General features: G+C 40.4%; 4 protein-coding genes across 5 annotated transcripts; 1 reads left to right on the top strand and 3 right to left on the bottom strand.

Annotated features, from left to right (window-relative positions):
- Nucleotides 1-12,239: 12,239 nt before the first annotated feature.
- On the top strand, nucleotides 12,240-25,236 carry psmd5 (proteasome 26S subunit, non-ATPase 5). The gene is made up of 10 exons (XM_036588813.1): nucleotides 12,240-12,443; nucleotides 14,607-14,751; nucleotides 14,841-14,954; nucleotides 16,244-16,372; nucleotides 16,555-16,664; nucleotides 19,088-19,230; nucleotides 19,385-19,576; nucleotides 20,453-20,562; nucleotides 22,903-23,043; nucleotides 24,706-25,236. Exons 1-10 carry the CDS (start codon nucleotides 12,271-12,273, stop codon nucleotides 24,961-24,963), a joined length of 1,515 nt encoding a protein of 504 aa, XP_036444706.1. The 5' UTR covers nucleotides 12,240-12,270; the 3' UTR covers nucleotides 24,964-25,236.
- A 2,511-nt stretch (nucleotides 25,237-27,747) lies between these two features.
- Nucleotides 27,748-86,902, bottom strand: loxhd1a (lipoxygenase homology domains 1a). The gene is made up of 42 exons (XM_036587662.1): nucleotides 86,579-86,902; nucleotides 82,495-82,609; nucleotides 77,431-77,511; nucleotides 76,634-76,818; nucleotides 73,956-74,054; nucleotides 73,709-73,860; nucleotides 70,692-70,815; nucleotides 70,270-70,520; nucleotides 69,526-69,661; nucleotides 68,439-68,599; nucleotides 68,233-68,319; nucleotides 67,397-67,532; nucleotides 67,003-67,157; nucleotides 66,654-66,814; nucleotides 63,316-63,392; nucleotides 62,930-63,126; nucleotides 59,021-59,213; nucleotides 55,619-55,779; nucleotides 54,407-54,583; nucleotides 53,268-53,406; nucleotides 52,590-52,741; nucleotides 51,900-52,033; nucleotides 51,137-51,297; nucleotides 49,802-49,906; nucleotides 49,379-49,507; nucleotides 46,756-46,920; nucleotides 45,057-45,238; nucleotides 44,818-44,934; nucleotides 43,004-43,166; nucleotides 42,439-42,593; nucleotides 41,037-41,246; nucleotides 40,438-40,558; nucleotides 37,064-37,269; nucleotides 35,930-36,115; nucleotides 34,621-34,748; nucleotides 34,280-34,397; nucleotides 32,003-32,180; nucleotides 31,460-31,645; nucleotides 31,202-31,372; nucleotides 30,528-30,666; nucleotides 29,376-29,531; nucleotides 27,748-28,371 (listed from the first exon to the last, which is right to left on the bottom strand). Exons 1-42 carry the CDS (start codon nucleotides 86,877-86,879, stop codon nucleotides 27,891-27,893), a joined length of 6,831 nt encoding a protein of 2,276 aa, XP_036443555.1. The 5' UTR covers nucleotides 86,880-86,902; the 3' UTR covers nucleotides 27,748-27,890.
- A 5,946-nt stretch (nucleotides 86,903-92,848) lies between these two features.
- st8sia5 (ST8 alpha-N-acetyl-neuraminide alpha-2,8-sialyltransferase 5) lies at nucleotides 92,849-116,312 on the bottom strand. 2 transcript variants are annotated; one of them, XM_036588505.1, is made up of 9 exons: nucleotides 115,996-116,312; nucleotides 105,702-105,809; nucleotides 105,237-105,329; nucleotides 100,477-100,569; nucleotides 99,521-99,607; nucleotides 98,946-99,090; nucleotides 98,589-98,701; nucleotides 97,397-97,489; nucleotides 92,849-97,146 (listed from the first exon to the last, which is right to left on the bottom strand). In XM_036588505.1, exons 1-9 carry the CDS (start codon nucleotides 116,124-116,126, stop codon nucleotides 96,684-96,686), a joined length of 1,326 nt encoding a protein of 441 aa, XP_036444398.1. In that variant the 5' UTR covers nucleotides 116,127-116,312; the 3' UTR covers nucleotides 92,849-96,683. The 2 variants fall into 2 exon arrangements, with proteins under 2 accessions (XP_036444398.1, XP_036444397.1); XM_036588504.1 differs by lacking the exon at nucleotides 105,237-105,329.
- An 8,236-nt stretch (nucleotides 116,313-124,548) lies between these two features.
- rpl37 (ribosomal protein L37) lies at nucleotides 124,549-127,959 on the bottom strand. Its single transcript, XM_036588791.1, has 4 exons — nucleotides 127,889-127,959; nucleotides 126,395-126,530; nucleotides 125,865-125,949; nucleotides 124,549-124,648 (listed from the first exon to the last, which is right to left on the bottom strand). The coding sequence occupies exons 1-4, from the start codon at nucleotides 127,889-127,891 to the stop codon at nucleotides 124,579-124,581; spliced, it is 294 nt and encodes a 97-aa protein (XP_036444684.1). The 5' UTR covers nucleotides 127,892-127,959; the 3' UTR covers nucleotides 124,549-124,578.
- Between the last annotated feature and the right edge of the window lie 15,160 nt (nucleotides 127,960-143,119).

Here is a 143,119-nt window from a genome sequence, read left to right on the forward strand (position 1 = left end):
ATTGTATAAAACCAACATGTGTGTGTTTCTTGAGTAAGAAGCATGCTTTCCCAAGTGGGTGCCACTGGGTTCACTAATAAGTTAGTAGCAAAATAGCTGTAAATTACAGGTGAAATTACACAAGGTAAATTACACATAAAGTGCTCAACATTCACGGTTTCACTCTGCTATCTTCATAATCTTCAGGGTGTGTGTGTGTATATTGTTTAAACCCATTTACCTGTTCAGTAACAATGTTGTTTCTTGTGTGCTTGTAAAAACACGAAATAACACCAGAATTAAGGCAAATAATTATTAACGCATTAATGAAGTGCAAAGATTTCTCCTTAATGCATCACACAGATTTGCTGAAATCCGCACCAGCACATCTGGTTTCATTTAATAAAGTATTTATTAGCCAAACCATATTTTTGAACTACAATTAATACTGTGCTTCCTTGAAGATACTGTAATATGCTAGTATTAGTTTTAAATAGTGTCATTTCCTGCATATATAAAATAATCGAAGGATTACAAAACACATTGTAGACCAATTTCATATATATATATATATATATATATATGTATCTATATATATAAATATATATATATATATATATATATTTGTTGATTTTCTGAGTGAAAATAAGTTAACACATCCTCGACAGAGAATATATTTAATGCACAATAAATTTATTTGCTGAATTTAACATATTTGAAAAAATAAAAATATGAAATGTGGTCTGTGAAAAGGTGCAAAAGTTACAGCATATTTTATATTTTATGTTTTTTTCCCAATATCTTAAATGTATCAAAAATAGAACTTTCCAGAATTTGTCATATTTAAATTTGTTCCTATAGATGGTGTGTTGACTTATTTTCACTTAGAAAACCTACAAAACATGAAATTTACCCACGGTGCCCAAACTTTTGCATGCAAATATATGTACACATGATTATGTCATAGTTACTGTACAGCACTGAAAAGGCTGAAAATGCAAGTCTATCAAAATAAAAGTTTATTGTAACCATTTAGTTAATACCTTTGGACTGAAGTTTAAGGGTCTATGGTGCTATAGAGTGTGTGTGTGTGTGTGTGTGTGTGTGTGTGTGTGTGTGTGGTATGTGTGTTATGCTTCAGTTTACTCAGGAGGAACAGGGAGGCTATTGAAGACTCAGAGACACACACCATACAAAAACAAACACACACGAGTCAAGACTTACGATGCCCTGCATGTGCATGTGTGTGTGTTAGAGATCGTCTGATAGTGGCTGAAATATTACTGACATAAAGAAGTTCAACCAACCAAAAATCACCAGCTAAAAAATGGACAAAGACACACACATTCACACAAGCTACACGGAAGATTAAAGTAACTTTAATCAGTGTAGTCATTGATTTTAGCCTCTCCTCTAACCGCTCCCCCCAAACACACACACACAGATGAATGTGTCCTTTGGTTTGATCTTAGCGTGTGTGTGTGTGGGGGGGGTTGTCTGTTCCTAACTGAAGCATTCATTATGAACGGGATACACCCGTTTGTGACTGTCTGCAGCAGTCACACAGGTTCCCCATATTTTTGGTCACTTTCTCCTTCAATCTCTTTCTCTACCTTTTTTCTTCTCTCTCTCCCTCTTTCTCTCTCTCTCTCTCTCTCTCTCTCTCTCTCTCTCAGGATTATAGACTCTACAAAGGGCTAAGAGTGAGTATATAAGGAGGTAATATGTTCTAAATGTGCGTTTCTGTGTGTGTGTGTGTGTGTGTGTGTGTGTGTGTGTTTAGGGTTAGGGTGTGTCAGGCTGAAATTAAAGAGAACTAAAAGTGGCATTGACGTCGACAGCTCTAAAACCAGCATATATCACACAGCCCTCAAACACACACACACACACACACACACACACATAAAAGCATGCGAACATATCTGAGTGCACATACCGCTGATATGGTCTATTCATGACCCCTCTAAAAAACAGCCCCTTTGTATCAAACAGAATGGCAGAGAATAGCCATACATTCTGCAACCAATAAAAATAACTCTACAATTCCAAAGCGTGAGCGCTTAAAGGGGAGTTCCACTAAATTTTCAAAATTTCTACACTGTTAAATCGATAGTTTTCAATAAGATTTGTCCTCAAATGTGTTTTTTAAAATCTACACAAGTCTACACATAAAAGAAGACGTCTGGGTTCACTGATCATTTTGGATAGTAAATGAAATGGCTATAATTGTGCGACCCCTGGTTCCTATCACCACCACTGTGAAAAAGTCAGTAAGTCAATAAGTTTCTCTACAATGAACAATTTCACATCAAACCGCTCTGAATGACTTTATTTACATCCCAAAAACTGAACTGTGCAGAAATGTGGAGAAATTGTTGGAATTCACCTTTGAAATTCAGAAAACATTCAGAGTCAGCTCTACTGAACCCCGCTATCGCTGCACATGAAACATCCCAAAAGCTCTGTCAAACCTTGAAATATACCTGAATCTCCCAAACCCCGCCAGCACTGCATGTAAAAACTCCTCCCAAAATCCACATACTAATCCTTTCAACCTGCGACCACTGCATGAAACACTAAAACTGACCTGCAAGTCCACAAACCCGCATGAAAAACCCTCCCAACTACAGTTTTTATGAAACCTGCATATTAAACCAGCTGCTCTATTTAATAGTGACCTCTTTTGATTCTTTTATTATAAGGCAAGATTTCCACAAGGGCTTGAGGGGTGGTTGATAGTTGATTTTGTTCTCGGGTATGTGGCATAATGATGGGTGAAGGGTGGGGGTTATTAAAGGCACCATCTGTACCACAACTAGCAATCAGCTACCACCTCTCTTTTACCTTCCATTTCTGTGGACTGGGGTCTCTAAACAGTCCTTCCACAGATATGCAGGTGATACAGGAACAAGGATAATATTACACCCCCACACTGAAACCTCATACACCTCCAGTACTGGAGTCGCAAGGGCTAACAGATGCACAATGGCTGGCAATGAACTACAACACTGGTCGCTATAATTTAGAGACAAGCTAAGGCAAGCTGTGATTATTTCATGAATACCTATTCAGATTTTCAAACTGATTTCGTTCCAAAATCAGCTTAAGAAACTGAAAAAAATCACTCATGCTTTTGAGCCGCAATAAATGAACAGTAGCAGGGACTAGATATCATGATGCAAATGTATCTCCAACTAATGCCAACAATTTTGCATAATTCAGTGTAATTATGATGTAGATAGAGTCATTCAGAGTGGTTTGGTGTGAACCATTCACAATGTCTACACAAACACAAATATAGTCATTTACTATCCAAAACCACCAGTGAACCCATGTGTCTTCTCAGTTTTTCATATAAAATAGTGATAAATCTGAAAAAAACAAGTTTTCTTTGGGGTCTATTTTACCTCACAACACCCTGCACATATACCTCCATCATGTATTTATTTATCTGAAAATTATGGTAAAACAATGTCTCATACATCAGGCAGCATATTCATAGCCATTTTTATGTAATACAGTTTGTGACAGAGCTTTTAGAGGCATTAAATTCTTCAGACATCTGGCTCCTATCACAACCACTGTGAACAATTCTGACTCTAGTTTCTCTATAATGGACCATTTCCCATCAAACCACTCTTAATGACTTATATCTTAACGATTTAATTATGCAGAAACTTAGAAAAACTGATGTATGTATCTACCAAAGGTTCCATTAGGGTTGAATTTATTTGCTAATTCTAAAACGGATTAACCTAAGAACTATTATTTGATTAATCAATGAGTATATTATACAGTTTTTATTTCCTCTCCCTCGCCACTGCCATCATTCAAAGTTCCATCTGTGGGGAAAGTGATTTCCTCTTTTACAGCAGAACCCATATTGCCCCCTACACTTCCTGTAGTGTGTTGCAATTTGTTGGAATGAATGCATGTTAGCTTTAATTACATTAACATTATCAAGCATTTCTGAATGCTTTTTTCATCAACAATAAAAATCTACATCAACTTTTTTCATTATTGTTGTTGACTAATTGTTGTAGCCTTACGCACAACGCTATATGCTGTCCAATTCTGGCTGAGTCCCACGCTCTGGAGACTCCAGGTGTGGGGACTAAAGACTGAAGCTTTTTCCTGATCTGACAGATGGTGTACTGAAGGGGCAGCTGTGTTTCTTCTACTCCATGGAGTTACCAACCCAGAAAATCTGGAATAATCCTGCAGCAATCCAGAGCCATTCCGGCCGTGTGCCAGCGCATAGCAGAGATTCGCATTCAACACTCAGCGGAGGTTTTGCGAACAGTGTGCAAACACATGCTTACTCTCATACATACACTCACAAGCATTCTTCCTCAGTCCTGCAGATCCACGGCACTGTACAGTTTAGCGCTGCTCAAACCCACCTGATTCAGCTCTGCAACAGCTTCATGATTAGCTGACTCAGGTGTGTCAGCGCAGGATCTGATTGAAAAGCTCTGAAATGATTATTAATATTGTAATATCACTGTGGACTGTGTTGTCTGTTTGATTGGATGCAACATGCAGACCAGAAGGTTGTACACTGCTATGCTTATGAGGTTTGTTTGATGAAAACGACTGGCTTGGATCTGATATATAGACGCATTCCCGAAATACCACCGCAGTGCTTTCCTGAAACTGGCGCTACAGCCGCATCCTAAATCATGTACTGAAGTAGTAAAAGAAGACTAAATATAAATTCCAAAAACAGTTGGGGCAGTAAATGAAATGCTACTAAAAACAGAAAGTAATTACTAAATTCTGTTTGACCTGAATTCAATTGCACAAATATATATCCAAATATGATTCCTGTTCCAAAAAACTTGTGATGAGCATGTTTATCTCTGTGTTACATCACCTTTTCTTTTAACAGCACTTGGGACTGAAGACACCAAATGTTTCAGTTTTGAAAGTGATTTTTTTGTCAGTTTTCTGTTATACAAGTCATTAGTTGTGCAACCGTAAAGGACCTGCGCTGTCGAATTTTGGGCTTCATAATGTGCCACAGAATTTTAATGCTAGATAGTTCTGGACTGCAGTCAGGCCAGTTTAGCACCTGCACTATAGGTTTACGCAGCCATGCTATTATAACATGCAGAATGTGGCTTGCCATTGAATGAAGTATGAACATCCCTCAAAAGACACCTAGAAATCATTATATGTAGCAGCAAAATGAGTATATATCTTTCAGCATTAATGGTGCCTTTACAGATGTGCAAGTTACTCACTAATATGCCCCCATATCATGAAAGACTCTGGTTTTTGAACCTTATGCTGGTAACAATTTGGATGGCCTTTTTCTTTATTGGGTCAGAGAACACGACTTCCATTATTCCCATAAACAATCTGAAAGACAATACAGATTTCCACTGAGCATCAGTTCATTTCAGACGAGCTTGAGTCCAGAGAAGCCGGCGGCGTTTCTGGACATTGTTGGTATGTGACTTCCACTGTGTATAGTACAGTCTTGACTGCACTTGTGAATGCAATGACAAACCGTGTTTATTCACAACAGTTTATCAAAGTATTCCCAAACCCATGTGGTGACATCCATCATAGAAGCATGCAAGTTTTTAATGCAGTGATTTATGAGCTATCTAAGGTCACAGGCATTAAGTTGTCAGATTTCTCCAGATGCCATGAATCTTTTGATGATTTTATACACCATAAAGAGTGAAATACCTAAAATCCTTGCAATCGCTCAATGGGGCATATTGTCCTTAAACTGTTGGATTATTTGCTGATGTATTTTTTGGCAAAGTGGTAAGCCTTGACACAACCTCATTAATGAAGGACTCAGCCTTTCCTGGATGCTCCTTTTATACCCAAGCATGACTGCATCACTCTGTTAAAGATGTTTTCTGAAAATTTCACAATGTTCCTGTTCCTAAATTATCCTGTTCTAACTTTTTTGGAACGGATAATAGGCACCAGTTTCAGAATGAGCATATATTAACTGAAAACAATGAAGTTGATAAGGTAAAAGAGGAAAAATCTTTTTTGCTTTGTACAGTTTTCAATTAAATACAATATAAAGTGGATTTACAAATGTCTGCTTTCTGTTTTTATCTGCATTTCAAATACTGTCCCAACATTTCTGGAATTGAAATTTGGAATACTTCTTAAAGGTGTTACATGCCAAGCACCCAGCAATGACCACTGCTTATCACAGTTTCAGTGTTGGTAAGTGACACATAGAATTGAGCAATTGGTCCATGGTTCACACAAACCTATGAACATGGCTCGGACCCCCATTTTAACCCAGAATCTCTCTTGGGTGCTAAATCAGGTATTCTTACCCAGTGTTGAGTATGCTTCAAAACTGTCCATATCAATACCAATACCGATAACTTGACTTCAATACCAATTCTTATATGATCATTTTTGACACCTTCTTTTAAAAAATAGAAATATGTAAGTCACATGTACAACAGATGGTGTAAGTAATCAAAGGAGCAGAAATTAAAAAGGTGCTGAAATAACATGCTTACACCATGGAACTTAAAATAATTTGGTCTGTACCGCAAGAGTACTACATTTCAATACCCAGGGCCAAAGTTAAAAGTACGTAGAAGATAATAATATGTTGTTACGACCCCTGGTCGTAATATACCTTTTGTGTGCCTTGTGCTGGCATTTTGTGTTTTCCCTGTTGCGTGTCCCCTTATGTGCAGGTACATGATTGGCCGGACGGGGGCGCACAGAGGTATAAGAGGTCACCAAGCCACCATCTTGGAAGACGTTCAGGGCTTTCTCCCGCTCTGACTTGACCTGGAAGAACACCTGCCCAGACCAGCCCGGCACTCTTCAATTCTGTCTGCTTTGCTTTGCCACTATTGTTAAAATTGTGACTGTTTGATTACGCTTTGAGAGCTTGGGGACAGTAGGGGACAGGTGGAGAGAGCCCACTCTCATTCTCTGTTACGGCCTGACCCTAGACCAGGTTGTAACATATGTACAGCAAATTAGAATGTAGCATCTTGTACTTGGGTTTCAGATAGTTTGTTAAGCTGAAAAAACACTAAACTGTGCTACAAAGTCCGAAAAGTTCCAATAAAACTTTAACACGAACACTTATTACGGTGAAGCACATTAATCATAAAGCCTACAATGAAACAATTGGAATGATTTAATGTCTGTGTCTGTATATGACCAAAATACAATCTAAGAAAAAAATATATCTACTTATTAAAACAACACTAGACAAAGTTTGGAGAACTTCGGAATCAGAATTGACTTCAGAATTGACAAAAGCTCAGAACAGCCTCAAACAGGCAAAACCAGGTTTTTGTGCAGCAGTGCCCTCTACTGGCAGCAGGCATGTATCAGAGGATCTCTTTTATGTTACTTTTACAGTGAAGCTCACAACAAGAACTACTCGATTTAAAGATTTGCATTTAGATTTGCAAAGGATTTAGCACTTTCACACTGCTCTACCAAACTAGTCTGTATTATCCAGAATCTATTTAGACTTCAAAACAGAGCCTAAAAGTGTGTTCACTTTGGGCTGGACTAAGGGAACACAATGCGCTGCCTATGCAGTGCCCATGACATTTGCTCACTGACAAATGCAGTCCTCCAGTATCAACTCTACACACACACACACACACACACACACACACACACACACACACAGAAAACTCACCTGTCTCACGTCTTGCTTGTGTTGGTCTAGATAAAAGCTTGTTGTGTTCACCGGCCTTCTTCCTAGGGTTTCCCAACCACACCTTTATTTCAGCATCCATGGCTGGACAGATTTTTTACACTCTCTGAAAAACAAAAACAAATATAAAACACAGTACAAAAAATCATGTCATACAGTCCATTCTGAAAAAAAAGTTGGTTCTTTAGTAAAGGGGGTCTTTAGTAAAGACAATGGTCTTATATAAGAACCATTTGCATGCTTAAACAGTTTACTGCATGGTGAAATGGTTCTTCAGATTGATGGAGAATGTGGTTCTATATGTCAAGCCTATGACAACAGAAGAACCCTTTTTGGTGCCATATAGAACCATTTTCAAAAAGGCTCTATGTATAACCATAAACTACACATTCCACACCAATCTGAAGAACCACTTCAACATGCAATAAACCGTTCAAGCACGCAAATGGCTCTTTGAGTGTTCGTGGTTCTATATAGAACCATTGTCTTTACTAAAGAACCCCTGAAGAAATATCTTTTTTTAAGAGTGTATGTAATAGATAATACTCTCCTCAACCAACAAAATGCTCTACGATGCTTTAGAAAATGATAAAAAGCTGAGTAAGGTTCTGGGTGACTCTACATCATTACGTTACTTTCTAAAGCACAATGAAAATGAAAAAATAACAAAAAAAAACGACATTAACGTAATTAAAAGGGTAGTAACGTGCATCGATTACAGCTGTGTGTCTTGTGAAAGTTTAAGCCCCCCATCATAGTTATTAGCATTGGGTGGATTACAAACGATGCATAGGTTTATAATGAATTAATGAATAATTATCAATAACTCATACGCTCACACTCATGTGCTCTAACACTGATATGTCAAAGATAAAAACAGTTGTTTGTCTGTAAACATTTTTCAAAATATCAAAACTGAAATAACAAAAGTGCTTCTTGCGAATTTATTTTAACCAAGAAAGTGTCAGAGCCAGTGATAAAGAGGCTCAGCAGAGATTAAACTATCCTGAACAGTTACCTCATTTTTGGAGCAGCTACAGATCATAGTGCTATGATGAAAATTCATCTTATTTCACATCATGAGGGGCGGAATGATGTACTGAGGAAATCATTAGCTACTGTAGTCAGAATTCTTTTAAAAGGAATCAGTTGGATGTTATCTTGATCATCTTTTTAAAAAGCTATAGTTGGCTTCATATTCGCCAGCTTCTATTCCAGCTTTTTTCCAATTCACCTTAAATGATGCAGCAGTCACCTTAATGATGCGCAGAATGTAACTGCAGCGCCATTTAAGGCAACTATCACTAGCTGCAGAACCACAAATCCAAAGGGGTGGAGCCGGACCTGATCCAACTCCGCCCACGTCTTCTTTTAATCAGTCTAAAATGATCACATTTCTATTGGTCTATTGGTTTAAACTACTATTTTCTTTTTGTTTATTTCCAGCATATAACCATATATATACACAAACAAGTATAACAATAGGATGCCTTACAGCCTTCACATCCCAGAATAAACAAAATAAAAAATAAAGAGGAAAGAAGAAAGAAAAACAGAAACAAAAAAGAATACCATTGGGATTTAAATAAAATTTAAAAGCTTTATCATAGCAACGGATTTACAATATTTCTTATTTTGCTGCTGGTGCCAATTCACTAATGTAGAAATGTAATCACACAGATCTGTGCGTACAAACGGGATGTATGAAGGTATTTTTCTGGCAAATTTCACCTTATGTATATAAAATTTAGCTATTATTATGATCAGGTTTATGATAAAACACTCATTTGGGTTAAACAAAAGGTCATCAAAAAGATATACAACATAGTGGCTTTTGGGGGGATACCAATCTTTCTCTTCAGGTCAAAAACTTACTTACGCTTACGCTTACTTTTGCCTCCTACGACTTCTTTCATTGGTCTACCCTGTCGCGTTTTTACCTGTGGGAAACCCGCAGGTGATGCTGGTGTCTTTGTGTTTTTCTCGATGTTGCTCCGTCCTGAATGTCACAACACAGCCTTTATAACCGCTCATGACTCACCACGTTCACACTCATTTGTCACAACTCGAAAAGCTTTTTTCACATTGCGGTACAAAGTCCGTTCTGTAGGCCTGCATCTCAAGTGTACTTATGATAGACGGGTTCTAGTTGAAAACGTGAACGTTTTTAAACACTAGAATGGACATATGACAGGTCAAAATAACCCACATAACTGTGTTTATCAACTAAATACTGGAATTTCATAATAAAAAAATGTATGACCTTTTTTTTTTACATTTAAAAGGATTTGGTATTACTGCCACACATTTCCATAAGTCTAATAAAAAAAACCTCAATATACCTAAATAACATTATATTAAATGTTATATACCCTGATAAGCCACTTTTACTAGCTCATTCTATCTTGTTCCTACACTCGTTGTCCATTTTATCAGCTCCACTCAAGTTCAGACCAGTTAAAACACGACGTGGGAGGTGTTGGATCAGATCCAGGCGAATCCGCTGGACTTTTGGTTCTGCAGCGACGACAATCTCATTTAAGGTGGAAACTGTATCCTATTTTCCACAACGTACTGTGAAAAAAACACAGTTTGTTTTTGGTCTTCGTACCTTGTTCCGTTTCTAATCTTTTTTGGTTATTGCGACCCAAATCATGAAGAAAATGAAGAGTTAGCTTGCAGGATGGATCAGCGGCTGGTGAGCAGCGCTGGCGTTGTTTAAAACCTGGTAATTTACCAGAAAGAAACTAAAAACTAAAAAAATAAACCCGAAAAACACAGAGTCGAAGAGTTGACTCCAGGCATTTCGACTCACTGGCCAAGAGACCCAGACGTGCTGGAGTCGAAGAATCGACTCCCCATCATTAATTGCCTGCCGTCCTACTAACGTTGCGGCTAAAGCTGTCGTTTCCTTGCTGACTAGCTCTGCCCACCTTAAACGAGGTTTTCAGCACGATATTATCGACTTTCGCAAAAAATAAACGTTTTATTTTACTTACCGGTTGTTAAAGGTGAGCTCTTTTAACCTCAGTGGTCTAAAAATAACGTTAGCCAAGTGACACGCTAAAGTTTTAAACTACAAACGAGCTAGCTAGCTAGGTTAACTCAACGCAAATAAAAATATAACACTGTATAAACAAACCCCTAATATTAGGTAAAACAAGCATGCATGTGCAAGTTAACTTTACATAAATTATTTGCAATTAATCTTATCAATAAATCAGTCCTTATTTTCCAGTCAAAGCAAAATCTTCCAGTGAGGAGACCTTAGCTGGCTGTCGACCGTTAAATCCGTTGGCTCACGCGCACTCAGAAAGTATTTAAAACACGCGGTTTTAAACTGCTGATGCGCACAAATAGGCCGAAGTGCATAAATCTGATATATGGCGATATATGGGTTTCAAATATATGATACGGCATATATGGATTTCCCTAATGTCCAACTTATATTAGTCACATATAGACATATATGTGTCATGCATGCCAACTTATTTGAATTTTTCAAGTATGGGACATATATTTTAGTCCTATATCAACATATACAAACATATTTGAGTAACACATTTAACAATATATAATAGAAAACGTTATTCAAATGTGGATTACTCATATATATGCTAGGTTTATTGAAATGAAATCTGTTTTAAGGTTCTATCTTCTTTTTTATTCCACATGCTTCCTAGTGAAGTAAAAATTAGTATACTAGCTACATACCTGAACTCTGAACACATGGACATTAAAAGCTATGCAATAAACGCGTTATAACATGAAATCAATGAACATATTTTTCCTGACACATTTGAATAATTTAATATTTAAAAGCAAACAGTAAGAATTAAAACTGTGCTGGTATGTATTCAACCAGACATATATGTATATGATCCATATATATGCTCAATATTTGATACTTACATATATGTACACAACATATGTGACCATATATTTTGAGACAAATGTCTGACATTTTATGAGATCCATACCCATATATCAGATTTCCGTATGGGAAATGCTCTGTTAGCCTTCTAAAATATATTCTTGTCTTTGTGTTTTTGTGTTTGTGAGTTGTCTCAGAGGCCTCATAAATGTAAATGTGTTTCAATTGTACCAACTATTTTGTTTGGATGTTACAGACTCTGGAACACAGTACTGTAAAACCCTATGTACAGGAAAAAGCACTTAATCACACTCAGCTGAATGAACAACAATCATAAACAGGTTTAAACTGGTTTAAATGGGGATTCCACCCTTTTAAAGTCATTCAGAGTGGTTTGGTGTGAAACGCTCAGTTCTAGAGAAACTCACTGATTCACAGTGGTGGTGATAGGAACCAGAAAATTAAAATGCATTTTCTTGACTATATTTTCTTAACATGTTTATGTTAAAATATTGCCGTTTATCTTATGCACTTAAGTTCTCTAATGAGGCATTTGAATTTTTCTATGAAACATAACACAAGTTTACTGTTCTCCCTTATCTGTTGCGTAAACGCAGTGCGGCACTGAACACGCGGTGAGAGTTTTTTCCGACGTACTGCGTAAACGCGGTGCGGCGCTGACGCGCAGTGAGACTTTTCTCCCGCGGCGGTAACGCTGTTCAAACACTGAGGCGTCATGGCGGCGGCCATCGAGAGTCTGCTGGCCGAGCTGGCCGAGTCGGAGGAGCCGATAGAGGAGCTGAGGAGCCTCCGGACGGCCGTGAGCGCGACCCCCCTGAGCGGGCTGAGGGAGAGCCTGTCCGCCGCGCAGCTGGGGCTCATCTTCTCTCTGCTGAACACCAACGACAAGTAGGTCATTCGGGGAGTGATGAGTCAGCTTCGTCCACAACAACAACAACTAACTTAACCTAACTAACCTAACCTACCACAACTACAGCTTCACTGTCCTTAACAGCTTTTAAAAACACTCAGGAACCAAAGCGAGTTCTTTCCATGCGCTTATGAGCTGTTATGAACTTCTTATTAGGCAAAAAGGCTCCAGAACTGGACGGCATTAGCATTAGCTTCAGCTGAAATGTCAATCTTCATCTATCAGCTGTCAGATACACGGTCTGTTATCCAGGCTACGGAGCCACTAGGGTGACATGGTGATTACTTTTTAATAAGGCGTGGCCACGAATTACTATAACGCTATTGAGGCCACAAACTACTGTATTGAAGCTATGAGTTACTATGTACAGGCCACGATTTAAAATATTGTGGAGACAAATTACTATATTGAGGCCACAAATTAATATGTTGAGGTCACAAATTAATATATTAAGACTACGAATTACTATGTTGAGGCTGCAATTTAATATATTGAGATCACAATTACTATATTGAGGCCACAAATTAATATATTGAGGTCACAAATTAATATATTAAGACTACGAATTACTATGTTGAGGCTACAATTTAATATATTGAGGTCACAAATTACAAATTGAGGCCACAAATTAATATATTAAGGTACACAAATTAACATATTAAGACTACGAATTACTATGTTGAGGCTACAATTTAATATATTGAGGTCACAATTACTATATTGAGGCTGCAGATTATTATGTTGCAGCCATAATTTGATATATTGAGGCCACAAATTAATATATTGAGGTCACAAATTATTATGTTGTGGCCACAATTTAATATATTGAGGCCCCAAATTAATATATTGAGGGTTTGAATTACTATGTTGAGGCCATGATTTAAAACAATGAGGCTACAAATTACTATATTGATGCTACAAATCACTATGTTGAGGCCACAATTTAAAATATTAAGGCTGCAAATTAATATATTGAGGCCACAAATTACTATGTTGTAACGCTTAAAGAGGAATTGCTCCCATTTTTTCAAATATCTGCATAATTAAATGGTTAAGATGTAAACAGAGTCGTTCAGAGTGGTTTGGTGTGAAATGCTTCGTTCTAGAGAAACTTGCCAACTCAGAATTGTTCACAGTGGTGGCGATAGGAACCAGACGTCTGACGAGTTTAAAGCCTCGAAAAACTCCCTTACAGAAAATTATTTCATGAAATAGTTTCTAATATATTACCTGATGCCTGAGACATTTTGACAGTGTATTTGAGAAGATTAAAATGTTCTATTTTTAAATGCATTAATGGCAGAGAGGTACATGCAGTGTGTTATAGAGAAAAGATTTGTTTTTCAAATTTGCTATTATTTTACCATCATCAACATTTCATATAAAAACTCAGCAGAGTGTGGGATCACTGTCATTTTTTAGACAGTAAATCAAATGGTTATTTTTGTGTTGTAAACAGCTGGCTCCTATCACCACCACTGTGAAGAAGTTAGTAATGAACCATTTCACATGAGACTTTGTCAGATTTTGTTTACATCTCACTGATAGTGGTCACCACTCCTGGCTCCAGGTGATCTACCATGCTGTGGAGTTTATCTCAAGTTATTGCCTTCAGATTATTGCCCTTAACCTCTGAATGGGGGCTAGATTTGGGCTGGAGGTAAAACTTGCAGGAAGGTAGATGAATAGGAGATCTTGAAGCATGAAGTTCTCCAGGCAGAAACTTGATGATGTGCTTTGGCTCCGATTCGGACAAAATTTTGGGCCAGATTCGGACCGAAAACTTGAGCTGCTGAGTCGGGTCAGATTCAGACAAAAAGTTCTTGTGCCTTTTTTGGGTTCGGACAAAACTGTCAGGCCTGATTTAAAGCTCTACTTCACACTCACAAATCTCATTTACGTTTATAAAGAAGCTTGTCTTGAATTGTTTGCCACTTTGCAGTGTTGAAAAAGCACAAGACTTTTGGTACATTGTCTAACTTTTAGCATCCATTTTCCTCATCTGTCTCTCCTGATTCAGGCCATGAGGTGGAAAACATGGCCCTGTGATCCATCAGACATGCTTATGTCAATTGTGTTAACATGACCGTACCTGACTGTGTTGTGTTCAGACTGTACAGTATCTATGTGTTTGTTTACAGGGAGCAGATTGAAGTGTGTGTGGAGATCCTGGGGCGTGTCTTGCAGGTGTTAGATCCCACCTACTTGGCTCAGAACTGCAAGGCAGAGCTGCAGAGTGGACTAAGCCATCCTGATGATTCTGTTAAAGTGCTGGCTCTCACTCAGGTCAGCAGTACAGTCCATATCGCATTTAATATAACAGTCAATTTAACAGTCATCTTTTAGGTTGACTGTCTGTCTCTTGTGTATTATAGATCGGTCGGGTGGTCAGCCACACAGAGGGGATGACAGAGGTTCTGAGAAGTCCTGAAATTCTGCGGGATGTAATCCATTGTGTGGGGGCAGAACGTATAGGCGTTGCTAAAGAGGTACTGTACTTCACAATTGTAAGTGCAGTCTATACCACAAAGCAGCACTTCTCAGTTAGCCGGGGAGCTTTAAGGAATAGTTCGGTGAAAAATCAAATTAGCAGTTTTCCTTATATCCCAAATGTAATCGCTTAGCCAAGAATACTTTAGCTGACAGGTAATGGAAGCTTGCACCCCACCAATTCGCATCACGCCGACTGCAGGTCTAAATCATCACATGTTCATGTCAAGCTGTGAGGTTTATGACTCTGTAGGATACACAGTTGTCTGTAAACATGGGACAAAAGTTAATTGCATAGCTAAACACAGTGATAGCAGTTATTGTGATTTTTTATTTTTTTTTTATTAATCCATTCTTAAACAATATGATTCATATTGCGTTGCACTTACAGCTAAAGTGAAATAGCAATAACAGAACTGTTGAATCAAACTTCAGACACCAAACATAGCTGCATTTGCAGCTACATTTAGAATAAGGGGAAAGTTGTGTAAATTAGATTTTTCAGTGATTTATACCTTTTAAGGGGAATTCCATTAATTTGAAAAATGTTCTGAATAAATTAGAGGTTGAAATGTCAATAAAGTCGTTCAGAGTGGTTTGGTGTGAAATGGTTCAGATGTCTTTACAGTGGTGGTGATAGGAACCAGAGGTCACCATGACTACAACACAAATATAGACATTTTATTTATTGTCCAAAACCACCAGTGAGCCTACACGAGTCTTCTGAGCTTTTGTAGATGATGCTGATGATGATAAAACAGTGATAAATCTGGAAAAAAAAATCTTTTGGAACTGTTTTGCAAACACACCCTGTGTGTACCTCTCTGCCACAGATGTACATGAAAATAAAATATTTAGGCCAAACTCTTCTCAAAACGATCATAAAACAATGTCTTAGACATTGACAATGTCTTAGACAGATATTTAAAACCATTTAAGGTAATAACGTTCTGAGATGTAGCTTTTAGAGGCATTAGTGCTTCACATGTCTACTTCTTATCACCACCAGCACAATTCTGACTCTAGAATAGAGCATCCAAGCTCTCTGAATGACCTTGTTTACATCTCACAAAGTCATCTCAGCCAAATTTACTAAGAGATCTTGACGAATGTAATTCACCAAAGTCCAATAGGAGCAGAGCTGTTTCATTGGGACATCCTCACTTTGGGCTTTGTCCAGCTTTACTGAAGGGCTCTAGAATGCAGCTTGTCTTTCTCAGGTGTGTGGGGACATGTTAGGGTTAATAACCTCAAGCCTGTTAGAAACTCTTTTTCTTTTTTCTCTCAGGCCATAGCTGCCCTCAGCAAGCTGAGCAATACAAAGGAAGGGCTTGATGCTCTGTTTCGTTCTGATTTGCTGAAAGAACTTAAGGATGTGATGGCCATCAGTGATGTCATCAGATACCGGGTGTATGAGGTGCGTGTCAGTTGTCCCGCTAACATATAGCGTGTGTCGAAATGTCTAATTTTGTCTCTCACTTTTCCTTTCTTTTTAATTTGTTTGTGTTTGTGTGTGTGCCATACATGTTTACATGCACTAGTAACTGTTTGTTCATATAATGGTGCTACGTATGTAATGTGGTGATATAATATGTGTAGCTGGTGGTGGAGGTGTCCTCTGTATCCCCTGTCTCGCTGGGTTACTGCGCCAACAGCAGCTTCATCTCTCAGCTACTAGAGGAACTGACAGGAGAAGATGTACTCGTCAGGTAACACACACATACATTCACAAGCGTACACACACACTGAGCACACACACAGGCAGTGTATTTCTATATGTTTTCGCTTTTTGTATTTTTTCCAACATAATAAAAATGAAACGTAAAATATAAAACGTGCCATAACTTTTGCACTTGCCACATGTTAAATTTATCAAATTAACAGTGAGTAAAATATCCAGGAGTGTGTTCAGGATGTGTGAACTTATTTTCACTTACAAAATCAGAAAACTGTTGTGTATTTTGTGCATATGAATGTATGCACTTTTAAACAGTGTCCACTCACTGTCCACTCTATTAGACACTCCTACCTTGTCAGTCCACCTTGTACATGTAAAGTCAGAGACGATAGCTCATCTGCTGCTGCACACTTTGTGTTGGTCATCCTCTAGTGCAGGGGTTCTCAACCTTTTCTGCCCCAAGGCCTGTCTGTTTATACACACAAAGCATATCAGCCCACAGGAAAAGTAAAATCAGCTTTTTGTGCAGTTTTCTTTTCTTAAATGCTGACACTGAAAACCTGAGAATTAGAGCCTGTGATTGGTCTCAATCATAGAAACCAAAATTACAGTAATGTTAAAAACCATAATGTAAAAAAGAAACATTGTTGCAGTGATGTTACAGAAAAAGGGGCTTTAGAAATATACAAGGTAGTTGTGGGCTGTGATTTGGAGCTGCAGTCCATTGTGTTTTCACTAAAAATAATCCACTGGCTTTACCACAAGAGTAACTGCTTAGTCTCAGGTTGAAATAGCCAAGCCACACTCCTCTCCCTGGGTTTCTGGATTAGCGTCGTCGCAATCAACAGTAATAAGAAACCTTTCTTGGTATGTGCTTTTTTGTTATTGGCTAATGAATTTGAGTTTAACCACTCAGGACACTGATGCTCGTGATCAATGAGCCGAAATCAAACGTGGAACTGCAGATGAGAGCCTGTAAAGACTCAGACGTTAAAACAGGCAGATTATGCTGACTGTGTGGTGCCCAAAGTGCTGCTAGAAGAAGAGGAAGGCAAGCTCTATAAATGAATTCCCTCGTTTGATCACAAAATGTGCTTCCATCAGCAGTGAACTGAACCAGGGTTTGTTTGAAGTGGACCGAGACCTGCAGTTTTTGCTGGTCCACGGTTCGGCTGTTTGTTGCAGACCCGAATACTAGTGGAATGTTCACGCCTGTGATACGTGTGATTAGGCTTCACCAGAAAAGGTAGCTGAAAGCACTTTCTTCCTCTCTGGTCTGCTGCTGCATTGTCTCAGAGTGATGACATGTAATTAGCCTGCTGTTGCAGCGTTTTTATTTGTGTTTGTATTAATATTATTATTGGTTATAATTTATAAACGTTTAATTCTTAGATATTTAATTATTAAGTTAATCTTTTTTCCACCTTTTATGACTTAGAACAGGGGTGTCAAACCAATAAAGGGGCCATATTAAAAAAATCTATTCTAATCTAATTCATTTTTAATTAATGTTGTGCTATAACCCCACCTGGCCATTGTTTATTCAAAAACTTCAGCAGTAAAATACAGGCTCTTCTAGTAGACCTTGAAATATTACATGAATAATTGAAATATTAAAAATGTAAATGTTCCCAGGAACTCAGTCTTTTAAACCTACCTGTTTGCTTGTGTGGAATTGTGTAGAACCGAGGCGTAACTGCTCTTCCATAGATTGTTGCTGGGGTAGGAGAGTCAGAGCACATATTATGTTGCAGTGCATGCTGGGGATTGTAGTGCAGCGCATTGCGAAACGGGCTAATGTTAATAGAAAATTAAAATACTTTTGCTGATCGGATAGGATTGTGTCTGATCTTGTGTTTGACACATGGGACTTAAAAAGATGTTACTGGCTCAGTACGAAATACTGAACCCCTTGAGTACAGGCTCGCAGACCACTAGAAGGTGCTTTACGGCCCACTGGTGGTCCACGGCCAATAGATTGAGAAACCCTGGTGGTCACAGGACGCTGTTGGCTGGATATTTTTGGTTCTTAGTCCAGCAGCGACACTGAGGTGTTTAAAAACTCCAGCAGCTCTGCTGTGTCTGATCCACTCAGACCAGCGCAACACACACTAACACACCACCACCACGTCAGTGTTACTGCAGTGCTAAGAATGATCCACCACCCAAGTAATACCTGCTCTGTGGGGGTCCTGTGGGGGTTCTGACCATTGAAGAACAGGGTAAGAAAGTATGCAGAGAAACAGATGGACTACAGTCTGTAACTGTAGAACTACAAATTGCTCCTATATGATCAGTGGAGCTGATAAAATGGACAGTGAGTGTAGAAACAAGGAGGTGTACTTAATGAAGTGGCCACTCCTCCTGTAGTCACCGTTTCAGAAATATGAGGTTTTGTTTTGGCACTGGCGATATGTTAGTGAGGTTACCTGAATATTTCTGTGTCTTTTTCAGAGTGACTGCCATAGAGATGGTCACTAGTTTAGCTCAGAGCCAGCATGGCCGACAGTACTTGTCCCAGCAAGGCATTATGGACAAAATATCCAACATGATCATCGCTGCAGACTCTGACCCGTTCTCCAACTTCTACCTGCCAGGTGTGTCAACATGTTTGTACACGTGTTTACAGTACTGAGTTTGAGTAGGGTGCTGGCTCATTTAGGACACTCCTGTGTGATGAAGTATGGGAAAAAAAATTAAAAAATAAAAATTTTAATTACTAAGCTGGCAAGTTTGTGTGTGTTTATTCAGGTCTGGTGAAGTTTTTCGGTAATCTGGCGATAATGGACAGCCCTCAGCAGGTGTGTGAGACTTACCCAGCATTCCTTAACATGGTGTTTGCCATGGCAATGGACCCTGACCCAACGCAGACCCCTGTTGCCTTGGATACGCTTGGATTACTGGGAGGCACTGTGGAGGGCAAACAGGTCCTGCACAAAACAGGTGTGTGCATTTATAGAAGAAAAACACTTAAGTCGAACAGTAGACTAGATTAATTGTAACCCAGTTCTGACACGGAAACACAAGCTGCAAAATCAGCCTATTTTGAATTCATTACATTTACATTTATCCACCAATTCAGCCTCCAGTGTAGCCCCACCCATTCAAATTATAAGGAACGTTTCAGCCACAATCCAGGACAGCCACTCAGAACCGAGACTATTTACATATAATTATAAGTCTTAAAGGCACAGTAACAAAGACAGCCTGTCTAAAGGGACAAACAAAGGTTAGAAATGGAAAATATTAATTATGATGTCAGGAGCAAACATAATATACAGGGTGATTCATCCGATTTCAAAGCGCCAAACTTTATGCTCATTTAAACTATTTACAGTTTACTGCATTGTTCTGTAATGATATACAAGAGAAATAAATCATTTTGGAATCGGATGAGTCTTTTTGAATCACCTTGTGTAAGTAAAATGTAGGATATGTGCGATGAGGATAGGATGTTTATACTGAAAACATCAAATATGAGCATCAAGCCGAATGTTAACAAACCATGGTCCTGTCAGAAGATAGCAGCTGTAATGACAGAGCTGTCCAGCTGTGGTTTGGCAGGTGTTTAATAGAGTATGTAATGAGTGCTGTTTTATCAGCTTTACTGATTATAATAGAAACATTTAGATTTTGTTGATGTCGCTCGCTTGCGTCGTTTGCTGTTAAGACACAGTGTAATGTGTATTTCTTGTGCAAATAATTCAGAGCAGTGCTGAACATTCTGTGGCTGTGTGCATCTCTTTGTCTCTCTCTGCTGTACGGAACATTTAAGCCCATAATCTATGTGTTTATATTAAACCTGTTTCTGCTTTGCAGGTGAAAAGTTCAAGGCAGCATTGAAGCGAATGAGTCAGTTAGCGAGAGACGAAGCCACAGAACTCAGAGTGAGGAGTCTGGAGGCCATCGCTCAGCTGCTGACACTGCCTGTAAGTGTGTGTGTGTGTGTGTGTGTGTGTGTGTGTGTGTGTGTGTGTGTGTGGCGCTACTGGATACAGATTGATTTTTACCTAGATAGGTACTGTCATTTAATTGATTACCGATTAGATCTGTGATGTTAATCCAGTATGAATCTGCTGTTGTTTTATACAGTGTGACAGTAGGAATTGTGGAGTGATTTGAATCCAGCATGAATCTGCAGTGTGTGTAGTTTTTACAGTCTGGCTGGAGCCATTTACGAGGAATTGCCTCGTTGCTGGCTGCTAAGAACACCTGCAGCAAATATGTCCCCTCCTACATAAACTAGTATGTCTCAGATATAAAACTGTGAACAAGTCTTGGTGATGTCCAAGTGCAAAATACTATTAATATGAGACCCAACCTGTTCCTAGTAGTTTTTGAATTTTGGTACAGCCCCAAAAGACGTGAATCTGCCCCACATCAGTGGAACCACACTGTTTCCAACGAGGTTGGGGTAAATTAGGCTGCATTGATTTAACTTCAGGTGTAACAAAAAAAGAGTTTTTCCAGCAAAACTTCCGTCACATTTCTAGAACTTGTGGGTTGTAATTTGTGTTTTCCACGTACGCCAACAGAAGCTCATCTATTCATTTGACTCAATTTTCAAATTCATTATTTCTTGGTGTACTTTTGAGACTGTTTTATTAATACCAGTATTTCATGGTTATTCCACATAATGGGCTATAGGGTTCTCTTCCATCTGAGAATCGGGATCTTTAATCACCTAAATAGTGGTGGCGGTGTTGAAAGTATCTGAAGAAATCTTTGTAGGTTAAGCCATTATTATCTTTCTAATTTTGAGTCTCAAAAAGATAATATAGTCCCCTTCTTCTTTATCGGTGTACATTAGGCTGTTAACCCTCTATAAGTCCAGAAATTGAATCGTTGATCCAGCCTTCTAGGTTGGAAAGCCTCATCATCAGAAAATAAGCTTAGCTGTTTAATCTGCCATTTTAACCACAGAATTGCTTGTTTCTGGATGTTGATCGTAATTTATGGATGCTGTTGTACAACCCCATTTACAAAAAAGTTGGGGCACTGTGCAGAATATAAATAAAAATAGGATGGAATGATATGCAAATCATGTAAACCATATTTTTAAAAGGAAAATACTACAAAGACAACATATCAAACATTGAAACTGAGAAATGTTAGTGTTTTTTGAAAAATATATGCCCATTTTGAATTTGATGCCAACAACATGTTCCAAAAAAGTCCCCTCAGTCCATTTTAAATGAGCTCGGGCCCAGAGAAGGTGGCAGTGTTTCTGGATCCTGTTTATATGTGGTTTCTTTTAACTTGCATTTGTGGACGCAGTGATGAACTGCTTTCACAGACAGTGGTTTTCAGAAGTGTTTCTGAGCCCATGCAGTGATTTCCACTACAGAATCATGTCTGTTTTTAATGCAGTGCCGCCTGAGGGCCCAAAGATCACGGCCAGCAAATACTGGTTTTTGGCCTTGTCCCTTGCATACAGAGATTTCTCCAGATTCTCTGAATCTTTTAATGATATTATGTACCATAGATGATGCAAAAGCGAAAGTTCTTTGCTATTTTATGTTGAGAAACGTTATTCTTGAATTGTTGCACTATTTGATTGTGCAGTCTTTCGCAGAGTGGTGAACCCCTCCTCATCTTTACTTCTGAAAGACTCAGCCTCTCTGAGATGCTCTTTTATACCCAGTCATGTTACTGACCTGTTGTCAATCAACTACCAGCCTTTTGTTGCCCCTGTCCCAACTTTTTGGGAATATGTTGTTGGCATTAAATTCAAAATGGGCAAAAATCCCCCCCCCCCAAAAAAAACAATAAAATTTATCACTTTCAACATTTGATATGTTGTCTCTGTACTATTTCCAATTAAATAATGGCTTTAAATAATTTGCACATCATTGCATTTTGTTTTTATTTACATTTTGTCCCAAGTTTTTTGGAAATGGGGTTGTACTTCAGGAAGTTTTTTTTACAGTACATGATGTATTTTTTTCTGACATCTGATAAGCTAGAACAGACAAAGTAGTGCTACATTTTAAAAAATACTGTCAAAAGCTATGAATCAAGTTACTGTTCAACATTTCACACACTGTGCTGCACTAAATCCAATCAAATAGGACTAATTATGCTCTCTTTAATCAAACATGCAGTTGGTAGGTGGTTGTTAAGCACTGACGATACCCATGATATGCTCAGAAAAGCATAGTGTGACATATTTTCATGACATGTATCACGATAAGAATAAATGTCATATTGCCCAACCTGAAGGAATGATTCTCTTGTTCTGAAAGTGATTGTGTCTCTGTGATACGCAGGTGGAGCAGCAGACAGACGACCTGCTGTTGCTGACAGAGTCATGGTTCTCTTCTCTGAGCTCTCAGCCGATGGAGATGATCAGAAACATCAGCACACAGCCGTTCCCTGAGCTCCACTGCTGCGCTCTCCGCATATTCACTGTAAGAGCATCTCCTGTGTTGGTGTGCATATGAGAGTATGAGCCAGAACATACAAGTTATTGTAAATTCTGAACAGTTTAGGGTCATTGCTAATGATGAGGCCATGAAGGTCTTTAGAAGAAGGCAAGATGACGTGTCAAATCCGGAAAAATGCTGAACTGTTTCTTTTTGAGAAAGTGTGCTTGTGTGTGCTTTAGTTTCTGTTCTTACTAAAACCCACATTCGATGTGGTCACCTGGCGTCAGTCCTCATCTCAGCTGTTTTTATATAGCCGCATTTATTACAGTATTAAAAGAAGTGTAACGTGAGAAGCCCTGAGGTGACGTCATGTCAGCAGTGAACTGTTCCTGCCTGCTAGACTTTTGTTCCCTGATGAGGTTTTTAACGAGCCTGGAAAGACTTGAAGACAGTTTGGACAAACAGCGCTAACAGTGACTTACAGCTAGTGTTTCCAGCCAGAATGAGGTCATTCCCTCAAGGCTGGTATTTTATAAGTGTCTCAGAGTGGGCTGCTGTTCTAGAGTCAGACTGAGAAAGATCAGTTGTTTTTTTCCATAAATATACAGCCGTATGCAAATGTTTGGGCACCCCTGGTCAAATTCCATGTTTTGTTGATCTTCAGAGGACATGCTTCTGCGCACGTTTATGCACAATTACTGTTTATTTGCTGAATTTAATTTTAGGAAAGAGTAAAATGTTAAGCCTGAGTCCCATTTCTTATTTTTACCCCTACCCCTTGTTTTCGAGTGTCATGCGGTGGTGGTTGAAATCTACTGTACAAAATGAGACCCTAATAAAAAGTGCATTACTTCATTAACAGCTACTACTACTGCTCTGTAGGCGACCCTGCCAGTCTGCAGTGACAGCAGAGGAGGGTAAAGTTCAGCTCCTTACTGCTGGGCTTTAGTTACATTTAGGGAATCATATGCCCTCAAAGAGGGGGGGCAATTATTTATTATTGCCCACCACTAATTCTTCAGTGATATGAAGCTGAAGTCAGATATTCACCAGCTTCTCATTCAAATTTTCCTGTTCCACCTTAAATTGTGCAGTACTTACATTCTGGCGCTTCAGGCATCAGAACCGCTGGACTATTTAAGGTGGAACGGGAAATTTAGCCAGCTAGCTACCGAGACATCAGCATACCATTATCGATTTTTTATGTTTGTTATGAAGAAAAGGACGATAATACGTTGAAATGAGAACCTAAGATAATACAATGATTATCGTAATTTTTTAATGGAGAAAATTCTCACATTTGCAAGTTTCTTTGGTTTCTTGTTCAGCCGTCTTGCCGGTGTTTCTTTTTTTCTCATAACTCTCTGTTTGGAGTCTCTGAAACATCTCCGTTCGCAGGGCCATGTAGCCCTAACACTTCGCCCTACCCCTCTATCTCAACAAGAATCGGGACGCCCTTCCCCTAGACGTGAACATGCAAAACAGAGGGGTAAGGGCTAAGTGGTAGGGGCGAGGGCTGAAATGAGATTGGGCCAAAGTACGGCTTGATGCATTTTATATTTTATTATTTTTCAATATGTTAAAACTAAAATGTGCAGAAAATGTGGCAGCTGTTGTATATTTACAGGACCTCTAATTTACACCTGATCATGAATTCATTTATTCATTGTTTAATAAACAATGATTTGCTGTTCTGAATCACAGGCCATAGCGTGCCAGGAGTGGGGTCAGCGCTTGATGATGTCGACGCCGGGTTTTGCAGAGTGGGTGGTGGACCGCTCGGTGGGGAAAGGGAAGGAGGCGAAGGACTGCAAGTTCGAGCTGGTGGGGGCACTGCTGAGCTCGTCCAGCACGCGAGAGATTTTTGGAGCTCAGAACTACCTAAAGCTGAAAAGCTACCTGGAAGAGGGACCGTACTACGTCAGCGCCGTGTCCTCCGTCACCACTGAGGGAGCGGACTGAGCGAAAAACACTTACACGTACAACAAGAACAGAAACGGACCACCCATTAATACTTCCTGACGTTAATACACAGGAGCTGATTCTGAGTTGATCCTGTTAGGATAAAGTGGTTCTCTGCAGTTCTCTCATTCTCTCTCTGCGTTTCTCTCTCTCTCTCTCACAAATACTCACACATCACTAATGGCCAAATTTCCTGATTAACTGCACTAAATTGCATCTGGTTTTTTTCTACTGCTGTGAACTTTGTGTTATTAAAGTTTTTGTCAAATTGTATAATTGCTTCGTAGTGATTATACTGATTGAGTGAGCGATTGATTTTTAATGCCACTTTTGGCCAAATAAATGAAGTACTCTTTTCCAGATATGCACTTAGTTGTGTTAGTGTGGATTCCCCACTGCAAATCCCATATAGGCTTTTTTGGGCTATTTAGACTTGAGCAGAGCAGCAGTACAGCCACAAAAAGGCAGCACTGGGATTATTTGTTATGTAGAAAACAACCAGTTCATATGTACATCTAGAGCAGTTCTTCCCAGTCCTGCACAGATTACTGCCGTTCCTACTCGGCCACACCTGCTTCAACTCAAGATCTTGATAATAAGCTGATGAACTTAAGTGTGTTGCAATTTTACCCCAGATGTATTTGGTGTCTCGAGTTTGCTTTTTCAGTTTTGCACTGGAGCTACAAGGCTGACGTTATGTACTGTATTGTGCAAAAGTCGAAGACCACCCGTTATAGCAAAATGGTTCACCCAGTTGGCCCTTCATAGTCTAGCAACTACCTCTGAAAAACTTTACACCACATTACAAAACTAGAAAAAAGCATTTCCAAAAGAAGAATTTTTCAACTGAACATTTTGTTGCCATTGAAGCTAGCATGAGTGCCACTATGGCGAGTGAGCAGCCAGCAAACGCTGGATTAGGCAGCCAAACGGGGGGACACCAAAACTGCCCCCATCAGATAAACAGCACTTAAAGCTTTCATCTCTGAGAGAGAGGAGAAAATCAAGCTGCTTCAGATCTGAAAACATCCACAGGTGTTTCTGTCCATCCTTCCACTGTGAGAAGACGACTCAGCGCTATGGGTCTGAAAGGATGTGTAGCTGTCAAGAAGAACCTCGCTGAGAAAAGGAGACGGACACATCAAACAAAGAAGCTGAACAATGGACTGACCACCCCAGAGTCCAGACCTCAACATCACTGAATGTGTTTGATTACTTCAGAAAATGATCAACCAGCTTCTGAGACTGAACTTTGGAGGTGTGTCTGCAGATTCTTTGAGGAACTGACAGTGAGTCTCCTGAACAGAATGGAAGCTGGAATAAAGATGCTAAGATACAAGCTTCCGTTACATGTTAGCTACATTGACCTTGTAGCTTCAGTGCAAAACTAAAGAAGCAAAGTTCAGACACCAAACATGTGTTGACAGATTGACTTCATTTCCTCACTGACTTGAGGCAACATGTAGCAGTTTTACTGAACATGTAATGAAAGGTTTGTTGTGGTAGCTTGGATGAGTAATGTCTTCTGTGTGGGGGTTGGAGGACAGTTGCTCTCCTCCCATTGAGGTAGAAACATGGATGATGTTTAAAAAAGACAACATTTATAAAAGAATGTTCTCTCTTTCATACACAGTCCTTGAAGGCACATTATCTCACAAGCTTTCAGACATTTTCAGCCTGTTTCACACACATGCAGAGCTCATACTCCAGGTTAAGATGCACACAGTCAGTCCCTGAGGGTACTCCAGTCAAAACGGCTGCCTCGGTTAAGAAGTCTTAAGTGAGGGCGAATAAGTTCTTTGGTGTTTCTATACTTAAATTCACAAACTCCAGGCAATTAGGCCACAGCACATGTTGAACTGAAGCAGATCTGGCAGGGATAACACTAAAGCGTGCAGTGCTGTGGCCTGTCAGGACTGCAGGGTCACTCTCAAAAATAATGTGTTAATTAACAGTGCACACTCTGTCCCTGTTCACACTCAATATTAACATCCGTCTCAAGTGTGTAATGATGAGTGTAAGATTTAGGGGGATCTATAAGCAGAAATGGAATAAAGTATACAAGATAATGTTTTCATTAGTGTATAATTTACCTGTAATTATGAATTTAATCTGTAAGTACAGTGGTCACATGAAAAATAAGGCGGATAAAAGCTTACACCTGGCATGTCCAAGGACTAGTTTGAAAAAATCTAGGCCTTGCCTTGGTGGACAGAGAAGAACCAAATTTTAAATTTTACATTAATTATTATCACTACACATTTATTAGGCCACATGCTATAGTCAAAACAGTTTGCCATCATCCAGCTTCTCTCCCTCTCTCTGGGTGGCAAAAAGCAAAAAGACCTCTAAGCTGGTTTTCTCTATGATAAAAATGAATAGGAGTTTAAAAAATGGCCACTATTGTGTCCTGTGGTAAACAAAAAGATATGTCTGCTGCAAACCCGAGATGTTTTGTCCTGTTTATGTTTTTCCCCAAATGTCCCTAGATCCTCCTAATGATGAGGTCGTTAAGGAGTCAAATGAGCTTTGCTACATCTGTATGCTACCACTCTTGAAACCTATCGTTACATTAGAGTGAGTCGATTAAACTTCAGCACTATAAACTTCAGCACTATTATAAAATAACATCAGTTATTTTATATATATATATATATATATATATATATATATATATATATAGCATATGTTTTGTTTTAGATGCAAATGAATACGCTGGGTGGTCAGCTGAACCAGTCATGAAGTCAGGCACAATAAAACCTGCTGCTCAGTGGCGCCCTCATGTGCACATGTTGATAAATCAGCTGAGCGCTTTTGCGCAGTAAATCTAGCTGATGTGCTGTTTTTAACACCCATGTTTTGAGAGTGCTGAGAACCCTGATAATATGAAAATTGTTTGTGTTGTCACTTCTTGAAGAGTTTGTTCTTCAGTATTTGGGGTAAATGACCCTCTTGGTCCTCCCATCTGCTCTGTTCATATCCAGCCACTTTCCACACCGGAAGATGGTGGTCACTCCATTGGCCGTGTTGGTCACCTCGATTCGGCTCAACAGCCAGCCGGGGCTGATTCCAGAGCTGTCGTGCTCCACACAGATCCGGAACAGGTCCCCCAAGTCCAGCAGCTCTAGAATGAAGCGGTCTGTCCGACCGCGCTCGAACAGGTTGCGAAACTTCTGGCGAAGCTGGCGGCGGCCCGAGTCGCCATTGGAGCCGAAGATAGTGATGAAGACGTTGGCGTCCGTCCCTGCGCCCTTCTCGTCACCCGTGATGACGATGATTTCGTACTTGACGGGCACCAGGCTACGCGCCTTACTGGCGAAACTCTCAATGAACTTGGTGCATTCGAAGGTCTGGAAGTCGTCTCGTTTGGAGGAGAGAGGGATGAGGGAGTTGCACTGGAAGATGTATCTGAGAGAGAGAGAGAGAGAGAGAGAGAGAGAGGATGAGAGTGAAATGAAAATGCTTGAATTGCTTAGATTACACATTAGCATCATGGTAGTGTAACAGTAGTATCCAGCTGCAAACCAGCAGGCCAAACCAAAGGCCGGGCAAAGCCTTAGCTTCTGCAGACCGGGTGAATGTTAGCTAAGTGTTGGTGAGATAACTCACATGACCTGTTTAAATTATCTAACGGTAAAGTTACGGTTGTGGTAATTCCCCCAGCAACATCAGCCAGTGTGAACTGTTCCTTCAATATGAAAGGGTTAAGTTTAGGGTTAGGTTTAGGTTAAGCGGCCACGCATTATTTTTATTTATACAGGATGTCATCATTAGGGCTCCGTATATTTTTGAAAGGTTACTCTGGTTTTCAGTTTGGGGCTTATAGGTCTCTCCACATTTAAAGAGGTAACAACCTGGTCTTATATGACTGCAAATAAATACCCAGGAGAATGACCAAGTTGCCCGTCATGTGGACAGGCTTTCGTATTAGGACTTTGCTATTGACCAAGCTGGCTTTGCCAAGCGTGGAGCTTCTCTAAAGTAAAATCAATGAATGTGAAGAGAGGAGAATTGCCAAACAATAATGTCTTCTGGTTTGGTCAGATTCTAGAGGGCACTTCTGAGCTAGTCTGAAATGAATGGACATCTATGGAGCTTTTGTGGAAAAATTGTAGTTTGTAAATGCTCCGTCCTTTTTCTAAAGATAAATGCACTCGTTTTCTCAACAGTTGTAGAACTTCATAACAGTGCTTTATGTACATTCATGATGTCAGTGAGTGTGAACAGCTTTACTCAGCTGTTATTGCTAGAATTACACTGCCCCAAATCTGTTGCTGTAAATAATTTAGATTTTTTATGTAATGTATCCTTCTACTTTACCAAAATTCATAGAAAGTCTATCGTTTTCTAGCGTTTCCCAGTCATGTATTTGTAAAACTGCCCCAAAACTGTCGGGGTCAGAGGTCACTCACTTGTTGCCAAGCTCCCTCTCCGTGACGACGACCTCTTCCACTCTCCAGAAGGCTTCCGTCTTGTTCTTCTTGCCATCTTTGGGGCTGTGGCCCAGGCAGATGCTGGCAATGTCTCCCAGGTTCTTAGAGGAAAACTCAAACCTGTCTCTGGCACCACTACAAACAAACACAAAGCAAATGGATAATTCTAATATCATTGCAGATATTTTATAAAATTGAAATCATTTCATTGAATGCAAGATAGACATGGTCTTGGCGATTATGTCAATTAAATGAGCATCTTAATGAGCAGTGGGTAAAACAGGTGTGAATATGCTGGTCATAAGTTTAGTTCAGAGAGAATGGCAGTCTTGTCTCATCACAACTGGTCTCCTCAAACACTTGATGGGATAAATTTGATTTCTCACCCTGGTATAAAGCTTGACTCACAAGTAGACACCATGAAAAGATCTTAAAGAAAGGGGTTTTCATTACAGCCCCTGGGTCAGTCCACATCTTTGTTGTGTTTCATTTCCTAACAGGGAGGTACGTAGTCACTGTTCTACACTGGTGGTATTCAAAACAGTCATCAGAGACCCCTAGGTGGTCCATTTTTGCTCCATCTTCCAACATACAGGGATAGAGGAAAAATGTGGATCATTTGGGGACCCTGGGGACTGTTTTGTACTGGGGCAGTTGTGGGATGGAGGTTAGGGAACGAGCCCTGTGACCAGAAGGTCACCGGCCCGATCCCCTCAGCCAACAGTACGTGAGTGAAGTGCCCTTGAGCAAGACACCTAACCCCCAACTGCTCCCCGGGCACTGCGGATAGGGCCACTCACCGCTCTGGGCAAGCGTGCTCACTGCCCTAGTGTGTGTGCGCTCACTAGTGTGTATGTGGTGATGGGTAAAATGCAGAGGTGAAATTTCCCTGTTGGGGGATTAATAAGTGCCTCTTAATCTTTTGAGAACCACTGTTGGCCTTGATTATCTTGGTCAAGTGTGTTTGGAGCTATAACAGAATGAAACTGTGGACTGAATGTGGTCTCCAAGTACCGGACTGACAACCCCAGGTCGAAAGCATATACCATGATGTTAATGAAGCATGAGGCAATTTACTTGTGTCACTTGGCTACTTTCAGGAGCCGTGAAACATTCCAGGGCACTCTTTACCGTAGGAATCGTTTCTTCTTGGTGGAGTTCTCCATCACCAACTCTTTGGACCTTCCTTTCTTTCCCTCCAGAATGATCCAGGCGTTCTCTTTGGTCTCTGCATCGTCCGTGTCCGCAGTCGTCGTGATCACCTCGTACTCTGACAGAGAAGAAAGTGTTGACTTAGAAGCATGACCAACGTGAAGGTTGAGACTCATCAGTGAGTTATCATTGTGAGTCTCAACTGTTTCTAGAGGCTTCTGCTGATTTTCTGGCCTCACTTTACCAATTGAATAGGGCGCTCTGGAGCAACCACAGCCTAAGGTCAGCGTGCTAAGCGTGGCGCCAAGCATGAGGGATATAAAGCCCCCCAGCATTGGGCTGTGGAGCAGTGGAGCTGTGTTCTCTGGAGTGACTGAACTGAAATCCAATACCACTGGGATGAGTTGGAGTGATTCAGAACTGATCATCCAACATCAGTACCTGACCTCACTAAAGCTCAATCAAATCCTCACAGCAATGTTCCAACATCATAGAGTAAAGCCTTACCAGAAGAGTAGAGGCTGTTACTGCAGCACAAACTCACTATTAACACCCTTCATTTCAGAAGGAATGCTGGACAAGCAGGTGTCTTCAAACCTTTGGACATACAGTGTATGTTTGTGAGTGTTTAAGTATGCAAATGGTTTCCTCACTGGTTTTCTCATCAAAGTCCAGCACGTCATTGTTGGCACAGGCAACCTCCCTCATGATCTGGCCGTCGTCCTCGTTCTTGGCCAGCCAGCGGTCACACTGGAACCTGAACTTCTTCCCCATGATGTCATCATGCACATCCACGTACTCCAGATGCCATCCGGGAGCAGGACCTGCTCAGAGCACAGTGTGACTTTCACTCATTGTCACCCTTTCACATCAGATGTTGTTTCTTATTTGGAGGGCTCGGATTGGCTCACCTGTGTTGTCATGCCACACCCGTATTTTGGAGAGCTCTCCGAGGCTGAGAATATCCGCGAAGCGGAACGTGTCAGTCTGCTTGCGCTCAAACTTGTTGGTGTTGCTGCTCTCTTTCAGAGCAAGAGTTCCAGTGTCTCCGTTCTCTCCGAAAATAATCATCCACACGTTAGCATCTGTTCCCGCCCCTAAAACATAAACATAAGCCAAAAACATTCTGAGTTTGAACGAGAGCTTATATGAGAGCTACAATCACTGATTCTATAGTAGCATACAGCTGCAGCTGGGCTTCAGCCTCCACTACTACGGATGGTTTAATGGGTCAAATGAGGGAAATGTGTTAACAATGTTAGAAAAACGTATACTGTTCATATTTTAGTGTGTTCATTTGTTATTAATGCATTAACGCAGACAGCCCCGTGCAGCATACTGTCGCTGTCGGACGATATATCTCTACTTTGATGTTTTCCTGTCTACCAGCTGCCGTTTACAATCAACCAATAGAAACAGGCTTTGTTCTGACAGTGACGATACGAGTTGTGTACCTGCAGCATCACTGGTTTTGACTGAGATGGTGTAAATGGTGAGTTCCACCATTTCTTCTTCATCGATTACTGCAGGCATCTCACACACGAGTGTGTGCTTGGATCCGTACGTCCGGGACAGCCACTCCTCATACGTGAACGCGGCCTCATCATCCGTTTCCAGGTTATGCAGAATAATCTACACACATAAACATAAATGCACGTGATGTACACTGGATCGGTGATGAAGACAGGACAGCTCTAGAACGTTGTTTCCAGCTCCAGTGCAGAAGACCACTTGCACGGCACAGTTTTGTGTTTTTCATTTGCCTGAATCACATCATTAACTGATGATCGAGTCCTTCTGGAGCTGAAGCAGGTGTGTTAGAGCAGGAAAACCATATATATTACATGTTCTGCATTCTATGTAACAATGTTTATCTGTATCCCTGTCAAATAAACAAATAAAATACAAATGAATAAAGTTACAGGGCTGGAAACACAGTCATCACTGGTGATGAAAATGTAGTTTACCTTTGGTTTACTCAACCATGCTGGTACTGTTGAATCTGAAAGCTGAATTCTATCCAAACCCACACTAAAAGAGATGGATTGTTGCTTGTACTACAGAAAAATCAGGCATTAGAAAACAAATCAGAGCCCAGCCCAGATTTGATGAAAAGTACGATGGTGTTTTAGGGCCACTGTTAATAAAAAATAAAAATAGTAGACTTCGAGAATAAAGTCATAATATTTTGAGAAAAAAAGACGTAATATTTGGAGGATAAAGTGGGCTAACTATAGGGGGGCTGCCATAACGCGTTGGGGTCTCGGTTGCTGTACTGGTGCCGGAGCTCCACTCACTCCTGTCTCTCTGTGGATCATTTTGATCATCATTCTCACTGTCTGTGAAACTTCATGCCCTCTTTGAATGGGGGGAGATGGAGCCCCGATAGCCGTGTAGACGACCCTGCCTGAGATTCTCCTTCAACAACACAGACAGACAGTTTCCTCCGAGTCCGTCTGGCTCTTTATTCTAGATAAACACAGTTTCCTGCTCAGCTGTTTCAGCCGGTTCTTATACTATAACAGGCTGGTGCTGATGTGCAGGAGAGACAGGGAGACTGAGTGTTTCTTTATGGGTGAATCGATATGAAAGTATAACTCCACCAACTCAGCGCCCCTCGTTTAACACGAGGAGGTGCTGCCTTCACTTTGCAAAGCCTTTGGCCACAATATTGCAACCTTTCTTGGTATTAATGACACTTTAATGTCGTAATTCTATGACTTTTTTCTTGAAATATTACAACTTTTTTCTCGACATATTACGACTTTATTCTTGAAGACTACTATTTTTATTTTTATTAACAGTGGCCGAAAAGAGCCGTCATAGAAAAGTGACTGCTGTTTGTCAAATAAAAAACATTGAAAACCTTTTGAAAAAAATGGATCATTCTACCAAATTGGTTCAAAGATTTTTTAGAGCTGAAAACAAATTTGGGACTTTTAACTGACTTGGACTTCAGACCAAAATCCTTTTGCTTTGAGTGACCCTGTACGTTTATTATATTTATTTTATTAAAATTAACATTTGAACATTCCATTTTTTCTATTGCTGTAACTTTACCAAATGTTTCAGTAGTGACTGTTTCGGTAGTGACAGTTTTAACTCTACTAGCAAGTACATGACTAGCAAACACAGCTTTGAACAGTACACATATGACATCATCATGTTTTTCATTAAGACAAAAAAAGTTAACTCATTGCAGAAAATCTGTGTTTCGGTTGTGACAATTCTTAATGTTCCGCACTGATTTTCAGACTTTGGGACACATTTACTTCAAAACAATGGAATCTAACTGCTCACCATGTGGCCATGAGGGACAGGGATGCAGCCTCACTTCCTGCTCTGAAATACAGGGGCGTGGCTAAAATAAGGCTCCACCCACATCCTAAAACTCTCTGGTTTGATAGTGATGCAAACGTGGGACAACATTTTTTGAATATTTTTTTTTTTATTTAAAAATTAAACTAAAGATAAATCTAAATCTTTTAACTTTAAAAGAAATTGTATGAAAGAAAACAGAGAAAAAAATTGGTATGTATTTAGCTTATTACTATCTCAATTAATCCCTTAAATGTTTTATTGCACACGTATGTATGTATCTATGTCTTAAATTATGTAATCTGCTTGATTTGATTAGAATATCAAAACAACAATAATAACTCTAGACTACTAAGTGTTAAAGGAAGATAAGCATAAATGCACTTCTGTGCTGAAAAAGAAGACACACACACCTTATCCAGGAACCAGTCAGGTCTACTTCCAGTGCCGTCAATGCGGACTCTCATTTTCCTGAGTGGAGCGATGTCCTCTATTTCCACATTGAAAGTGTCAATCTGCCCTCGCTCAAACCTAAACACACACACATCCACATGGACATCAGCCTATTTTCCCCTCTTAAGAGCTACACAGCTAACAACATCACATCACACAGTGTGAGTGAGCGAACATAGTTTCAGGACAGATTTGTTACAGTATTCATACTTTTACTCCCCACCAGTTCATACTCAGCATTTCTTGCAGATATGGGCCCAATACTGAGAGCCAGTGCATGCCTAGGTGATGGAGTGGGTACCTGTCCTCTAATTTAGGCAGTAGGATCTCTTCTGATGTGCCGTAGGTTCCAAACACTGTGATGTAGATCTGAGAGTCTGTTCCGGCATCCTGGACATCCCCTGTTACCACGGTTACCTCGTAAATCACCTAGTGGGTGAGAGGAGGAACATGTGAGGCCACAGTTGACCTGGGGTTTATGGCATTTACCCCAAATTCATCATGATTAATGAAGTAAGGCTTTACAGAGGAGCAGAGTTATAAGGATTGCTGTATACAGTACTGTATACACACACCGTACAGCTTGAAATACAGTTGTATGTAAAGTTTGAACACCCCCAGTCAAATGACATGTTTTGTTGATTTTCTAGGTGACAATAAGTTAACATTTTCTCTACAGGGGACTTAAATATCTCATTTTTCAGCACATTTTAGTGCATAATTTCTATTTATTTGAGTTTAAAATATATAAAAATATAGCACATATAAAATTTGCCTTCATTTTTGCACTGGCCACACTTCATGTTTTTTTTTCCAGCAAATAAACAGACATTGTGCATTAAAATGTGCAGAATTGTGTTGTCTGCAGAGGACGTCTTCACTCATTTTCAGTTAGAAAATCAACAAAATATGTACGACTGTATTTGTCTAAATCTGATGGAGCCCCGGCTGCTCACACTGGGTTTGGTCCGGTTCGGACATCAGTTCCAAACTGTGTGTTGGGCTCAGGTCGGGTTCATATTTTACGTTCAGGTTCCGCAGCCCACCTTCCCCTCCCTTTGTTTTTTCTCTTCATTTTATCCTTCTTTTTCAAAACATGATGACATGGGTCAGGGTTGGTCTTGGTTCAAGTTCAGGATCAGAATTTAGAGCTGTGGTTTGAGTCTGGTCAGGCTCGGACAAAAACTGTCAGGTTGTGTTCGGGTTTGTACCAACATTTCTTGTGCACAGTATGATCAGTGAGGACCAAATTAGTACATTTTTGTTGCTGTTGTTTAAATGTAGTGATTTTTTTTGTAATCGTCTTTTCTTGTAATAGAAATGAACTGGGATAATTTTAGCTGCAGTCTGGCTTAAACATGTCTAGTAAAAGCCAAAGAGAGGTGCCACTAACTAAGAGAAGCCTAGAAATGTGTCTTAATGTGGATTCACCAGTTATGACCTTTGATTTTCAGAAAGGAAGCCTGCTCTTTTCAGACACTTTGGAGGGATCCTACAAAACGGGACAGCCTCCAGTGAAGTAACAGCCAAGAGAAGCAGCCTTTCTGGGCTATGTGCTTGTCTTGGTGGCAGAGCTGGTTTGGACTGTGCCAGCGTGTGTACGTACGTACCTTGCGTGATATGCTAACAACCTCTGCATCCAACACGTTGAAGATTCGGGCGGTGAGTCCATCCCCCCTGTCTTTGGCCAGCCAGCACTTGCATGGGAACACGTACATCATGCCTTTGGTTGGCACGGCAACTGAGATTTCCTCCACCAACCAGCAGCTTTCAGGGGTAGCGCCATCATGACCCAGCTACACACACCACACACCACAATCACCTTTCCTGCTTTCTTGAGTGTGTATGTTCGTGTGCATCTGTTGAAGTATTTATACTACAGGCCAAAAGTTTGTAACACTGTTTTAAAATAAACATAACTTAAAATAACTTTTTTTTTCCCAAGACTTGAACAGTGAACAGTAATATATATATATATATATATATTAAGAACATATTACTCTGACCTTCTTCAGTTTACATGGGCTTGCTGTTAAAATATATCTGCTAGGGATGCACCAATACTGATAGCAAGTACTGATACCAATACTAAACCTATTGAACCTAACAAATTCTGACATTTATACAAGTCCACTTTAAATATTTTATTTTGGAAACAGCTGCATTCTGCGTCACAAATAAAACATGCTAAGCTTGAAAGAATGTTATTTACGTGTGGTTTACATGTGTATATAGCCCACCTAGGCTAAAGGCTTGCGATACCCCAAGAGACTGGCCATTCCTTCCATAAACCTCTATAATGGTTACCAATGGTTAACCTCTATAATGGTTACCATTAAGATGTTTTGCATTGTTTGTATGCTGTTAACTGGCTTATTTGTGGCATATCAGTGAAAGTAATACTTTAGGAAGAATTCTAGCTGGTCTATCACCCCCTACTATTGCCTCCTCTCAAAATACTGGCGTTGCAAATTTTTTCATGAGCATTTTTACTACTAGTCATTCCACACTACTAACATATTGCTTGCTGTAGATTCATTAACTGGCACACATGCACACTTCATTACATCATGGTATTTTCTTGATTGTAATCTATTGCTGATACCATTACTGTGTTTAAATGCTAGTATCGGTGTCGATATCAATATGGTATCTGTGCAACCCTAAGCTTACTTTCATAGCTTTGGCCTGTAGTGTACATGTACATATTAGTATGTATTTAAGTATATATGTGTGGTCTTCACCTCCATGTTTTTGATCTCCCCAACATCTGTCCCATAGCAGGTGAAGTAATCCAGCGCTCCAGGCAGGAAGCCACTCTTCCCTTCCAGGTCTAGCCACAGACGCTCTGTCTCCTTCTGTTTAGTTCCCTTAATGATGACATAAGCACGACTACAGGTCCCTGCGTCCCGGTCTGAACCCGTCACCAGCGACAGGTGATATGGAATAACTACACACACAGACATACACACTCACATAGTCGTATGGGATATGGAGTTTAACGATTCACAAAAAGCGTAATTTGATTTGATGCAGCAAAAATAAGGATTGGCTGCAACACAATACAATACACTGTGATACAATGCAATACAGCATGTTACACTATAGGGTTAGGCAGCACGACGATAATACGGTATACTACGGTATGCAAAAATGATGATGGTGTTTAAAAATGATGACGTGTCAAACTTTTCCATGATTGTTCCATATCTGAATGGATAAATAAACACATTCCACCCATTTAGATGTAGAGGGCTCACTGATTGGTGGTGCGGGAGCTCACTGATAGGATAGAAAGAGGGGGGAAACCATAGATATACATACATAGATGCTGCATTGGGTTCAGCCAGGCATGTCAACAGCTCCGCCATTTTGGGGCGGTCAACATCACTGCATTCTATACCATTACAGAGTAGCAGGTAAAAATAAAGGTACTATCCAGAATTATACTATTTCAAGAATATTTCACTCAGAAAGTGGGACAGGATTATATAATAGAGAGAACGCAACAGTCGACACTCAATGTTTGTGTGATGTTTCTGTGCAGATATGACTCACAGGTGTGATTGTTTTTTTACTGGTTTTATAAAAGCTATGAGCTCCATGCAACCTAAATTAAACTACGTCTGAAGAATACAACAAAACAAATTTGGTGACATTCGGTTGGGTAATAAGGAAGTTATGGCCAGTTTAATCCTGAGAACTCATCATATTTCAGTATTCAGTGAATTTGTCCACAAGCGGATCTTGGCCATTCCAACATGGCGGACAGCAGATGTATCACGTCAGACAGAGAACAACAACGCGACATCTACGTATATGTATATCTATGATGATAATTAGCAGCTCAGCCATGGCAAAAAGCTACACGCATCAGAACCACACATTCTCTGAATACTCCATAGAACACGTTTGATTAGTCACTCTTTTTTTGCTCTCTTAAACATTTTTATCATCTAAATCTGAGTCACTAATTTTCAGAATGAAGCCTTTACTGTGACAGCTGGTTCTGCAGCCTGCTCAACAAGCTAACATTAAGGTAGCATGTCAGGCTAAAGATCCTAACACCACAGAACAGGCTTAATTTAGCCATTCTGTCCTTTCAGCGGCTGCTCAACTTCACTCTCTCAGATTGTAATCATTATTAAACTTTGTGCTTTAGTTAGCCAGAATCAAACATGTTCTGTGGTGGGCAGAGCTGTTACCTAACGCTATCCAGCACCACTCTCCTGTTAGTAGCACTGTTAAACATTTATCAGTTGTTTGATAGATGCTTTGACATTTATTAAACAATGGCATGAAAATTGTGCACTGTGTTGACTTATTTGGTAACCACGAGACAGCAAAAAGCGTCCCCCCGGCGCTCTTCTTCCACTCTGGATGACTGTTTACAGTGCATGATGGCTAACGCAGTTTCACTGAAATTAGGTCATTTCTGCCCTATGGGTCTCCGAGTTACTTAATCAAAATATGGAATCATTAAAATATTGTCAGATATTATTTTATCTTGAGATATTTTTTTCGGTATCTGCTGCGGCAGTCTCACCTGGTCCTCTAGCAAGGTATGCTGCATCTAAGGAGGAAGGGCGCTTATTATTTATTCATTATTCTATGGGCCATAAGTATATAAACCCAGAAAGACTTGTCTGTGTAGGCTAATTCCATATAAGATACACAGCATTGTAGGATAGATGGTGTCATAAATGCAACAATGAGTGCGTTTACATGCACTCAGTAATCTGATCATAATTGGATTTCTGCAGTTATCCGATTATTCAAATTATAAGTAAAGTCAGAGTAAGTAAACTCTTTCGAATTTCCCAGTCTGCGCATGTGCAAGCATAAGCAAGCCGTGTTGCTGCAAGATGGCAGCAAAATGCTTTCGGAGCGACGCTGAAATCAAACACGAAGTGAAAGATTTAAATATTCTTCATGTTCTAGATGATGTATGTTCATATTTTCAGGTAAAGTGGCTCAATGTTTTAATAAAAAAACCAACGGCGTGAAGTTTTACATTACATATCTTACGTCTTCTTCTGTGAATTTATTGGCTGGTTGCAAAGAAGAAATCTGATTACTGTCTGACTCATGTAGACCTGGGGTTTCCCATTATCTGAATACTCAAAAGTGCACGTAAACGCGTTGATTGGAAGAACTCACAGAAGAAGACATGACATAAACGTAATGTAAAACTCAAACCGCGTGCTGCAACTTTTTTCTTTTTTTTTTTTTTTAACCATGTATTTGTTTTCAGCGTTGCTCCAAAAGTATTTTGCTGCATCTCGCAGTTTCCAGTACCACTGTTTTCACACATGCGCAGACTGAGAAATCCGAAAGAAATCAGAGTAAGAATTTACATGCACTGAAGTGCATAGAAAATGTAGAAAAACACAAGACAAATGTAGAAAAATGTGTACAGAAATATGACTACTGCCTGACTTATGTAGACCCGGAGTTACCCCATTATCTGGTTACTCAAGTCCATGCAAACATGTGGATCAGATTCCTGACAAAATCTGATTTTCTGCAGTTATCGGATTATTAAGTGCATGTAAACGCACTCATTGACCTCTGTTGCCAGCAGCTCAGCTTATGTGTGGTTTTGTTATTTTTTTTTAAACTCAATTACAATCATATACTGTATACCCCGGTGAAATGAGGGTAAGAAAAAACAGATACTGCCCAAGTCTATAATGCTGCCAAGCAATACAATACGATATGCTCCAATATACTGTTACACTGCCACACAATGTGATACAATACGATACAGTGTGATGCGCAGTGATACAATATGTTTCATATTGTATCGTATAGTGTAACAACACAATGCACAGTGATACAATTCATTACAAGGCGAGACTGTTATGCCACACAATTCAATACAATACAATACGATACATTACCATTCATTATGATATGATACAATACGATATGCTGTAACACAATTCAGTACCATGCGATACAGTATGTTATGCTGTCACACAATTTGATACAATACTATATGTTGTACTGTTACAAGTATACTGTAAAGCAGTGTGGCTCTAAGAAGTGTTGACTGGAAGTTTTATATGGGTTTCTTGTTTTTTTCATGACTGTATTGGTGTGTGCGTTTGCTCACCTGAACCCTCTTCTTCTTCCTCCTCTGCATCTTTTTTCTTATTCTTCTTGTTCATGTTGCTGTCCAGGTTTGTCACTTTCTTTATAGGACAGAACGCAGTTTCTCTTTCTCCCTCAAAACCCTACACACACACACACACACACACACACACACACACATGTTGAGCTGCTAGCAAGCAATGAGGGGCAAAAGGGGAGGGGTGAGAACCGCTTGCTGTGAAAACAAGTGAAAATAATCACAATAAAAACCAGCATTTAAACACAACAACAGTTTATAAATGTTGATTTGCTTGCTCACGTATGATTTAAAAATCTCTGATTTGTAAATTATTCCCATTTCCATGGAAATATTTTAAAATGCACAGCGTAAAAACCAGGGACCTCCAAAACAGGTGGAAATTGGATATGATGGCGACTGAAAAGGGGCTAATTTGCGGGTATTTACATGAATATGTGGTGATCACATAGGGTCAGGGTAGTTTTAAAGAACAGGAATCATCACTGTCCAATCAGTTATGAACCGCACTGCATGTAAACGCAGGGAGAGGAATGGTACGTTTTAACTGAAGCCTTTAATCAGAACACTCTTCACGCGCTCACCTTGACGTAGAAGACTCTGTCGATGCGCTTGTCTTCTCTCTTGCGGGAGAGCCAGCGCTCACACTGGAAGAGAAACACCTCATCCGTATCCGTGTCAATGATCTCCACCTGGTCCAGGTACCAGTCTGCGCTCAGCATGCTGTTGTCATGGCGGATGCGGATCTTAAACACCTGACCCAGGTCCACCGCTTCAATGCTGAACGTGTCCACCTGATCGATTAGAATCACAGTCACAGTGAACAGTTAACATGAAGGTTAACTGTTAGGGGTTACTAGAACGACTATCATGATAAAACAGAAGTATTGCTGTGGGGTGGTAAGGTCCAATCACATTTTTAGCCCTACCTCTTGGAACTGAATTACAGGGTAGTGGTTGAAATCTTCCTCTATGAAATGGGACCCTCAAATAGAAAGTGCATTACTTCATTAACAGCTACTAGCGCTGCTCTGTAGGCGACCCTGCCAGTCTGCAGTGACAGCAGAGGAGGGTAAAGTTCAGCTCCTCACTGCTGGGCTTTAGTTACATTTAGGGCATCATATGCCTTCAAAGGGGGGGGCAATTATTTATTATCACCCACCCTTAATTCTTCAGTGATATGAAGCTGAAGTCAGATATTCACCACCTTCTTGTTCGAATTTTCCCGTTTCACTTTAAATAGAGCAGCAATTACATTCTGGTTCTCATTCTTCAGAACTGCTGGACTATTTAAGGTGGCATGTAGTCCTAACACTTCACCCTACCCCTTTATCTCAACAAAAAATCAGGACACCCTACCACTACACGTGAACGTGCAAAACAGAGGGCTAAGGGCTATGTTGTAGGGGCAAGGAGTGAAATGGGATTAAAAAAAAGTTGCAGCTTATATCCTTGACTTTTATGTTTTTTCAGTGCCACCGAAAACATAGTACAGTTGAAGACCTTGGTGCAATGCTGGATTGGATGTCTGTTTAACCCCTTAAAAGGCCATGACCCACCGGCAGGCCCAAGGTTTTATTACACATAATTATAACTAAGAATAGCTCAGCCAGTTTACACTGAAGTCCCTGTAGTTAATGAATAAGCCTTGGTGTGTAGTAAGTAAGTAAATTATCCTTTATTAATCCCACAACAGGGAAATTCACCTCCGCATTTAACCCATTAATGCAGTGAAACACCCACATACACACTAGTGAACACACACATTGGGGGCAGTGAGCACACTTGCCCAGAGCGGTGGGCAGCCCTATCCACAGCACCTACGGAGCAATTGATGGTTAGGTGCCTTGCTCAAGGGCACTTCAGTCATGACCTCTCAGCTCAGAGGATTGAACCGGCGATCTTCCGGTCACAAGGCTGGTTCCCTAACCTCCAGCCCACATCTTTTTAAGTATGGCAATGCCTAAAGTTGTGTGATTGTCTCACCGCTCCTCTCTCGAACTTGTTCCTGTTGTTCTCGGACTTGCTGAGTTTGCGCTCCCCTGTGTCCCCCATGTCTCCGTATATGGTGATGAAGACATTTGCATCAGTGCCTGCCCCGTACACGTCGCCCGTAGTTACAGCAACAGAGTATGTATGGGCTGAACACACAAGCACAATGTCCTATTAGTGTCTATACATACTATAACCAAAGTTTACAGTGCACATTACTGTAGTTTTCAACATAAACATACATAATATACCCAATGCATACAACATATTCCACATGCCCAATAATATTAACTGAATACATATAGAATCTCACATGACTATTCACATGATTGACATGACTGTTGACATTAGTATTGTCATACTGATCATGTATTTACTCTTTTACAGCCACATACAGCTGTATGCTGTATTGCCTATAGTCACTTCCTGCTTTTTGTTCTGCATTTTGCTGTATTGTGCGCTGCATTAGCAATACTCTACGTTTACATGTAGTTGCACTCAGACTGCATATTTGTATGTTCTTACAGCCAAAATAAAGTCAAACTGAACTACCACATACTCTCCAGTGCGTCGTCCACTTCGGTCTCGATGACTTTGAGGGTTCCGTCTCTGGACAGCTTCTCGATGATGATATCAGAGGGAACCAGTTCTCGAATCGTCTCCCCATCATCCTCTGAGCGCGCTAACCAACGATCACATGGAAATATGGCGGTCTCTGAACCCTATACACAAACACAAAGATATGTGTACGAGGCTAACGTCGCTAACACACTATAAGTCAATAGTCACCCAAATCTTTTCTGTAAATACGTGACACAAAAAATAGATTTTTTGTAAGTGAGCCCTTTTTCAGTCCGAGCAGTTGTGATGTTACGAATGCATGGATGTGCAACATATTCATCATTATGAGTTATGAAATAACGACAGTTTAGGAGGAGGATAACACCTCAGGCTCCTCCTCATCAAGGGAGGTCTGGCCTTCTAGGAATGTTTGTAATTTCTTTGAAAATCAGTAAAGCAGGTTTACCACTAAAAAAGCCTCATTGACTGGGAGTAGATCTGTCTGGCATGAGGGCATTAGTGTTGGTTACACCCGCTGGCATAGCTCTTGCTTTCCGGCTTCAGGCCTGTCTGCTGTCCAGGAGATAACAGTAGCACAGACAGTACGGGTCACAGACCAGCAGCCAGTGGAACTAATTATGTACAGACAGACAGGCGGGGTAGACAGACGGACCGGGCAGGGAGACGAGCTGGGCACAGAGCACATGTGGGTCAATGGAATGGGTGGATTGCAGCCACCAAACAGAATAAAGAACCACCCTAAATGCCAGCCAGGAGAATTCTAGACCGCTGCTGTTCCAGAAGTCTGGGTCACCGGAACTTGACTTCAGGAATTCTGATCTGTCTGTAAGAATTAAGAATTGAGTCTTAGAATTTTGAGCTGTTTTTTGGAATTCTGACTGAACTGTTGGATTTCTAAACAAAGTGAACTGTCCAAAAACTCATTGTTCAAATATTAGAATTATTGGCTGACCACTGGAATTCTGAGCGAACTGTTAGAATTCTGGCTCAGCTGTTGGAATTCTGATGCAACTTTTGTCATTCTTAAATGACTGTTAGAATTCAGAGCCAGCATACTGTTACAGAACTTCAATTAGAATTCTGGACTGACTGTTGGAATTCTGAGCAAACTGCTGGAATTCTGGGTGACTTTTGGAATTCTGATCTGACCTTTTGAATTCCAATCTGGCTGTTGGAATTATGACCTGATTCCTGGAATTATGGGATGTCTTATTGGATTCTGTTATGACTGTTAGAATTCTGAGCAAACTGTTGGAATTCTGAGTAAACTGTTGGAATTCTGAGTGAACTGTTGAAATTTTGGCCCAACTGCTGGAATTCTGGGTAAATTATTGTAATTTTGAATTTTATAATTAAATATTTTGAGTTTTTTTTATTCTGATCTGGCTGTTGGAATTATAGCTTGACTCTTGGAATTATGGACCGGACTGTCTTGTGGAATTCTGACTCAACTGCTGGAATTCTGAGCCAGTATATTGTTACAGAACTCCATCACAACGGAATGTGAATTTTCCCAAACTTTACACCCCACTCATACTTCATCATATACCAGCCTTCAAAAGAACAGTACTACATGATATACATTTACTGTCCATTGACATATATTAATATTATCCATGACATTTGACTTCTTGAACACTAAAGAATGAATTAAAGAGAAGATTATGACAGCGGTAGTTTAGAAACCTTTCAGTGTGGGTCAGTTTCTCCAGAGCAGTGCAGAGTGGACTATATTAACGGTGAGTGACATGTTTAAATTAGCCTCTCGGTGGCTAGAACAGACCTCCATACCTTTCCTTTTCTCAGCAGTCTCCTGATCTCCACCCTGTCGAGGTGCCAACCCCCGTTCACACCACGGTTATCATGACCAATCCGGATCTTTTCGATTATGTCACCTATATCTTCCAGCTGCAGACAGAGATTTCAACACATTCGACATAATACAACAATTATTATCATACAAGTTTTAAAATAAACTAAGTTGTAAAAGTACCAAAAAGTAAATCACAATATTTGTTTGTGAGTTTTACCTCTACAATGAACATATCCTCCGCTCCGCGCTCAAAGTACATGCGTCTTTCTCTCTTGTTGACACAGAGAGATTTCTGAGATGTACACACCCCGTTCTGGCCGTAGAGGACAATAAAAACATCAGCGTCCGTCCCCGCCGCAAAGATATCACTGGTGAAGATCTTAATCTCATATGGAACATCTGGAACATGAGAGCAGGACAGTTTAGATGGTGTAGGATCACCCACAACACCAAATGTACAGTAATGTGGTCTCTCTCTCTCTCTCTCTCTCTCTCTCTCTCTCTCCTTTCAATCATACATGTTAGTTGTTATTTCACATGCTAATTTTTGCTCAGTGTACTCTAGTTAGCCATCATGCATCAAACATTATGGTCATACATCATGATAATTAATGGTAATGGTAACATGGACCTGTTATATGTGTAATGACAGCATGTTTACGGAATGGTTACGTCAACGTTCTGTAGCAGAGTTTAGGTAAAGTGTTACACCGCTAAAATAATATCTGGTCAACAGCGTTCCTGTTGTCCGAAACTGACCGATGATACCTATATACTATCATATCACAGGCATAGTTCTAGGTAGGCCTGGGTGGGACTACACAATCAAAGGGGGATGGAATATTTCATAAACTGCAATTTTGTAAGATAATAAATTGATTTGCTGTCTGTGAGTGCTGTCATTGTATTACGGCCAATCAAATCATTACGCTTTCCACTAAGCTCTGCCTTATTGTCTCAGCCCTGCAATTACTGCTTAGCAAACGTTGCAGTCCAACATTGCTTTAAACCTTCAGTTTGTTATTTGAGTGCTAGGGCTTTGAGTTGCACTCAAAAGATGTACCTATGGGATCTGAAAATGGGATCCTGTCCCATAAAATCATTCATAAACATTTTCCTGACTGCCACGGCGGTATGCTTTACCCTAAGATGATAGGAGGCTTAGGCTTTTAAGCTTGCTATGTTGTCTCTCCTGTCTTTGTACATTTCAGCTCTCTGATATTAACTCCGTTATGTCGTCATCATCGGGCTAAAGTTTTGTCTGTTGCAAGTGGACAATTGCTTTATATTTTGGTTGGATTTATGTCAAACCAGTATTCCATTTGATTGCTACTGTTTTGCATCACCATAGGGCAGAGGTATTGCAACAGGTAGGGTTATGACTGCACTGCTGTCAGGACATCGCGGGACAATGCACATTCAAATTGAAATAGCCTTCCCACTATTTTACAGGCCTACCCAAAAATGCATTTCTGCCTAAGCCACTGAGTTATGTGCAAAAGTGTAGGTGCCCCTGGTCAAATGACGTTTTGTTGATTTTCCGAGTGAAAGTAAGTGAACACATCCTCTACAGAGAATACACTTCTGCACATTTTAATGTGCAATTAATGTTTAATTACTGAATTTACATATCGGGGGGAGGGAACAAAACAGAACGTGACCTGAGCAAAAGTTCTGGTACATTTTATATTTTACATTTTATTACTTTCCAATATGTTTATCTCAGCAATTAAACAGCAATTGTGCACTTTTGTTCATTTTCACATAACAAAAGTCATTTGACCAGGGGTGTTCAAATTGTAGTGGACCTATAAGGGTGCAGCTCATCAAGTGGTCACTGGAAGGTACAGGTAGAAGTACTAGGTAGTAACTGTGATGATCTAAATGCGGTGCAACTAAATGTCTGTGTGGCATACAGGGTGTGTATAGCTCTGTCTGCAGCTCGTTAGGGTACAGGTCTCTAACAATGGCTCCATCGTCCTCTCCTTTGTCCAGCCAGCGGCCACATGGGAAGTGCAGACGCTGCCCCAGAGATGGAGCATCGATCACTACCCAGTCCAGAAACCAGCCTGGAGAACCACCTGATACACATACACCAAAATGGACACACACACATATGCATGCACACATACACTGTAAATAATTGTCTGTAGTATTTTACACCAAGGCTGCCAAATCCAGGGATTCAACAGAAAACAGAAACTTGCTGTAAACCAGTTACAGCAACTTACTGTGCAAACAGTAAATCTTTTCTTGAACAGCTCTAGTCAATAATTTGCTGCAGCATCTACCAGATATGTATGACATCATCAATGATGCACAGATTTTACCAGTGCCGGGTGGGTACTCAGGAGAGTCGGGAGAATTCCTGGTGGGACGGTAGCGTTTTGGGGCACTTACTGTGAGCTAATGAATAAACTCACACATAGAAACACAAGAACACTCAGAAAAACTATACATGCTACATCCAAGTGTGTATGTGTAGTAATTTAAGGGTTAAACCAGCAAGACCTGCAGAAAATGGATGAGGACATATCCGAGCAGGTGGGCAGTGAGAAATGTTGACGGGACATTATTTGAAGTTACTTAGCTAACGTTGGCATTGTTTGACTGTCAAGTCCCACTTCGGCCCTGGATTTCATGAATGCCTCTGTACACACTCACAGCTACACATGGAGCTACGCCAACATACTATATAAGGCATTCACCTTCGATGTATGATGATGTACCCAGTCTGAGTTTGAGTACACAAATATTCATTAATGTTTATGCATCAGACATGAGGGCTATACATATCTTAATGTGCAGTCAAATCCATGGTGACCGCCCTTCAAGTAAAGTATTACTGTGAAAGACAACCTACCAGATACATTATATTTCCACGTTTCATTTATTTGATTGATGATATTAAAGTAATAATCTGTAAGTAGACACAACTATTCTACACATTTTTCCCATTTAAAACAAAGTCTAAGATTAGGTAATATACTACTTCACTAAGGCAAGACACTACAGGTGAACTGGGAAATTAAGAAAAATATATATATCACAATATTTATTTGCAGGTTGATTACTGACCTTCTATGAGTGTTTTTTGCACTTGAAGTTTTCCAAAACATTACATTTGGATATGCTTATGAGATTGCACAAATCTAGTCTTTAGGTGATGTTAGAATTGAATTAAAAGTACTGGAATTTCATTCCTTTCTTGTTTATTCAAGTAAAAGTACACTTTTCGTTGTTATTATAAAATGTTTTTCAGGTACAAAATTGTTTTATTTATAGTACACAGTCTAGCATAAACCCAGCTATTAGCAATATATTAAGAAATCCTTCTGTAATATCCTTCATAGCAGGTTTAGGAATGAAAGTGTGGAAATTCAAAAATCCAGGTATTCTATAAATTGATTTTTTTTGTTTCTGAATGTAGAGAAAAGCTGTGAAAACAAAAGGATAATTTCAGCAATCTTTAAAAATTTCCTCATACTTAAATGATTACAATGTAAACAGAGTCATTCAGAGTGGTTTGGTGTGAAACGCTCTGTTCTAGAGAAACTTACAGAGTCAGAATGGTTCACAGTGGTGGTGATAGGAACCAGATGTCCACCTCTTAAAGCTCCCTCACAGACATGAAATGCTTCTAAATACACTGCCTGATGATCTGAGAATTGTTTTACGATAGGTTTGCGATAAACGCTTGGCCTAAAATATTTGGATTATGGACTGTTTCACCATCAACATTCCATGTAAAAAACTCATGCAGGTCCACTGGTGGTTTTGGACAGTTAATAAAATGGCTATATTTGTGTTGTAGTCACGGCGACCCCTGGTTCCTATGACCACCACTCTGAATGATTCTGCTTACATCTCAACCACTGAATTATGTAGAAATGGTATTACAAAGTAAATAAAGATATTTCTACGATAAACAAGCTTTTTGGTGATATATGACATGACATGGTTGTGTCATGTGGGTGGAAAAATCGAAAAAAACAGACAGGACCAATGTTGTCATTTCTGCCTGTGATGTCTTGCCTTAACTAAAAACTTTCTCCTGGTTATTAGGATAAAAAAAACATGTATATTACTTTTATTTTTTGCTGTAAAAAAGAACAGCGATTCGTTACAGTGTTAACACACATTCAGATGCACAAACACACCCACATACACACCCCGCCCATAAAAGAAATGTGAGTGAAAAAACAGTATACATAATTTACACCTACATGCCTACATGTGTGTACAGTACTGCGCAGAAGTCAGAGACCACCCTTCGTTTATTTAATTTCCATTAAAAACAGCCAAGTTATTCATTTTTCAGCAAAAATTTAACAAAAGCCTCAACAACTAAATATAATGTCACATTTTCTGGTCCTTTATATCTAATGTCCTCAGATCTATCTGCCTAAAAATGAGTAACTTGCATTTAATAGCTGTTAAATGAAGGGTGATGCGCCACTTTTGCACAGCACTGTACCTGCAAAGGATCACAGGCAAATACAAAAACAATGAAAGTACAGACAGGTGCTCCGTTCATACCGGCGTTGTCGTGTCCGATGCGGATTCTTTTGAGTCTTCCGAGGTCCACAGCCTCTATCGTGAATTCATCGATCATCCCCAACTCAAACTTATTCTTATGGTTCTTAGAGGCCTTCAGATTAATAATACCTAATCACATCCAGACAAACACAGAAACAGATTATACTCTCACTATCTGTGATCGTTTCCCTCACTCTCTCATCACACATAAACAGTCTTCCATGCATTTTTCAAGCACTGTGTAAATTCAACTAGTCAACTAGTCCCAGGTTAAGCCCAAGCCTAGACTAAAAAGGCATTTCCAGTTGTAATTCCCCATTGAGACTAAAATTGTCTCCCAGGTTAGGCTTAATCCATGTTGGGAAACCGGCACATAGTGCATTTAGTTTGTCTCACATGTACACATGTAGCGCTGGTGGTTACCTGTATCATCGTTCGTCCCATATAAAACAGCATAAACATTGGCATCAGTTCCAGCGTACTTCTTCTCCCCGGTCTTGATTCTCAGAGTGTACGTGGTGGACATAGCTACAGACACACACAGAGTAAACCTGACACAGTTACTACACACTACTACTTAACAGTTTAACAGCAACAGAATGAGCTCCACACACATTGAAAAGAATGAGAAACAAGATGATTCTCATCATCGAAAGATCATGAGTTTGCTCTCGGGTGATGCCACAGCCATCCGTAAGTCGGAGTCTGAGAGAGCACAACTGTCCTTGCTCTCACCCTCCTATCACTCAGCATGATGCACGCCAACATAACAGATGTAAGAATTAGCAGTTAGCATTCTGATCAAAGTGTGCTGAGCTCCCTCCAATGATGCTAGTTTGAGCCTCATGTGTGCTAAATTCCCCTCCCCAGCTTGGCAGTTTTGTGCAATGCCAGACACCTCGCTACTGGATGGAAGGTATATCAGTGAATTCTAACAGTCATTTACTAAGTTCTGACTGATATTTCATACTTCGCATACTGACAAGCTGTGGTTTTATCTGTATTGGCACCACTGACAACACGCCAATAATTATGAACTCTTTTTGATTGTGGCTTTGCTGGGATTCAAACTCACAATTTCCCAACAACAGGGCAAACATTAGATGGTATTATAGTACTGGAAAAGCCAAAATAAGACATTCCCTTTTTAACTAGCAGTACAGACAAGAGGTGAATCTGAACACAAAACACAATCATGGTTTATATTACAGAAACATGCAAAATGTAGGAAACCTAATGAAAAATACAAAAAGCAAGAGGTAATAAACAGGTAATAAACATACAGCCACTATTTTTCACTAACTATTGGAGTACATTGGTGTACTGGAGTAAATTAGAGTAATTAAACTGAAGGATATAAATACAAAATTATATCAGCCGATATTATCAGTTATCGCTAGAATTATTAGCCCCACAGTTGGTATTGTATCGCCTGCACATTTTTTACATTGGATGGGTCCTATTATTTACCACTGAACTCTGAACATACATTATACAAACTTGTTAAGGTTTCTTTAAAGCAGGAAATGTTATTTACAGCTCTGTGCGGTTTGGTGATTTCCCTGCTTAAACAGCTTTATATTTAGCTCTCGTGTTATGGTCCTCCAGATGTTGCCTTAAAACTACTATTATCAAACGTTTTTCGTTATAACTCCATTCAGAAGGTTCCACCACACTGAAACATGTGACCTGCTGCATTTGCAGAAAATTTGGAGAACGTTTGTGTAACAGTGGTTCAACAAAGGTCTCACAGCTCACCTTTCTGCTCGAGTCCGAGCTGTGCTGGAGATGAAGATACTTCACCATCCTCATCCTCCTCCTCTCTCTTCATGAAAGCTTCGTCCACTGGAACTAGCTCTCGCGCCAGCTGGCCGTCATCTTCATCAACCGCTAGCCATCGCTGGCAGGGGAAAAAATACCTAAATACAAACACAGCAGGATTAAAAAAGCAGCAAGCGAGACAACTCTCTGAGAGCGTGAGAAACAGTGAGAGGAACCAAGACTCAAAAAGAAGAAACTCTCTGAGAGCGTGAGAAACAGTGAGAGGAACCAAGACTCAAAAAGAAGAAACTCTCCAAGAACATGAGAAACAGTGAGAGGAACCAAGACTCAAAAAGAAACACCACCGTAAAGCATGAGGAAGAACCACTGAGAGGAACCATGTCTCAAAAGGAGAAACTCCTTAAGAACATGAAGAATCACTGAGTGGAACCAATAGTCAACACTAGCTAAGAGTATAAAGAAGAACCAGTGAGAGGAACCAAGATTTACTAACCACTGAGAGGAACCACTAGTCAAACCCCCTAAGAGCATGAGGAAGAACCACTTAGAAGAACCAAGACTCAGGAACCACTAAAGGATTCAAGACTGGAAAGGAGAAACTCTCTAAGACCACGAGGAACAACTACTGAGAGGAACCAAGACTCAAAAGAAGAAACGAAGAGGAATACAGAGAGGAACCAGGGGGAATGTATCCTCCTCTTGGTTGCGATGGTGGCAAATGAAGCTATTTGTTGCTCACGTTGTTTCATCTTTGGAGTCCACGATCTCCACCCGGTCCAGGAACCACGCTGCATTGGCTTGTTTGTTGTCATGCCGAATCCTCAGCTTCTTCAGCAGCCCCAGATCCATCGCTGTGATGGAGAAGACATCCTCCTACGAGATATCAAAGGTCAGACTGCCAGCATGTGATAGTGTTTGGTGTAGTAAACAGCTATGTCTGTTTATATAGGCATGTATGTCTCTATACAGCGGGTGCTTTAGTCTTCCTCTCCGTCTGAATGTGGCTTTCATTGAGAGGCTTTTTATATCTTGCATTAACATGTGTTTCATGTCTGGATTGTTTCTGGATATAATTTGGCCAGATTCCATACATTCCCAGTATGACCAGATATTGTGTGAAAAAGCATTTAAACACATGTTTCGGCCTCACATATTCTCCATCTTTCACCTCCTTGATTATCCTCTTGCTTGCTAGTCAGCACTTGGAAATAAGAAAAACACATTCCATTTACATTTTTGTTAAATGTGACAAAGATTTGTTTGAGTGACCCGTTGTAATCCGATCACACTGAGCCCTGGGGGTGTTTTCACCTGGCTTTTCATGCGGTCGAATAAAATCTGACCATGATCCAGTCATCAAAAACGCATGTTGATGAAAGGTGTAAACAGCCTCTCCGTATCAGCACATCAGTGTGTGTGTCTGTATCACCTGTCCACGTTCAAACTTGTTGAGGTGGTTGGACTTGCGGAGTTTTCTCTCTCCTGTGTCCCCCATCTCCCCGTAGATGTTGATGTAGACGCCTGCGTCTGTACCGGCACCCCACATAGTGCCCGTAAACACATGAACTTCATATGTGTTCTCTGAAACAGCAGGACCACACACACACACACACACACACACACACACACACACACACACACAGATAAACAGTATAGATACCTGAGTAAACTCTGACAAAACATACATGCTGCTGTACTCATTAACCCTCATTAATTAAGGCCAAAGTCATCTTTGCCATTTAATCTACTCTATTATTCTCATTTTGCTAATCAAGTGTGGTTGCACAGTAACTTATGTGATGAGTTACATTTACATTCATTTTATATCAACATGTTTGAGTCTGCACTTCCTTCTTTTTCTGTTTGTTTTGATGTCAGGAGATCACAAAACATGACAAGATTGTACACAAAACAGTAACTTTTGAGCAACTTCAAATCATGATAAAACATTTCCTCTTCTACTTTCAAACACTGATCTGGTACGAACTGAAAGTTCAGAATCTGCCCTTCACTGAGCTGCAATGACTGTGACTTCTAAAGGTTATAACGTGTCAGAAATCTAAAAATTTGTCTGTTTCTCTCTCTCACTCTTTCTCTCTCTTCCTACCCTCCAGGTCTTCATAATCTTCAGCCTTCAGCTCCACTACAATCTCTCCATCCTCCTCATCCCGGGCAAGCCAGCGGTTACATGGACAGTGATATGTTCTGACCACCTCCTTCAGCTCCCCCGGCTCATCCTCTTCCTCCTGGACAGAAGGACAGAAGGAAAGAAGGAAGAAAGGAAGGAAAAAAGATTGATGAATAGATAGATGGATGGATGGTGGGAGGGAGGGATTGATGGATGAGATAGATGGATAGATAGATGGGTGATTAGATAGGATGGATGGATGAATGGATGGATGGATTGATGGATGGATGAATGGGTGGATGGATGGATTTTGGATAGATGGATGGATGATTGGATGGATGGATGGATGGATGGATGGGTGGATGGATGGATTTTGGATAGATGGATGGATGATTGGATGGATGGATGGATGGATGGATGAAAAGATGGATTTTAGATAGATGGATGATAAGTATGGATGGATTTAATGGATGTAAGTATGATTAGATGGATAGATGGATGGATGGATGGATGGATGATTGAATGAATGGATATATGGTTAGATGGATGATTGAACGGATAGATGTATGATTAGATGGATTAATGGATGGATGGATGGATGGATGAATAGACGGGTTTTTGGATAGGTGGATGGATGATGTAATGGATAGAAGTATGATTAGATGGATGGATGGATGGATGGATGAATGGATGGATGAATAGATGGATTTTGGATAGATGGATGGATGATTGAATGGATGGAAGTATGATTAGATGGATGGATGGATGGATGGATGGATGGATGGATGAATCAATAGATCGATTTTGGATAGATGGATGGATGATTGAATGAATGGATATATGATTAGATGAATGATTGAACGGATGGATGTATGATTAGATGGATGGATGGATGGATGAATGGACGGATGGATGGATTGATGTATAGATGAATAAATGGTCGGATGGATAGAGGGATGTGTGGATAGTTGAATGGATGGTTGGCCTTAAACTGACTTACAGTACAGAAATAAAACATATCTGTTTTGTAATGACTCATTTCCTGTTGTCTGAAATGCCCTGTAAAGTGATCTGAGCAGCCAGAGCCAAAGGCCTTAACCACTCATGACCCTACTGACCTTCTTCTTCTTTTTCTTTTTCTTGTCCTTCTTATCCTCCTCTTTTTTCTCTGGTTTCACCATTGCCATGACGAGTCGTTTCACGTATATGGTCTCCAGGAACCAGCCGGCGCCCATGCCTGATCCATCATGGCCAATCCGGATCTTATAGACCCGCCCCACATCCAAAGCCTCAATCTGGCATAGCCAAACAGAAGGGAGAGAGGAATGGGAGTGGCCTCTGAGTGTCTTACGAAACATGATTCTGAAGTGTATTATCAGTGTCTAAACCAGAGATGTCCAGCTCTGGTTCTGGACTTTTGTTACAGAAACACAGCATTCCTTAATTCTAGATACTAGACTTCTGACTTCATATCAAATTTGTTTCATATTATATTAAAGCAATAAGCAGTACAGTAATTTAACTACAGGTAAAGGGTGTTGTTAGGCAAAACAGAGTAAACACTCTTAACTGTGGTAAAAGCACTGCAACCTTGAGTGGCCTCAAGTGGCTTTTTGCTTTCATGAAACAGTGATAATATACAATACAATAAAATGTTAATTACTAGTTATTTATTATAATAATCAAATCACAAGTCTTCTTCTGATGTTCAATAGTCCATCATTATATACTAAAGTCATTTCATGAATTTGAATGTTTTAATTTTTTGTCATATATTAATATGTATCAATTTTTGATGTATAGGCTTTCACGTTATAAGTAAACTGTGTTTATCAGATGGGTTTTGCAGTGTTATGTTGGCAGCGGTGTACATTCACCTTCCCCTACTGCATTTATTATATGGCAGCTCTGTCTTCAATTTGGACAATTTATGTTTGACCTTCAAGACCTTTATGAAGCATATTCTTTACTTTAGACACTGTAATTTTACCTTGAATTACTTGATAGCTACATTAGCCTCAGCCAGTCAGCACAGATCTAGTTCCTAAGAAAATAAGACCCTTGATTTAAACCAGAGGTCTTCAAATCCATTCATAGGTGTGCATATATATCATACTCTACAAGGGCTTTGAACATGGCTCAGCCAATCAGATTCTATTGGATTCTAACTGGATCTGTTCCTTTTACACTGAGATTTTAATGAAGTGCACAGATTTAAAGAATGCATACAGTATAAAAGTAAATGAGGGTACATGTAAGACTGCAATCAGTCTACTAGATATAGATCTAGAAATTTCTATAAAATGCTTCACACATATATACACACATACCCGAAAGATCTCGGTGGTTCCCCTCTCGAAGTTGTTGGAGCGGCTCTTCAGCTGAATGACCTCAGTCTTGCCCTCTTCGCCATAGATCTGCAGGAAGACATTAGCGTTGGTTCCTCCCGCAAACACATCACCCGTCACGGCCGTCACCTCGTAGTTAATCACTGCAATCACAGCACAAAGTCAGTTACGAAATTCAGCACTCACATTAGCATATTCTAATGTTTCCTATTGGCTGGAGCCTTCAGTGAAGAAGTCAGTAGAGAATGCTCAGGGCCTTCTAGGTCTTCAGAGAAGGCTAAATGATTGACGAAATTTCTAGGAGCCCATAAATATATTTCTGTATCTAGTTAAATACAGCCAAGCGAGCTCTCCCATCGTTTAGGACTTCAGAAGCTAAACTGAAGGCTGTACATGTTAGATTAACTGCCAAGGAAGTGACAGAGGAACCAACCAATCATGAACCACCACTCTAGAACTTCTGGAATTTCTGGATACATTTTAGTAAGTTGTTAGGAACGGAAAACAGGGGCAGCAGCTCTATGCTATATATGTTAATGTCTGCGATAAACTTCAAATAAAAAATATGGAATGTCATATGCCTGCTGGTGACATCCTGTATAAATAAAAATAACACGTGGCCACAACTTAGTAAGGAATAGGAATGAGATCCTAATGCATGGCCACAACTTAGTAAGGCATAGGAATGAGATAATTAAGTCATGGCCACGACTTAGTAATGTGTGGGACTAAGATCATGTCTTACTAAGACTGGACACGCAGTAGGGTCTTGATCCCACACTTTACTAAGTCATAGCCACACATTAAGATCTCTTTCCCATGCCTTAGTAAGTTGTGGTCACAACTTAATTATCTCATTCCCTTGCCTTACTAAGTCATGGCCACACACTAGGATCTTGTTCCCACACCTTACTAAGTCACAGCCACACATTAAAATCTCGTTCCCATGCCTTAGTAAGTCATGGCCACAACTTAATTATCTCATTCCCTTGCCTTACTAGTTGTGGCCACACATTAGGATCTCGTTCCCATGCCTTAGCAAGTTGTGGCCGTGCATTATTTTTATTTATACAGGATGTCACCAGCAGGGCTCTGTAGGAATGTCTTTTACAAGCTTTAAAAGTTTATGTTTAAGTTAGAATGGTCAAAAAATGTTCAGAGAAATATTACTAGACACTAGCAGAAATTAGCATTTTAATAGTGGAGGTTATTTTTAACATTTTTTGACTCGAATAGAAGCTCTAACTCGAACAATCACAGTTCACTACAGGAAAAAAGTGATGTTTTACATTCATTTGATTATGTGCACATAATTTTAACATATCGCTGTTGTCTGAAGAAAACCTCGTATCTCCAAAATGATGTCTTTACAGGAGAAAAAACCTACTTCACTTTTATTGTAAGTCAATGGAACCAGATTTTTTTCCCAAGTCATTTTGGGTCATTTATTTTGGCCCATTCATCATTAAATTTAAACACAATGTAAAGGGTAACAGTCATTTTCAAATTATGTCAAAAACTGAAAAACAACAAAAATGGAGATGTGAGGTTTTCTTCCGACAGCAGCGATATATTACACGAATGCAGTTTTGTGGAAGCCAAACTGTGTAGCAATGTCGCACTTTAGGAGCGGGACGCCGGCGCAGACCAATTCATTTAACTGTCCGAAGTGCAGGGGGGAAGTTTCATGTGAAATTGTGGCCTTCACTCCATATCAAATGAACAAGCCTTCTCCGTGATCTGATCACAGTGATTAGATCACAGTCTGATTGAGGCACAGCACATCTACACCTACCCCTTTCAGTCCAGCCACGGCATCCGGACGTGGAGCTCTCTCTGAATATTTAAACCTGCCATCTGCTTCCAACAGATGACGTTTCTGCTGATGCATTTCTACAAAATAGCTTCCGTTACTGATAAGCTCTGATCACAGTGTCAGCTTGGGACACTTAGGTAACAGGACAGTCTGACTCACATGAGTATTAACCCTTAGAGTATAACAATGTTAGAATTTCACAGTAAGTATTTTTAGCTCATTGAAACAAGTGGAGAAATTATGTGGAAAGTCCAACTTTCAGTCCGTACTGCAGGAGAAATTTTATTACAATTTGCATTTGATGGAAAGTTATTGCTCAGTCTTGATTTTCACAGGGAAAAAACAAGCTTTGGGGTATCATGAGGGAGGAAGCCCCCCCAGGGTAAGATGCCACCCCCTCTTAATTTCTCTCCTGATTAAATTATGGGACCTAACCTACTCTTAACACATTTACTGAACAGCTGAAAATTCATTTTAAAAGCATTTCTGAAAAAAAAATCACTTTACACACAAATACATACACTCCATAGTAATAGTATAAAAGCACACTTCTTATGATAAAAAGTTACAAAATAAACAAGTATGTGTTCCTGTATGGGTTCCTGTGTGTTTTCATCTACTGTGAGAACTGGGTTGGACTCTCAGGAACTATCCTAAAATGATTCAGTTCATACCTACAAGGAAGGAACCACTTGGGTGAAATAGAAAATAATGTTTCTCAGAACGTGCCAGCGACCTGTGGCGTCCCCCAGGGTTCGATTCTTAGGGCCGCTCTTTTTTTAATTTAAACATGCTTCCTCTTGGCCAAGTTCTATAAGACTAAGGGATATCTTATCACAGCTATGCAGATGATACTCAGATCTACTTGGCCCTCTCCCCAAACAACTAAAGTCCCCTTGACCCACTTTGTATGTACCTTAAGCACATCACTAACTGGATGGACAAAACTTTCTCGAGTTGAATAAAGTTAAAACAAAGATTATGTTATTTGGGAATAGCAATGAAATTCTTTCATTTCTCTCCCAATTAAATTATGGGACTTAACCTACACTCAACACATTTACTGAACAGCTGAAATTTCATCTTAAAGGCATTTCTGGAATTTATTATTTTGCCTAGCAACAGCCACCTGATTGGTCAAGGTGCTTGTAACACTATTTCTCTATGCTGCTGATTGGCTAGTGGCAGTACATTGAAAGTAATGGAGAGTTCTATTTAGTAGAATATAGATTATTGCAATATGTTGTTGCTTCTTTTTTGCTCATGGTAACCAGTAGGGCGGTGGCCCAGCGCCCAAAATAGACGAAACGTTCCCGTACATCTCCACTTTCCCTGATCCTCAGGATCAGTGTCTTTGTGAAAACGTGCGAATGGGCGAGTCCACATGGTTCCGTTACACTCTCTTACCACACTCAGTCTCGAGTGTCTCACTGGGGTAAAGTTCTGCATGTGGGAACAAGTCTGTAGACATGTGTTGGTCTGCGTATGCGAGCGCTCTTATGTTTCAGTATGTAAGCGTGTGGACATGTGTCCACCCAGGTGTTTGCGTTGGGTGTGGGCTGTCTTACATTTCTCTATCTCGAGTGTCTCGCTGGGGTAAATCTCGATCTCCACTTTGCCGTCAGCTTCGTCTTTGCAGAGCCAGCGGTGGCTGGGGAACATGTACTGCACCCCATGCACTGGAACCCAGATCTGCACGCTGTCCAGGAACCAGCCAGCATGCAGGCCCTCGTTAGTGTGGCCAATCAGCAGGCGGTTTACCTGCAAGACCCACCCACAGGGAGAGGAGAACCAACAGGACCAGATAAGAATTAAATCAAGAAAAAACTCACTTTACACACAAATACAGACACTCAAAAACAGTAGTATGAAAGCACATTTTCTTATGATAAAAAATTAATAAATGTTTCCTTTTTTTAAAACAATGTCTATTGGATAAAATCTTTGCAGGAATTTTGTACAACCAGCTATAAAAGCGCATAACAGATTTCACACATGTAAACAAATATAATAAATGGAATGAAACACAACATGTCATTGCTGTCATAATAAAAGCCCACATTGTTTCTTTTTCTCATGACTCATTATTGTGTTTCCATTAGTCAGTTCTTCCTTCTCTATACATATTGCCTTTGTTGTGTTATTGTTCTGCTATCTGATGTTTATCTGAGTAGGATGGGTTCCCCTTTCAAGTCTTGGTTCCTCTCAAAGTTTCTTTTTGCAATTAGGGAGCTGGACGCAGATTTCTGTAAAGCTGCTTTGAAACAATGCCAAAACTGCGACACAATCACATTTATTAGTTCACAAATCACATTTATTTAATGGAAATGAATTGCTACTTAAGTGTTCCTGTATGGGTTCCTGTGTGTTTTCATCTACTGTGAAAACTGGGTTGGACTTTCTTGAACTGTCCTACATGGTTCAGTTCATATATGCAAGGAAGGAACTACTTGGTTGAAATATAAAAATAATGTTACTTAGAGCATGCCAGTGACCTGTGGTGTCCCCCAGGGTTCGATTCTTGGGCCGCTCTTTTTTAATTTATACTCATTCCTCTTGGCCGAGTCCTACAAGACTGTGGGATATCTTACCACAGCTATGCAGACAAAACTCAGATCTACTTGGCCCTCTTCCCAAACAACCATGGTCCTTTTGACTCACTTTGTCAGTACCTTGAGCATCACTAACTGGATGGACAAAACTTTCTCTAGTTGAATTAGTTAAAACCAAGATTAATTTATTTGGAAATAGCAATGAGAGGCACATACTAGCTGCCTATCTGGATTCTAGAACCCTAAAATCTAAAGAACTAGTATGTAGCCCTGGTGTACTGATAGACTTTGATTTCAGTTTTAGCAGTCGGTTCAAAGCAGTTAATAAATCAGGTTTTTACCACTATAAGAACATCAACAACATCAGAGATGTTCAGACTAAAGCAGACCTGGAGAAACTCATCCACGCCTTTATTTCCAGCTGGATTGATCACTGTAATGGTCACCTTTAATTTGATGTTTATTTCTTCTCTTTTAAATGTATTGCTTATAATCATATCTTATGCTTTTAATTTCTATTCTTCTACATCTTTGTACATTCTAATTTGAATTATCTTTGTACAACCCCAATTCCAAAAAAGTTGGGATGCTGTGTCATTGAACCATATGTTATTCACAGATGTGCAAGACACCCATGCCATGTGCACTAATGCTCCCCCATATAATCATGGATGCTGGCTTTTAAAGTGTGTGCTAATAACAAGCCGGGAGGTCTTTAGCGTGGAGGATGCAGTGTCCGGTATTTCCAAAAAAAGAATTTCAAATTTTGATTCATTGGACCACAGGACACTTTTCCACTTCGCCTCAGTCCATCTTAAATGAGCTTTGGCCCAGAGAAGTTGGCGGCGTTTCTGGATCGTCCTGACATGTGGTTTCTTCTTTGCATGATACAGTTTTAACTTGCATTTGTGGGTTGCATGGCGAACTGTCTTCACAGTCAGTGATTTCTGGAAGTGTTCCTGAGCCCATGCAGTGATTTCCAGTACAGAATCAGGCCTGTTTTTAATGCAGTGCTGCCTGAGGGCCTGAAGATCACAAGCATCTAATATTGACCGTCGGCCTTGTCCCTTGCATACAGAGATTTCTCCAGATTCTCTGAATCTTTTGATGATATTATGTACTGTGGATTGTGGGATATCCAAAGTCTTTGCGATTTTATGTTGAAGAACATTTTTTAGACACAGTTTTTCGCAGATTGGTGAACCTCTGCCCATCTTTGCTTCTGAGAGACTCTGCCTCTCTAAAATGCTCTTTTAATACCCAGTCATGTGAGCTGTAATTGCTCCTCCAGCTGTTTTTATTAGTACCACTTTCTTCTCAAGCCTTTTGTTGCCCCTGTCCCAACTTTTTTGAATGTGTTGTTATTTACATTTTACACAGTGTCCCAACTTTTTTGGAATTGGGGTTGTATTTTCTCACTTGTAAAGTACTTTGAATGCAAGGTATGAAAGGTGCTATATTGTCCCCTTGGAAATGTAAGGTTTTATCTGCGTTCTGAGCAGTTTTGAGATAGTAAGCTTCAAAGATTTTGCACTCCAGATAGCAGAGTAAATCAGTTTTTTGGAACAGGTTAAATGCAGATAGAACCTTGTAATCCTAAGAACTCTATTTCTGCTTGGAGTTATAAGGTTCTGCTTTGCAAAACATGAAAAGCAGTGATGATTTTAAAGGAACACAAAGTTTATACTCGTAATTTATTTAAAAAATAAAACTAGTGTAAGACAGTGTCTACATGTCTCAGAAAGTACAATTTAATGCTTTCTATGACATTTTTATGACTATTATTTGTATTATATATTATGTTGTATGACATTTATTTCTTGTCTTAAAACAAGTCATCTTTTTCTTATTAAAAAGAGCACTGCAGATTGGGTTCAGGGCTAAATATTTTCAGTTTTAGGTAGGACCCATTAGTTTAAGTTTCCTTTAGTTAGATGGAAACCAGCTACTGTAATTAACTGTCCCAGCAGGTCAGTGTAGCAGGACAGTCTAAAGGCAGTATGAGGTTTTGTTTTGTATCCAGAATGTGACTCTAATGAGCCAAATGTCGGATTTTGGGAGAAAGATGAAAAAAGAAAAGATGGATGAATGAATAAAATTGATGTTTATATTGTAATTAAGAATCCAACAATTCAGATGTTTAGTATTTAATTAGTTTTAAGCCTTAATATTTATATACTTTTTAAAGCACTAATAGAAGGCAGTTTCAGCAACATGTTTCATAAAGTTTTATAAACTTTTCCTGCAGTCACTGAGTAGAGCAGCGACATGACAAAGAAGCAGAACCTGATTGGTCCTTCTGTGTATTCGAAGAGCTTATTGGCTCACAGATAGAACTTTATAGAAGTTTTGTTAAGAGTTTGACTTTGTTAGAACCTTTTTGGTTTCTAGATAAAGAGTCCAAAAATGTGAACAACTTTAAAAACACCTCGCATAATGTTAAGAAGTTGTCACAGAATATGTGTATAAATCAATTTTGACAAAAATGTCAGATAAAAAATTATAATTCCAAGAGGACAATATCAATAATTTTGTGATCAAAATGAATTTTAGCAGTGTTTGTCACGGCATCTTTTCACTAATTTTATTTATTTTTATGAACATATTTTTAAGCAAGTAGGATGGAAAGCTTGTCTAGTTCAAAAACGGAGCTGAGTATTAAGTTCTTTATACTTACATCCTTACATTACTATCAGAATTTTCTAGCAACTTTTAAAAATACTCCAACTAAAAATACTCCCTCAGTTACAATAAACATTTACATTTGTACCATTTTGTAGCTGAACTGCTCATAAACGGTAGGCCCTGGGAACAAAGTCTAAGTTTTAATCTGTGAAGTGTCTAGACCTGAGTGAGGGTACATAATAAGGGTTAAAAAGAGAGTGAGAGAAAGTGTGAAGTGAAGTGAAGTTTGGGAAAGCACACCTTGCCGATGTCAAACGTTTCCATGGTGAAGATGTCGGTCTGTGCAGTTTCAAAATAGTTGCCCAGGTCGTTATCAGAGACGACCAGCAGCCTCTTATCGGTGTCTCCTTTCTCCCCATACAGCTTCACAAACACCTTCGAATCTGAGCTCGCCCCGTTAATGCTGCCCGTCTTTATCGCGATGTGATAACTAACATCTACAACACAATTACATTATTAATGACCCTCACAGGAAAGAAGCTCCCTGAGTTTCATTCATGTTTTCAAACAAAGAGTCACGTCTTGATGTTTAACTCTCTATAGCTTTATGAAAGTGTGTTCTAATGTGTGTGTGTGTGTGTGTGTGTGTGTGTGTGTGCGTGTGTGTGTGTGTGTGCGTGACTCACTAAACAAGCGCTGGCCATCTGCAGTGGCCACCAATTCTCTCACAATCTGACCATCATCTTCATTCCGATCCAACCACCTACAGAGAGAATGAGAGAGAGAGAGTGAGAGAGTGAGAGAGTGAGAGAGAGAGAGAGAGAGAGAGAGAGCTTTATTGTACTATGTGTGTGTATGAATACCTACATATCTAATTAATTTGTGATTTCTAGTGCTGTCAAAACTTTCAAACAATTAATCGTGATTAATTAATCACGTTTGTTTTGCATAGTTAATCATCAGTAATCGCATTATGGTGTGTAATCTACCACAATTAATCACATTTTGCATTAGTTAATCATGAATAGTCGCAATTAATCGCACTGTTTTGTGTAGTTATGAGTGACTGCATGATCACATGTAGTCAATCACAATTAATCACAATGTTTAGTGTAGTTAATCATGACTAATCGAGAGGTAATCACGAGTTAATCGTTTGTTTTGTGTAGATAAACGTGATAAATCACGTTATGCCGTCTAGTTAATCGTGATTAATCGCGTTTGTGTAATTTGAAAGATTTAAAAAGCAGTCATTTTGTTAAACCTATATGAGTAGACAAAATGAGATTAATCAGAATGTATTTATTACATTCAATAAACCAATAACATTATTTTCATCGTGTGAATGAGGAACCTGAACATGGAAATCATGTGATTTTCACAGAGTGAACACAGTCTCCGATTTTCATTATTGACGTCCAGCGAGAGCAATAGCGTCTGCATGTTCCAACCAATGAGTGTATAGCATATATATCACATTTACAGTCAATGAGTTTATATCATATATATCATATATATAGTCAATGAGTGTTTAAATATATATCATATATACGGTCAATAAGTATATCATATATTTCACATACACAATCAATTAATGTGTATAGCATATATATCACATACATGATCAATGAGTGTATATTGTATATATCATATATATGGTCCATGAGTGTATATCATATATATCATTTATACGGTCAATGAGTGTATATCGTATGTATCATATATATGATCAATGTGTGTATATCTTATATATCACATATACACTCAATGAGTGTATATCTTATACATCACATATACAGTCCTTGAGTGTATATCATATATATCATTTATACGGTCAATGAGTGTATATCGTATGTATCATATATATGATCAATGTGTGTATATCTTATATATCACATATACAGTCAATGAGTGTATATCTTATACATCACATATACAGTCAATGAGTGTATATGGTAAATATCATATATCTGGTCAATGAGTGTTTATCATATATATCATATATACGGTCAACTCATCTGTGATTGTAGCCTCTTGCTCTGGTTCATACAGATCGTGGACACTTGTTATAGTAGAGGCTCTCGAGGGGAACTGGAGTTCTCCATTTTGCTGTTGCTTTTGTTAGTTTGCTGCTCATTGATTTATCTATAGTTCTCCCATGAGCACTGTGTGGCATAGTTGCTGAATTACTGATATTGCTGCCTCAGTTGTGTTTCTGAAATGAGTTTAGACTTGATGTACTTCGGTGATAAACAAATTCACCATGGCAGTAGCTGGTGTACCATCAATGAAACTTGTCATTTAAAAGCTGTGTTTGAATGAGAGGACTGCAGTCACTAATTTACAGCAACGTACCGTCCACTGCAGCTGGGCTTCAGCTTACACTATGAGGAAAATGTGATAACGCCAGGGATGCTCACTGGTAGTCAAGTAATTGGCTAAGCTTGCCAGTATTTGAATTCCGAAGTCACTATTCAAATATCCGTTATTCATCACGGCAAGGCAGAAATTAATACAGACCAATAATTCGGTGAAACATGACAGTTTTGCTCATATTTGTAAGCATGTTATACAATACTTTGCTACTCTGAAACATGAGTGCCTGAACATGAGTGGCAAGGACACGTTGTTAAGAATGTGGCTGTGAAAGCAGAGATAGAACAGCGTTATCACTTTCAACTCTAGCTGAAGTTACCTAGGTCCAGAAACAGTGGAAATATATTTTTCTAACAAACTAACATGGTAGCACATCGTCCACTGAGGAGAAAAGACCTTGTGTAGGAGACAAAGAGTCCTCATCAGCATCCGTGGCATGTTAGCTCATCTGAAGTGGCAGCCTCCGTTATTCATTCATCACAAAAACCCAACAATGTCCCTCGGCTGTTTTCAAATAATAAAACGTTCCTCTGCCGTTAGATTTTTGTGCAACACCAGTGCTGTCACCTAAAAAGGTAAGCCCTTTAATCTGCAGCTAACCAGATATCCAGCATTAAAAATGAGTGGCTTTAATGATTTATCGCATTATTAAGGCATCACCTTCAATACAGTCAGTAATTTTGTATGTTAGTGTGTAAAAATGAAAGCAAGGATTTATAAATGCAGTCTGAGTGTGTGTGTGTGTGTGTGTGTGTCTGAGTGTGTGTGTGTGTGTGTGTGTGTGTGTGTGTGTGTGTAACTGAGCACTATGCTCTGCTTTAGCTCATGTTTCCATCACACTGTTCTCCATTAGTAACCAGACACGGTTCCCTCATCTACATAAAGACTTAAACACCACTCTCACACATACACACACACTGACACAAGCTAGCTTTCTATTCCAACATTTCAACAATTTTAGGCAAATTTTCAAAAAGGTTGGGAAAAGAAAATGCAAATTAATCAGTGCGTTAACTACTGTTTTGCACTAAACTATTAGCCATACACACTGCAAAAAATGATATTTTAGCAAGTGAAAAAATCTTAAATCTAGTTAATGAACCTAACATTTCTCATTATGAGATTGTTGTAAGAATATTATATGATTGTTTAACTTATTTCTAGACATTTTTTACTTGTTTTGAGTCATTTTATTGTATGAAAGTGTCTTATTCTATTGGCAGATCAATTTAATTGTTTCAAGCATGATTTCTTTAAATAAGCAAAACTGTCTGCATTATTTTTTCAAACTAAGTAAAATGATCTGCCAATCAGTAAAAAATGCAGAGATATTGACTACAATTAAGATGTTTTCACTTCCTAAGATGTTATTTTTTGCATTGCAGTGTAACATATCATCAAAAGATTCACACAACCGAAGTAATGATAAACTACCAACACTGCACATACCTCATATATATATGTATATATAGTATATATAGTATACTATAGTATACTATAGTATAGCATATATAATTTGACAGCTACTTCACGATGGGAGGACCTACAGTGCTACAGTGGATGGAACTGGCTATAATACTAACACTGGAAGACCCCAGAGGAAAATCACTATGTATGACGTGTCCTATGATGTATGTGCTTGACTTGCCTGTAACATGGGAACTCCACAGAGGATGCCTCAGGCTGACCTTCCTCTCTGACCATCACCTTATCCAGGAACCAACCACAGCCTCCGCCCCGCCCGTCATGACCAATCCGAACCCTCCTGATCGTACCCAGACTTACGGCTTCTATCAGGAACTCATCTGCCTGATAGAGAGACATTTGCATTTAGACAGAGAGACAGAAAGAAAGAGAGCGCAAGAGAGAGAGAGAGAGAAAATGAGAAAGAGAGAGAGAAAGAAGGAGACAGCAAAAGAGAGAGAGAAAAAATGACCAATGACCAGCAATGACCGTCATTTAGAATGCAGGTTATGAGGTTGGTGGCTATAACTCACGTTGCCTTTTTCGAACTTGTTGACATTGTTCTTGCTCATGAACAGGAGCCTCTCTCCTGTGTCCCCCAGGTCCCCGATTATGTTTAAATACACGCTGGCGTCTGTCCCACTGCCACTGACATTCCCCGTGCAGACCGTCACTCGATACTTCAGCACTGAAGAACACAACAAGTGATATAATACAAGAAGATACATAAAAATATATATGCAAGTAAAAGTGTTATTAAAAAATTATAATAAACATTGTTTTAGGCAGTATGAAGGTCTTTGGTGTATTTGGGAGGCTCTAAAAACTACAGTACATTTTAGTCCCATTATGTGCCAAGTTTGTGGCTGTTTTGGTAGTAGTTTCTGGGATATGTAGTTTTATGGCTGTCTTTTGTAGTTCTCTTACGTGGCAGTGGCTCTGGCACATGGACGCCAGTAGCTGGCAGTTCTCTGATGATTTCATTGTCATCCTCGTTGATGTCCAGCCAGCGATTGCAAGCAAAGTTATACTTCTCCCTGTTCAAGGTCTTCATTAATGTGACCTGGACATGCACAAGCGCACACACACACACACACACACACACACACACACACACACACATTAAGGTCTACACAGCCACATTAAGTCTGTTTCACAGTTACCATAAAATGCCATTTCTGACATTTTTGGAGCTCTATGCTTTTTCTTTTTCCATGAAATTAATAGAATATTAAAGGCAACATTCATTAAAGTATTTCATTGTATTTAAATTACATTTTTATTGCAGTAGTTGTACATGATTATTTGATATGAATAAATTCCTTTCGCCTATCATTGCTCAATACAGAATTGCAGAATTTCACTCACAGAGAGACAACAGCGTCCTAGATAATCTGAAAAATAAATCTGATTTCAATATAATATTTATAATAAAATTAATCTGAGTCAACTTCTATTCTGCCGACAGACTGGCCACAAGGGGGCCTGCAGACAAAGAGTACTGACTACTGAATGTGGTTGGTAACACTTCTGCCTTCTACACTATAGACTGGGGTTCGATCACTGCCTGGGTAAGCACCCTACACTATACCATAAGAGAGTCCCTGGGCAAGACGCCTAACACCACCTTTGCATACCTGTGTAAAATGAGCAAATTATAAGTAGCTCTGAATAAGAGCGTCTGCTAAAATGCCATAAATGGATGATGGACAGGTGGATAAATAAGTGAGCAGATGCATGGATGGACTGATAAAAGTTCTCACCCTGCCCAGATGCCAGCCAGAGAAGGGATTTCTTTTCTCATGCCAGATCCTCAACTTCCTTATCTTCCCAATATCAGACATTTCAATCTACAGCAGCCCAACAGGAACAAAGTACAGTAAAAAAGAACCAAACAAACAAACATTAACCTGCACAACTGATGTGGTTTATAATTGGAACACACACACATGCAGGTAAACTGTGGTACCATGAACTTGTCGCACTGGGCCTGCTCGAAGCTGTCTGATTTGCTCTCCAGCTTCAACTCGTCACTCTTGCCTTTCTCTCCGTACACCTGCAGGAACACCTGGGCGTCCGTACCCGCCCCTTTGATATCAGACGTCCAGATCCACAGAGACCACGGTAACTCTACAGATTACACAGAAAAAAGTGTGTTTATTATGGACGTGTTAAAAATTAGATTTTCATGTTTTTTTGACTCAAAAAAAGCAATAAATCAAAACTAGAAAAGTGCACAGAGTGACTGTGCAGCCTAAATTTTCTCTGGTGTTGCTACCCAAGCGGTTGTTAGATGGTTGCTAGGTTGTTGCTAGGGCATTTTAGGTGTTTTCTAAGGTGTTGCTAAGTGGTTACAAAGGTATCCAAGGTAGCTATGGTGTTACTAGATGGCTGTTATGTTATCCCCGGTGGTTGCTAAGGCGTTGCTAGGATGCTGCTATGGTATCTTAGGTGGTTGCTAGGATGTTGCTAAGTGGCTATAAATATGTGGGTTTTGCTAAGCAATAATGTTGTTGCAGGTGGTTGTTAGGGTGTGGCTATGTGGTTGCTGTGGTACTGGAGGTTACAAAGATATCCAGGGTTGCTATGGTGTTACTTGACAGTTGCTATAGTGTTTCAGGTAGTTGCTAAGGTGATGCTAGACGTTACTATTAGTGGTACTATTTGGTGGTTACTAGGGTGTTGCAGGTGGTTGCAAGTGTATTGCTTTGTGTTTGCTAAAGTATTGGAGGTGGTTGTAAAGGTGTTGTTAGGTAGTTGATATGGAAGCTCTGGTGGTTGCTAGGTAGTTTTATGGTGTTCCACGTTGTTGCTGGGGTATTGATGCTTGCAATGGTATTCCGGGTGGTTGCTACGGTGGTAGTTACCGTGGTATTCCGGGAGGTTTCTAGGTTATCGTTCAGGGATTGCTACAGTATCTGAGGTGGCTGGTATACTTGTATCACGGTGACCTCAGAGGGGTGTACAAACAGACCAATGGAAACAAAAAGCTAAATTTGCGTATACAGACGAGTAAGACAAAAGCGCATAAAAGGTCAGAGGCACAAATGTCTCACTCTTCTGTTTGCGCTGGCGCAGTGAGACCATCTCATACAGCTCCCTCTCCACTAAACCATCTCCTTCATCTTCATCCAACCAGCGGCCACACGGGAACACCTGCTCAATCCCCGTAAACGGACAGTACACTGTCACCTGAGAGAGAGAGAGAGAGAGAGAGAGAGAGAGAGGTATGATGACTTTCATTGCATTTTTTATGTATCTACACACAGATATACAGAAGTCAATCACTGAGTAAAAATTTGGAATTATGGTTTTCAGTAATATAAACTCTATTTGGTTGCAGACTGATATATAAAATGTTTCTAAAATGCCAGACCTGTATAACTTTCAATATAATATATAACTCTCAATGAAACTTGCAATATTCAATAATAAAATTAATAACGAGATTAAAGTTCTAATAAACTTAACATTCAGATAGTCTTATATTTAAAATATTCCGATCAAACCTCAATAATTTCATAAAAATGGTGTGACAAAAGTGATATAGATAAATATATGTATTATGTATATGTAATTATATGTATTACAGTATGTAATTTATCATTTATTTGCTTATTTTTGTTCCAAACATACTGAATTTAAAAAACAGCAAAAACCTCCTTTTGGTGTCTATAACATTAAACTTTACACTGTATTGGTAATGAAATGAAAATAATTAATATGACAAGTGATCCCAAACTTTTCCTGGTAGTATACAAACCACACACACACACACACACACACACACACACACACACCTTCTCACAGTACCAGCCACAGCTGATGCCAGCGTTGTCGTGCCCGATGGTGACTCTGCTCAGGGGGCTCAGCAGAGAGAGGATCTCCACGTTAAAGATGTCGATCTGAGCGCGCTCAAACGTCCCACCTTCCAGAAATATCTTCCCGCTGTTTTTGATGCCTTTGTAGCCGTGCATCACCAGGTGGATCTTTGAGTTAGTGCCTGCACCCCGAATATCGCCCGTCATCACCTGGACGTTGTACACGATCGCTGCGCATAAGAAGAACACACACAACAACACATACATATAAGTGGAAATACATTAGAACATCATGGGGTTCCTCAGGGCTCAATGTTAGACAAATTCATTTGAATGATTTAGGAATCTAATGTTGATTTCTCTCTTTATGTCTCGTACATTTACGTACACTTGCATCTTACCCATCGGTTGTGTGGCTCCAACTACTACATCCCTCTGTATTTTGCCATCACCTTCTGAGATGTCAAACCAGGCATTAACAGGAAACTCATACACCTCCTTATTCCCCATGTCATCTATTACCACCTGAAACACAAACATGATGAGTCATGATCACAAACATAACACGAAGACCAACCAAGTGTCAGTGTGTGTGCAAGCACTTATTATAAAACGGATGTTTCAGTCCTAAAGCATGGTTTTCTGAGTCGCATTTGAAGCCAAAATACTGAAAATAATAAGAAAGTAGAAAGTTATGCATTATCTGTATTGATATCTATATAGCGCAATGTCCAGACAAAAACCACGATGTGCTTCGCAATGTAATAAAATTCACAGATAAAAACATTTAAATAATTCAAATAAAGAGCAATAATAATAAAAATAATAAAAAACAAGAAAGGTCTCAAAAACATGCACATAAAACAAAATATAAGCATACAAACAAAAAAATAACAGTTGTTTAAAAGAATGCCATAATAATAAATATACCCTCAAATATTATCTATCACAAAAAAAATTACGACATGTTTATGAATACACTGTCTGATGTCTAAGACATTGCTTTATGATAGTTTTGAGGAGGTTTTGGCCTAAAATATAGTTTTTAAATCTGTTTTGGGTTCACTGATGGTTTTGGATAGTAAATAAAATGGCTATATTTGAGTTGTAGTCATGGTGACGCCTGGTTCCCATCACCACCACTGTAAAGACATCTGACCGTCTACAATGAACCATTTCAATCACTTAGAAAATCAACAAAATATATAATTTGACTGGGACGTTCAAAATGTAAGGTGTTAGGCTTTACTGGATTCCTATAAAACTGCAACATATAGAAGTTCAGAACATGTTGCCTAAATGTTTTACACGCATCAAATATCTGTGTGCTGCTGTAGCTTGGTGCTAACATAATACTGTAAGTCCCATAAAGATGTTAGTGGGAATTAGCATTATCACAGCAGCAAAAGATATATTTAAAGCGAGAGCAGAACCTTTCGTGGCTGACTAATTTTATGTCAGGTGAGGAGTTATTTGACAATCTGAATCAAAGTAACTCTTTTATGGAAAACTTATTGACTCATTCTGATTTTTTGTGTGGTAGTTTTCTGTTTTTGCTTGAGTCATTGCTTTATTTGTTTAAAAACATAAAGTAATTAGAGTAATAGAATTATGTATTCAATTCTCAAGCAGGACATTTTGCCACGACACAAGTTTAGTATATGGAGCATTGTACTGAATTAGCTCAAATTGCAATAACATAAACAATGAAGTATTCAAACCTTAAATATTTACAAATATATTGTTATAATCTATTTAAACTCAAAATCATCATTTATAAGGTACTTTCTGTTGGTGATGTCTGTCCCAAACCCTAATCCCTAAATTTACATTTACTTGTGAAAATATTACATTTTTTGCATTTTTTAAATATTGTTTTAAAAAGATCTTTTTGATTTCCTTTAAATGAAGCTGAAAGATTTAGATTTATCATGAGTTTAATTTTTAACTAAAAAACTTTTAAGTCTATAGGCGGAGCCTTATTTTAGCCACACCCCTGCATTGTAGAGCAGGAAGTGAGACTGCATCCCTGTGCCTCATGGACACATGGTGAGCATTTAGATCCTATTGTTTTGAAGTAAATGTGTCCCAAAGTCTGAAAATCAGTGTGGAACATTAAGAACTGTCACTACTGAAACAGATGTTGTTCAATGAAGTAAACATTTTTGTGTTTTACTGAAAAATATGATGATTTATGTGTGAACAGCTGTTCAAAGCTGTGAATGGACGGCAATCAGAATACATTACTGCCAGAGAAACTGTATGTTTCCATGATCTGAGTAGCCCAATTTTAATCAGCTGCTTCAGCCCTTTTAATTAAGCTAATTCAAAGCAATCTGGAGCAGAGTGCATTCTGCTGGTAACGTACAGCATGGTTGTGTGTGTGTGAGCTCGTGTCCCTGCTACGTTATCATGTTATGCTCTCTTGAGCTGGCTCTCGAGAAAAGGTCTCATTAATCTAATCAAAACTGCATGAATTAAAAATCACCCAGTAGGCCTATGAATTACAGACACGCGCACTGAACAAATGAATCATTAATTAAGTGGATGAGAGTGTGTATGTGGGCTGATATGCACGCATATGTATGTGCAGAATGTGTGTGTGTGTGTTTTGGTACATATGACAAATGATCAGCGCACTACAAATCCCTGTTTGACTCGTGCTTTTTGCATGAAAGCCCGTCTTCTGCCAGGTAGAAGGAAAATGGCTTTTAAATCCTCTCAGATTCAAATTGTGACTCATTAAGTCAAAATAATAACTTGTTTTCATGAGATTTTGACTTAGTAAGTCAGTGAGCGCGTTTACATGCACTTAATAATCCGATAACCGCAGAAAATCAGATTTTGTCAGTAATCCGATCACTTGAGTAATCAGATCATGAGGAAACTTCGGGTCTACATAAGTCAGACAGTAATCAGATTTCTGCTTTACAAACAGCCAATAAACTCACAGAAGAAGACGTGATGTAAACGTAACGTAAAGCGTGTTTTTTTTAAAACATTGCGCCACTTTACCTGAATAAATGAACACACATCATCTAGAAGATGAAGAATATTTAAATCCCTTATTTCGTGTTTGGTTTCAGCATCACTCCAAAAGTGTTTTGCTGCATCTCATGGTGACGCTGCTCGCTTATTTCCAGTATCACCCTCTGTTTCTCACATGTGCAGACTGAGAAATCCGAAAGAAATCAGAGTAAGAGTTCACATGCACTGAGAAATCTGATTACTGAGCTAAAATCCAGCCTCTTTTTATCAGATTTCTTAATCGGATTTCTAGACCTTACTCTGATCTAAGAATTTGGAGTGTGCTGACCATTTGAATAATCAGATAACTACAGAAATCAGATTATGATCGGATTATTGAGTGAATGTAAACGCACTCAATGTGTATATGTGATCTAATCTGCGTGCGTACCTTATCGCAGCCCCACCCAGCGGAGGAGCCCTTATTGTTGTGTCCGATGGTGATTTTTCTAAGTCGTCCCAGGTTTGGGGCCTCGATGGTGAACTTGTCCTCATTCCCCCTCTCAAAATTATCTTTCCCCTCACTCACAAGCTTCCTCTCCCCTGCACACGCATAGAGACATCATACGGAGAAGAACACACTTCATATTGCTTCATAGATGATTATGAAATCCAGCCCAGCACAGACAAATACATACCGGTATCTCCGTGCTCTCCGAAGATGGTCAAGTAAACATCTGCATCCGTTCCACTGCCTTTGGCATCCATTGTGAAAACACTGGCTATGTACTTATTTTCTACAAGACATAAACACACAAACACATATCAGAACTACACTATACTATATACTATACAAATATAGCAGTTCTACAGTTATAGACTGTAGCCCATCTGTTTCTTTGAATGCTCTGTTACCCTGTTCAATATTCAGGACCCCCCCAGAGCAGGTACTATTTGTGTGGTGGATCATTCTCAGCACTGCAGTAACACTGATGAGGTGGGGCTGTGTTAGTGTGTGTTGCGCTTGTCTGAGTGCATCAGACACAGCAGTGCTGCTCAGTGTCGCAGCTGGTCTGAGAACCAAAAACGTCCAGCCAACAGTGTCCTGTGGGCAGCGTCCTGTGACCACTGATGAAGGACTAGAGGATGACCAACACAAACTGTGCAGCAGCAGATGAGCTATGGTCTCTGACTTTACATTTACAAGGTGGACTGACAAGGTAGGAGTGTCTAATAGAGTGGACAGTGAGTGGACACAGTGTTTAAAAACTCCAGCAGCACTGCTGTGTCTGATCCACTCGTACCAGCACAGCACACACTAACACACCGCCACCACGTCAGTGTCACAGCTGAGAATGACCCACCACCTAAATAGTACCGGTTCTGTGGGGGTCCTGTGGGGGTCCTGACCACTGAAGAACGGGGTAACAAAGTATGCAGGGAAACAGATGGACTACAGTCTGTAACTGTAGAACTGCAAAGTGCTCCTATATGGTCAGTGGAGCTGATAAAATGGACAAAGAGTGTAGAAACAAGGTGGACTAAATGAAGTGGCCAGTCAGTGCACACACACACACACACACGAGTCAGTCATGCATGCACACAGAGAAATGTAAGATGCCCCTTAATCTTCTCTGAGCCCTTTTCCATCTTCAATTATCATGTCAAGGTGTTGTCTTTCTTCTCCTCGCTCTCTCTCTCTCTCTCTCTCTCTTTCACTTCTGCCTACATGTGAGACAAGCAAGCATTAGCTGACTTATATCTGCCTTTGTTTTCTTACTTTTCTTCCATTTCTAAAAGAAAAAGACATGCATGACTACAAACTCTCTCTCTCTCCATCTGTCTGTATTTATGAAGGTGTAAGGTTAGTAGGGTAGTGTGTTTGGGTGCTGAAGGCTAGGTTGTGTCTGATACGCTGATCCGCAGACTGTAACTTTACTCTGCAGCGCGGTAAAAGCCTCTGAAGACTCCAGCAGCCTCCTTATGCAACCGCTCCAGCCTGCACTGCTCCTCCTCACAGCATCTTCAGCACATGGACATTCACACAAAACAACTCGTACGAAATGGTGTGAGTTTCTCAATTCTGATGTGAGCGCTAAACATTCCGAGTGAGATTATGTCAGAATCACAATCGTCTCTCCCAGGGTTTCAGTCACGTGATTTTTCTGATGTGGCCACCATATTGGAGAGCGAATTTCTGGCTTTGCTGCTCCAAACATAACTAGAGGCTAAAATTACTCTCCTTACTTTGGAAGAGAAAAACGTTTCTCGACAGAGTCGATAAAAGAGGCTGTGATCCTTATACAGTTTCCCTCTGAACTCCTGGTCCCACTTAAACTGGCGGAAAAGCTACCAAATTAGTAGCTGACATTTATATGTATCTCATACTCAGCCCCTCTCCCTATTCTGGAGAGTCTCTCAGAGCATTTAAAAGCACAGAAGCCCACCGGCTCTTCACGTCAGGGTGGGTAAAGGATCCCATGGTGCTGCATAAAGAGGAGATAAACTCTGTGATCATAGGAGGGTAACGACATCAGCTAATTAACACAGATGTGAACAGTGCTGGCCTTTAGATAACTTTAGCTAAAGCCGAGAGATGAACAGTCGTCCCCCTAACAGAGCTGCAGACGGCCGGTATAACTTTACTCTCTGTTTCTGGAGATTTAAATGACGTTTGAGTGGAGAAACATAAACGTTAAATATCAGACTGAATGTCGTGGATTGGAAAACGACGTCGTGTTTCGACAGACGTGATTCTGTAAGTTTGCTAGTGCCTGGAGTGAAAACACTGAATTAAAGGTCTGTGTGTCTCTCGTCTCTCGGCTTCTGTCACGTCTTGTAGGCGAATCATTCACAAAGCACAGAGCTAGCGCAGTCGCTCCCTGATTCGGTCCTCAAAATGGCTACTATACAGTGTGACATCATGTGAAACGCAAGAATACAGAGGCCAAAGCTAAGTCTCGCTAGTTTGCGAGTTCTCTACATGGGGGATCACCCCTATGTTCTCAGGGCCCAAGGAAACTGGCCAGTGTTCCCCGGCTTCTCTGCATGTAAGCTAAGCTTTGACTTCTCAAAAAACTGTGTTTGCTTAGCGTACAAAGTGTGCTTTGCTAGCTAATTAGCTGCCTGAGGAGAGCCTAGCCAAGGGCAAGTGAGCTCCTATTGAACATCTCCTCCTTGTTGTCCCTTGTAAGACCTCTGGTGACCTAAATTACCTAACTATGACCTTAGGAATCTTTGCGTACGTCTTCTTAATGTATAATAGAGGTTTGATGTTTTGTCTTATTTTGTTGTGAAGGGAAATTGTGAGTTGTGTTGCAGGAAAATTTTCAAGGCACATAATTGCTAAAATGAACTGTAGCTGGAGTTGCCGTACGTTTAGGGATGTCCATGGGGTTGAGGCTGCCCAGCAGGTATCTGACCGTGAGCCCGTCGCCCTCCTCCCTGCTAAGCCAGCTGTTACAGGCGAAGAAGTATCTGAGGTGAGGCCTGGACATGTCTGTCACGATGACACGATCCAGGAACCAACTGGCACTCATTCCTGTGTTGTCGTGTTCAATCCTAAAAGGCAGGAGAGGCATTGCAGGAAGCGTGTCAGGCAAGATGAGTTCGTCATTAGACTGCAAGTAGTTTACATAAGTGTGTGTATGTGTGTGTGTGTGAGAGTGCAAGTGCATATGTTTGTGAGTGTGTGTGTTAGTGTTGAGTGTAAGTGTATATATTTGCGTATATGTGTGTGTGTTGATGTGTGTGTTGATGTGTGTGTATGTGCGTGTATATGTTTTTGTGTGTGTCCATGTGTGTTTGTATGTTTGTCTGTGTTCGCATGTGTGTGTGTATATATTTATGTGTGTGTGTGTGTGTGTGTGTTAGTGTGTGTTTATGTATATATGTTGTCTATGTGTGTAGGCAAGTGTGTGTATGTTTATGTGTGTGTATATGTTGGTGTGTGTGATTATATGTTTATGTTTGGGTGTGTGGATGTGTGCTTATGTGTGTGTGTTTGTGTGTGTGTATGTTTATGCATGTGCACATGTTTTTGTGTGTGTATATCTATGTGTGTATATATGTTTGTGTGTGTGTTTGTTCATGTGTGTGTGAGTACATTTTCGTGTATGTTTATATGTGTGTGTGTGTGTGTGTGTGTGTGTGTGTGTGTGTGTGTGTGTGTACCTGAGTTTCTTTATTGGCCCGACGTTGTGAGTTTTAATTCGGAAAACGTCAGTTTTGTTCTTTTCGAAAGCTGTTCTGCTCCTGTGATGAAAATGAGGAGGTGAGTGAGAGACAAAAAAGGAGGCAGAGACAGAGAGAGAGAGAGAGAGAGAGAGAGAGAGAGAGAGAGAGAGAGAGAGAGAGTGCCTGATACACTCCCACATACACATTACACAAACACACACTAACATAGAGAGATAGAAACACTGAACTGAATATTTCACTGTGTCTTTAAAAGTTATTTAAGTGTTTTCTTTAGGCCTCCTATCAAAGTATTAGTCCTATGGTCAGGAGATTGTGAGTCTGATTTAAAGATGCCACAGCCATCCGTGTCTGGGGGTCCAAGAGATCATAATTGTCTCTCTCTCTCAGTAGGTAGGATGATCCTCCTCCCCCATCACTCAGTGTGAGGCTAGTCAACGCAGGCGTCTGTTAGCTGAATAATAGAATTAGCAGTTAGCGTTCACCTCCTCGCATGTTGAGCTGTCCAGTGATGTTGCATCATCGGCAGTTTGAAAAGATGTGGTAGCGCTTCACATGGAATCTCATGCTTGTCTTCACCTTTGCAGCTTGGTAGCACTGTGTGACGGGGGAGTTCTAGCTAGCAGATGGACTAAATTGCATGTATCATTAGCTATTTAGCTACGCTCAGCTAGCAAGTTAAATGAATAAGAATAGCTTCACTGGAGCTGCGTTCATTCATCAGGTAACATTCACTTGTTCTGAAATACAGTCAAATTCAACTCAAGACTTATTTTATTAGCCCTCCAATGATTGCTTAGCAACAGTTGCTATCAAACTTTCAGTTCTTTAGCAGTGAGCCAGTGTGTCATGTTATTTGAATTTGTAGCTCCAGCTCTGGTCAAAAGATGTACCTGGGGGACAGAGTAGATCAGTGGTCACCTACCTTGGTCCTGAAGATCTATCTTTCTGCAGAATCTGGTTCCAACCACAATCTGCCACACCTGCTCCAGCTCATTACCTTCTTCAGAAATCCTTGATTGGCTGGATCAGATGCATTAGACTTAGGTAAGGACATATTAGATGCAGGTTGGAACTAAACTCTACAGGAAAGTAGATCTCCAGGAAGAGGGATGGTGACCACTGGAGTGGAGTATGTCGTTTTATACCCATTTCACAAAGACAAAACTTTACAAAATGTCTTGCTGTATGTTTCGTCTGCAAATGTGGTACTTACAGCTCTTTTACTACAAAGGCTAAAATGTCAATATCAAAGCAAATGTCTATTTCTGCACATAACATCATCAAAGGTAAGATATAAATGGTCCATACACATTTTTCTATGCCCGCTGTGGCAGTATGCTTTAGCCTATGACAATTTAGGTTTAAGTTTGCTGTGTTGTTTTCCTCAGCATCTCCTCTGTCTGATTTTAACTCGGTTATGTTGTCTTCATTGGGCAGAAGTTGTGTCTATGGTGAGACGCATGCTTTATTTTGAAGAGTGTTGCAGTGTTGGTTTGGGTTTATGTAAATATAGCATTCTTGTTGATGTGAATAGTCTGGCCATTGTTGGCAGAAGCGCTGTTACAAGTACAATGACGCACTGCTGACAGGGTGTATCTTGATGTTATGACGTAGCAGGACCTAACGAGATCAGCAAATGTACCATGTGAACATCCCACCCTGCCACTCCTTTGCCACCCCTGCTAAAACTTTCTAGATTCTCCGCTGGCAGGGGCTCGTCATTTACAGACGTATCACTTTATGGTCTCTTGCGTTGGCTCTTACAAATGCTCCTCTCTGATCAAAAGGCAAACGGCATGAATTAAAAATCACCCAGTATGAATTACACATACACCCAAGCTCAGGACAAATTAATCAAACGAGCACACACACACACATACAGCCCACACAGGGTCAAATTCCTCAGGATAACACACACTCAGGTCTCACATATGCGCACACACACCTTTTTAAAGATAAACACACACGTTCAGCACTGACAAACCTCATCAGCAAACTTTGGAAATGATGCAATTTAGACAGATAAAGCAGTTCTGTTAAATTTCATCTCAATTCCAAAATGTTGCATTCTGACCATCAGTTTATCCAATCAAAATCCAGAAACACTGTCACTACCCACAAAAATAGGCAGAGCTGTTGAAAAGTTAGACGCTGGGTCATTTGTCTCAAATATGTGTGCTCTGTTGTACCCATAGCCTGATTCTGTAGAAAGTACTTAATGTATACTTTTAATGTATACTTTTGTTAGTCATTATGCAACATGAACTGGTCACGCATACTCATCTGAGCAAGACAAAACTCTCCCAAGGTAATCAATATCTGGTTTACTTCTTGATTTCTGACCAGTTTGAATAATTCGAGAGAGTTTTAATTGTCTCTGAAGAGAAGAGCACTAATAGCATGTGCATATAAGTTCTATATATATGCTGGACGTTTTAATACAGGTTTTAACAAGCCCTCGGTCACTTTCGTATTGGGGTAATTCCCAATGCCATCTTAAGGACCCTTCCAATAGTATACTAGCTGAACTGAAGTTTATTAGACGAGCCCTCAGAGGGGAGAGGAACCAAGTGAACATAAGAATTGACTTCGGCATTTTCAAACACGAAAAACAGTGGACAAGGCCGTTTATAAGTCATATCAGTAAATTACTCAAAAGCTATTAAAGAATTATAACATTTAATTTGCTGGGCTTTGATTTGAAACTCCATTTATTAGGAGACTAGCTAGCATGCTAAGGGCTATACAGCTAGCAAGAACACAAAGACAAGATATAGCCAGTCAAAGCAATTGTACACAAATTTGGTGTCCGTTATGTTTAAACTTTGCAAAAAAAGGTTTTACAAAGCAAAGTTTGCTAGCTGATTAGCTTACTGAGGATAACCTAGCAGAGCGTGAGTGCATTCCATTTGGATAACCCACTCATTCCTGTGCGTTCCTCCCCTTCTGTCACGAGTGGACACTTGCGTACTGTAGGTGGGGCAAGTGGTGAGTCAAAGTGGACGAGGGCATGTTAAAAAAAGTATTAAAAGCCAGCCATGTTGAAATTTATTGTACATGCTGTCTTGGGACGTGTTTGTATGTGACCTTTTGATTCTTTCAGAGACACGGAACCAGAAGTAGTGTCACCTAACTGTCCTTTCTCATTAGCCGTGAATGAGAAACTGGACATCACGTGACCTACTTCTTCTTCCTACAGGTGAGTATACGTGCTGATGCTGTATAGAGGAGAGCCAATCTTGTGCTTCACCATGACAGAATGGGTGATATAGTTTTATCTCTATGTTGTTCAGTGTGCATGTCTGTATGTGTTTTAATTTGCCTTGAGGCCATGGTTGAAGCACCCAGAATGCTCTCTTAGACAACATCGTAACCAAAACGCAAGACAGAGTGGTCACAGAGTGGTTGCTGAGTGGCCTTTTTAAGGCAATACCTCTTTTCAGTGCTGAGGAGATAAAGAGAAAGGCAAAAGTACAAGATTAACATTGTCGCTGTCTTATTTACCTCCATGTTCTAGTGCTAAAGCTAATGTCCTGCTTCCACAAAATAACAGTAATGAGATCAACATAGGATTTTTCTATATAGTTCTGAAGGCACCAAGTCAGACCTCACAATCATTCCGTTCCAAAAACAATGGCTCAGGCCTGAGATAAGCCGAAATATCGTCCAGGACTGGACGTAGAATCTCTGGGTTAACCTTTTCTTAAAACACTTTATTAATGTAGCCAACACTTACAATACTGTGCTACCCTTGAATTCCAGCCATTAAGTACAAGTTACTCATTTTTCATTGCCAGGGAAAAAAGTGGTTTCCATTCTTTCTTAAAGATACACCTCCAAAGTTCAGTCTTGCAAGTTGGTTTAGCTTCACATCATCAGAGTAATCCCAAACATATTCAGTGATATTGAGATCTGGGCTCTGGGGTGGTCAGTCCATTGGCACTGCTTGGCACTGGTACACGCCATGGTGGCATGCAGCAGTGTAAATGTTGCCATGGTGATAGTGGCAATTCTGCCCATTTGTGAGGTGATGGTGTTGGCCATTAATTTATCCTGAAGTGTTTTGAACACTGGTTAATGTTTCTAATAGTGTGTTTTCACTGACGCTCAGGAGAAGATGTACATTAACAGGCGCTCCCGGTCTCCATATATGAGCACTTAGCTCTTGTGTTTCAGAAAAAATTGACATCCGGTTTGTTTCACTACTGAGGCCGATAGCAAACGCTGGGAAAACTGAACTCTTGATGCTGTGGACAGAAAAACGTTGCAGCTCACAGTGGCTAAATTTTCACATAGCTCCGCTGAAAACAAAGGAACATCCAGCTTTCCGCCATCCATGCACTTCCAACATGTTAATGTGGCATTTGTAAGAGCTTTTTGACAGCTACACATCCTTTCAGACTCATAGTGTTGAATTTTCAGATATGAAGCAGGAGTGAAGCTTGATTTTCTCCTCTCTCTCAAAGATGAAAGCTTTAAGTGCTGTTTATCTGATGGGGACAGTTTTGATATCTACCAGGTCTTCCAGGTGGTTGTTAGGAGGCCCATTTTCTCTGTAGCATTTAATGGAAACTTACTTATCTAATATCTAATCTCCTCAGAAAGGTCTTCTGAAAATGAATAACTTGTACTTACTGGCTGTTTTTTTGTATAAATTGAGTATATAAAGGAGGATCTCTGACTTTCGCACAGTACTGTAAGTGCCAAGCCAAACCACACTTAGAGGCTATTTACCTGAAATATGACCAATATTGTCTAATTTCAGTAGCCTTTATCTTATCCAAGGGAGACTTGGTATGAAAACATTACAGGTTTACCTGCAGAGACTACATAATATGTTGTTTAATGAAATTCAGGCCTGCTCTGAAAAAGCCAGAAATAACTGTCAACATCTTGAATATGGAGCCATCTAAGTTCTGTTTGGAATGAAAAAATAAAATGTTAATTGTATAAATAATTTTCTCTGCCACCTCACAAAACACAGTTTGTGTATTTCGCAGATTTACAAGATAAGGCGTAAAGAAAGGTTGGTGAACTCACTTGCTGGCCAGGTGAACTTTCGGGGTGACTCCAAATTGTCCGTATAAGGTGACGAAAACATTGGCGTCGGTCCCCGCTCCTTTCACGTCACCTGTTACTGTCACTACCTCATATACTAAGAGACAGAGAGAAAGAGAAAAGTAAAGACGTTGCTAAAACTCTACATGGAAAGTAAGCTGCTGGTGGTAAATAACCAGTTCTCAACTGCTGTCAAAATCCCACCATTGATTGATTCATTGATACTGTATAAATAACATACTATAGCTAACCATTTCTGACCAAAGTGGTTGATGTTTTAATGGAACATTGTGGCAAAAAATCAAATTTACATGATTTTCCACTCACTCTAAATGCAGTTGACCCCAAAATCAGCCAAGACATGTTTGGTGGTAAAGTTTTGCTTCTGTTAGGCTAACAGTGCTAACAAACACTGGAGGTAAATAGTCACCAAAACTGTTTCCACAGTTGAAAAGCTATGTAAACTTGTTTGGAAAATAAGATGGACACATTAGCATCCCCCTAACGTCCCACTTTCTGGTTCCATTTCATCTCCAAACTATAAAAAATAAAAAAATATATCTGAAAATATATATTTAGGGTAAGTGGACAACCATGTAATTTATTGTTTTGCCAACCTATTCCTTCAACACCATGGTATGAAATTTGGTTTATATGATGTTTTCTTAATTTCAGTCATTCAACAACCATTCCATTAGTCCCTGATAAAAAGATGAACAAAATCTTTGGAAAATGTGCTTAAAATGCAAAAACATTTCAACGATTGCCAATAATTATTCTTTACACAAGGTAGATTCCCCATTGCTATGAAAACTGATGCTGAATCGGTGTTGGTCTGACCAATGTTTGCCCCGTTGGATGTACTCCAGAACCCAGCACTAAGACGAACCTTCCAGCCCTTCCATGTTAATCTGTAAGGGCAGAATAGGTGTAAGCAATATGGCCGTAACTTAACCAAGTCAAGCAGGTGAAAGCAAGACAGGGCTGTCCTCGTGTTACGGCTCTCCCTCTCCGACAGCCCCCGGGGTCGCAGCTATCAGGCTTCGTCGAGTAAAAGTACTGATCTGGGGTCAGGTTTTGGCTGTTAAAGTCTGAATTGGCAATGATTGATGTAAGTCCAGGAATTCCTTTGTGTGGGTGCATGTTGGTTGTCAGGTAAAAACAATTCGGCCTCCGTCATCAAGCAGTAGCCTGATGAGTTTCACTCATTGTCTTCACACATGTCCACCCTGGTAAGATCAGTGCCATATCTTTCTATGCTAAATTGGTTTTCTGGCCTTAAACTTGGTTTATGTTATTTGTTATTTGTCAACTATAGACCAAGGCACTGGTGCATTTTTCAATGCCTTTTTAACATGAGGCAAAAGAGAAGTTGCTCTGAGACGTCTAACATTAGGGATCATTCAGTTCCAAAACATGATGGCCCACCAAATTTGGCCCATGCAGCGTTTCTGGCCATCAAACATTATCAACAAAACATGCAGAAGAATGGGACAAAATGTAAAAATGTGAAAATGTAAAGAGAAGAGTTGATTTGGGGGGTCTTAGGATCAACCTGGTCTCAAAAGTGTTGGCAAATCTGAGATTAGTTTTTCTATGTCACTTATAATAGATAACATTATGCTTTGGGTAGAAACATCTGGTCCTAGAACCTAGTCCCAACCATCCTTAGGCTTGCAATGGTCTCTAGAGTTGGTGCATTTTCACTGTTGAACTGAATTACCATTATGATAACAGGTCACTGAAGGGCAGCATTTACAAAGGCTTATTCCACCAATGGCTGATGTGAAATAACATCAAAAACAGACAAAAGTGGCCTTTTTGACAACTGACACCTGTAGGAATAAGCTGTTATAAAAATGTATGTAAGTTTATCAGTTGTCATGAAAGGCTTACGAGTGCTGCCCTTCCGTAAAGTGTTACCGCAACTGTCATTTCATGTCATGTCCATATGGTTATTTGACTCACTAGAAGAGAATGTCCTAAGTTGCATTTGAAACATGACCCTCTTCTCCCAACAGCAGGGCAGATTTCATAACTGTAACATTGTCTCCTGGAAATCGAGGCTCCCTGAAATGCCACGCCTGACTGGCCTGGCCCGGCACTCCTCCCAGAACTGCATGAATGTAAGAAGTCCGCATGAATAGAACGATTAGGGCATTGTGTTTCAGACCATAGAGAGGTGGCAGTCTGCTTCAAATCCCCTGCCGGCATCTCGCCAACTGCCACTGCTCCCGTGCCACCCTGCCATCCCGCCACAGGTGCCGTCATGACCAGCGATGCAGGCATCCTTGTTGGAGGCTGCCTGCCAAACAGAGCAGGCTTCTGGGAGGTAGTTGCCAATCAAAGATGGGTTATGGAGATAACGATTCATTAAAACAGCCATCTGGATTTGTTTGCCAGTTATGGCAGACCACAGGAGGTAACTGCTAGTCAAAGATAGCGAGATAGTAATGGTGTCTGATCAGAGCAGCCCTCTGGAGTGACCCTATAAAAACAAGCTCGAGAAGGTTCTGAAGTTTCTGAGTTTGAGGTAGATTTGAAAAGATGTTACTGAAACGTAAGAACACTGTTAGCATGTTTGAAATGCAAACCTTACCATTTCTTACGGTTCAGAGTCTGAGAGAGGAAGAAAGAGGGTGTGGTCTAGCGTTGGGTGCACCAAGATGGGGTGCTTTATTCCCTTATCCCTCTTTAACCATCGCTACATCTGTCATAAACATTCTTACTTGCATCCCACAGTGGTGCAATGATAGCCTCTTTCTGATGTATCTTGGGCCGCAACCAGACTCAAGTCTTTCGAGCCTCTGGCATGGCTCGGCTTGACCCACCATGCTTGAAGACGCATTGAAGAAGACAAGCATCAAGACTCTTCTCTGTTCTGGCACCCAGGCAGCAGAATGAGCTTTCGCTGCCTGAACAGCAGGGTTCCTCGCTGCCTCCAAACGCCAACTGAAGACCTGTTGCTTTGGGAAGCATTTAAGTGAACAACTAATTTAGCATGAAATGTCTTAATTCTGTAATTTGTATCTTTCTTTCTAGGTATTAGCACTGGCCTTTGTTTCTGGCTGTGTCTTAGCTCAAGGGTAGTTTGGACTCTACTAGCTAGGACACATTTTCTTTTGTAAGTTGCTCTGGATAACAGTATCTGCTAAAAGCTTTAAATGTAAGGAATTTCTGAAAAACTACAACGAGCATGGGTATTTTTTGGGGGTGGGCTGTTTTTAAATAAACTATTTATTTCTTTTGTTGGCTGGCTATTTTAGAGGGACACCAGATAGATAAGGTTTCTGCTAGGAAGTTGAATATCTAATAGCTTCAAATCATCATTATAATGGAAAGAATGGATTACTCAAACAACAGACTCGACTCGTCAGAAGTGGAGGACAAGAAGCTAAAACCTAAGGTAGCTGACTATCTAGATACTCAGTTTGGTGCCTTTTCTCTGGCTAAAGGGGTAAGAACAATGTCTCTTGCATTCATTTTGCCACAGAATAAAGACAGAATTGCTGCTTTCTTTGCAATTTTGTTCGACGACTGAGGCAAAAGTTACACTAATGCTTGTTTGATTGTATTAATCAGCCTATGGATCAGTGGAGAGGCTAGCACTCACAATTGGTTGACACCACAGGAATTCCCAGTGGTTGTTCCCAGGGGTTCCCAATGCATGCTGAATATAATAGTGAGAGAACATTGCTGAACAAAAAAATTTATTAAAATTGCCAAAAAATTGCAAATCTCGTTGAGGCTGAGGGATACAGTGCTCTGCCAAAGAATGCTGCTTAACATGAATTGTCTCTCATCCCTGGTTCTAACAAACCTGTTTCTTGACTCCCTCAAGTCGAGGTTTTGCCCATGAAGACGTGCCAGCCCGTTTCATGGTTTTTCACAGAGTACAGCACTGGCAGTGGTAGAGTCGGTGTACTTTTAGTCTTGGAAAGTGAGAGTGAGCGATAGAATTAGAGGCTGAGAGATGAGAAGAGAGCAGAAACGTAGACAAGTCTAAGCAGTCTCTGTGTCCTTTGTAGACAGATGTGAGAGGAGAAAGAAAGACGAGTTTGTGTACCTTTCTTCTTGAAGTATTCATCCTCATACCCCTCTGAATCCTCTGTGTGAAAATTCAGAAGCTCCTCCTGGTAGATCTCAGCGTAATCCACCTGCTTGGCCTTGGACTTCTTGCCTTTCTTTCCTTTCTTCTCCTCGTCACTCTCCGAGCCCTTCTTCTTCTTCTTGTCCTTTTTCTTCTTCTTCTTGTCCTCCTCTTCCTCTGCTTCTTCCTCCTGGACCAGGTCGTCTTCCTCGGCCTCCTCCGACGACTTCTTCTTCTTCTTCCCCCCGTCCTTGCTCTTCTTCTCTTTGGACCCCATGTCTTCCTCTGTTCCCCCTTCCTCCTCACCCTCTGCTGCTTTCTTCTTCTTCTTCTTCTTCTCTTTCTCCTTCCTCACCTCCTCCCCCTCCTCTGCAGCTGGGGGCTTCTCTGTCTTTCGTTTTTCCTTCTTGACCGGCTCATTGTTGTTCTGCTCGCCCTCGGTCTCTTCTCCCACTATCACCTCTCCATCCTCCTGCCCTCCTTCTACTTCTTCTTGTTCTTTCTTCTTTTTCTTCTTTACCTTTTCCTCTACTCCTCCCTTCTTTTTCCTTTCACTGCCGGCGTGCTGCCGCACTTTCTCTACCTCCTTCTCCTCCTCCTCCCCTTCAGCGGTCTTGTGTTTCTTCTTCCTCTTCTCTCCGTTGGCGACGCTCCCGCTCTCTCCTTTCGTCTTTGGCTCCCTCTCCTCCACTCCGTCACCCCTTTCTTCAGTTTCCGAGCCTTTTCTCGCTTTTGCCGGCATCTTTTATTCATCTGGGAGCACGGCTGGGTTCAGGGCAGGCGGTTTCCTCGTGTGTCCGCAGGTATAGGGTGACCGCAGGGCCCCACGGCGCAGCTGGAGTCGGGGCCTCAGCATGGAGCTCGACAGGGCCTCTCGCGCAGCTCCCGCCGTCGAGCTCATGAATGTTTACTGGGGCGGAGAGTGGGGTCACGTGACACCAAAGGGGGAAAGCGAATGAAAATGGAGAGGAGAGAGAGAGAGGGGGGACGGGCTTCGGGACCTTTATTATTCATAATGCACAGATCGCTTTACTCAGACTCGTTGTCCCATCCAGGCACTGCAGCAGTTATTGTCAATAACAGCAAACCACTAATAAATAAGTAAACAAAACATTCAGCAGTAAAAGCACCACCATATGAAAGCACTACTGATGTATCATAACTTAGATTATATAGTGATGTTTGAACATGGCATATCTAGGTTTTGCAAAAAAAAGGATCCAAGTTGTAATCTAGGGAAAGACAAGAGGAAAGAGAGGGAGACAGAGATGAGACAGACAGGGAGGAGCAGACAGACAGAAAGAGGATACCTGAGGAGAGTGAGGGAGGGATAAGCAGAGAGTCGATAATTAAAGGTGCTTAACTAACACCAATGAATAATTGACGCAGATTTCATTAAGGGGGATAAATAAGTCAGTGTGATTACATTAACGTGGTCAAACTATTTAACACAGAGACACCACACCATTAACACGCAACACGCAATAAGCACGAGCAAATGCTGCAATTCAGCTGTTTAGCCATGAAGAACACAAGCAGACATTTGGTGCCAGAAAACTGGAACTGTGCTTGGCTATCAGTCCAATACCAAAGGTTCCAGTTTTACGGTTTTTGGTACCTGTTCAAGATTGGTACCGACAGGGTCTGATCGTACTTTAGGTAGTTTGATTTGGTTCTTTTGAACTCTTTGTTTCAATGAACTGAATGTCTGATTCCACCAGTTGTGCCAGGGGAGGGTGGTGGGGAACATACCTACTCAGTAATATCAGAGATTCTCTAACACAAGGGGAGATCCTCTTGTCTGGCATTGGGGAAAAGAGTAATCCCCAGCTTGGCAGATCAATCAGACTTTGTAAGTAGTAAGCCAACAAAATCTGACCCTGATGTCAGTGAAGCTCGTCCAAATTTTACAACAGTCCCCCTCAGTGACTGCAAAACAAACATAGTACTAAGACATTAACACTGGTAGTTTAAAAAAGGTTAGTTTTGAAGAAATCAGTACTGATGACTGCTGTTATAATACACAAACTACAGGCTTTCAGTCACACATATAGTTGCACGACAAAGAAGTGTTGCTTGCTGTAGCTAACATGAATAGCATTTAGAGCCACTGTTAGAGATCCTTCTCTTGGTCTGTATTTGTATCTTAATGCAGTTATTCAGCCTAACCCTCATGTAAAAGTTACAAAGGTTGCTGCAGAAAAGTCTGATTCAGCTGGACTCTACACATAGTTCTGTAAAATGTGTGACATTTGTGAGTACAGAACAGTGTGGGATATTGTTTCATATCAGCCAATAAGTTAAGCTAACTAGCTAATAGCTAAATTAGATGCTTTAGAGTGGCATAAAATGAACAACAAAGACAATAAAATCACTAATCATAGTTATTATGATGGTTCCAGCTGTGGAAAATGAACGAGAACTAGATGTTTGTTAGTTGTGCAGTGTAAAAACATCCTAATGCTAATCGACAGAACAAGAACACACCATTATGTGACACAAAACATTCTGCCAATTGGCCACTGGAGAATGAAAGAAAGAAGATACCTGCAGCTGCATAGCATGAAAACAAGGAGGCGAACCTACATGCTCTTATACACGTGGACCTGCTACACCTGCTCGGAGGCATGCTGCCAAATGAGGATTAACCCAGAGAAACAAGAGCCATTCTTCTGTCTACGCATCTTGACAACATCCGTGATATTTAGCTGCTACGTTTCATATACAGACGTAAACATGTTATTACTGTATGCGTGAGTGATATGAAAGTGCTAAAGTAGTGAGTAAGATAAAATATGTAAAGTCATATGAAATTCACACCAGACTGGAAGCTGATGCCAGACCACTCCATTACACTTACTACCTCAACCTGATACCACTATGAATGGATAAACAAAGCATCATAGGCAGGTTCAGACACAAGCTCACTTATAGTACATCCAGGTAGGAACATATGTGGCATACATTTACATAAAAACTGCACTACTTTTTGTTTTCCCCAATTTAGTTGAGCACATTTAACTCAATATCACTCACTCAGATGAGCCAGTGGTGATTAGGACCAGTCACAGTCTGGGGGAGGTTTCAGAATGAACAACACGGTGATTAGGCCCAATCACAGTCAGGGGGATGTCTCAGAAAGAACGTTGTAGTGATTAGGACCAATCACAGTCAGGAGGAAGTCTCAGAATGAACGTTGTAGTGATTAGGACCAATAACAGTCAAGGGGAGGTCTCAGAACAAAAAAAGACAGTGATTAGGACCAATCACAGTCAAGGGGAGGTCTCAGAACAAAAAAAGACAGTGATTAGGACCAATCACAGTCAAGGGGAGGTCTTAGAACAAACAATGTGGTAATCTGGACCAATCACAGTCAGGGGGAGGTCTCAGAATGAACAACTTTGAAGAATGAACGTTTGCATTTGCCTTTTCATTCTGACACTTAAAGCGCGTCCGCGCCGAAAACTGAATCACAAACTGTGACTTTGCTGTTGATTTATCAGTTTTGCATTTTCATTTTGTCAGATCTGCAGCCGATTGCTGAGAAAAAGAAATGAGAACGTGAACACGGCATTTTGGTTTTAGTTTTGACTCGTATTCTGCATTTCATGGAGAAAAGCCAAAGCCAAAGTGAAGCTTGGATTTTCTTTTCTCTCTCCATGAAAAACCAGAATAACGACTAAAATGAAATGACAAATAGCTGTTTTGCATTTATTTTTATTTTTGTCACAAATGGCTTGTGCTCATGTGAAAAATGAAATTGCAAATGTAGACATTTCATTTCATTTTCAATTTTGGCAGGATATATGTTGCGCAGATGTTTGGAAAAAGAAATGGCAAAAAGAGGTTTGCATTTTCATTTTATGGTTTTAATTTTAATTTCTTTTTTGGCTGGATTTGCCTCCCATAGAAGCACAGATGACAATGGGTAGAACACCTCAAGTCAAGTCATGTCAAAGTTTATACAACAGGTTTTGTCACAAAGCAGCTTTACAGAAAAAGGAACGGGAAATAAAAAGGCGGGAAAAAGGGCAAACAAAGGAGGCGCTGAAAGTACTCAAACGAAGGCTGAACTAGAAACATGAAATAAAAGACAATGAGAAAACAAAAATTTCTTCCTCTGTAATTATAAGAGGAAGGCAGACTTTATGTTTCACTTGTTTGCTCTTTGTGGAGCAAACACCTTTTGTATGGCTTGGAGCCGTTTGTAGCTCAAGCCTTCTTGTGGTTTTTTTAAGTAGTTTTGGGGGAATTACTCTCTTTTGTTTTTTCCAGACCTCTTTCTTTTTGTTTAAATACCCACCTGGGCTGCGTATCGTACCGGTCACCCCTCTACAAAGGTGTGACAAAGGGCTGCTGTTTGCCACAGGCTTAAGTAGAGGAGTCCACAGGTGTGTCAGGTTGGGCCTAATCAGCTCGAGGGCTTCTGGGAATTGGAGTTCCCTGAAGTTATGGCACCTTGCTGCCGTCGCCCTCTGCTGGCAGCCAGCAGCGCAGGCTGGGCCCTTACACTTTCCAATTTATTGTAAAGATATTTGAAGCCTTGAACAGATGTTCAGGTAACCTCGCATGATGGAGTTTTACAATGAATTTTAAAATGTTTAAATTCAGGCCTGTCTTTGAACATTATTGGTCTATAAATGTGTTAGCATGATAGCTTTCTGCTATCTACAGTAGCCCCAAATGGACAAACCAGACACTGGCTCAAGAGGGCGCCTTTTGTATTTTTATACTGAAGCGGAAGCTTAAATTGGTGGCGCTATAACACTGGTTGGAAGACGTAGAAAGCGGTTGCTGCTGGTGCTAGCTAACCATTTTGTGCTATGAAAAGTTTGAGAACCCAAATTTTGAACTCACTATTTAGCACAAAAAAAAAAAAGAAAAGAAGCAAGATGAAATCAAGACAGGTGACGTCAGAAAACCTGACAGGTTCAGGTTTTACTAAAACAGTAAACCTGGTTCTACTAGTAGGTTCTACCACATGCTTGGAAAGGGAGGCGTGAGGGAGGGTTATTCAGTTGGCTGCAACGTGCATCCTCACCACTAGATGCCACTAAATCTTACACACTGCATTTTTAAACTAAACTACACTGAAATGCCCAAGAGGTTCTACTATTAACTTAGTGTGGGATACAATCTCCAAAGCGCTGTGTAATTACTGTGGGTATGATGGTAAGTACCAAGACAGTCCAGCTAAATTACACTGAAATTACTTAACAGGCTACAACATAAAATACAAAGAATTTATGAGAACCGAATAAAACCAGACTAAGAATCACTACTTTCTATTACAGCCCATATTCAATTTAGTTTATAGGTAATAAACAGACACATACTTTATAAGACTCTGTACTTCAATCATGTAGTTTTTTTACTCCATACAACTACCCACTACAAAACGATTACACTGTACTGTGGAGTTTGCATACCTAGACAGTTAATACCTAGAACCTGCTGGGTCAATGTTATGTAGTTGGACTGCCTTTGAAGCTACCATCATGCTCCCTAAAATAATTATCTAGAACTTTGGAGCATCTCACACCTGGTTAATATCTAGAACTTAAGGATCTGTAAAAGTGTTGCCAAAAAACGGCACTTCTGCATTTGGCCTGCGTGTGGTTCCTTAATACACAGAAAAAGGCACATCCTCTACCTTCTTACAACAATCCTTTGCCCCTCCAACATTACAGTACAGCACACACATAAACACAGTGTTTAATAATTCATACTTTTTAAGGAGCACGCTAGGGAGACAAGTCAGAGACCAGCTGACCAAACAAAACACTGACATCTGACCTTCTTTTCTTTCACTGAGGCCAGTGTGTTTACACCCCTATCTGGTAGCAAAATCCTGCTGAAGGACTGATTTGAAATAGAAATCAAAACAATATGGTGTCGAGTGACGTCTCTTTCGGAGCCGAAGAGCATTTTTTGGCTGCGATTTTACATTTTCAATTTGAAGAAAATATTTTTAGTGTGTTCTAATGAGCTCCATGTGTTCGTGTTTGTTTTTCACTGTCCCTGGTGCTGAACTACAAGAACAAAGCGCTGTTCATGGTACTGAAACACAGTTGCAGTTAGAACTCAGTTCTGGTTAGAACACTGGGTCCATCTGAGCGGAAATACAGAACCGGGGACTGAAGAAGTGAATTAGAGATAACGTGTGCATTTTGGAAGGACAGACAAACGTAAAAACAGACAGAGAGACAGACAGACAAGTAGAGTGATAGAAAAAAAACAAAGACATAATTCCAAATTCATTTATTTACAGGTTTCATAAAAAGACACTTGTTGCACAAAGTACAGTAAAGCCAACATACCAAAGTATTCTCCATGGCAACCCCAAAACACAGCTCCCTTTCTGTCCTTTCATTTTAGTGATAAATAATAAATAAACTCTTACTATGTGATTCAGTAGTGGATATGTGGCTCATTACCGAAGCAGTTTTAGGAGTGTTCTTCATGTTTCTAGCGGTGAGTTGGATAAATATGTAGTAAAAGCTAAAGAATGGCAGCTACTAACTGAACAACAGACTCCAATCGAACAGTGTTGGTCCCATTAACACTGATTAGTTCCACTGATCAATATCACCTTTCCAGCGAAACGTAAATCCATCTTTATGTGCACATATAATGAAATCGTGTTCTATCTGAAGTCAGACTCGCTCAGCCGAAAGAACTGAAAATTGGTTGCTTGAGACGTTCCCGTTGGCCACAACAGTGGTTCCTGACAGAGCCGAACCTCATCGGTTGTCAAACATATTTGACTCACTGTCATCCCGACCAGATGAGCAGGTTTCTGCCATACTCAAGTAGAAATGAGTCAAAAACTGAGGCGGGTGAGCTGTGGCTCTACAATGTGCTCATCGTCCAGGCTGGGCTTCGTAAAAGCTGGACAGTTTGTAAGAAAGTCCTTCTCTCCACACATGCTCTCCAAACCGTCCCAACAGTGTCCATGACAGAAGAAGTAAATATGTGAATGGAATACTTTGAAACGCACAAGTGACACATGCAAGTCAGAGTGACTTTACCCAAAAGGCAAGGTGGCGTAAGACACGAATGAAGGCAGAAAGGGAAACAGAGAGAAAGAAAGACTGCCAGTGTTAACAAACTTCCTGTGTTAAACTTGCTGGGCCAGTTTTCCAGACCTCGATTAAAGCTAAGCATAGACTAAGAAAATTTCCAGTGTGACGGACCATTGACAATGCAGTTTAGTCCAAGACTAAGCTTAATCTGTGTCTGGGAACCCAGTCACTACTGTGCTTCATAAGGATGGTGCTTCATATTAATGACACTGTGCCCTTGTTTAGCCGATTAATGGTGCACGATGACAACGCTATATGTAACTAGGCCCGTCACAATCATTACATTTTAACTGATGTTTAATTTCCATTTAACTAATTGTGATTAACATGGAATTCTTTTTTCATTCATGTATATAGCTATTAAAGTACAAGCCTAAAGTGACCAAACTGGGCTGATTAGTTATTTTGCTCCCTAGTTGATGATACTTACCCTGCATTCACACAGATGTCATTCATTTTCAATGAGAGATGGCGGCTTCTGGCGAAGGGAGGCAACGCTAATATTGGCAACGTGAAAAGTGGGCGGAGTTGGCGATTCGACAAAGTTGAGCGGAGTTCAATTTTGTGCAAATGAGGAGTGAAGCGATGTGGTGATTACCAATAGGAATTGAGCATTGAGCAGCGTAGTACACGCTTTCTCTCCACCACTGTGAAACGGTACGCTACTTTTTTACTACTAGACGTGGAATAAATGCGTTCACCGCAAATAGACGATAATCACAAAGACCAAATACTGTTTTTTGCAAAAACTGACTGCACAGACACGGGGATTGAATAAAAATTAAGCACACAAGCCATTTCTCACCAGGACTTTTAATTTTAGTGGGAATGCATCTGATTTGCTTGACGTTAATGAAACAATGGCAACTAACGGCCCACTGGAGTTCAGAAACGCCCACAGGCGATGAACAAGCATCAATTTTTGTGACAAGAGGCGAAAAGTCGCTGCAGGTGTGAACACAGGGTTAGATCCCAACTTACGACAGGAACAGACCTAGCTCAAATAAACAAACATTATTCACCGTCGCCCCCCAAAAGGTGTTATTAACAAACATCAATAAACAAACATTACTCACCGTCGCCCTCTAAAGGTGTTATTAACAAACATCAATAAACAAACATTACTCACCGTCGCCCTCTAAAGGTGATATAGCACCAACCAGAAGTTAGAACTTTTGTTGTTTTCCCAAGGGCCCATGACATGTTTCTTTTATTTACATGTATTTGCCTTAACCCAACTGATGAAAACATTATTTCCCCCAGTATGTTGTTGACATAAACATATGATTGTGAAAGCTAACAACTGTGATCAGGCAATTAGGTAATAATTGTGACAGGCCTATTTTACTCTCACCATTATGAATTGTGACATTTCTTAAGCACCTTTGGAAATAGCTTTTCTCATTAGGAAATCTGCCTTGATATTTCTACAAGAAATACAATACTGTGCAAAAGTCTTAGGCAGCCAAGCAAACTGTTTAAAACTACGTATATTCGCTTTCAGTTTTGAATGGATTTTTTGCCAGTGCAAAATGCTACATAACACTAGAATAAATACAAATAAACATAAATACTGTAAAACATAACAAGAATGTTTTATTTTTGAACAGTTATTACTAAAGTTTGGTTCAGTTCCTGACTTCTCGCTGCACTCCAGCTATCACAGGGATTTGTTCAGGTCAATCAGCAGCACCTGATTTGATTTACTGAAGGACCAATTAGAGAAAAAGGGCCAGAAATATGGCTTTAGTCATAATTCTCTCAGATGCCTTTTGCACAGCACTGTATGTCAAAAATGTGTTGAATACTCATGAGTCATAAGGAGACGCAATGCAGAGAACGTTACCAACATGATGTGCAGTACTGCAGTGACAAAGCAATGAAACAGCCTTCGTGATCTAATCCAATGGTGTTTTTTTAAGGTTGTGAAATGCACACAAAGCTAGGCAGAGGACTGAGTACAAGTGTGTTGTATTGCTTTTCTGGCATGTTCCTTAACCTTTAACTGTCATGAAAACCTAAGAAGAATCACTTCTTTAATCTTCTGAAGTCTCAGGGGCCCATTATTATCATATACAAGCGACTTTGAAAAGAAGACAGGTGAAAAAAAAAACAAAACAGAAACTTGATCTGTGTATATAAAGCTTAAAATCTCATCAAGCTGCTTCTGAAGGATTAAAACTCAGCTCACCGACGTGTGAGCAATACAGGACGAGGCCTGTGGTGGTCCGAGAGGGTAAAACAGTCTCGTACGCTAAAATCCTCCAGGCTGAATTGTGAAAGGGCCTTCATAAAGGCTTCACAAACTGTGCATACTAATAATTATAAAATGCTTATAAATATTTATAAACTATTTACGCCAACAACTATAAAGTGAGAAAGATTCCATTCTCGTGCTGTTTCCTCGGACACAACCGCTCAAGCATTTGCTGGCAGTTGTGAGGAAATAATATAGTAGTGATCGTGACACTTTTATTCACAAGTATAAACGTATCTATCGACTGCAATTATCCTGAAAGAATCTTATCTTATCACTTCCGACGGATCATATGTGTAGTTAGTTTATGTATATGTAATTTAAAGTTTAATGATAAGTACTTATACAGTGTCTATAAGATAGTTCTGTAGGCTTAAGAAGGTTTTTGTTGGCCCTTTCACGGAGTGAACTGTGAAGCCACTGTTTCACAAAAACGACGCCACGGAAAATTCACCTCACACGAAAAACAAGCACCATGTAGCAACGCCACTGACAAAATCGCACAATATCAAAAACACAGCGTGAAATAAAATGGTTGGCCTTTAAGGCAGCGATATTGTCTTTAGCATACACACTCACACACACACTTTCTCTCTTTCACACTCACAGACACACATACTCCGGCTCACACGACTCAAGACCGGAAGCTCCTCTGAAGACATGCACAAAGCCTGACCCACTAGGAACAGGGTCAGAGGCGGTGTCCGCGGCAACTGCGCTAGCGCCACGAGGGCCGAGATCACCTGCACACGCCTGTGTGCACGTGCACAATTCCGCGGGCGTGCATGTGCAGGAAGTTGAAGATCTCGTGTGGCATGGCGTGGAAGCCTGGGCGGGGCTTGACGTTGTCGTAGTAGTGGTGGGTGATGAAGATGCCGGCGGGGTTCATGGGGAATGCCCAGAAGCCATACAGGTGCACCTCCTCGCACAGCTCCATGGCGGCCGTGACCAGCATGAGGCCACTGCTCAGCCGCTTGGCCCGCACGCCCTGCACGGCCCAGAAACGCTGCACGTTCAGCAGGTACTGCGGGTGGAAGAAGAACACGCCACGGGGCGACTCAAAGTCGTCCAGCATGTACTTCACCCGGAAGGACACGTCTGTGTTGCGTGTGTTGTAGAATGCTGGCAGGACGATGGACGAGTTCTCATAGCTCTGGAGAACGTCGTAGAACGGCTTACGCCACTTCTCCAGCTTCTGGAACCTAGGAAGAACACACAAAGCGAGATAGTGGTAGTGTGCGAAGGCAGTGTTTCCCACACATAGGATGCCCCCCCCAAAGTATACTGACGGCCACCCAAATACATTTTGTCCCATTTTAACAATATTATATAGGTTTGCGCCATATTGCGTATACTTGTAATCCAGAAAATGTCAATAATTTCCAAGAGGGCTGAACACTTGCACAAGGCAATGCCTGTGATGTATATGCGTTTGTCTGCATGTGTATGTACCTCTCTGTGATAATGCTTGGGTTAATGGTAACCAGGTCAGTCCTGGTTCCCACATCAGCTGCATACTTATTAGAGATAGGAGGAATATTGCATCTGAAAGACAGAAAGAAGAAGACAGAGAAATGTGATACATCTGTCGTATTTCAGAACAGTAGTTGTAACTGGTCAACCCTGACCCTAACTTTTTTTAGGAATTCTGATGTGAATCTAAAAAAACTCACTCCATGGCTGTGATCGAGATGGATCCCTACTTATGTTTGAATCTAGCTATGTAAATCAAGATAACAGCAGGCCAAAGAAGAATAAACGGTGCCACAAGCAGCCAAGTTAACGCAGCTGGTTACCCAGACAGCTGCAAGAAACTCACATTGGTTGTTGTTGCTCGGGAAACTGACAAAATGAAAAACTACCAACCACGAGTCAGTCAGACAGATCTTCTTTTCAACTGCCAAATAATCCATCTTCTGTTTAATTTTCTTGTCCGTTGATTCAGTGAAATTGTTTTAAAATATGCAGTTTGAAGTGATCGTGTGATATCACTATATTTTGAAATTGTATTTTGATTGTGTTTCATGAAGTAGAGATGCTGAAACTGTTGCGAAGTTTCAAGTGAGCTGCATGCTACTTTATGTTATGTAAAGGTTCATGTAGGTTTCACGTAAAGTGGTGTAAGTTTCACCATGTAAAGCCAGTCTTAGTGTCCGAATTGTGAAACGGAATTCCAGAGTGATTCTGCGGCCACTGCAGCCACAAACAATGCACTGTTTCCAGTGAACACCGTAGATTACTACACCAGCTGAATGTGTACCAACATGCATTGCAAGTTTCTTATTATTAAGCAATGGACAGAGGAACGTTACATTAACGGTGGCAGTTCAGCCGAAAACATAACCTGTCAGACTCGACAAACATTACAAAAAGCACAGCAGCTCTGAACAGTTAAAGTCGAACACAGTAATCATGCTCATCATACAGCAAAAACACTGACTGTTACTGTAGGTTCCTGCTGTCAAAGACGATGAATTAGAAATGTGTTATGAGGATTGATGATGAGAAAACATTCAAATTTATTAACTGATTCTGGTGTTTTTACAGGTATTTAGTAAACTATGTATGTATGGTGCAAAAGTAATGAGGGAGAAGGGAATCATTTCAGTCACAGCCTATGACTCAAAGCATCAGACAGGCTTACCGAAAGACAAAGTCAGCCGAGTCAATCTCTTTCCCACATTTGCTGTTCTTAATGATCCCTCCGTTCCCGATCACAGCGCATTTCTTAAACTGGGATTTAGAATACGGCATGTCCTACAGGGTGAGATCAGACAGATAAGTCATTTACAGAGTGATGTTGTCATAGCATGATCCCAGTGTGAAGCTGTTGCTAGGTAACGGTTGCTGGGATGAGGCTGCTACTCTGAAACGGTTGCTAGGCAGCGGTTGCTTGACTGTTTGAGAAGGTTGGATCTAAGCTTGATAAACAGGGTGTGGCTGCTGCATGGAAAGACTGCAGCCACGACCACAGTCTGTATGCGTGTGCACGTTCACTCACTTCAGGGAACATTTTGAATATCTCAGGGCTGATGTGTAAAATGCCGCTGGTGTCGACCTCGTAGCGCAGTTTGGTGCCAGAAGGTGTGTTTCTCCGCGTAGTGAACAGGAAGGAGGGAGCGTTGCAACACCGAGACAGAGACATCCTGTTGGACAGAGCACTGTTCAGTTTCTCAGCACGTCACTCAGCTGTTACTATGGTAATTACAATCATATTGAAACTACAGATAGTGATAGTAGTTGACATGTAAATTGAAATGTACACCAAGACTGGCAGTTGGTGTTTTAGATAAACAAATGCTGATAGTCTGTTACTTCAGCTAATGTTACTAGCCTAGTCTTTTTCACCTTGTATCTATCTAGCACAATGAATCCGGTGACCTTCATACACAGTAATACAGTATCACTTAATGGATTTTTTGCAAAGAAAAATTGTATTTTGTCCAGCAAGTCTTTGTGTTTTGTGGTGTGTATATATATATATGAGGTATGTGTGCTGTGTGTACATGTTTGTTGTGTGTATGCGTGGTATGTGTGCATGTTTGTTGTGTGCTGTGTGTATGTGTGTGTGCTCACTTGAAGTTGGCAGTCTCCTCCTTGTACTGCTCCCATGAACAAGCTTGCAGATTTCTCCATCTTTCAAACAAGTCTGAGGTCTTCACCCTACAACACACACACACAAACACACACACACACACACACACATACATACGTACAACCACACGCATAACAAACACAGATACGGTACAAAAGAATAAATAAGTGAGGAGTGAGGACAGGAGATGTAATTGGAAGACAGGCACAAATGATGAGAGAGAGAGTGAGAGTGAGAGAGAGAGAGAGAAAGAGAGAGAGAGAACAGAAATAGCATGTCTCTGAATAAATGCCCTTCACTGACTTTCTCCTTTGAGTCGAAACATTCATTAGAAATATGACTCCCTCAGGAGAGCCCACTCTGCAGACATCTGAGATTCAGCATGTGTGAATGAGAGAGAGGGAGAGATGGAGAGAGAGAGAAAAAGAGAGACAGAGACAGAAACAGAGAGAGAGGACAGAAAAAGAGACAGAGCGAGAGAGAGTGAGAAAAAATTTGAAAAAGAGAAAGATAGACAAAAACAGAGAGAAAAAAACGAGAGAAAGGATAGAAAAAGAGAAAATAGGGGGAGGAAAGAGGAGAGAGAGGCAGAGAGAGAAACAGAGATTGAGAAAAAGAGAGGACAAAGAAAGAGGGGGAAGAGCATTAGAGAGAGAAGAGAATTAGAGAGACAGGAGAGGCAGAATGGGAAATAGAGAGAGATGGAAAGTGATGAGAGAGAAACAGAGACAGAAACAGAGAGAAAGGATAGAAAAAGAGAGGAAAGAAAGAGAGAGGGAAAGAGAAGAGAGAGCGAGAAAGAATAAGAAACAGACATAGAGATGAGAGAGAGAGAAACTGAGAAAGAGACACAGAGTGAGTTAAATAGAGAAAAATCCACAGAGAGAAGACAGAGAAACAAAGCGAGAGAGAGAGAGAGAGAGAGAGAGAGACTCACATGGACAGTACTTTGACGTCGGTGATTTCTTGCCGCAGTTCTCTGCAGGTGGTGGAGTTGTACTGTAGGCGTCCATCAGAACCGTCCAGATACCTGCCAGACACACACGGTCATACAGCAGCTAAACTAGACTAAACTAAGCCCTGATCACTCACCCACACAGAGGAGCTGACTCTCAGACTGAGATGGTAGATGTGTCTCAAAGCGAAGGCTGTCACAGCTCACTGATGGACGCGATGCTACGAGTTTAAATCTCACGTTTGAAACACTCAAATTCTATGTCTCATTACAAATACTATTTCTGTCATTTTTTAAACGGTTTTGCTCTCCATGTGAAGGACTGTCGGGGACAGAAGTCTCGAAGAATGCACTAGTTGAGTCCTCTGAACTGACTGCAAAATTACAACATTTACGTCATATTAACAAACAGACATATATCATCTCTAAGGTTCACTGAACTATCTGGGTCACTGTATTTGCTAAACATCATTTTAACATGTCTAATGATAAATAACTTTACAGAAAAAAGTTAAGATCATTTAGCTAGTTAGCTTTTCTAAACTTGGCTGCTGATAGTTAGCCTGATCAGTCAGTCAGATTGACCAGGACTGTACAGCACTCATTGATTAAAACATTCCTGTGATGGAAAGTCCACTCAAACGGTCCTGAGATACAGACAAACTGGGGTAGGTCATTGTGAGTTTTCACTTAGCAGATGCTAGCTAAATAACTAATGTTAGCAACCTGATGGTAAGCTCTGCCCCAACTCCCACTACATAGGTCACAGTTCTGCACATTTTAATACAAGATGACTGTTTATTTGTGGAATGTAAAGCTACACTGTGTAAGTTTTACGGATCTGGAGACCCGGACCCCTTTCGTTTTTCAGGTTTTCCATAAATTGAAATTGCGCATTAAAATAAGTGCAAAAATGCCATATTTTTCCTCATGTTTGTTCTCCGGAGAGGACGTGCTAACTTACTTTCACTTGGAAAATTAGCAAAACTTTTGAGCCCCTGATGGGACGTAGTGTGTAATATCGGGTGCTTATAACATAGTATCTGGTGCACGTCTGATAGAATTGCATGCTCACCTGTAGTATCTGGTGCTCACCTGTTAGTAAGTGGTGCGCACCACACAGATTCTGGTGCTCACCTGGTAGTATCTGGTGTTCTCCAGATAGTACCTGGTGCACACCTGATAGTATCAGTGCTCACCACATAGTATCTGTTGCACTCCTGATAGTATTGGGTGCTCACCACATAGATTCTGGCACTCACTTGTTAGTATGTGGTGCTCACCTGTTAGTATGTGGTGTGCACCTGACAGTTTCAGTGCTCACCAAACAGTATCTGTTGCACCCCTGACAGTATTGGGTATGGTGCACCCAGTACACCATATCCCTTCAGGGGTTCTGTACAAAACTTGTAATTTAACTGAGAGTATTCAAAATTTGCACAAAACTGTAAATAATCTAAAAAAAAAAGCTGTCATGCTTGTCCTGAGGACCCTCCTGGGCAGGTGTGGGGGCTCTATGCGTAGTCTGTGTATCAAAAGAATCGGCCCTGACCAAACAGGATGGCCTTCAGTGACGTAATGGCTGAGAAACGCAGCCCTGCGAAGCAGCATGCTTGGCTTTGAGACATGGCTACAGTCAGTATTCATCCTGCCTGCTGGGTTCGTACGTCTCTCCTCTTTTGCAGCAGCATCACACACACACACACTCACATACACACCTTTCCTGCTGAACTAAATTAGTTCAAATGAACGTGTTTCAGGAGAAGCAGGGTTCAGAGGGTCCCATCACATCAATGATGACAGAGACGCAGCACGGAGACACAGAGATGTGCGTGTTTATGTGAGCGTCCACCTCGACTGTGAAACAAAAACACAGCGGTGCTTTTCGACAGGGCCGTTTCTTGCAACAAGCGATATGAGCACTTGCTTAGGGCCCCAGAGCTAACAGAGGCCCCAGTTAGTGTTGTTTTTTATTTTGCGTTTTATTTTATTTTGTTTCATTCTTCATAATGTTCTCTGTGAAAAGTGAAATTTTAAAGGGCCCATATCGTACATCCTTCTTGGATTTCATTTTTCCCCACCTCAAGGTGCAGTTAAGACATTTATGTTGGTTTATGTTTCACCACAAAACTATTTTCCAGCCTCTGCTTATCCCTTAGAGTTAAAGCTGTTTCTGTTACCATGCCTTTAAGAGCATTACATGTAAATTATCTTTATGTTCTGATCGGCTGCACCTTATTGTGCCTTGTTAAACTAGCAGTCCAGGCTAAAACACTATATAACTTCAATGTTAATGGGTGGAGCTAAAATGCAGCTTAGTTTCCATAGGTACACTTTATGAACTGGGGAGTAAATGGGACATTATGAAGTGTTTACATTCTACATTCAACTACATTCGACAGTTTGTTTTTTCTTGATATGGGCCCTTTAAATGGCACAATAAGCACACCATTTAAATACATTTACGTTATTAGTATGTATTCTTTTTATTTACTATTTAATTATATATTTCTTCAGCATATAGTTAAGTAATTAAGTCTTAATTTGACCCAAAATGCTCAGAAACAGCCCTGCTTTTCGAAATAAGCAGCATTTAGCATGTGGATAAGAGAACAGCAGGACATGGAGGTCTGCCTGAACAACAACATGCTGTAAACTGTCAAAGCCCAAATCTATCTCTCTCTACCTCTCTTTCTCTCGCTCTCTCTCTGTCTCAGAAAATCTATGAGAGTTTAAGTGCCTTCTGTTTCAGGTTTAATTAGCTTTAAATAGACAGTAATGAACGTTGGCTCTGCTTCACTGTAGTGCCTCCGGCCATTCGCTGCCCATTAGTCTAGAGCCAAAATGGCTGCTAACCGCATTAGTCCAGAGCTAAAATGGCAGCTGCCTTCACGTTGCTCTGGAGCCAAGATATCATCTAGCTTATAGGCTATGAAATTTAATTTCATATGAGCAGCTATAAAGACACTGCAGTTAGAATTCGCTTATCCAGAAAGTCTGGCTTTGTTAGCAGTGATCATTATTCTTCTTTTGGCATGGCTTGCGGGAGCCCAAACAAAGTGTAATGTTTGTGGTGGGCTGTGGGGGCAAACAGAAAAAACAGAAACTTGTTAGCTTTACAATTTGTTAGCTTTACTGGCACTGGGTATTCTTTAAATACTGCCAGGGTTTCATAACATAGAAGGCACACTGCCTTTAAATTCAGTTCAAAAAGATATTTTTTTCACACTGGTGGTCTCCAAATCTCCTCCACGTGTGGTATGTTCTATTAGCCCATTACTGCTACCTACATATGTGTTGTTACATTTGCATTGCAGATCATGATAAATGAGTTTTTACAATTTTATTTTACATTTTATATTAAACAAGAAGACAATCAAACAACATAAGCCAAAAGTCTTCTTGAAAATCTCCTTTTCAGACTGCAAAGGTTTCTTGAACTGTAAGCTGTTTGAAGTAAATGAGGTGTTTAACATTTATTTTTGTCATAAACATGTTCAAATGTCATTTCATTTATGTTTTAGTTACTGTACATGAAGAGTATTGTTAGATTAGCATGCCAGCCAGCTTTGTTGGCTCAGGAGAGTTTTAAATGGACAGACGGCTATCTAGCTAGCCTTAGGTTGTAATTATGGCTGGGTTAGCATGCAGGGAGTGGGACTGATTGGTGTAACTAGAGCATTGCTATGATAGTTAATATGGTAACTACCTATACAGCAACCTATGGGCAGTTAGGCAGCTCACTAGTTAGTTGGCACATACGTTTTGTTATTATAAACCCTTATAAAAATGCATTTTTAAAAAAAAACAGAGGGAGTGGCAGGCCAAATCAAACCTTGCATCAAATTCTTGCAGCCAACTTTGGTCCCTCTTTAGGCAACCCTGCTAGAGTAGCTACTCAATTGCATTTCTCAAGGCACTTAATGCAGCTGGAACCAACGTGGTTGACACCATGAAATCAAACACTACAGCAGACATGAGAGTGAAACGAATGCAAAAACTAAAAGAAAGGTGCTTAAGCAGAAAAGAATCAGAAGCACAAAACACGAAGAGCGATTCCATACATCTCTGACTGGAGTGAGGTCATGAACATATGACTGTGCTGTAGCCTAGAGTGCTGCACACTGAGTAATCAGAAGCGTTCTGGACACGTGGCCGCAACCCTTTGGCAGAGGCGTGACACGCGTTTGTTTACCACAGAGCAAAAGAACAACAATAAAACAAAACAAAAACAAAACAGCAACCAGATCCCAGTCAAAGACAGGATGACGATGCAGGACAGAAGACTGGAGTAAGGCAGAAGTGTCAATAACACACACATGACACACGCTCACACACAAGTGCACTGTGTTCCTGACCCCACACACACAGGTGCACGTTGGCGGGGGGTTTGGAGATGAGCAGCAAGGGCTGATGGGAGACAGGTACAGGAAGCGAGAGCACGGAGAAGAACAGAGCGAGGACTCGCAGCGTCACCACCGGGTTGAGGTGAGGGTGATGCAGGGGTGACTGATGGAGTCAGAAATCCAAAGGGTGGGGAGTGGTGGGGGGTGAGGGGTTCACACAGCATGCACAAGCAGACCAGGAGTGCTCCAAGCACTGAGGGCAGTGGACGAATGCACCCTCTCAGACCGAATGGAAAAGGAACAGACATCATTCCCAGAAATGGGGAAAGGGTGAGGGGGGAAGGTTTGGCAAGAAAGAGAAACTGACTGGAGATGCCATCATCGTCAATGGCCTACCTTCTCTTTTCTTTTTTTTTCTTCTTAATATCGGCTAGGCAGGGTGCGATAACTACGGAGATCTCTGAGTGCTGAAAATTCTGACGGACGCATCTGTCAACATGCAGACAGGTGGGTTAGCGTCATAGGCAACTGTTAGAGAGTGGGTTTTAAATAAACCATTAGCCCCTTTAGGCTTTCCTTTTGCTCTGAAAATCTACCTTCTCACCCTGGTAATTCCACCTTGGCCTGGACAACCCCACTGCATATTCTAAGAAATTAAACCCAGTTAGTTTCCCCGTCTCTGATTGGCCGTTAGTAAACTGGTTAATTTTTCTACTGTAGCTCTTTCCTGATTGACGCTGATATTAATCAAGTCCAAAACATGCATGGAGGGGCATTCATGTTTGATCACGTTCACTCTCTCTTTCTTTCTCTCGGTTGTTGCTGTTGGTGTGGTCAAGCTGTTTCAGTGCTGTATTGTACCTTTTCCTCCCATTTCTGGCTGGCTTCATCCCTCCATCATCGGGGTAACTAACGAGGCCGCTCCAGTTGCCCACCTCCTCTCCTTTGAGGCGGGTAAACTGTTGCCCACTAGTGAGAAAATGAGGCAGTGCGTTTAGGGTTTGAAATTTGCATTCAAAGCAGCAAAAAAAAAAGAAAAAAAGAATCAAACAGACACACATATTAAAAGAATTAGATCTTTGTGAGGAAATCACAGGTGAATTGGTTAAATAGCAATCTCACTCAGATTTTCAATGTTTTGTTTTCCTCAAGGAGTCTGCACAGAGGGCACTAATAGCTTTCAGTGCAAGTGAGGGAGATGGCTGAAGAGACATTAGCCCGGAGAGTACTGTCAAACTGAGTCTCTCTCTCATGAGAGTCATAATGAGGGAGAAAATGTCAGCAGACACACTGTACGTCCAAACGTTTGTAGGTTCCCACACACCCAGCATTTCATAGGCTTATTATTCAGTAACAACAATAGAAGTGTGTAATAAAATGTTGGGCCCACTGGCAAAACCTGACCTTTAAAGGGGTCAATGGAAAGTTCGTCGGCTTTACACTAGATGTTGGAACCTTGCTGTGAGGACTTGACTGAGCATTAGTGAGGCCAGGTACTGATGTTGGATGATCAGTTCTGGATCACTCCAACTTATCCCAGAGGTACAGGATGGAGCTCCAATACTCCAGAGAACACAGTTCCACCGCTCCACAGCCCAAATACACAAGGGTATTTCTACTGCTTTAGCCTGCACTTGGGATTGGGCATGGTGAACTTAGGCTCATGTGCAGCTGCTCAAGAGCGTTCCATTCAATTGGTCAGCGCAACTGAACACCTGTGTCAGCAATGGGAGCACCTTAAAGTAGCTGAATTCATTCAATAACATTAACATGGTAAGAATGCAGGGAATATATCATGTGCTACACCTATTTTGCTTATTTGGATAAACACACTGTATATAAAACTGAATCAGAAAGCCATCTTAATTGTTTAGGGTAACCTAGTTTTAGAGAACAGATATTTTGGCTTAGGTATTAGTATTGTCTACATGTATGTGCTAGGATTGCTTATTAGATGTGCGTCTGGGTCCATGCGATCTGGATGCGAGCGCTAGCATAATCTCAGTTAGAGACTGGGCATATTTTCTGTTAGAGCAGAGGCATAATCTCAGATTAGGGCTGGGCATTTTTAGGGTTAGTGCATGGACACGCAACACTTAAACTGTGGTCTTCTGGCACAGATTACAAATCTGAATAATGCCTTTTTAACCATACATGCGGACAACTCCTCCTTAATGGATAGTGTGTGAGAGCATACTTATTACACTTAGTATCCGTGATCATGGTGATGCATCCCGGGCTCAAGCACCAACAGTGACACCCTGGAGAGTTTTAGGAGCATCACTATCTCAGAATAACATGACCTAAATTAACCCTCAGCTTTCTCTAAATATAAGCCCAGCTATTGCCATATAGCCTGTGTTATCAAAAGCAGATTTATTAAACCAAATTAACTGATACAGAAATGCACCAATATAGAGGCTAGTGAATACAGACGTGATATTCAGCTTCCTAGCAGTAGCATTAGCTATCTGGCTTCCTTCTGCATTAGCCAGCTAATGGAAAAAAAAACATTTCGAACAGTCCACCCTTTAAGTATCCACCCTAAAGCAGCTGTAGTTTTTCAAAAGTAACTTCAACCATCAAGATACATCATTAGAAAGAGGTTTTCTTAGTCTTTAAACCAGAAAATCGTGCTGTAAGGCTGTGGCACCACTGTAGAAAGGTGAGCTAGGCAAATTTGCAACTCTGCATAAGGTTTTGGACAAAACTGTGGATAAAGTCTTCATTTTGGCCGGAGTGTCCTTATTACTTACTGCCAAGCCAACAAAAATGATCACGCAATACCAAATCTTCTAATATATGGTCAATATCTTTTCTATGGTCTAGTCCTTGGACTGTAAGCCCGGTTCTACAGTTTTGGAAATTCCAGAAGGAGATGCTGACTATGATGTAGTATAGCATTGCTTAAAAAGCATCTTGTTAAACAATTTAGATTAATGTCAAAGATGTGTAATTATTTATTGGTGGTAGTTATTAACCTTCAGCTATACTTTCAGTGAATAAGCTTGGAAAATGCTTTATGGATTCCTGAAGTACTCATCCATACGTGGACAATTCTGCCATCTGCTCTTTTACTGTAGATAACTGCCTGCTAAATGACTCCACATTAATGTGGCAAAGATGAGGCTCTCTGAGAAAGGGCACTGAAGAAACCTTGTGAGGAGACATTTCTTTGCGGTCCATAGCCACTCAGGGTACAAGGCCTCCCAGCACTTCAAAGTGAATTAAGAGAGAGCTCAATGATCTTGATCAAGGACACCGGACAGAAAGTGAAACCCAACCTCAGCAGCTAACGGTAAACGCTGCAGGAAGGAAGGGTCGATGAGGAGTGAGGCTACTACTCCAGATCCATATAAGCGAAAGACAGCTCGGTACTGACAGCTGAATGTCAGTTCTCATCCTGCTGAGTACTGCTGTCACAGCCTTTTCAGTGGTCAATTAAAACTTGCTGTGAAGATCCTGAAGACTGGATCAGGATGTCACTGCTGCCATGAGTGACAGAGTTTCTCAATCCCAGTCCTAAAGACCCTGTGTGTGCCCCCATTTTGTCCTACTTAAGGGCTTGGGAATGTGTAGTCTTGTGGGGCCCAACGTGATCTCGTAACAAGACAACAGGTCTGGGGTACCACCCCTTCTAAACCCTACACAAAACTCCTCTAATTTGGGCTTCTTTAATGTCGTACAATGCGTTTTTGACAGACTTTTCAGTCATGCTAACTTGTATTATATCCTCGGGCTAGCAAGAGTCTTGTTGTCCATTGGACAATGTTAAAGAGTGCACCTTCACCCTCATCTTCATGAAGCACTGGATTGGTTTAGAAGTTTCACATTCAGTTTGTTCCCACCCACATTTTGTCCAAATTTCCTCCATGGGTGTCCCCAGATGTTCTGATGAGATCACCTGGCCCCATGAGACTAGAGAATAAGCATTTGCTGAAGAGCCGTATAAGGTGTGCTACAACAGGGGAAGGCACTGGTATTCAGTATCATCCTAATCCAACTAGACTAATGGTAACCAACAGTGGTTCTAGATCTACCTTGCTGCAGAGTCTAGTTCCAACCACATCTGCTCCAGTTTATTAACTGAACTTACTGAAGTTCAGTTAATAAGCTGGAGTCTATAATTGGCTGGATCAGATGCACTAGCATTAGGTAAGTGGGGGCAGTATTTTAGGTGCAGGTTGGAACTAAAGGATGAGGATTGGTGACCATTAACCTACACCAAAGGTCATCAAATTCGAACATTGAATCTAGTTTCCAGTCTCATATTTCGTATTCACTGGTGTAAATAAATGAACTGTTGATAAAATTGATTGGCCAACTGATTGGTAGTGTGATGCCTACCAGTGACCACAAAATCCAGGACCGAAAACTGAATTCCAGGTCAGGATTGAAAGAGTGTATGCATTTTTGTGTTTTTCCTGCTCATAAAGACCTGATTTAGTTCTTGATTGCCCCGGTTGTCAGCTAACTCAATTGAATCAGGTATGTTAGGGTACTCCAGGACTGGGAAACAACTTTATAGAAAAAGATTTCATTGCACAATTACCACCTTTCAGCCTGGACCACACAAATGTGTCAGGCTGCTGGTGTCTGAGCAACCAGTTCTTTTCTATAACTGACTTGCTACCCCACCTTTTCCACAACGTCCAGTCAAAGACACACTAATACATGGCTCAGATTCTCCACCTCATTACAAACGTGCAGTTTCCAAGCTGAAAGATGCAAGGTGAAAAAAGACTAGCCTAGTAATGTTAGCTAACAGACCTCTAGCATTTGTGTGCTCGTTTAGACTGACTGCCTTTCTCTGTGTAAATTTGAAACCACTTGTTACCTACTATGGCTTTCCGTGGTCTCAATATGTGGTCAGCAAAATGTTGGGTGATGCTCTGAGAAACTGTACAGGGCTGAGAGTTGCTAAGTGGCGGTCACTGACAACACTGAAAGCTGTGCTGCTATGCACCTCATTAAGGTCCATGGTTTCAAATTTATAGCACTGCATGTCGTGGCATGTGCAGTGTCTGTTGCCAACTCAGTTAATTTGGTCATTTTCAACCCCTTCTTCACAAGCTGAGTCAGATTTGCTGAGCTTGTGGAGAATGCCAAAAAATGTGCAGTACATTAGGGGCACAGCACTGAGTGGGAACCGGTACAATCTGTGAAACAGAGGGGCAAGTTATGCACATCTTCTGGCTTTCCAACAACTCTCAGACTCATCGCTTTGCTGTTCTGATACAACTGAGTATAATTATAAGAGGTCTAATGAACTGCAGAGCCAAGAATGTCATTAAAGAAAACATTAAGAAGGACATCAAAGAAGCAATAGCTCCATAAACGTGTTTATCATCGGAAAATTAATTAAACTACAAATGAAACTATGAAAGTTTTAGCTGGCAAAAGGAGACAAGTGTCAATTATTAGCAAAGCTAATGGGAATTCCACTGATTTGTCAATATCTCTAGCTAATCCCATGATTGAGATCTAAACCAACTTACAACCAACTTTACAGTGGAAGTGATAGGAACTGGGGGCCTCAATGTGTTCAATGCAAATATAGCCATTTTGTTTACTAGCTAAAACCTCAATAAACCTACATGAGTTCTTATATATTGATAATAATTGTAAAAGAATGGTAAATTTGAAATTAATACATTTTCTTTACCATTTACTACTATTAGTACTGTTATTGTAGTATTTTGCCTTTCACTGTCCTGTATACACCTCTCCATCATCTTAAAACTATCGTAAAACAGTGTCTCAGGCATCAGGCAGTGTATTTAAAACCATTTCATGTAATAACTTTCAGTGAGGGAGCTTTTAGAGGTGGATATCTGGTTCCTATCACCACCACTGTGAACAATTCTGACTCAGCAAGTTTCTCTAAAATGGATCATTTCACACCAAAACCAATCTGAATGACTTTATGTCCTAAAAATTTAATCATGCAGCAAACTTTGTCTTCAAAAGACAAAAAGAATTTAGCTTCAATCAGAGCTTCAGCAGGGCAAAAGAGGTCAGACGCTACCTGCTGTCCTCCCTGCTGTGCTAGGTTATTTCAGACAACACCTTATCACAGTTTTATCTGAACACTCACACATCCCACCCACTGCCGTCTGACGTCTGAAGAAGACATAAACTTGCAGATATATATTTTTAAGTGCTGCCAGCAGACTTCTCTTCAAAGTGTGAGGTAATCTCTACACAAATTAAGGGTTCTCGACTTTTGCCAGTCTACTGCATACATAACTACATCCCTTTAGCAGTATTAGGAGTGCAGTGTAAAGATATTGTCATTAAACCAGAGATCCATCCTACTCACATTAGAGAGGGGAATTTCAGTCACATTTGATATTCAAATTAAGGCATTATTAAATGTATATTTACTGTACTGAACCAAGACTCAGACCACAAGGCCATAGTAGATGACATGTGGCTAGACGTTTACACAGAAAAACATCATCCTCAATCGAAAGTCTTTAATGGAGACCCAAAAAACAAACCTGCATTTTCCATGTCAGTGCACGTGTGTTACTCGTCACTGCAAATCCATTCGCAAAATCATGAAATGTGAAGTCTCTGCAGTTTTTGTGTATTTTCCTTTCAAAAACAGAAGTGCAATTCCAACAAGCTATTGGGATTTTCTTTTCATTTCTACATCACAGCAAAACAGTACCTTGCCCACCACTAGAATAACCACACCCACCTACCTCACCTTCACCACCACCACCATTTCTGATCTAAACAAAAATAAATGTGCCGTTGTTGGATGCCAGGTTTCCAACAAATCATATTTTCAGGCTCTGAACTGTATATGCAAGTAAACACCTGAATAGGTTCTGTTTTTCAGTTTAGCTGATAACATGATGTGCCCTCTGGATGAATGTTTGCATCCCCTTTTGCGACTGAAGACGTCTGTTCTTGGCTAAGCTGTAAAGCAATTACTAGGCAACATCGGTGACGTTTTAACTCTGAGAACTGAGTTTTCGGACCTTAATCAGACCAGTGATAAAAAACTGAAATGCATAAGAGGTCTAAGACAAGAACACGTTGCTTGGACATCTCTGAGGGGTCTACACAGGACAGTTAACACTAAATTCCTAAGTCAGCAAGACAGCATCGTCAATAAACCACCATATTCTCACAAAGTGAAAAAAACAGGGCAATGAACGTGAACATGAACTGTTACCACTTAGAAACATCCTGCTGCATCCCTGGTGGTTGCAGTCCTTTTGTATTCTCTGACTAATTCTAGTTTGAACATATAATGCCACCGCACACCTGACGTGCTGCACAGCGTCCAAAAGTTCTAAACCTAATGGTGTGCTCCGGTGTCGACAGTGTGCATCAAAGCGCGGTGGTACTAGATCACATGCGACTTCAAACTAAAACTGTGGCTTGAAATTAACAGAAGTTTGTAAAGGGGTAGTAAGTATGATAAAATGATGCTGAAATTTTTTTGCATTACATTAAAACGACTGGAGTGTACAAATGAACTTGAACTTGTTTATATGTGTTTTGTAGCAGTGCTCTTCTACAAGAGGCTATAAAGCGATGGTCATCAACCCTGGCCTTGGAGATCTACCTTCCTGCAGGATGTAGTTCCAGTCATAATCTGCCACACCTGCTCCAGCGTATGGACTTCTTCAGAAGAGCCTGATTGGACAGATCAGATCCTTTAGTATTAAGTAAAGGGGAGGGGCATCCTGTTAAACCCCATGTGTCAAACACTAGGCCCGCGAGCCAAGTCAGGCCTGTGACACAGTCCTATTCGGCCCGCAAAATTATTTTAATTTTCTATTCTAAGTAGCTAGTTTCACCCTGAGATGCACTACAGTCCCCAGCATGCACTGCAACATAGTGTGCATTCTGACCCCCAACAACAATCTCTGGGTCAGTGGTTACACAAAAAGAAAAGATGTCTGGTGTCTAGTTCAAGCAAATAGGTTGTTTAAAAAAGCTGCCTCAAAAAAAAGCAGGTTCAAACTAAACTCTACAAGAAAGTAGATTGCCAGGAGGAGGACTGATAACCACTGCTATACAGTCCCATAATGCTGTAGTCCAATGCAGCTGTAGCTGAACTATATACAGCAGCGCAGTGACGACTCTGACTCCGCTCCCGTACGTGTCCCATACAAGTATCTCCCCCCGCCGAGTCGGCCAATAAGATTCTTCTCATTTGTATATTGAACGCTCAGAAAGCTACCCTTTTTTCACAGTTGAGAAATTTCTAGGTTAAAACATACTATACAAAAGCTGAATTAAAGCCACCATACGTCCACTCATCACAGACATCTTTTAAAGAGCACAGGGGAGCACATTAAACTGAGAAAAAGAGTAAAATGTCTCTTTTAAGATAAAGAGACACGATAATCGTCAGTTAACATCATTAGCCTTGCCGTATTTCACCTTGCTCTTTTCAGTTGGAAGACAGTGAGTTTATGAGGAGTTGGTTGATATCAAAACGTTAATGATGTGAAGTTTTTATTCCATTAAATCTATTCGGGTAGAGTGTAAAGTGAACTTGAGTTACTTGTTTATCAGTGCTTTTCTGTGATGCATAGACCTCTTGGCGGTGCAGCATGGTAGCCTTTAGCTGACTGCAGTAGAATTCATATTTTTTTATATGCTTCATTTTTCTACGCTTCCTTTTTTGAAGCAAACAGATATGAAACTCAGACCATAAGATGCAAGTTCGGACGCACTTGCATGTGAAAAATCTTAATTTACTATTCTACATTTAAAACTTTCATAACAACTTGAATATTTTAATATTCGTCTGCATATATGCACACCATTCTAAATTCATATTTTAGTTCTTACATCTCAATGTCTGACCACACAACCACATCCCTTCAGATGTATTAGGAGAGCAGTAAAATATTACGATATTGAGCCTGAAATCTATGCTTTATACACACAAGGGATGGGCATTTCAGTCAAATTTGATATCCGAATATTTAAGGCATTATTATATTAAACATACATAAACTGTACTGAACCCAGAGTTTAATCCATAGTAGATGTGGGGGCTTGAAAGTTACCCCAAGAAACATATCAACCTAAAATCTTTAAGATACACAGACACAATAATCATCTGTTTTTGCCTCAGCTGATGTTACTAGCATTGTATTTCACCTCATACTCTTTATTTGGAAAACAGCAAGTTTGTAAAGAGTTTCTGATTACTTAACAATTCTGGAAGTTTTCTTCCATTAAATCTATTCGAGTGAAATCGAGTGATATCTCGAGTGTAAAATGAGCTTGAGCTTTTTGTTTATCAGCGCTTTCCTGCAGTGCAGACTCTTTGGCAGTTTCGCACAAAGCTTCTCGCCAATGGCGGTAGAATTGTTCGCGTAAGCTGATAAGAAATTTCAAAACATATGGCACAAACTCTACACTGCCCTCTAGTGGAGATCAGAGTTTAGACAGCTTATGGTTAAAAGAATTCATTTTCATACCAAAACTTCTAACTTACTATTCAATTTTTCTATTTGAACATTGCGACTCATCCCTACCACACATAGGACCACCCTCCTCTCCCTCTAGTAGTGCAGACAGTGGGGATTTGGGCAGGATTCATGCTATCGGAGCCAGCGTAGTTCTGATTTCATGAATCCTGTGTGTGCTTGAGGTGGTGATAAGACGAAGAAGTGGGTGTGGGTGGAACAGAGGCTCGGGGCATGTGGTGGTGGTGGGGGGCTTCAAATGTAGCATATGGACGTCTGCTGGCACGCAGGAACCATAATGCACCGGGGCTCTCCGCAGGAGAGGCGCCATTTTACAGTGACACACAAAAAACACACGGGCGGGCGGGCGGTGATGAGCCATGTCAAGCTTCCCACTAGGCGAGGATCAGAGTCTCCTCACAGTGGGCCAACATTCTGTTCTAGAACCCCAGAAAACGTCCGGAACCCTCGGCCTGATTTGGAGACTTCAAGGGAGGAACCTTTCTTTTGTTTTTGCGAAGCTCTGCTGTGATTCGGATGCATAATTCATGACTGGGAGCAGGCGTGTAGGCTGTGCCTACGTGCCTGGAGCGTTCAGGCTACACCACAGTCCTCTCTCGCAGGGATCCGTTCCAACACTGCCATCATTGCCATGTTGCCATATACAGACGTTTGTGGGTGTGTGGGGGGGGATAAATGACCTTTCCAAACGTCTGCGTCTGTTGTTTCTCACTGCATTGGCACGAGTCTTATGTAAGATGTATGATCAGTAATAGGGCTGAAAAGAAGAATAAAAAACAAAGAAAAAAAAGACTGAGATAGTGAAAAATAATTTTAAAAAAAGCACCAAAAGCGTCGTGCTGCATAGACAGTCGCCCAGCGGACTGTGTATGGCATGGCTATGAAGCTCGAGCCTCGGGAAACACAACAAACCGCATGCGTAGAAAAAAAGAAAAACATGAGCGACAACGTCTGAGCGCGTGCTCGTGTCGTCGGGACGAGCGCGCGCAGCGACCTGCTCCAGACGGTCTCCCATCATCAAAAGCACAACTACGCTCTTAAAAAAGATGGTTCTTCAAGGGTTCTTTAGTATAGACAATAATTCTATATATAACCATGAACACTCAAAGAACCTAAAATGGTTCTCTGCATGGTAAAATGGTTCTTCAGGTTGATGGAGAATGTGCTGAATAAGGTTCTGCATTGAACATTTTTGAAAACGGTTCCATCTAGAACCAAAAAGAGTTCTTGTACCGTTCAAAGCTTGACATCGTAACAATAGCCCTCTTTTGGTGCTATATGGAACCATATACAACACATTCTTCATCAACCTGAAGAACCAATTCACCATGCAAAGAACCGTGTAAGCATGCAAATGGTTCTTTGAGTGTTCATGGTTCTATATATAACCATCTTTCTTAAGCGTGTAGCTTGTCATCATCGTTGGTCATCGCGATACTTTGCTCGCGCGTCTGATTTTTGGCACGGTCTCTAATCACTGTGCTAAAATCTCATTCGCCAGCTTCTTGTTCGAATTCTCCCGTTCCACCTTAAATGGTGCCGCAGTTGCATTCTGGCGCTTCAGGCTCCCCAGCGTAACCTGCACCATTTAAGGTGGAACGGGAGAATTCGAACAAGAAGCTGGCGAATAAGCAGCTGACTTCAGCTTCGTAATAAGGCGCGAGGCGTGCGGGATGCACATTTACCTTTTGATGTAGTTCTTGCCGTAGAGGATCTGCTGCAGCAGCGTGACCAGTCCGAACGCGCATATGAAGATAAAACACAGAGATCTGTTTCCCAGCAAATCCCTGCTGGCCGTGGGGTCCGCGTACCCCATCCTCCAACGTTAGAAAATAAAAAAGAGAGCAAGGGCACTTCTGGGTCAGTCCTCGCGGGACATGCTTTAGCCTAAGAGCGAGCGCCCATTTGTGTGTTCAGTTGCGGTGGAGAGGAGGAATCTCGGTGGGTTTTGATACGATACAAATGCAGTGACGCTGCTTCAGCATCGTCTCCTGGAGGTGGGTGGGGGGGGTGTTTTGAGGGGGGGCGGGGTGCGCACCACCGATGCGCTGTAGCAATGCAGCGTTACACTCGCTTGGCGCTGTTTTTCCCCCACCCGTATTCAGGTCGTGCCGAATATATGGGAGAACGAGCCACAGCGCAAGAAGGCGGGACGTGTCGGAAAACAGGGTGGGGAAAAATAAGAGGCGTGACTGGAAATAGACGTTTTGGTTCGTGGGTGAAAAAACCGTAGACAGAACAGTAGACAGCCGATTTTAAACTGAGCTTACCTTTAATGGGAATTCCACTCGTTTTCCAAAATTTCAGCTTATTCAGTGCTTTGAGATGTCATTCAGAGAGGTTTGGTGTGAAATGGTTGATTGTAGAGACTCAGATGTCTTTACAGTGGTGGTGATAGGAACCAGTGGGTCACCATGTCTACAACACAAAAATAGACATTTTATTTACTGTTCAAAACCACCAGTGAACCTACACGAGTCTTCTGAGTTTTTATATGGAATGCTGATGATGGTAAAACAGTGATAAATCTGAAAACAGTAGTTTTTTGGGACTATTTTGCCTCACAAAATGCTTCATGTATCTCTCCGCCATGAACGGATTCAAATACATTTTAACCCAAAGCTTTATCACAAAACTATCATAAAACAAAGTGTCTGGCATCATGCTGAGTATTTATAACTATTTATGTAGTAACTTTCTGTGAGGGAGCTTTTAGAGGTGGACGTCTGGTTCCTATCACCACCACTGTGAACAATTCTGACTCTGTAAGTTTCTCTAGAACAGAGCGTTTCACACCAAACCACTCTGAATGACTCTGTTTACATCTTAACCATTTAATTATGTAGAAATTTATAAAGTTCCCCTTTAAAGTTAGCAATGTCACAGTGTATTTTACTGTTTGGTACATAAGCAAAAATTAGAGACCACCCTTCATTTATTTAATTCCCAGTTAACACAGCCATTGTATACAGTGTCAGGAATTTAGCAGAAAACATATTTAATTGAAAATTACACAGAAGCCTCAACAACTAAATCTCAAATGTTTACAATATCTAGCTTGTCCACCTTTATTATAGATACACCTATAGGGATCTTTATCCCTTCATACATCCCCCTTTATAAGGAGTTCCCCACTTGGCTGATACACAGGAATTTTGCTGAATTTTCGGGCTCTATATTGGAAACCTCACGCTATTTCAGTGAATAAAGCTCTTGCACTAATTGCTAATACCACAGGCCTTTATTAAGTTCTTGTACATTTGTATATAACAGATCTTTTATTGCCTCTAAACCCTTAGGATATTTAATATACAGTATGTCTGTGCTGTTCAAGTGTTTTATGTTTCTGCTGTTGTAACAACATAATCAAGTTCTATCTATCTATGTATCTATCTACCTGTCTGTCTGTCTATCTATTTATCTGTCCGTCTATCTATCTATCTATCTATCTATCTATCTATCTATCCATCTATCCATCTATGTGTCTGTCTATCTATCTATCTATCTGCCTATCTGTCTGTCTGCCTGCCTATCTATATTTCATTCTTTTCAGAAGACTCACTTTCAGTTCCTCAGTTTCTCAGCTGTCAGTTCATCCCTAACACATTCAGTGATGTTGAGGTCTGGGGTCTGGGGTGGTCAGTCCATTGTTCAGCTTCTTTGTTTGATGTGTCCGTCTCCTTTTCTCAGTGAGGTTCTTCTTGATAGCTACACATCCTTTCAGACCCATAGCGCTGAGTCATCTTCTCACAGTGGAAAAATGGACAGAAACACCTGCTTTAAGTGCTGTTCACCTGGTGGTGGTAGTCTACCAGGTCTTCCAGGTGGTTGTTAGCAGTCTCATTTTCTCCGTAGCTTTTAATTCTTTTTGGAAACTCATAAACAAGCGGATTATCTTATATCTAATCTCTTCAGAAGTAGCTCCCAAAAATAACTTGCATTTATTTGCCATATGGACTGGACATTACATAAATAAAGGGCAGTTTCTTACTTTTGCACTGCTCTGCAGATATGCATGGCCCTCACGGAACAAGATGGGAAAAAAGGATGAAATGTGATCAATAAGAAAGTTCACAGTGACAGTCCTGTTCAAACATACAGGCACAGCACAGTTACATATTTTAAGCAGTGCTGTGTTGACCTCCCATACAAAAAGAGCTCCCAGTCCATTATTAGCAGTTACTGGTACAGTACCGCTTAGATGTACATCGACTGAACTCCTAAAGGACTTCACACTAGACTATAAACCACTATATTTTATTAACTGTATAGTTACAATCCTATACAGTTAATAGTTACTATAATAAGTTACCAAGCTGACTGTTCTTATTTATCCACCTGGGTCTACAAATTAGACTCATTTAAAGAGACACTGGTCAAAATTAAAAACATTACCATTGCTACATCTTTTGTAAGCTTGACTACTCGCCTCCTGCAGTAGTAGTGCTGCAGTAGTCGCCAGAGTGAGATTAGAGTGAGAAAACTCTTCTGATGATGTTTCTTAAAGGTGGCAGAAACGTTTAAAACAACTGGCCCGCACAGAGCCCTGACCTCAGTGCCATCTAACATTTTTTGGGATAAATTTTGGAATGCGGTTTGCCAGCCCTGCAGTCTTGTTACAAAATCTAACAGAAAGTCTTTCTAACAGAAAGGGTGGAAGCAGTTATACACACAGAAGGTAACTAGTGGCAACGGTTCACACTATCAACTTAAATTATTGCTGTTGGTATCTACAGAACAGCTGATTCCAACATCCATAGTAAAATTAACCCAGCAATGTGTAAAAAAGACATCAGCTGGGTCATTTTAACAACTCAGCACAATGGTTAAATTACTTACACCACCCAGTTGGGTCACAAAAACCCACTATGTGTTCTGTTTCATATATTTGGGCAGAACATGCTGGGTTATTGTAAAAAAATATATATATTTGAAACAGACATCATCTGCCTTGAACAGGGTCTTGTGTCCCAAAGCTTGAGAGTTGAGATTGTAAAAAGTTGGTGTTATAGTTTAATATTTTACTTACCAGTTTTACAGTTTTAGCTTCTTCCACAGTAGGACGTTTGAACTAGCAGTGGGAGGAACAGGTGCAGTATGTTCAATGCAATGGTGGTCCTTATATCTAAGAGAAAATAAATGATAATTTAGAGTGAATCACTTTTAATTTGATAATGTTTCGATAATCACAGTTATTTTAGTTAACCTCCGTAATCATATCGCTGCTATCATGATGAATGGACCAAAAGAAATAACCCAAAATTACTTGGAAAAATGTCTGGTTCCATTGACATGAAAAGTAAAGTATGTTTTTTCCTTCTCTTGTAAAGTTAGGTTTTCTTCCGACAACAGCAATATACAACTGATGGAAACCTACCTACTGTCAGGTTTTACAAATCCTGTACTATCAAATTCTATCAACTGTTCATTATAAATGAAAATCAACTAAAATTGAAAACATAGCTGAGTATTAATTGTCACTTGTTTATTATTTAGTTTGTTGTGTTGCTCTCTGAAAACTTAATCTGCCACTGCCCCTCTCTCTGACGTTTAAGCTGAAAGATTTAAACTTGCTAATAACAAAGCCTTTGACAATACAGTAAAACAAAATATTTTTAAAGCACTGGAATTAAATAACAGTAGTGAAAACAAGGAAGCGTGTGGTAAGTAACTGAGACAGCAATATCGTTCAATTAAATGGTTTCTAATCTTACAAAGTTAGATGGTTCTTCAAGGGTTCTTTGGTAAAGGAAATGGTTTTATTTAGAGCATATCGTGTAAACGGTTCTATACAGCACCATATACAGCACGTCAAACTTGTAACAACAAAAGAACTCTTTCAAATGCCATACACAACTATATGCAACACATTCTCCATCAGTCTGAAACGATTTAAGCTAGGATAACCATTCCCAGGACATTCCCCGTCTTTCATGGCCTGTGAATTAAAAACACACAAGAAAGTCCTAAGATAGACCTGGCAGCACAGCAGATAGGCTCTTGGTTTTCTACTAGTCAAATCTCTGGTACCACGTACCAGGTACTATTTTTGGTATCACCTCCGTCAAGGTTCCAAGCGAGCTAAGCCGATACCGAAAGAGGACGTAAAAACACTACAGACTACTGATCAGAGAGATTTGCTAAACAAATGTGTTAATGTTCGCTACCAGGTTAGTTTACCCTAGTCGTCTGAACCGTACACTGTTAGTAATAAAGGTTCTGTTCAGGTACATTTTTCATTCATCAAAGTACAAACTGTGTAAATGTTCCCTCAAAGGTACAACAGTGGTTTTAGGGTCCAATTGTGAACCTTAAGTAAGTTTTCCCAGGTGCATAATTGGACAAGTACATATTTGTACCTTTTCATAACCTAATATTTTAAAACAGAACACTAAAATAAAAAGCCTGGAGAGGAGGGGTGTATTAGAAAATATAATTTCAGTGGATTATGGTACAGTTCTGTTCTCTGACTAAAGGTACTAAGATGTACCCTTGAGGGTCCCACCCCAGTGACAGGTTAGTATCTTTTTTTCTGAGAGTGAAGTGTTTCCCAAACTCTCCTGTTTTTTTTTTCAGCAGTCTTTTGACTTGCTGCCATCAGCCTCTTCTGAACGACATCTGTCTCCTTCAAGTCTTGGCAGTTATGCAGCATCACTATGACGACCAGCCACTTTATTTTCCACTATCTGCAGTGAAAAACGAAGTAGCTGGTACCAAAAAGGAGTAGAGTCAAGTCTAAGCTTTAGTTTGTACCCCATTTTGTCAGTCGGTCTGATAAAATGGGGTACGACAGTTACCATGGTCAAAATACATGAAACTGGAACTGCTTCCGCCCCCCTTCTTTTATTTCATAGATAAAAACATTGGGCATTTTAATGATGCATTGACCGCCGAACTGGAAATGTCCCCAGTTTTTATTTCAGAAATCTGGTCAACTTAATTTAGGCAGGCAAACAGAACTCACGGTTCTAAACAGCGAAAGGTTTTGGGGGAAAACGTTCTTGAGAATAACCCACTTGCTGAAACGTTTAATTACCTTTATGTGCTTTAATACGCTTAAAAGTAAATACTTTGACCAACTCAATAACATTTATTGTATTATTACATATTACATGTGATATTTGTGTCACAGTACCGATACTCTCACTTCAGTAGGCCTACACGTTCTCTTTAACGATTCCATCCCTGTTGTTGATAAATGACAGAAACTCAAGCTGATTATCAGTCGATTATCAGTCTGTTAACACGCCTGAAAGTATTAATAAAAAATAACTTGAAAAATAATATTTCCTTACTTGGAGGACGAACCGCCGCTGGACCCAGCCACCTCACTGAGCTCCTCTGAGCCGTTAAATTTCGAATTTTAAATAGGCGTAATTGTGCGCGCGGGCTGCAGCAGAGCGCCATAGCCGCCGAGGCGCTGGACTAAAAACACATCAACTCATGTTAAAGGGGAATTCCACCCAATTTTTCCAAAATTTCTGAATAATTCGGTCATTGAGATGTAAACTGAGTCATTCAGAGAGGTTTGGTATGAAATGGTTCATTGTAGAGACTCAGCTGTCTTTACAGTGGTGGTGATAGGAACCAGGGGTCACCATGACTACAACACAAATACAGACATTTTATTTACTGTCCAAAACCACCAGTGAACCTACACGAGTCTTTTGAGCTTATATATGGAATGTTGATGGTGGTAAAATAGTGGAAAACCTAAAGGTAAGTTTTCTTTGGGGACTATTTTGCCTCAGAACACCCTTCATGTATCTATCTGCACGGAATGGACCAAAAGAAATGTATTCAAATACATTTTAAGCCGAAACTTTATCACAAAACTATCGTAACACAATGTCATCAGGGTAAGTGTTCATAACCATTTCATGTAGTAACTTTCTGTGAGGGAGATTTTAGAGGTGGACGTCTGGTTCCTATCACCACCACTGTGAACAATTCTGACTCTGTAAGTTTCTCTAGAACAGAGCATTTCACACCAAACCACTCTGAACGACTGTTTACATCTTAAGCAATTAATCATGCAGAATTTTTCTTTCTCCAGATAAAGGGTACTTCATAGCGTATTGGAATATGTCCGACTGGAACGCAGCAAGATCAGTTTAAAATGAAGAATGATAAATTGGAGAGGAGGACTGTCCTCTCTATAGCACAAGAGAGAAAAATTGTGGTCAGGAAGAACTCTCACTCAAACTCTCTCTCCAGCTCATCAATCGGACACTGGAGGGCGCTCGCGAGAGTGCAAAATGCATAGGGACTTATGGAATTTCTGTGCAAAATTGTAATCACTTAAAAAAAAACCCTCCTCCTTTTCTCAGTGCAGGGTTTTGTAATAGTGCCTTACTGACACTAATGACAGCATTTACTAGCAGTAATTCCCAAACTCCCTGTTTGTTCTTTCTAACAAGACAATTAGGATCTTGTTTCAGATTAATATTATTTCAAAGCCTGTTTGTGGTCTCATACTGGAATATACGTGTTGAATTTATACTTTAAAGTACACTCTTGAGCAATAAAGTGAGACAAGTTCGCAACGGATTTATTCACTGAATTTACTCTGCTGAAAATACATAGAAACCACTAAGTGTTCCTGTTGGTTCCTAATGGTTTTGGCTTTTTTAATGGGTTGATGTCACAACATGAATGATCCTAATGGTTTAACAGGTGACCAGTGGCCGATTCTAAATGGAGTAATGGTTTCTTAATCGGATCTAAAGGTGTTCTACAAACTAGTGGTCTCTACTGGAAACAATTAAGCCAATTTCCATTAGAAAGGAAAACCACTGGGTTTTTATCCCAATTATTTTTCTAATGGCCCTTTTTCATCAGGGTAGACATTAGGCCTCATTCCCCAATCAATCTTAAGAATTTCTTCTTAGGCAGTTTTTACAAAAATTCTGGCACCAGTGTTTTCTTTCCTTCTTTCTAAAGAACAGAATCTACACATTCAAAAGCACAAAGGTATGAACAATTCTGCGGTTTAAGAACACATCGTGAATCTGACTCAAGACTTTTTCTTAGGACCTTTCTCAAGAACACATTTAGGGGGAAAAAACAAACAAACAAAAAAAAACTTATGTTGGTGAATGAGGCCCAATGATAAAAACATACTTTTGTGTAGATACCTCAGAAGTCTGAAACAGCATCTACCAAGCTACATGGATTAACAAATACAAAACCTTGTTCATCCTCATTTTCAAATGAACTAAAGCTGAATAAAACCCACTATTCCAGCTTCCAAAAGTCCCAAAGCCACTGAAACGTTCCCTTTTCTGGCATCTTACTATGTTTAGAATGCTTCAACTTTTTATCTGTTCATTTTCCCTCCCCACTCACTTCTCCCCTTCTAATTTTACTGCTTTCTGAATGTGATCACTGCGGAAGTACTGTAATCCACATCTGACCTTCATAAACAACATTCTCTTTATATATTACAAAAAAATCACAATACAAAGACACTGGGCATTATTCTGTTTTTAAACTACATCATTACACCTCTCCAAAAAAAGAGGTTCTGTGGAGTGACTGGAAACTTTTAATAGTCTGGCTTCATTCATGACTCACTGATGGCTCGTGCACCTGCCTTCGTGTTCTGCAGTCGAGGTTTTGGTATAATAGGATGTAAAGGATGTGGGGAAGCCAGCCCTAAACTGTCTGGTTTTAGTAACTAGCTTCTGCACCGGAAATCAAGTTTGTACTGTATGACTCAAACAGGGAGGCATTCCAGATTGTGACCACTTATGAGCAGAACACTTTCATGATGCATTACAATACTTAAAAAAAAAAACAAAAAAAACAAAGGGGGTTCCTTAGTGAAGAAAACCGTTCTATATAGAACAATGAGCACTCAAAAAACCTTTACATGACTAAAAGTGTTCTTTGCCTCATGACAGTGCTCTTTGGATTGATGGAAAACACACATCAATGTACTATAAATGGTTCTGTATAGAACTACAGCACATTCCTCAGTCTGAAGAACCCTTTTAATCATGCCAAGAACTCTAAGTATTCGCGGTTTTAAAAGAACCCTAAACAACTCAAAGCATGTTTTTTTTTTTTGTAGGACCAATCCAATCCAAAAAAAAATGTTACTCAATTCCAGGTCACAGAACTACACGAGATGTTATATTTAATCCCAGTTTCTCTCATGTGACAAGGCCATAAAGCACTATTACAACAGGAAAAAAAAAAACACGAGAGAGAAACAAACACACAAAAGCCCCAGATGTTGTTGACATGTTTATTAGAAACATCGTTTATGAGGAGCTGGATGCAGCCACTGCCGCACGCCTGGGTTTGGGGACAGTTCCCTCACGGAATCCATTCCTGAAACAAAAACACTTCAGTTAATACTATAGCCAGAAAAGGTTAATCAAATCTACCTCAGCACAGAATTAAAAACATCAGTTCAGATGTTTAACTTTCATTAAATTTGTATTTTGATCAGTCTCAGTTATGGACTTTGCAAATATGGATTTTAGGTAGGTTATAAAAGTGTCCTGCAGCAAAACAGTTATGGTTATTTTTATTTGTATGGAAGCATTAGTTCAGGCAGCTACAGGTACAATGGCAATCAGAACCCCTCCATATGAGTGGTACTAATTGTTTCAAAATGCTAACAGATTTCACACACAAAAAAAAAAAAGGATTCAAAACATAAATTTCACAAGGAAGTGGATGAGCGGTTTTTTGTTTCGAAGCAGGAAAAAAATGTATATATTCTGGATTATAAAGTCTTTCAGCAAATGATCACCCGCACATTCGATAAGGTCAGCAACACGAGGTACAGTAACTTTGCTCTGCTGTCTAAATGTATCAGGGACTCAAACATCCTTCATTCAGTGAGACGTCTTTCGCTTTTGCACTGAGACTGGATTTTGGAAATTTGTCCACAACAGGGAAAGAATGAATCCCAACATGTGCAACAGCTATTAAACAGTTATTCCACTGATTATTCTAACAATTTAAACATTCAGAGTGGTTTGGTATGAAGTGCTCCGTGCTAGAGAAAATTGGTGGTGGTGGTGATAGTAACCGAACATATGAAGACTTAATTACTCTAAAAAGATACTGCACGGAAAAGATATTACATGAAATTTTTACCAATAAGCTGCTTTATGCCTGCACCATTGACTTACAATAGTTCTCAGAAGACCTGTAACTTTAAATACATTCATTGTGTTGAGGTACATGCAGAGCATTAAAACAAAAAAAATCTTTCCCATAGTCAACACTGCATATCGCTATCAGAAAAACTTGCATTCCAATTTGTCTTTGACAATTTGGAAACACCAGCTGTCCTTATTGTGTAAACGCTCATAGTGAATTCAGTAGAAATGCTTCAAAATGGTTTTACATTAAGAAACATTCTTAACTTGAGTTAAAGCTAAACACTAAAGATAACCCCTGGTTCCCATCACCATCACTAAGAAATAAGTTCAGAAGTTTTTCTATATTGCACCATTTCTGACCAAACCACTGAATAATTACATCTAAACTAAGTAGGAATTATTAGAGTGAAATTCCATTTTAGTCAACTCACCTGAATCTGCGGAACACAACCTTCATGTGTCTCATGCGGCCAGTTCCAGTGGTGCTGCGCCTCTTGGCCTTAGCGCTCCAGTTGTCTAACACCACAAGACAAATACATTTAAACATAGTCCATAAACAGCGACAGCCCTCAAACATGCACCCATTAAAAAAAAAACAAAAACAGATTCCCCAGGATCAATGGGATCCCACAGAGAATGGCATCCGAGAAGCATTCACCAGTACAAATCCAGCCTTGTTTTGAATCTCTGTTAAACACGCTGACAAGTCCTATGTCAATTTATACTACAGGACAGAAAAATCTCTCCACCCCAAGAATTATTTTTTCCAAGTCATCTATTAGCATCAATTAACACAAGATAGTTCTGTACATCACTGGTAAGCATCACATAACGCATATTGTCTCATACTAGTCTAATACAAGGGATACTCATAAAGGGTGTTACAATTACATGTCCATCGCCAACACCATCACACCCCAGTGTTAACACTAAAAACCAAAATGCCTGCTGTAACACTCACACTTTCTCTTGCGCTTGGCAGGGTAGCCGCACTTCCCGCAGGTGGACTTCTGCAGGTGGTACGCCTTGGAGCCGCAGCGGCGGCACAGCGTATGAGTCTTATTGCGGCGCTTCCCGAAAGACGACGTTCCTTTCGTCTGGAAAAAAAAAAGAGCAAAGCATCAAGTTAAATTCTTCTTATTGGTTAACGTTACAATCACTTTTTCCCCCCATTACAGGCAAAAGAAAGCATGAACACAGAAATAAATCCTAAAAAAAAATTCAATAACTCCCACCAAAACAATGGAAAAGAAACAATTCACAAAAATGAAAAATACTAAAAAGTATACCTACATAAACACACGCACAAAACAAATCAACCCTTTATGGTACCATTTACATTTGTGGACCCCACATACAGACAATCCTGTCTTGGAAGGAGTGTTGATACATTTAAAGTACTCCAAATTGAGATGGTGACCCTCTAACCCTATGGTCACCAACCCTCCTCCTAGAGAGCCACATTCCAGCAGGTTTCACCTCCAACCCACCTGCAACACACCTCATTCAGCCAATTAGGGACCCCTGACAATAACAAGGATCAGGTGGAGCTGATGAAGGCTGGGGGCGAAAGTCTGCAGAAGGTTAGATCTCCAAGAACGGGGTTGGTGACCACTGCTCTAACCCAATAACTATGGTCGGTTTCTCCAAAGCAGGTCACCTGCCAAACTTTATATACTCTTAAGACACTTTATATAATTTACAGTTTGTTCAGGACCAACCAAAGCCTCCTCTACTCTCTGGCACACTGGGCAGGTGGCCCCATCCACCAAACCAGGCTTTTACTACCTTAACATTTTATTTATTATAAAAACAAGCGTAACTGGCAGTTCTCTGTAAGATGAAGTGTTAGGTTAACGCAGATCATCGAGTCTGGACGGTGAGGGTATCAACATTAGCTCAAGCATGGCTACTCTTCTGAATAACTGTAGTGTCTAAACTGCCAGCAAACAACTCGGTATCTTGAGCCACGACAGCTGAAGCGATTCCGTACAGCACGATTTCATCCGCTGGCAATTAAAGTTTATCTAAAGCAAAGGAAAAGCAGTAAAAGCTCCCCGAACAGCAACGCTTAGCTAACCCGCTAACTAGCGTTAGCGCTTTAGCCACCACAGCCGGAGAACGACTAAACCAGCAGCACTGGCTAAAAATTTAGACCCAGTTTACTCCATTACGTCTTTTTCAGAGCTGGACAAACTACTGAAAACATCAGCCTGACACAGTCAGGTCCTTCTCCAGCACATCAGCAGGCCGTACTGGAGCGTCTCACCGCAGCGGCTATTCACTGTACTACAAACACAGATATCTCATTTATTATCTTCCAATTCTCCACAATATCGAGCGGAATCATCTTCAGAAGTCTTTAATGCGTGATCGCCTCAGTGAAATGGGGATATTAAAGTGCAGTAAAGAAGATGTTTGAGGATTTCTAGCAGCAGCGCTGATGGAGACTCACCATCTTTCTCCACTCGAGATCCGAAAGAGGCCGGAAAACCGTGCAGCGCTGAAATAAATCCTCCGGCCAGGCTGCAGTTGGCTTCCTGTTCGCGAGCTTTTTTGGGATTTTTCCGTTCCACCTTAAATGTGCAGTGGTTACATTCCGCTCCCGAGGCGTTATTATAAGAACTGCTGCACTGTTTAAGGTGGAACGGGAACATTTGAGGGAGAAGTTGGCGAATTGGAGAATAAGAAGCTGAATTCCGCTTCATAATTCGGACGCTTTCTGACAAAATAATCAATCGAAACTTCTAAAATCAAAGTGTTAAATTTCTCATTCTAAATAACCGGGTTGTATAAATAGTCTAGTAATCGGTTTAATTGTTTGTTTTTCCTGTATTCTGTTGTTTGTGTGGGTTTTTTGTGTGTGTGTGTGCTTTCTTCTGGAAAATCGATTATTAGATTAAAATCAGTTTAATAAAAATATAAATCTCTCTTTGAAACGTGAAATATATTTTTAAAAAGCTTAGCATCATTGGTGGTGTTACACTGAATCCTTTCCTCCTGTCGCATTTTCGGTGCGATTGAATAATGATTAAATTTGAGATTATGTGCTGAATCTCTGCGTGTACTTATAACCAGTAACAAGACTTCGCGGACACCAGATATGCAGCTGTTTTACGAGATAACGAGAAATTTTCATTTGTTTTCTTGAGATCTTGCGTTATTTATATCATTGGCATGATACAGTGAATGTTGTTTTTGAGATCTCCAGATATTTATGCCATTATCACAACATAACGAATGTAATCTGGATAAAACAATGTCTGCTATGTCATAATAATGATGTACATAACTCAAGATCTCAAGAAAACATTCAGCTTGCGGTAAGAATGACATAAATATCATGAGATCTCGAGAAGACAAATGAAAAAGCTTGTAATGACGGAAAAAAGTAGTAAAAAAGGGGTGCAAATGCATGGCCCTTTATCCGTACCAATTCTTAACAGTATCCTAAACACATTATTATCGTAATTTAGTGAATTCATAAGTGAATCGAATCATTGGTTAGTTGGTGTCTCTTGAGTACAAAATGCTTTTCACACAGCAGGATGTCTCAGTTAACCTGATAACTTAGGCCAAAAAAAAACAACCTGTCCAACAGGAGGAGAGCTAAACAACATTCATGCTGGACAATGTTTAGCTTTTGTTATCCAGCTGACTGAGAAATCCTGCTTTGTGAAATACTCCTCAGAAGAAACATCCTGGGGTTCCTGTTCAGGCATTTGATTGTATACCATCCACCGGCAGGGGGAGATAGAGTTCAGAACTATAATCCACTTCTACAGCAGACCGCTCATCTGTAGTGCAACAGAACAAAATTCTACACTGGCTCAGTCGCGCCCCCTGCTGGTAGAGGAACATAATGTAGAACTCCATGGTCATTGATGAGGTCAGAGACAGCACAATTTCATATTTTCTTGCATTTAAGTCCCACTCACTAAAAATCAAAAGCTGAATCAGGTTTGTTCCCTGCTTAAAAAGCCAACACAGAACAGCATGCGTTTCATAGCGGTCTAAGCTGATCAGTGCTGGTTTAGCTGGTCATCCCAGCATGGGATACAGGACTGGAGCTGAAAAGACACGGGGGGGTGGGGGGATGGGGGGTATAGTGGTCAGTCATTCTTGTTTGGCCATCCTTAACAACAGTTTGTTATATATCATTCAGATTTTGACATTTTGATGTTACCACCCAGGCCTTATATTGTACACCATCCACCAGCAGGGGGAGGTAGAGTTCAGAACTGTAATTGTTAAAGCAAGCCTAAGTTTTAGTTCCCGGTTTGATTAAATGTTGACTTCATTCTCTTCAGTGCCAGCAAACAACATGGTACTCTGAACCACAACGGTTGAAATGCCTGACATCGTAACAGTAGAACACCACTTTTTGATGCTGTATAGAACCATATACAACACTTTCTCCATCAATCTGACCATTTCACCATGCAAAGAACTACTTATGCACGAAATGTTTCTATATAGAATTTAGTAACCTTTTTAAGTTGGTTTTGTGTTTTCTGCTTCTCACCATCCAAGTAATCCCAAACACATTCAGTGGTGTTGAGGTCTGGACTCTGGGGTGGTCAGTCCATTGTTCAGCTTCTTTGTTTGATGTGTCTGTCTCCTTTTTCAGTGAGGTTCTTCTTGATCAGCTACACATCCTTTCAGACCCATAGCGCTGAGTCGTCTTCTCACAGTGGAAGGATGGACAGAAACACCTGTGGATGTTTTCAGATCTGAAGCAGCTTGATTTTCTCCTCTCTCTCAGAGATGAAAGCTTTAAGTGCTGTTTATCTGATGGGGGCAGCTTTGGGCTACGGTCAGGAGTTTTCATTTCTGATATAACACTAGTGCGGTAGTTTCAGAGCTTTACAGCATGTTCCCTCTAGGCCAGTACAACATTAGGAGGCAGTAGTGGATGAGTACTGAATGTTCTTGTGAGAGCTGGTTATTTGATTGTAGTGATCTTTCATAAATATATCCCAAGACACATGGTTTTTATCTGCAGCACAAAATCATTTTGAGAGGCTGCTGTGTGTTTTATATGACAGCGGGAGGCATCTTATAGCAGCAGGAAGCTGCTCACAGACCTCTGATGGAACATGCAGGAAAGATCTTTATACTCTAATAAAACAGCAAACGGCACGCTGGAGAAATTATGAAATCATTACACTTGGAGGATGTTCACCCAACTTTTTTACCTTATAGCAAAGAAACAAATCACAGACATGACTCAAAACTATTTTTGTTTAATAGCTGAATATTCTTGCTTCATGAAATGTACCTCAAACAAATTAAATTATTTTATTTTATTATTGACATCTTTGTCCTGATCAAGTAGAAGAAAACATATGGATTCACTCAATGTTGAGGAAAAATTTATGGAATCAGCAACAAAAAAAGCACAATTAGTACTTTTTGCTCCTCCTTGGGTTTTTGACAGCCTGCATTCTTTGAGCCTCTGCATTGACTGTTCAGGTGGTGATTGCTATCTTCCTTGGACCTTAACCTGATATGCAAACCTCTATCATAACTGAGTGGGGAATGCAGATTGGTGATTCACATCACTTTCCTCCACTCGCCCACACTCCACGATTGCTTCTCGTTAGCCCACTGCAACCTTGTTTTCTTCTGTTTAGGTAAAAATAAAATAATCCTCTTTACAGTAAAATAAAGCTCTGTTGATCGTTCAACACAGTTTAACAATAAATGGTCTTAAACTCTGGAGTTAATGTAGAACTGCTAATTCACCCTTTAATCCTGAAGGTTGGCGCTCAGACTGCTGGTACCATAGCAACGCAGACAGCAATCTCGCCTAGCTAGTAGCTAAAGAAACGGCAAAGAGAAAGATTTAAGACGAACATCAATAATTTGGAGACAAATAGACTCATTGAGTTTATAATCACTCCAGCTGGTTTCCTGATATGTTTAATCCGCAGTGAGAAACTGACAAACACTAAAAGTCGTGAAGCTGAAGTCCAATTATTCACCAACTTCTTGTTCAAGTTCTTCTGTTTCACCTTAAATGGTGCAGCAGTTACATTTTGGCACCTGAGGCACCATTTAAGGTGGAACGGGAAAATGTGAACAAGAAGCTGGCGAATGAGAAGCGACTTCAGCCTCGTAAAAAGTCGAATGTTGAGAGACATTTTATAAGAAACTGTTCTACTTTTCAGGAAAAGTTTCCTGCTGGAGATGCGAGACAAGAGACTATAGCTGAGCTAAAGCTTATAGCAAAGCGAAGTAAGGCTGTGTTTCTGTTCATATTATATTTGTTAGCCTATTTTAGTACATTAGTGTATACTGAGATGTATTTACAGCCAAGATAGTAAAACGGACATAAAATGTTGTGGCTCTCAAGGTGGTTTGTTTTTTGTTGAAAGGACTAGGACTAGGCGAAAGAACTAGGTGTTAGTACTGGTTTTCGTTCGGCTCTTCTGTATGTGAATGTCATTTCATTCAGCTGATTTCTTTCTCTGTCACAAACATTGACTCCCGTTTCCACCCATTTGTTTTCGTGTGCATTTTCTATTTTCAAGGCGTATTGCTTTGAGATTTCCATCCTGGTGCTTTGATGTCGTCTTTGATCTGCTCTGTTTTCCTTTTATAACCTTCCCGTTTTGTCTAAACTGGGAACAGCCAACATCTTTTGCCGTTTTGGATTTCCTTCTTGAACGAGTTTTAGAATCCTTTCCGTTGTTTCAGTTGACGACTCTCCACGTTTTCTTTTAACTAACCAAGTCCAACAGCGCATGAAGCTCTGTAAGCACTCCCTTTTAACTGATTTGCATTTTTAGACTGCAACTTACACGTTGGCTCCACATTTTTCTCCTCAGTTTTGAGCGATTCTAAATTTTACATTCTACATGATCTGGAAAAAGATTAATTAAGCCATTAGTTAAAACAATTTTGTGTGTATCTGCAACAAATTAACCCTCTCCTGCACGCATTAGGAGAGCAATTTTTTGAAAAAAAAATCGATTTACTTTTCTGGCATAAAATTGATCTGATTATTAAATTGGAAAAACATTTTTTAAATAATGTGTGCATGGTTCCTTTTGGGGTATGTTGAGGGGAAGAAATGATATGGAGCCGTGTTCCCTGAGGTGTTCAGACCTGGCTTGTGACTGGCTTAATCCATTCAACTGCTGCACAATGTTGCTTCTAGGCAACAAACACATTTTTGCAAATTCTCATAACGAAAAAAGAGGTTTAGAAGTGTCCACTAAGAAATAGTAAGACCAAATACATGCTTTTTATTGACCTACTCAAAGTCTTCCCCTTGTTGTTAACCTTGTCATTGTCGTTAAATATGTATAATGTTATTGTAAAGTGAGGAAAATGGGTATGTTACCCTGAGGCAACATCGGGCAATAGAGGGTTAAGAAGCTAATATCACAGTTAGTATGCAGGTTAACCACAAACCATATAATCATGCAGACATTTTGAAAAATCAGGGGGATTCTCCTTTAATAAAACAGCTGGGCACGGCTGTGTAAACACGACAAGCGCTTTTTGGTTTTTATGACACCCCAAGGTAAATATATGATGTGATAAACACACAGAAAGCAATATCTCACCATGTGAAAAAGCTGTTAGGGTATGTGTGCATCTAAAGTGTTTTAGCTCTAGTGTTGCGTATGCTGAAATGGTTTATGACTGAGAGGCCAGATGTACTCAGGATGCTCTCTGTGGAGCTGTGACTCAGAGTGGAAAGGCAACAAAAAGACATTTACCATCAGCCATCCATCATAGGAGGATAATAGTCAAATAAATGTGATAAATTGGATCATTAAAATATTTTAAAATGGTAATAAAATGGAAATAAATGGCCAATATCCCACATTCTTCTTGTATTATATTTTATTTCTCCTGAGGTCCACTTCTGACATTTCTGGGGTTTTATGTACCAAAAATAATCACATCTTATCCTTACGTGACAATTTCGCAATCTCTTTTCACACCAGGCAGTTTTTGCTATTGTGTCTTTAAGACATATATATGTAAATGAGCTCCATTCCAACTGGTTGTTGCATATCGTGTCTCTTTCAAAAAGCAGTCCAGGCTGAAACACTACTTATAACATCAGCTATGAAACTGTGGTAGGATGAGTAGACAGATTATGTAAATTGAGTTTTTACGACATCATAAAAATTAATTGTTTTACAAATTAGCAAATACTATGGATACCATAGCATGGCCTAGCAGCACCGTAGCAACCACCTGGGACACGATAGCATGGCCTAGCAACACCTTAGCAACCACCTAGGACACCATAGCATGGCCTAGCAACACCTTGGCAACCACCTGGGACACCATAGCATGGAGTATCAGCACCTTAGCAACCACCTGGGACACCATAGCATGGACCTGCAGCACCTTGGCAACCACCTGGGACACCATAGCATGGCCCAGCAGCACCTTAGCAACAACCTGGGACACCATAGCATCGCCCAGCAGCACCTTAGCAACCACCTGGGACACCATAGCATGGCCTAGTAACATCTTAGCAACCACCTGGGACACAATAGCATGGCCTAGCAGCACCTTAGCAACCACCTGGGATGCCACAGCAATGGCCTAGCAGCACCTTGGCAACCATCTGGGACACCACAGCATGGCCTAGCAGCACCTTGGCAACCACCTGGGACACCATAGCATGGCCTAGCAGCACCTTGGCAACCACCTGGGACACCATAGCATGGCCTAGCAGCACCTTGGCAACCACCTGGGACACCATAACATGGCCTAGCAGCACCTTGGCAACTACCTGGGACACAATAGCATGGCCTAGCAGCACCTTGGCAACCACCTGGGACACCATAGCATGGCCTAGCAGCACCTTAGCAACCACCATCATAGCAACCTCATAGCAACACTATAGCAACTACCCAGAATAACTAAAAAGTAAAACAATTAAGTTCTCAAAAACAATCAAAAGTTGACTTCAACTGCTTTAACTCTTGAAGTGCGATTAGCTGGCTTTGTGAAGCCAACTTGAAGTTTGTTGACAAATTTTCTGATTCTAATCTAATCTGAGTTTTTCATGCTTTTAGATTATGGGCTTATTTTTGCAGCATTACATAGTCTTTATGAGCAGCAATAAGTGAGAACAATACTGTGTATAAGTCATTTTTAAAGTAAATTACCTTTTTCGCATTAAGTGTTGTGGCATGTCCCCTTAAATTGTCCCTTCAAAAGTCCACACGTCTTCACATCTTGTAGCTCTAGCTAGGCTTCTAACAGACATTGATGCACCTAATTGTTAGCATTTTGCAGTTTTACAGTAAAGAATGCACCTTCAAGGCTCTCTAAATTTTAATGGAGAGGCACAATAAGGAGAGTTAAAAGCTTTAAACTCTGACTTCATTATGGTTTTACTGGGTAAACATTACCCAGGCTCAGGATGTCTCAGACGGGCCTGACTATGAATAAGACAGGACCCCAAATAAAAAAGGAATGGTTTGGAAGTCCTGATGTTTTGTTCTTTATCTGTTTATCAAAGAGATGAAAGCTTTAAAAGGCCTTCTGAACAGGAAAAAAACGTCTGGAAATATCCTGTGTTTTAGCTTCAGCCCCTGTGAAAGACATTAGGACACACAGACGTCATGACATAACACTAAACACACACCCACACTGCACAAATCACTAAATAGTGTGGGCCTACTCTTACTGCCCAGCTATCGTATTATATAGATGATAGAAATAAGAATGTAACACATATTGATTGATTTAAAAAAACATTTGAAGTAGAATTACACCACTGATATGTGGATATGTGGGCTACATTTCCATGGTTACACTACACTCATTTTCATGGATGCACTACAGTCAGTTGTAAAAAGACACATCATGTTCTAGGCTAAATGCTAATATGGTGAAGATGACGAGGCAAAAACGTTTGTTTAAAATGAGTCAAGTAGAAAAAGAAAAAAGATGTAGATTTGATGAAGAGAGTCCATTCTGTATGCACTACCTTCAATAACGCTACAGTTTTCTAGCTATAAAATTAGTAGTACCAGATGAGTAGTGAAGTAAGGTGACTTAATTAGCTAATAGTTAGTAATGGCTAGTTAGTCTGGTGCTTTTCACCGTATAATATGGCCAAGAACCACCTACTTTGGCAGGAAGAAGCCGTTTGATTGACATGCAAAATGACCAATCACAGCCTGCTGCTTTTGGCGTAGTGTGTAGAGGGAAGTGACTGTAGAAATCCCACTTTTTTTTTCATCATGATGTCCAGAGCAGGCAGCTGTTAAACTATTGCTTACTAGAGTTTAGCTGGAAAATCAAAAATTTGTTAAAAATGTTAAAAAATGCTGCATGGAAGTGTGTATACATGGACAGCCAATCAGAACACAACTGACAAATTCCCAGTAGTTGTGGCCAGCTTTTGGTCAGAAGATATCAGACGCTCAACCAAGACATGTTTAATGTCCGAATTTTGCTTCTTTAGTTTAGCCATTGGTGCAAATTTGGGGAGGGGGTGCACAGTCCCTCCCACTTTTTTAAATTATGCAAGATCATTTTTGTGAGCTAGCAGGATGGTTGTCACAAGAAAGACATAGCTTATTTATAACATATTCAATTTAATCTCCCACACCAGTCATATTGTGTTATCATTATAAGCTGTAAGCGACTGCATAAGTGAGAAAAATGTCAAAAAGAGTCAGTGTGCAGCGGTGCATAGTGAAGCAGCTAGCCAAACAGCTAGCTTTACTACCTTTTTTGTGTCAATGTTATTTGATTATTCCTACTCTACAGTACAAAGAGACCACATATATTTTATTCCTCACTCACTTACTCACTCATCATCTAAACCACTTATCCTCCTGGGTCTCAGGGGGCACTGGAGCTTATGCCAGCGCTCATTGGACGGAAAGCAGGAAACACTCTGGACAGGTACATATATTTTCTATTTATATTGTTCGTTTACTTGTTTGTTTTAATGTTGACATAGAAATATTACATATCATGACCAGTTAGCAAAAATTGTCTGGCCACATCCTTGGGTTTGTTCTGGCCTCCACACTGTAAAGTGAGTAAAACTGTGTAACAGTGGCAGACGGAAACAGACGCTCGCAGACGAGGCTATAGTTGAGGTTTTTAATCACAAAGGAATGATCCAAAATCACAGTAGAAAAACCAGAGCAAAAAGTTAACAAACAGAAATCCACAACAAGACAAAAGGGCAAGGCAAAGTAAGGTCAGGACAGAAAATCAGGTCATACACAAACAGACAATGAAGGAACACTCGGTTTGTTCATGATGCGGCGAAACTTCGCAAAGAAGCTATGCTAAAGCCCGGGCTTATATGCTAAACTAACTAATACATGAAAGGAGGAACAGGAGTGTGAATGATCAGAGGTCCGGTGAGGCTGAGTGTTGATAGGTTGATCAGTTGGAGTCCTGAGTCATGTGAGGCGGCAAGGGGTTCTGGGAATTGTAGTCTGAGGTGGCAGTGTCAGCTGTAGCTCCAGCCGTGCTGGAGGGAGGCATGACAAACTACACAATTGGCCCACAATTAAAGATATGAGTCAAAACCGTAGGTAACTCTACGGCATCTGGCCCTATTCTGGCCTGCATGCCTAGTAGTGAACCAACACTTACATATGAAAGCATATGAAAACTGTCTGCTATCTGAGGGAGAATATGGCGATATCAGCATACTTTGTTTACCTAATTTTATGCACGAAATCTGATCATTTTATGTGGTGTTAGCATTGTATGTAGGCTAGCCTCTCAATGTTGGTCCTCCTCATTTGCCAGATTAAATTTGCATCTCTGATCTTACACTGAAGCTCCGTGGCTAACAATGCTGACAGAAGTCCAAATCTTTTCAGTAAATACACCCCCAGAACTAAAGAAGCAAAACTTGGACACCAAACATTGCCTTGGCTGATCGACTAAGGTATAAATTCGATTTTTTGCTGAACTATTCCTGTAATGTTAGTGATTACAGAACTTGATTTTCTTGTCCGAATGGGAAGTTAGTCTGAGAGCTAAATGGTGTCTACATATGTGTGTTTTTCTTCTGTTACTGAGAGAGCCCGCTAGACCCGTCACCGCTAACCCTCATTTCCTGGAATGTTATGAAGGAGGTTGGATGACCAACTCTGAGAAACCACACAACTCTGCTCCAATTGCGCAAACTTACCTGGAATGAGAACATGGAGGGAAATACCAGAAAGCATGAAGTGTCTTTTACTGCACTCTACTGAATGGGGTATTGCTGTTTTTAGAGGGTGAGCTTTCACTGTGAGCAGCTAAGAAAACCACACACATGTCATAAATATCACTGATTTAGGACCAGGGCTTTTATTCATGAAGCTTCTCAGAGTAGGAGGGCTGATCTAGGATCTGCCCTAGTGAATAAGAGAGGAATCTGATCCTAGATCAGAACGTTTCTGTCCTCTTACCCTAAAATAATAAAATATACCAGCATTCAAACACAACTTTAATTTCTGTTTAATAATCACAGTAAATAACTCTTACACAATACCATGTAGTTTGTTAACAGTAAGATATGGTCGCCAAGCAACATAACGGTCAAAGATTATTGTATGAATTGCGTAGGTTTTTAATAATGTGGTGAATTAATACAGAATTCAAAAACCTGCCCCAGCGTCACAGTTTGTGTTAGTCATCTGCTAGCCCTTCATCTGTGGTCAGTTCTGCCCGCAGAGCTACACTTGTGTGGATATTTTTGGGCATCCATTAGCTATTGTTGCTACATCCATCAAACCTTCAGTAGAGGCTACCTGCTAGCATATTGCCAGTTTGAAGCAAACAACAAATGGATTCTGGGACCATGTTTACATAAATCAATCCATGGAAATTTTTAATCAGTTGATGTTAAAGCAAAATGTTTATGTCTGAGGTTTTTATTTCTAATAAGGAGGAGGTTTTAGCGACAGAAGCTGCCCTTTCAGATGAGATAATGCTAAAGCTAACACTGGAGCTAGTCAGAGCAGTGTTAGATGCTGAGGAGCTTGTTTGAGCTTTTACACAAGATCTTTTAGCAAACATTAATGAAACAATACAAAGAATATCGCATGTATGAGTGCATTAATATCTGTCTGTACAAACAGTTTTAATCACAAATTGTACAGTTCTGTCTAATCTGACTGATGTATCAAGCTAACTGTCAGCAGCTAAGTTAAGAAGGCTAACTGGTCTTAACATTTTTCTTTCCACTGTGTTTTGAGATTATGTGCAAAATATCTGGTTGGGGAACAAAAGTATTGTTTCATTACCATTTTATCTAAGTCAACACTGTAAAAAATGGTATCTTGTGAGTGAAATGATCTTAAATCCAGTCAATATAGGCTATCAAAATTTGTTGTAAGCTTATTATAAGATTGTTTAAAGTATTTCTATACATTTCTATACGTTTTTGAATTTAGTAAGTCAAATTATCTCACCAATTATTGGGCAGATATTACTTGTTTCCAGCATATTTTTTACAACTAGCAAAATCATCTGGCTATGTGTTAAGATCATTTGACTTACTGCTTACTTCAGATTGATGGAGAATGTGTTACATATGATTCTATACAGCATCAAAATGGGTTCTTCTATTGTTACAAGCTTGACGTTGTAACTATAGAAGGAAGCTTTATGGGTGCTATATGCCACCATTTTTCAAAAGGTGCTATACAGAACCATATACAACACATTCTCCATCAATCTGAAGAACCATTTCACCACCATGCAAAGAATTGAAGCATGAAATGGTCCTATATAGAACTTATGGTTCTAAATAGAACCACTCCCTTACTAAAGAACCCTTGAAGAAACATTTTTTAAGAGTCTAGGTGGGGCTCATAAAGTTGACAGAGACAATGGAAAGTCTCTCTTCCTCACACTGTAGAATCCTGCTGTGTGCAATAACAGTGGAAACCCTACATGTGTTGTATAGTTTACCTCAGATTAGCTGACCCCCAGCGTGTGGGATGATCTTAGAGCAACTGAGTAAACGTGTGTGTAGATGCGTGTGCTGGTTGTGTTTGTATGTGTTTATGTAGCCACAGTGAGCATTTTCCCCCAGATGCTCCTCGGCTGAGGCAATCAGTGCCATCTGAGGAGCAGCAGAAGCAGCAAAGGCCCATAAAGTCTTAAAGAATGCCAGAAAGGGTTTTTAGAGCGATGCCATAGAAAAAGCACTCTACATTCCCTAAAGAAGCTTTTATTGGATGGTTCTTTGAAGAACCATATTTAAATTAGATTTATGATTGTGAAGAACCTTTTTAAAGTGTAAAGCTAATGTAATGCCTAGAACCATACATCCAAGCTAAGAACAATTTAGGGCACCTTAATTTTTCCTAGTGTATGTGGAATCACAGCTTATTTACTCACAACTAAGTAATTTCCACATTTAGTTTGATAGAAGCTAGTTCTGTAGCTTTGAAGGCCCTGAAGAGCACAAAGGCTTCCATCATTCTTAAATGGAAGAAGTTCAGATCGACCAAGCTAGAGCTGGTCGCCCAGCCAAACTGAGCAAAATGGGGAGAACGGCTTTAGTCCGGTAGGTGGCCAAGAACCTGAAGAGATTCTGTGTGGAGATATCTGCAGAACTCCACCAATTAGGGCTTTATGGTAGAGCGGCCAGATGGAATCCATTCCTCAGTAAATGGCACATGACGGCCCAGAAAGCACCTAAAGGACTCAGGCCAGGAGAAACTTCAGAAGATTATATGGTCTAAAAAAATCAAGATTAAATTCCTTGCCAAGCGTTATATCTGGAGGAAACTAGGCACCTGGCCAAGTACATCTCTACAGTAAAGCATGGTGGTGGCAGCATCATGCTGTTCTGTGGTTTTATGTACCAAAAACATTCATAATTTATTTTTGCATGAACGTTTTCCAACTTCTTTTTATCACAGGTTAACTAAACAAGCTGTTTTTGTTACTGCGCCTTTAGGACAGACCTCTTGTTTGATTGGCTGCCCTGTATTGTGCCTTATTGAAAAAGCAGTCTGGGCTAGAACACACCTTATAACTTCAGCTGCTGTATGCTGAAAAGGTGAATATGTGTAAATGTTTTAATGACATCAGGAAAACAATGTCATTAAAATCAAACTTTATTTTACCTTGGAGTACACTCAGGGTGACCCTTATTTACAAGGTAGCCAAGCACTGGGGAGTGACGGATATGTTCTAAAACTTTAGAAAATACTTCCATACTCTTTTCCAAGTTTTTTATTTCAAAAAAGGCAAGAAAAATTCAGTTTTTTTGCATATTTATATTGCATATTTGTGCATGCTTAGGATGTCATTTTTGTGATGAGATTAGATCTTTGTATGTTTTCAGATTTCCAAAAGGTATTTCATGTCTTTCCTGTTTCTGCATAACCCCAGGCCCTCACAGAAGGTCTTGTTTAGCCCCTCCAATGTTCTACCCAAAATTCCAAGTTACTCCCCTGCATATACACATGCACATGTGTTTGTATGTTACTGAACCATAGTGGTTTGTGGATTACATGATTAATAAACACCCCTGCATCAAGCCGCTTTGTTCTTATTTTCCGTCACACTTTCCAAACACGTGCCACTTGTGTGAGGGAGAACAAGAACATAAAGAGGCTAACTGCTCAGGTAATAGGTTCCATGTGCAGTTCTAGTCATTTATCTCTTCAAAACAGACACACACTCATGTGTGCTGATGTGTGTTTGAGGTTTTGGAGTGGAGAGTGTGCAGCTGTATCTGTAGCAGGCAGGAATCAAGCTGCTCGCCTTCAAACACAAAATTAAGGCCCATAATCACCACCTACTATTACACTGCATAAGCTAAAACATACACTGGCACTGAAAAACAACCTCAGTGTTGTACATACAACAATAAAGCTTCATCCGGCGCTCTGGAAAAACAAATATGAGAGGGAAGACCATCCAACCCACCCAGAGAGAGAGAGAACAACTATGATCTATAGACTCCCGGCCATGGATGGCTGTGGTATCACTGGGGATCAAATTTGCAATCTCCTGATGATGGAGCCAAAGCTTAGACAGATGCATTTCTCTAGAGACTCTTTCTACTGTTCCAGAGCTGGACAGTAATGATGCCACTGCTCCAGAGCAGGACAGTAATGTTGCCACTGCTCCAGAGCAGGACAATAATGGTTCTACTGCTCCAGAGCTGGACAGTAATGATGTTAGTGCTCCAGAGTAGGACAGTAATGATGCTACTGTTCCAGAGCTGGACAGTAATGATGCCACTGCTCCAGAGCAAGACAGTAATGATGCCACTGCTCCAGAGCAGGACAGTAATGGTTCTACAGTCCCAGAGCAGGACAGTAATGACACTACTGCTCCAGAGCTGGACAGTAATGATGCTACTGTTCCAGAGCTGGACAGTAATGATGCCACTGCTCCAGAGCAGGACAGTAATGACACTACTGCTCCAGAGCTGGACAGTAATGATGCTACTGTTCCAGAGCTGGACAGTAATGATGCCACTGCTCCAGAGCAGGACAGTAATGATGCTACTGCCCCAGAGCTGGACAGTAATGATGCCACTGCTCCAGTAATGATGCTACTGCTCCAGAGCAAGACAGTAATGATTCTACTGTTCCAGAGCAGGACAGTATTGATTCTATTGCTCCAGAGCAGGACAGTAATGATTCTACTGTTCCAGAGCAGGACAGTAATGGTTCTACTGTCCCAGAGCAGGACAGTAATAATTCTACTGCTCCAGAGCAGGACAGTAATGGTTCTACAGTCCCAGAGCTGGACAGTAATGATTCTACTGCTCCAGAGCGGGACAGTAATGGTTCTACTGTTCCAGAGCAGGACAGTAATGGTTCTACCGTCCCAGAGCTGGACAGTAATTATGCTACTGCTCTAGAGCAGGACAGTAATGATGCTACTGCTCCAGAGCAGGACAGTAATGGTTCTACAGTCCCAGAGCAGGACAATATTGGTTCTTCTTCCTAGATCAATAATTCTACTGCCCCAGAGTATGACAGTAATGGTTCTCTTGCCAAAGAGCAGGGTAATAATTGTTCTACTGCCGCAGAGTAATTATTCGTCAGGAGAGCATAAGTGCATTCTGTTGCTCTACAAGAGGTCAGGACCGGTTCTACGGACCTAAAGCAGTTCAGGAGAACGTAGCAGTGCCCCAGACTTCCCCCTGAGTCACTACAAAATGTTATAGCCCCCTGAACACCTCTCATAACACAGGCCATTAAAATCACCACTTTAACAAGCCACACTTGCACACATGCACACACACACACACACACGCTCTTAATATGTCATATACATGCAATGTGATCTTTCTGAAAGCCCCCATTGTCTTTTGATTGGAGCCCTGGATTCATTAAATCTGCCCCGATCATATGTATACCTGACCCCCTTTGAGTGATCGAGTGAACACAGCGCATCTCCAAGCCACATTGTACCCCCATTATGATTGGTCAGCCAGGACATATGTTGAGGGGTAAACAGGGCCACAGTTTCTCTCTCTCTCTCTCTCTCTCTCTCTCTCCTCTCTCTCTCTCTCTATCTCTCTCTCTGTCACACACACATGTTAAAATCGTTAGCAAGGTAGTCTTCCTGCAAACTGACAGACTGACAGTGGCTCAGTGCACTATTATACTGTGGGAACAAAAGGACACTGTGTTTGTAAGTGTGTGTGTGTGTGTGTGTGTGTGTGTGTTTTCCTGCTGGCCTCTTGACGGTTCCCGCA

This window comes from Colossoma macropomum, unplaced genomic scaffold (assembly GCF_904425465.1).
Source record: "Colossoma macropomum unplaced genomic scaffold, Colossoma_macropomum, whole genome shotgun sequence".
NCBI classification, from domain to species: domain Eukaryota; kingdom Metazoa; phylum Chordata; class Actinopteri; order Characiformes; family Serrasalmidae; genus Colossoma; species Colossoma macropomum.

Coding starts and splice junctions, on each gene's coding strand:
- st8sia5 (XM_036588505.1), bottom strand. CDS start 116,126: ATGGGGTACGCGGACCCCACGGCCAGCAGGGATTTGCTGGGAAACAGA. Junction 100,570..105,236: donor AAAAAAAAAGAAAAGAGAAG/GTAGGCCATTGA, acceptor TGTGTCTGGCAG/GTATCTGGACGGTTCTGATG. Junction 97,147..97,396: donor CCAAGCATTATCACAGAGAG/GTACATACACAT, acceptor TGTTCTTCCTAG/GTTCCAGAAGCTGGAGAAGT.
- loxhd1a (XM_036587662.1), bottom strand. CDS start 86,879: ATGGGGTCCAAAGAGAAGAAGAGCAAGGACGGGGGGAAGAAGAAGAAG. Junction 68,320..68,438: donor CCCAGTGCGACAAGTTCATG/GTACCACAGTTT, acceptor GGGCTGCTGTAG/ATTGAAATGTCTGATATTGG. Junction 34,749..35,929: donor TTGTTAGCATATCACGCAAG/GTACGTACGTAC, acceptor CTCACCCACTAG/GTGATTTACGAGGTAACCGT.
- psmd5 (XM_036588813.1), top strand. CDS start 12,271: ATGGCGGCGGCCATCGAGAGTCTGCTGGCCGAGCTGGCCGAGTCGGAG. Junction 12,444..14,606: donor CTGCTGAACACCAACGACAA/GTAGGTCATTCG, acceptor GTTTGTTTACAG/GGAGCAGATTGAAGTGTGTG. Junction 20,563..22,902: donor CTCAGCTGCTGACACTGCCT/GTAAGTGTGTGT, acceptor TGTGATACGCAG/GTGGAGCAGCAGACAGACGA.
- rpl37 (XM_036588791.1), bottom strand. Junction 125,950..126,394: donor TGCCAAGCGCAAGAGAAAGT/GTGAGTGTTACA, acceptor TTGTGGTGTTAG/ACAACTGGAGCGCTAAGGCC. Junction 124,649..125,864: donor GTTGTGTTCCGCAGATTCAG/GTGAGTTGACTA, acceptor TTTTTGTTTCAG/GAATGGATTCCGTGAGGGAA.